This window comes from Schistocerca piceifrons, chromosome 10 (assembly GCF_021461385.2).
Source record: "Schistocerca piceifrons isolate TAMUIC-IGC-003096 chromosome 10, iqSchPice1.1, whole genome shotgun sequence".
Classification (NCBI taxonomy): domain Eukaryota; kingdom Metazoa; phylum Arthropoda; class Insecta; order Orthoptera; family Acrididae; genus Schistocerca; species Schistocerca piceifrons.
Window position 1 is genome coordinate 35996719 of NC_060147.1, and position 144179 is coordinate 36140897.

Below are 144179 nucleotides of genomic sequence, written 5' to 3' on the forward strand. Positions count from 1 at the left end.
TGGTGTGGGCATTCAAACCAGCAGTGTCAGAAGAAAGAGGGGGAAGATTTGGGTTCAACAACCGAATGGAGTCAGCATGAGTTTGGATTGATATGGATATGGAGGGTTTCTTTATTCCAGTTGATCATCGAGTACACAGTCAGGGTTATTGTGAATACGGCTGTATATTGATCGACTAAAATTAAAAAACCAAATATACATACAAAATGTTGTACAACTCTTGTAATTCGAAATGACAGAAACAATTAATTGACAAAGAGAAATTTCTGCATTGGCCATTACCAGCATCTTTCAAAGCTATATTATTAAATTTCTAACTGTATAACATTATCTGTACTATGTATAAGTATCTCTGAAGTAACACCAGAAGTGTGATTTGTCTGAACACACAACATATCATATCACATTCTTTTGCGGATGATATCAGGAGTCGATATAAACAAATGTGTCCGTCATTTTATTTTCAGTTCAGTTCATGAATCAGTATGGATTGTGAAAGAAAACCAAACCCCTGTCTTATAATATGTAACGGAGGGCTATTCAGGAAGTAAGGACAATGTATTGTAGCACTGTTGTTGTTGTTGTTGTTGTTGTTGTGGTCTTCAGTCCTGAGACTGGTTTGATTCAGCTCTCCATGCTACCCTATCCTGTGCAAGCTTCTTCATCTCCCAGTACTTACTGCAACCTACATCCTCCTGAATCTGCTTAGTGTATTCATCTCTTGGTCTCCCTCTACGATTTTTACCCTCCACGTTGCCCTCCAAAACTAAATTTGTGATCCCTTGATGCATCAGAACATGTCCTATTGTAGCACTATGTAACAACAAAAACTTTTAAGATCAAATGTAAAATGAAAAACCTTTCGTAAACTGTGCATCACAAAAGCCTTTTTTAGGGCACAAATGTAAAACTTGCAAGAAATCAAATCGGACGATGGTCTCAGATGCGAATCTAGAAATGGTATAATAAAACCATTTCAAGAAAAATTTTAATAAACATTTTTGGAGCAGTGATCAAAAATTTTTTAAATTTTTCTTTCAATAATTCAGTCTTGGTCACACCATGTATGCTTCAAGAACATAGGTGACCGCTTTTGGTAATATTACCTGACTATCATGAGACCCCTGGCAACCTTTGAAGATGGCAGTTGGAGCACTGTTCTCAGCTGCTGTGATGTCAGCTGGTCATTTCATGAAAAATTGTAGCTGGTTGCGGTATTTCCTACAGTCTAATGGTTATAAGCTCCCCTCCCCCCCCTCTCTCTCTCTTGTCTATCTGCCTGCTACTCTACAACTGTTACACAGAAGTGGCTACTTTAACTGCTGTAATTGTCTCCACATCACTGTACTTGGAACATAAAAAAGGCCTTCAAACACCCATTACCACAACGCAGGTCGTCAAAGGTGCCGTGTTAGTCGCCGAGGAAACATCGTGCCGTACCCGCACCTACAGAGGCAGGGAATCTGTGAATCTCTTTTTCAGCACCTCCGACAGGAGAGACGATAAACGGCGCTCAGTTTGCCGCTGTTACGAGGACAATACCTCTGTCGGTGTTTTCTTGTCGCGCGTGTTTCTGTGAACAGCAGTGCGGCTACTCCGCGCCCGGTCACGTATTCTTCACGACATTAGTGAACAACAATGTCGGCAATGTACACCGAGAGAGGGAAAAAAAAGGAGGAGCGAGTTGGCCTCCAGTGTGAGACGGGACGTGACAAGTTGCGGCGGCCCCAGAACTGGTCCCGGAGGAACACCGCGGCAGCGGCAGCGACAGCAGCGCACCTCGCGGCACGCCGCCGCACCACGGCATTCCGGCGGCGCCCGGCAAGAACCTGCGGTATAAATCACGCCCGCTACTGTGCTGAGGTGTTCTCCTTGGACGTCGCGAGCTCAGCCCTCGTTTTTGGGGACCGCGGCGACATTAATTATCAGCGGCGACCATTCTTCTTATTCTCGTCTGCTCGCAAAAGCACGTGCGTGCGAGAGGCCCCGCGAGACGCCAGATTGCCCTCGTCCTCCACTCATTTTATTTATTTATTTTTTTCCCGAGCAGCCATTTCTTGTAGGACACGGCGACGACGACTCCGAGGCCCGAGATCTCTCCTCCGGTCTGCGGTCCGGCCAGGAATTCCGACGCCGGATGGGATCAAGGAGATCCGAGCGTTGCGCGGACAATAGTGGGTGGCCGTGGGCCGGCCGAGGAGGAGCCGAAGAGTGGGTGGGGAAGACGGAAGAAAGGCGGAGGAAAAGAGGCGGGGGCAGGGGGTGATTAATGAGGCGGCCGGCGCAGCCACACATCACGCCGCGAGATCCAGATCAGTGCTGCAGCAGCCGCCGCCGCATCCGAGACTACCGGCTGGCTTCGGCTCGTTAGCAAGCCGCGCCGGATGACTGCGGTGCCGGCCAAAAGGAACAAGCTCGTGCGCGCCCTACTGCTGGCGGCGATACTCGGTGCTCCACAGGGTTCCGTCCTAGGGCCGCTCTACATACACTAAGGAATTATCCGAATGGGACGGAAATCGGTAGATGTGATGTACAGGTGCTGACAAACAAACGATAATTTCAGAAAAATTAGATGATATATTCAAGAGAAAGAGCTTCTGAAATTGAGGAAGTCAGTAACACTTTGGTGCACTTCTGGCCCTAGCAGAAAGGTGGAAGGAGTGTATAGAGGGTCTATACAGAGGCGATGTTCTTGAGGACAATAGTATGGAAATGGAAGAGGAGGTAGATGAAGATGAAATGGGAGATATGATAATGCGTGAAGAGTTTGACAGAGCTCTGAAAAACCTAAGTCGAAACAAGGCCCCGGGAGTAGACAACATTCCATTGGAACTACTGACAACCTTGGGAGAGCCAGTCCTGACAAAACTCTACCATCTGGTCAGCAAGATGTATGAGACAGCTGAAATTCCCTCAGACTTAAAGAAGAATATAATAATCCCAATCCCAAAGAAAGCAGGTGTTGACAGGTTTGAAAATTACCGAACCATCAGTTTAATAAGTCACAGCTGCAAAATACTAACGCGAATTCTATACAGACGAATGGAAAAACTGATAGAAGCCGATCTCGAGGAAGATCAGTTTGAATTCTGTAGAAATATTGGAACACGTGAGGCAATGCTGACCCTACGGCTTATCTTAGAAGAAAGATTAAGGAAAGGCAAACCTACGTTTCTAGCATTTGTAGACTTAGAGAAAGCTTTTGACAATGTTCACTGGAATTTTCAAATTCTGAAGGTGACAGGGGTAAAATACAGGGAGCGAAAGGCTATTTACAATTTGTACAGAAAGCAGATGGCAGTTATAAGAGTCGAGCGAGGGACATGAAAGGGAAGTAGTGGTTGTGAAGGGAGTGAGCCAAGGTTGTAGCCTCTCCCTGATGCTATTCAACGTGTATATTGAGCAAGCAGTGAAGGAAACAAAAGAAAAGTTCGGAGTAGGTATGAAAATCCATGGAGAAAAAATAAAAACTTCGAGGTTCCCCGATGACATTGTAATTCTGTCAGAGACAGCAAAGGACCTGGAAGAGCAGCTGAACGGAATGGATAGTGTCTTGAAAGGAGGATATAAGATGAACATCATCAAAAGCAAAACGAGGATAATGGAATGTAGTCGAACTAAGTCGGTTGATGCTGAGGGAATTAGATTAGGAAAAGCGAAATTTAAAGTAGTAAAAGAGTTTTGCTATTTGCAGAGCAAAATAACTGATGATGGTCGAAGCAGAGAGGATATAAAGTGTAGACTAGCAATGACAAGGACACTGTTTCTGAAGAGGAGAAATTTGTTAACATCGAGTGTAGATTTAAGAGTTAGGAAGTCGTTTCTGAAAGTATTTGTATGGAGTGTAGCCATGTATGGAAGTGAAACGAGGTCGATAATTAGTTTAGACAAGAAGAGAATATAAGCTTTCGAAATGTGGTGCTACAGATAAATGCTGAAGATTAGATGGGTAGATCACATAACTAATGAGGAGGTATTGAATAGAATTGGGGAGAAGAGGAGTTTGTGGCACAACTTGACTAGAAGAAGGGATCGGCTGGTAGGACATGTTATGAGGCATCAAGGGATCACCAATTTAGTACTGGAGGGCAGAGTGGAGGGTAAAAATCGTAGAGGGAGACCAAGAGATGAATACACTAAGCAGATTCAGAAGGACGTAGGCTGCAGTAGGTACTGGGAGATGAAGAAAGCTTGCACAGGATAGAGTAGCATGGAGAACTGCATCAAACCAGTCTCAGGAATGAAGACCACAACGACAACAACAACAACAACAACTGGTTGATAGAGTTGTTGGGTGTCCTCCTGGGGATTTCGTGTAAAATCCTATCCAACTGGCGCATTAGATAGTCAAAATCCTGAGCTAGCTGGAGATCGCTGCCTATAACGCTCTGATCGTTCTCATACGGGGAGAGATCCGCCGACCTTGCTGGCTAACTTAGGGTTTGGCAAGTACGAAGGCAAGCAGTAGAAACTATAGGCGCTTGCGGACTGGCATTATCTTGCTGAAATGTAACCCCAGGATGGCTTGCCTTGAAGGGGAACAGAACGGTGTGTGAAAAACATATAGCTGTACTGGAAGGGCCGGCCGTGGTGGCCGAGAGGTTGTAGGCGCTACAGTCCGGAACCGCGCGACCGCTACGGTCGCAGGTTCGAATCCTGCCTCGGGCATGGGTGTGTGTGATGTTCTTAGGTTAGTTAGGTTTAAGTAGTTCTAAGTTCTAGGGGACTGATGACCGCAACAGTTAAGTCCCATGGTGCTCAGAGCCATTTGAACCATTTTTGGAACTGGAAGGGTAGCATGCATGACAACGAGAGGGATCGTGCCATAAAAAGAAGTGGCACCCCAAGAAACACTCCTGGTTGTCAGGCCATATAATGATCGACAGTCAGTTTGGTATCCCATTGCTGTTCAGTGCTTCTCCAGACACAGTCTGGATTCTGACTGGAATTGAATTGTCTTCAGTCATAAGTCCCGCTTCGAACTCAGCCCCGATGACCAGCAAAGATGGATATGGAGACGCTATGCCGGCCAAAAGGAACAAGCGCGTGCGCGCCTTACTGCCGATGGCGATACTCGGCGCTCCACAGGGTTCCATTCTAGGGCCGCACTACATACACTCTAGAACGACGCTACCACGAAGGAATTATGCGAATGGGACGGAAATCGGTAGGTGTGAGGTACAGGTACTGACAAGCAAGCGATAATAATTTCAGAAAAATTAGATGATATATTCAAGAGAAAGAGCTTCTGAAATTGAGGAAGTTAGTAACACTTTGGTCCACCTCTGGCCCTTATGGATGGAGTTGTTCGGCTTGACACTGGTTGATAGAGTTGATGGGTGTCCTTCTAGGGGATTTCGTATCAAATCCTATCCAACTGGAGCATTAGATCGTCAAAATCCTGAGCTACTTGGAGGACGCTGCCTATAACGCTCTGAACATCCTCGTACAGGGAGAGATCCGCCGACCTTGCTGGCCAACTTGCAGTAGATACTATAGGCGCCTGCGGACTGGCATTATCTTGCTGAAATGTAAGCTCAGGATGGCTTGCCTTGAAGGGGAAGCGAACGGAGCATGCAAAACATAGCGCTGTACTGGGAGGGTACCATGAACGACAACGAGAGGGATCCTGCCATAAAAAGAAGTGGCACCCCAAGAAACACTCCTGGTAGTCAGGCCATATAATGGTCGACAGTCAGTTTGGTATCCCACTGCTGTTCAGTGCGCCTCCAGACACAGTCTGGATTCTGACTAGAATTGAATTGTCTTCAGTCATGAGTCCCGCTTCGAACTCAGCCCCAATGACCAGCAAAGATGGATATGGGGACGCTATGCCGGCCAAAAGGAACAAGCGCGTGCCCGCCTTACTGCCGATGGCGATACTCGGCGCTCCACAGGGTTCCATTCTAGGGCCGCACTACATACACTCTAGAACGACGCTACCACGAAGGAATTATGCGAATGGGACGGAAATCGGTAGGTGTGATGTACAGGTACTGACAAACAAATGATAATAATTTCAGAAAAATTAGATGATATATTCAAGAGAAAGAGCTTCTGAAATTGAGGAAGTCAGTAACACCTCTGGCCCTTATGGATGCAGTTGTTCGGCTTGACATTGGTTGATAGAGTTGATGGATGTCCTTCTGGGGGATTTCGTGTCAAATCCTATCCAACTGGCGCATTAGATCGTCGACCTCCTGAGCTTGCCGGAGGACGCTGCCTATAACGCTCTGAACGTTCTCGTACGGGGAGAGATCCGGCGTCCTTGCTGGCCAACTTAGGGTTTGGTAAGCACGAAGGCAAGCAGTTGATACTATAGGCGCATGCGGACTGGCATTATCTTGCTGAAATGTAAGCCCAAGGTGGCTTGCCATGAATGGGAACAGAACGAGGCGTGTAAAACATACCACTGTACTGGAAGGGTGCCCTGCATGACAACGAGAGGGATCCTACTATAAAAAGAAGTGGCACCCCAAAAACCACTCCTGGTTGTCGGACCGTATAGTGGTCGACAGTCAGTTTGGTATCGCACTGCTGTTCATTGCGCCTCCAGACACGGCCTGGAATCTGACTGGAATTGATTTGTCTTCAGTCCTGCTTCATACTGAGCCCCGATGGGTTGGGTTGTTTCGGGGAGGAGACCAGACAGCGAGGTCATCGGTCTCATCGAATTAGGGAAGGACATCGGCCGTGCCCTTTCTAAGGAAACATCCTGGCATTTGCCTGGAGCGATTTAAGGAAATTACGGAAAACCTAAATCAGGATGGCCGGACGCGGGATTAACTGTCGTCCTCCCGAATGCGAGTCCAGTGTGCTAGCCATTGCGCCACCTCGCTCGGTGAGCACCGATGATCAGCAAAGATGGATATGGAGAAGCCCCAGGCAGTAATGGGATACCCACTGTCGCCTACCATGGAGCCTGACAACCTGTAGCTCTTACCTGAGGTGCATTTCGTTTCATGGCTTTGATCCCTTTGGTTGTTATCTGCAACACCCTTAAAGTGCAGCAGTATGTCGACAATGTTCTATGTCCAGTTTGTTGTCCTGCATGGCAAGTCATCCTGGGCTTACATTCCAGCAAGATAACGGCCGCTGACGCGCCGCGAGAGTTCCTAGTGCTTGTCTTCGTGCTTACGAAACCCTGCCTTGTCCGCCAAGGTCGCCGAATCTCTTTCAAGTTCAGAACCTTTAGAGAATTATGAGCAGGCTCTCCAACCATCTCGGGCTTTGGACCATCTAACGTGCCAATTAGACAGAATTTGCTACGATGTCCGTCAGGAGGACGTTGAACAACTATACCAATCAATGCCAAGCCGAATAACTGCTCGTTTAAGGGGAGCCAGAGGTGGTCAAATCCAAAACATTACGTCTTTTTTTTTTTGCTACCGAAAATTAATTGGAACATTCCTCTTTAATGTAAACTTTGAATTATTGTTCTACTCGCCCTAGAAGTGGAGTTATTACCAATATCCCCCACGCCTGCAGAGGAAATGGGCGGCCGGTGAATGCATCTAACACCCTCTCGTGACTTCCTGGCGAACTGCTTGGGATTTTCTCGGCCTGTTACGCATACAGCGCCTTATGTTACGCATACAGCGAGTGTGCAAGGGTTGGCTACATTGTTTTCTGTGACAAATATTACCCGTATTTCCTTACAGCTTACTCCTATTTTCGTCAGAATTTCGAACATCTTGCTCCATTTAATATTGTCGTACACTTTTGTTCTGGTTACGATGCCACGTTTTAGTAACCGTGTACATAAGAGGAAAAACGTAGGGAAAAGAAAATTAACACTAATACCAAGTTGCGATACTACAATGAATAAGAGCGCGGAACATCGTCTCTTTGCTGTTTACCGTTTCGAATTAGTTCAGTGTTGCGCCTGTTGTTGGTAGTATTATACTTCTTGTGTAAAGCGGGTAATATGCAGTATGTACAAGAATCAGGAGGGAACAATAAAACCAATTTTTCATGACTTAGCACAGCCAGAATTGTTACACAAATGTCTACACGGAAAGACGCAGAATCCTAATGAGAGCGTAAACAATTTGATTTGGAAAGTGATTCCTAAAAGGGTGTTTGTAAGCATAAAAGCACTGCACTTTGGCATTTATGATGCAATAGCAACCTACAACCAAGGGAACAGTGTGAAGTGTGAAGTTCTGAAGGCATTAGGATTTACAGCTGGGGTGAACACTGTGCGAGCACTAAGAAATATTGACAGAGAAAGGATAAGAGGAGCAGAAAGAAGAGAAAGGTATATGAAGTATGATGGAACAACAGGCCAGGAAAGAAGACAGAAGAGGAAGCTTTTGGAGGATGAAGAAGAAGACCCTGATAATCCATCCTATAGTGCAGGAATGTATTGAGAAACTTTGATAGCCATTTCCCGTAAATTAGAATTTTTCGAATATAAGGAACATTTTCTCAAAATCCACTCAAGTAAGAGAGATGAAATTTTTATACAGTACTCCTAGTGGTCAAACTTACATTGTAACACAGCCATTTGGCAATATGTTCAGTAGTTTCATTTCAGTTTAATTATAAAGCAATTATTTGTAAATAAATTTGGGTCATTAATAAAAAATAATCGGAAGGAAACTAGAAAAGATACTCCAAAATCCCTCTGTGATAACTGCAATACTAAACCACTCTATATGTAAATAAAATTCAAATTTTTCTATTTGGTAGTTTATTCATAAATGTTCCTCAAACTTAGTGATTTTAACATGGGCAGCATAGGCACCTCCGACTCCCCTTAAGGCCAGAAGTGGACCAACTCGTTATTGGCTTACTCAGTTTATGAAGCTTTTTCTCTTGAGTAAATCATCCACTTTTCCAGCAATTATAACTGGTTATTTGTTTATACAAGTACAACACATCTACCGATTTCCGTAACATTTGGACAGTGCCTCCGTGGTTCATCTTTTTTCTTTTTCCTGGAGTGTATTTGATCATCAGCGTTGCTGTTGTCGGTAAAGCTTTAGTTTCAGTGGCTTTCTCCTTCCGTGAAGTTCTCGTTTACTCTGCGATTTCATATTGTTTCTTCTTTGAAGTCATTACACATTCCACAGTTTCAGTGCTATCTTCCCCTTCTTCTATTTTGTACTATCTTTTGTCATATGCCGAGCGCGGTCTAGGGCGTCCAGTCACGGTTCGCGCGGCTCCCCCCCCCCCCCCCCCCGCCCCCTCGTCCTCGTCGAATGTTCGAGCCCTCCCTCGGACAAGGCTGTGTGTGTTGTCCTTAACGTAAGTTAGTTTGGTACCATAAGATCTTACCACAAATGGTTCAAATGGCTCTGAACACAATGGGACTTAACTTCTGTGGTCATCAGTCCCCTAGTACTTAGAACTACTTAAACCTAACTAACTTAAGGACATCACACACATCCACACCCGAGGCAGGATTCGAACTTGCGACCGTAGTGGTCGCGCGGTTCCAGACTGTAGCGCCTAGAACCGCTCGTCCACCCCGGCCGGCATAAATTCCCAAATTTTTGTTATATTTATATGTCATCCATCACAAACATAAATATCCCGCGGATATCTGTGATCGTGGTAAGTGGTCAGCATGTCGACAATCCCTCTGCCCCGTATTTCCAGTAGATGCTGCTGTTTATTCAAGCAGCTCCTCATTTGGCCTCGCGAAGCTGCCCTGTTCCAGATGTCCCTATCTGAGAAAAATCCAAGAGGTACCGAGTATCAATACTTAGTTCTTTTGCACTGGAGGCAGCGACAGTAACCATTCGGCTATGGAGGTTTCTGCATTATTTGTCTTCGATAATTCATTTTACAGTTTCTCTTTCAGTAACAGGCATGTTTAAGCTTACCACTGTCGGCAGTTCTTGGTGTTCCACAAGGTGCCACTCTGGGGCCCGTCTACATTTCTGAAAATAGCAATGTCTGCTGCAAGCCATTCTGAAGTATATCACTTGCTGGATGAGTATTTTGAGTGATAGAACCCAGTGCATTGTCCTGGACGGCGACTGTTCATCAGGGATACAGGTAATGCGAGGAGTGGCCAAGGATGTTTTCGAATGTGAACATCCTCCATAATACTTTTTACGACTGTTTTGTCAGTAACAGTAAATGTAACCACTATTGGTGGCAGTTGTTGATGTTCCAAAGGGCTCCATCCTTAGGCCCCTTTATGTACTAAAAATCAGTATTTCTCAAATATTTCACTGGCCTGAAGACTTTTTGAGGATGGGGCCGGCCGGTGTGGCCGAGCGGTTCTAGGCGCTTCAGTCTGGAACCGCGCGACTGCTACGGTCGCAGGTTCGAATCCTGCCTAGGGCATGGATGTGTGTGATGTTCTTAGGTTAGTTAGGTTTAAGTAGTTCTAAGTTGTAGGGGACTGATGACCTCAGATGTTAAGTCCCATACTGCTCAGAACCACTTTTTGAGGATGAGGGTCTAGAATGTTTCCCTGGAAGGGAGTGCCCTCGGAAAATCTAATAGAGCTCGAGGCACAGAAACCATGTGTCGGGTAAGGAGAACAGCAGTGCAGAACTGTGTTCGCCAGTTTCAGCCGGACGAGGAAGTGCAAAAGTGGCTGCGGTTGTTGATCCATCAGCGCCCCACCGCGTTCCACGAAAGGGGCATTGATCGTCTCTTCTCCCGGTGGGATAAATGTCTTAACGCCTGTGGTGATTACTTTTGAACGGAACCATTCCATGCTGTCGCTGTGGTGGGTGTTACGTTTTCATTTCACTGTCTCCTATTCATTTCCATGTGACATTGGACAGAACACTGGAACAACAGTTCAATGATTTCAGGCCGGAAACAGTTTGACATGGCTCCCCATTGAGGACAATTCAAGAAGGTCCGAGCATACGGAACGCGTTCCAAGATACGTGAATGACTCGAAGACTTCTTAAGTGACGGAGGCCAGTATCTTGTCGTCGACGATGAGTGTTCATCAGAAGCACGGCTATTCTCAAGAGTGTCCCAGGAAACCGTGATAGGACCGCAGTTATTTTCTACACACGTAAATGATTTGGCGGAGAGGGTGGGCAGCAACCTACAGTTGTTTGCTGATGATGCTGTGGTTTATGGGAGATACAAGATCGTTGTTGTTGTTGTGGTCTTCAGTCCTGAGACTGGTTTGATGCAGCTCTCCATGCTACTCTATCCTGTGCAAGCTTCTTCATCTCCCAGTACCTACTGCAACCTACATCCTTCCGAATCTGCTTGGTGTATTCATCTCTTGGTCTCCCTCTACAGTTTTTACCCTCCACGCTGCCTTCCAATACTAAATTGGTGATCCGTTGATGCCTCAGAACATGTCCTACCAACCGGTTCCTTCTTCTAGTCAAGTTGTACCACAAACTTCTCCCCAATCCTATTCAATACTTCCTCATTAGTTATGTGATCTACCCAACTAACCTTCAGCATTCTTCTGTAGCGCCACATTTCGAAAGCTTCTATTCTCTTCTTGTCCAAACTATTTATCGTCCATGTTTCACTTCCATACATGGCTACACTCCATACAAATACTTTCAGATGCGACTTCCTGACACTTAAATCTATACTCTATGTTAACAAATTTCTCTTCTTCAGGAACACTTTCCTTGCCATTGCCAGTCTACATTTTATATCCTCTCTACTTCGACAACAATCAGTTATTTTGCTCCCCGAATAGAAAAACTCTTTTACTACTTTAAGTCTCTCATTTCCTAATCTAATTCCCTCAGCATCACCCGATTTAATTCGACTACATTCCATTATCCTAGTTTTGCTTTTGTTGATGTTCATCTTATATCCTCCTTTCAAGACACTATCCATTCCGTTCAGCTGCTCTTCCAAGTCCTTTGCTGTCTCTGACATAATTACAATGTCATCGGCGAACCTCAAAGTTTTTATTTTTTCTCCATGGATTTTAATGCATACTCGCAATTTTTCTTTTGTTTCCTTCACTGCTTGCTCAATATAGAGATTGAATAACATCGAGGAGAGGCTACAACCCTGTCTCACTCCCTTCCCAACCACTGCTTCCCTTTCATGTCCCTCGACTCTTATAACTGCCATCTGGTTTCTGTACAAATTGTAAATAGCTTTTCGCTCCCTGTATTTTACCCCTGCCACCTTCAGAATTTGAAGAGAGTATTCCAGTCAATATTGTCAAAACCTTTCTCTAAGTCTACAAATGCTAGGAACGTAGGTTTGCCTTTAGTTAATCTAGCTTCTAAGATAAGTCGTAGGGTCAGTATTGCCTCACGTGTTCCAGTATTTCTACGGAATCCAAACTGATCTTCCCCGAGGTCGGCTTCTACCAGTTTTTCCATTCGTCTGTGAAGAATTCGCGTTAGTATTTTGCTGCCGTGACTTATTAAACTGATAGTTCGGTAATTTTCACATCTGTCAACACTTGCTTTCTTTGGGATTGTAATTATTATATTCTTCTTGAAGTCTGAGGGTATTTCACCTGTCTCATACATCTTACTCACCAGATGGTAGAGTTTTGTCAGGACTGGCTCTCCCAAGGCTGTCAGTAGTTCTAATGGAATATTGTCTACTCCTGGAGCTTTGCTTCGACTCAGATCTTTCAGTGTTCTGTCAAACTCTTCACGCAGTATCATATCTCCCTTTTCATCCTCATCTACATCCTCTTCCACCGTGGTGGCCGTGCGGTTCTAGGCGCTTCAGTCCGGAACCGCGCGATTGCTACGGTCGCAATTTCGAATCCTGCCTCGGGCATGGATGTGTGTGATGTCCTTAGATTAGTTAGGTTTAAGTAGTTCTAAGTTCTAGGGGACTGATAACCTCAGATGCTAAGTCCTATAGCGCTCAGAGCCATTTGAACCATTTTTGAAGATGTCGAAGCAGTTCAGAGGCCTGCTGCTAGATTTGTTACGGGTACGTTCGACCAACATCCGAGTGTTGTGGAAATGCTCGGTCAATTCAGGTGGAAATCTTGGAGATTTAATGGAATGAAATAATGAACGACATATTGTCCGGATGAGTGTGTGTAGATGAGAGGACATTTAAATGTGTGTGGCAGTGCCCGTACTGAGAATCACACACACGCGGTCTCCGCTAGCCGCCAGACGGCGGAGACATCAATACGCAGCGCCCGGATGACGAGTAAATGCCGGCCGTCGCCGACGCACATTACGCGTCGTGCGTTGCGGGGGAGGGCGCTAGGCTGCTCTGCGTACGTCGTCGGGGCGTGGAGCCGGAGGTTTGTTTGTGCGGCGCTATTTCTGAAAGGCGCCCGCTGTGGCCTCGTAGCCGCCGGTGTAGCCGATTCCACAGCTCTCGCTTTCACCGGACCGGGAGCCGCGTGCGTGTGAGCGTGTGTCTCTGCGAACCGGCCCGCGTAGCACGGACGCGCGGCTAGATCGCTTCCGCGGCTGAACGAACATCGCCCACGCTGTGTACACAAACACGGTATGCGAGTTGCGTGTGAAGACACGCTAACCTCAACTGAACGGCTGACCTTGAGGCGCCAGAGTAAACGATAGCGCGACAGAATACGTACACAGTTCTAATATTGACCTCTGACGCAAGGACACTTCTCAACCACTGAGCTGTGCTGTCCCAATTCCCCACCAACACGTTGTAATGGGACACCCTCCTTTCTTTATAGACATAGCCGACGCAAGGGATATTTTCGAATCCCGTATAGCTGACCATTATCTCGGCTGTTTCACTGAAAGAATTTCGTATGATTTTGTATACGATGTGCTGTACTTCAAGCTAAAATGTATAAAAAGAAATTAATTTGTAACAATCGATGTTTATTAGCACTGTTTGTATAGCTAAAATTATTCTTCTTTTAGAAATCCCATATAGGTGACCATTATCTCGGCCGTTTCACTGAAAGAATTTCGTATGGTTTTGTATACGATGTGCTGTACTTCAAGCTAAAATGTATAACAAGAAATTAATTCGTAACAATCGATGTTTATTAGCACTGTTTGTATAGCTAAAATTATTCTTCTTTTAGAAATTCCATATAGGTGACCATTATCTCGGCCGTTTCACTGAAAGAATTTCGTATGGTTTTGTATACGATGTGCTGTACTTCAAGCTAAAATGTATAAAAAGAAATTAATTTGTAACAATCGATGTTTATTAGCACTGTTTGTATAGCTAAAATTATTCTTCTTTTAGAAATCCCATATAGGTGACCATTATCTCGGCCGTTTCACTGAAAGAATTTCGTATGATTTTGTATACGATGTGCTGTACTTCAAGCTAAAATGTATAAAAAGAAATTAATTTGTAACAATCGATGTTTATTAGCACTGTTTGTATAGCTAAAATTATTCTTCTTTTAGAAATCCCATATAGGTGACCTTTATCTCGGCCGTTTCACTGAAAGAATTTCGTATGATTTTGTATACGATGTGCTGTACTTCAAGCTAAAATGTATAAAAAGAAATTAATTTGTAACAATCGATGATTATTAGCACTGTTTGTATAGCTAAAATTATTCTTCTTTTAGAAATCCCATATAGGTGACCATTATCTCGGCCGTTTCACTGAAAGAATTTCGTATGATTTTGTATACGATGTGCTGTACTTCAAGCTAAAATGTATAAAAAGAAATTAATTTGTAACAATCGATGTTTATTAGCACTGTTTGTATAGCTAAAATTATTCTTCTTTTAGAAATCCCATATAGGTGACCATTATCTCGGCCGTTTCACTGAAAGAATTTCGTATGATTTTGTATACGATGTGCTGTACTTCAAGCTAAAATGTATAAAAAGAAATTAATTTGTAACAATCGATGTTTATTAGTACTGTTTGTATAGCTAAAATTATTCTTCTTTTAGAAATATTTGAAATTACGAAATATGTGGCATACTTAAAATTCATGTTATTATTTGCACAATCTAATGTTAATTATTAAATTTGTTTCTGGATTCATTTACAAAATAATGACAAACGCTAAGTATCCGGACACCTGGCTGAAAATGACTTACAAGTTCGTGGCGCCCTCCATCGGTAATGTTGGAATTCAGTATGGTGTTGGCCCACCCTAAGCCTTGATGACAGCTTCCACTCTCGCTGGCATACTTTCAATTTGGTGCTGGAAGGTTTCTTGGGGAATGGCAGCCCATTCTTCACGGAGTGTGTACGGAGGAGAGATGTCGATGCCGGTCGGTGAAGCCTGGCACGAAGTCGGTGGTCCAAAACATCCCAAAGGTGTTCTGTAGGATACAGGTCACAACTCTGTGCAGGCCAGTCCATTACAGGGATGTTATTGTCGTGTAGCCACTCCGCCACAGGCCGTGCATTACGAACAGGTGCTCGAAGGTGTTGAAAGATGCAATCGCCATCCTCGAATTGCTCTTCAACAGTGGGAAGCAAGAAGGTGCTTAAAACATCAATGTAGGCCTGTGCTGTGATAGTGCCACGCGAAACAACAAGGGGTGCAAGCCCCCTCCAGGAAAAACATGAACACACCATAACACCACCTCCTCCGAATTTTATTGTTGGCGCTACACACGCTGGCAGATGACGTTCACCGGGCATTCGCCATACCCAAACCCTGCCATCGGATCGCCACACTGTGTACCGTGATTCGTCATTCCACACAATGTTTTTCCACTGTTCAGTCGTCCAATGTTTACATTCCTTACACCAAGCAAGGAAACATTTAGCATTTACCGGTGTGATACTTCGCTTATGAGAAGCAGCTCGATCATGAAATCCAAGTTTTCTCTCCTCCCGCCTGTCATAGTACTTGCAGTGGACCCTGATGCAGTTTGGAATTCCTGTCCGATAGTCTGGATAGATGTCTGCCTATTACACACTACGACCCTCTTCAACTGTCGGCAGTCTCTGTCAGTCAATAGACGAGGTCGGCCTGTACGCTTTCGTGCTGTACGTGTCCCTTCACGTTTCCACTTCACTACCACATCGGAAACAGTGGACCTATGGATGTTTAGAAGTGTGGAAATCTCACGTACAGACATATGACACAAGCGACACCCAATCACCTGACGGACTTCGAAGTCCGTGACTTCCGCGGAGCGCCGCATTCTGCTCTCTCACGATGTCTAATGACTACTGAGGTCTCTGATATGGAGTACCTGGCAGTAGGTGGCAGCACAATGCACCTAATATGAAAAACGTACGGTTTTGGCGGTGTCCGGATACTTTTGATCAAATTGTGTAACTTGGTGATGATTCTTCTTTTGTCAAGAAGGTGTAAACTCCTTTGTTTTGCAAACGCTTTGGAATGTGTTAGTACCGTAGAATGAATTTGCGGTAGTGGGCATGCCTCTGATGGAAACGAACGTGTTTTTAATTTTGGCAGTAATAATGTAATTTTTGGTTTTATGAAAACTGAGACTGTGAAGTCAGTGTGATATAGTAGAATGGGATAAAATTACAAGATGTCATAGAAACAGAAAGTACTTCATCAATTGTTATGTCAACTGGAACCCGCAAAGTCAAAATTGCAGCCTCAAGAATCTACCCCTAGTCGTACTGCAGCCAACAACGAGAAAATGAATACAAGTAAAAAATTTTTAAACATTTTTATTGCCTGAGGTCAAGGAACCGTACGTTAATTTAATTACAGGATGTATGTATAGCCACCTCGGCTGCACAAAACTATTGTCAAATTGACCATGCTATCGACAGCACTTTGGCTGCTATATTATCGTGTCCTGTAGCTGCCGAACGAATACGCACAATGCACTTCATTACAAGGTTGGGCAAGCAAAGGTGTCGGCGTGTCGAAATAGTAAGAAAGATCGTCAGCACGAGCTAAGGGTTCATTATCAAGACTACAGACGGTGCTACAAAGTACAGGGTGATTCAAAAAGAATACCACAACTTTAAAAATGTGTATTTAATGAAAGAAACATAATATAACCTTCTGTTATACCTCATTACAAATAGTATTTAAAAAGGTTTTTTTTCACTCAAAAACAAGTTCAGAGATACTCCAACTCGTTCCACACTCTCTGTAGCATATCAGGCGTAACAGTTTGGATAGCTGCTGTTGTTTCTCGTTTCAAATCATCAATGGTGGCTGGGAGAGGTGGCCGAAACACCATATCCTTAACATGCCCCCATAAGAAAAAATCGCAGGGGGTAAGATCAGGGCTTCTTGGAGGCCAGTGATGAAGTGCTCTGTCACGGGCTGCCTGGCGGCCGATCCATCGCCTCGGGTAGTTGACGTTCAGGTAGTTACGGACAGATAAGTGCCAATGTGGTGGCGCTCCATCCTGCTGAAATATGAATTGTTGTGCTTCTTGTTCGAGCTGAGGGAACAGCCAATTCTCTAACATCTCCAGATACTGTAGTCCAGTTACAATAGCACCTTCGAAGAAAAAGGGACCAAAAACTTTATTGGCTGAAATGACACAGAAAACGTTCACCTTAGGCGAGTCACGATCATACTGAGTTGTTTCCCGCGGATTCTCAGTGCCCCATATACAGACATTGTGACGGTTGACTTTCCCGTTAGTGTGGAAAGTTGCTTCATCACTAAACACAATCTTTGAAACGAAAGATTCATCTGTTTCCATTTGAGCAAGGATAAAATCACAGAAATCGATTCTTTTAATCTTATCAGCTGCAGACAGTGCTTGAACCAATTTCAGACGATAAGGTTTCATAACTAACCTTTTTCGTAGGACTCTCCATACAGTTGATTGTGGAATTTGCAGCTCTCTGCTAGCTCTGCGAGTCGATTTTCCTGGGCTGCGAACAAATGCTTGCTGGATGCGTGCTACATTTTCATCACTCGTTCTCGGCCGTCCAGAACTTTTCCCTTTGCACAAACACCCACTCTCTAAAATGGTTCAAATGGCTCTCAGCACTATGGGACTTAACATCTATGGTCATCAGTCCCCTAGAACTTAGAACTACTTAAACCTAACTAACCTAGGGACATCACACAACACCCAGCCATCACGAGGCAGAGAAAATCCCTGACCCCGCCGGGAATCGAACCCGGGAACCCGGGCGTGGGAAGCGAGAACGCTACCGCACGACCACGAGATGCCACCCATTCTCTGTAAACTGTTTATACCAACGTTTAATACACCACCTATCAGGAGGTTTAACACCATACTTCGTTCGAAATGCACGCTGAACAACTCTCGTCGATTCACTTCTGCCGTACTCAATAACACAAAAAGTTTTCTGTTGAGTGGTCGCCATCTTAGCATCAACTGACGCTGACGGCTAGTCAACAGCGCCTCAAGCGAACAAATGTACAACTAAATGAAACTTTATAGCTCCCTTAATTCGCCGACAGATAGTGCTTAGCTCTGCCTTTTGTCGTTGCAGAGTTTTAAATTCCTAAAGTTGTGGTATTCTTTTTGAATCACCCTGTACATTAAAAAAAAACATAACACCTTCAACGCCTAGAGATAGGGCGTTGATATTGACAGGACGTGTACATTAATACGAGGGTCACTCCAAAAGAAATGCACACTTTTTTTTTTTTAAATCCATCTTTTATTCGACATGTTTGAAAGTTTTACAGTGTGTAGATACACCCTTTAGCAACAATATTTTCATTTCTTCAGTAAACTGCAGTAGCCTGTAAACAGCAATCTGCCGCTGCAGTTTACTGCATATGTGACTAGTGATGGGCTAAAGAACACGAGTGTCTACAGACTATGTTGTTTTATGACATATGGATATGTGTGCTCGCACTATGTAACAGCGTCACCAGTGTATTTAATAGTAATGACAACGACCTATAAATGTGTCAGCTCATTTTAGGTTGACATGGCCTCATAGCCATAACATCTTCACTTGATAATGGCCTAAGGCCGAAATTGCAATCGTGAAATAAAGGAAGTGTTACAGTCACTGGCGTAAATATGATGTCTTTTATCAGTGGAGAAAATTGAAAATTTGTGTTGGCCAGGATTCGAACCCGGGTCCCCCGTGCGGACGTGTCCGAAAGCATAGATACCACATACACAGTTAAGCCCAGGATGATGTAATATCCCTTTGCATTCGATGAATTATTCTGATACAATTCTACCCTTGAATGACGTTTACTAATTTTCTATCTTCATACTCGCAGAATCCATGCGCAAAGTAGTTTCATACAATATCTATGCCATGAGCGCATAATTATTCTTTGTAGTACTCTCTCTAGTGGTTGTTAGGAAAAAAAGCTTCCGAGATCGTGCCGATTAGCCTGAGCATTGTTTGAAGAATTGTAATCTGAATATTGAGATTTATGGCAAAAGATAACTGATACGAAATTGTACGATTAAAAGGGAAATATATATATATATATATATATATATATATATATATATATATATATATATATATATATTGCTCCTTCATACAAAGGTGTGTATTTGACATTTGAGAATTAATGATATTCATCGATATATTGTGTAGTTGTTAATTAGAAGGGAACTTCCGAAAGACTGGATACGAACCTGCATCTAATAATCCAAGAGCTTCATTACTTCTTCGGAAGTTAAACTTCATCAAAGCCAAATATCCGCTTGATCTGAGGTTTCCCGACTGATTATACAACGCTCCCAAAATTACGAGGCATTTTATTTGTACAGATTAGCAGACTGCCGCAAAGCACGAGCCCGCAGAGAAGAAGAATCATCGCCTGATTTCATTCTAACAAGTAAAAGTGACTGAGTTATGACTATGTTTCCTATTATGAATGATTGATTGCTCGAACGAATTGAGAACTACATGACTACATAATTACATAGATAGGAGGAAAAATTACAATGACAGTGATCAGTTCAGTGCGTGAGCACTCTTTACGGGAATCGGCGAAATGCCGCGAGTGGTGAAGGTAATGGCGAAGCGGCAGTACATTAGTGGTGTGTGAATGGGTTGAGAATTTAGGCTTGACGGGAGACGTGGTAAAGTCGTCCGTGCAGCTACAATGACCAATGGGTCGGGATAGCTGCCGGCACGGTAGCTCAGCGTGTTCGGTCAGAGGGTTAACAGCCCTCTGTAATAAAAAAAAAACTGAGCTAATCGATCAACAACGAACTTAAACGGATGTCTTACGACGTCCGCCCCGAACAGATGCAACGAACAACAGTGAACAAAATGACATTTAAAAACAAAACAAAAAAAAGATAGCTCGGTGAGCAGAGCATCTGCCTACGGAGCAGAAGACCTAGGTTCGAATCCCGGCCCGCCACAATTTTTCAAATTTTCCCATTCATGTAAATCATTGCTAACTGGCAGCTAACGTCATTAATTCCTCTGTGTCCTGATTATTATTGACAACCGTATCATCTGGGAACAAAGCATCCGGGAATAGCTTTGAAGATCTCGGAAGAACGGAGAGGCTAGGTGAGAGAAAGGGTGCACCGCTGTGGAATAGAGGGAGACGGGAGAAGAGCAGAAAAGGAGAAAAAGAGGAGGTGATGGAGGTAGGTCATTAAGGATCGTAAGCACGGTCCGGCTGCCGATAACGCAAACAAGTGGGCGCGTTACGCCGGCCGTCGGGAGTGTGTGGCTTAGGACGGGGCAACAGAGGGAAACGATTTTAAAAATTTGTCCATTATAATAATGAAATGCCGGCCGATGCGGGAGATTAGGCGCCGCGGGCCGTGTAGTCGCTAGGTGGTCCGCGCTATCGGCCGAGTTATCGCTGTCGGCGGCGATTACACGCCGGCTACCGTCGCGTCCCCGCGAGATTTGTTTGGCCCTCCGGGGGCTGGGAGCTTTCACGTAATCTGGCCAGGAATGCCCCGGACCGGGTATTCATGAGGCGGCCGCGGAGGGCGAGCAAGTTTCGCTGTCCCGCCGTCTAATCTCGGAACCAGCTTTCGCACTCGACTCCGGCGCGGTACCATGTACTGGGCGGCATCCCCGGGTTCTCCAGGTGCCTGGACAGACTGGATAAACCTTGGTCTCTCTCGCTTCGCTACATACACTCCGTGAGCCAGATCGCTGGTCGATCGTCAGCGATCGGCTTATCTTTGGCGCGTCCCATGGAGGTAAGAATAAGGGGAGATGGCGCTACGTATCCCAGCCGTACTACGTTTTGAAGCCATGGGGGCGTGGCTCGCTGCCATGACACTCTGACCAAAACATTGCCGGTGTGCTATAGCGCTGAGTGTATTACAGTCGCTAATTGCACCATATACGCATGTAACGTCATCAGATTAGTTGTTTCAAAGTTTTTGTTTAAAATAAAATCTCGTAAAGGCGAAATTCCGCGTTTCTTCTGATTAAAAATAGTTTTTAATGTAATATTACGAATAGCTAGCCTTCAATGTAAACGATACAATTTTGTTACTTCAGTAATAATACAAACTGAAAACTAAGTCAGCTATACCCTCCCTCCAAAGCCCCATAAATACATCTTGTTTGTAATACGTACTGGGACATTTCAGTTACGTTTCACTACTGGGAAACACTGTTCATTACCACCAATATTTACCGAAATACGGTACATAGAATGGCAAATCTGCACAGTGTCCTGTTTAGGCCTATACTTTACGTCAGTTAATGTAGTGTTAGCTTTTAATTTGGTACATGATGAAGACAAAGCGAGTTACTCAACACTTCGATTATCGACGATACGTACGTATTATACTGAAACGAGAAGTTGAAAACTAAGAATTTAATTCTTTGAATTAACATACCTTTTGCAAATGTTTTGGGTGCGTAGGGAAAATTGATGGTACAGTATTTTCTCGGAACCTTACTGTTGAAAGGGAAGTTCGGTCTATGTCCTCTTCTCGGAAATGCTGAGAACATATAGTGCTCCATTTAGACGCACGCCAATTCTTCCTCCTCACGGCATTCTCCCACAGAGCTTTACGACTTTCATTTTTAGGAAATCTAAAATCATACGGGAGAAAAACACGCTATAGTACAAGTACCGATGTAGCACACGTTCATTCACAATGAAGTTGTAAAATCACACTTAACGAGACAACTTATACGTGAAATGTTATTCCCTTCGATTTCGCATCACAATCAGAACGATTCGTACATCCGAACACCACACAAGTCACCATAATAGCGCAAAATCGTTCCAAAAGCGAGCGACAAGCCTATGCACACAAGCTTACAGCAGCAATGTTTTGGTCGGACTGAGATGGCTACCCTCGGCTCCACAGCTGTGACGTCGCGGCGTCTCCCTCTATTCTTGCCTCCATGGCGCGTCCCCGGGCACGAGCATCTTTGCCTTTTCGGCTGGGGCGCGCGAGACGGCGAGATGCAGTCGTTTGGGGCGGCCGGTGAGACTGGCGGAGTTGTGGCTCGGGCGTAAAGCCGTCGACACACGGACCGTGCTGTCGAACGTTAACGTTGAGCGTGCCGAGTTCAACGTGCTGCTGAACGCTCAGGAACGATGCGACTTGTGCATACGGCACGTGGGCCCCAGCGTGGTATATGCGATCGAATGCACTCCAGCGGCAGTTTGAGGGATGTTTCTAGTTCGTAAATCACACTGTTTATGATGTGTTGGTAAATGTGCCAACACCTTGTAGATAGAGGAGGCCGAAATGGAATCTATCTCCTGGTTCGCAGGAGAGCTTCTGTAAAGTTTGGAAGGTAGGAGACGAGGTACTGGCAGAAGTAAAGCTGTGAGTACCGGGCGTGAGTCGTGCTTCGGTAGCTCAGTTGGTAGAGCACTTGCCCGCGAAAGGCAAAGGTCCCGAGTTCGAGTCTCGGTCGGGCACACAGTTTTAATCTGCCAGGAAGTTTCATAACGCTTGTGATCAGGGACTTTATACCACCAGCCCTCCCTCAGTTTGCCGTAAAGTGAAAGCAGCCAACAGTAACAGGCGCACCCATTCGGTTGCCCGTCCAAGGTCAACATTGCTGACGTGAACCGGTATAAACAACGGACAAATCCGCTGCCAAGGTAGTGATGTCCGGGCCTCACTCCATCGTGTTGATGATGCCCGAACAACAGTTTTCCGGCAGATTAGCGCCTAACTTGTAAACGCTATACCGGAAATTGTTTTCCGATATTCGCTTTTCCTCTTGCGCGAGTTGTGACGGTTGTGAGCGCACGACACACCGTAGCTAGTCCTACAGGAGCCAACACATGTGTGTGTGTGTGTGTGTGTGTGTGTGTGTGCGTCAGCGGCTGGTGTGCGCCGGCGCGGTCCGCTGTCGGCTTTGGACCATTAATACGGATCACCGCCTATCCGTCTTCATCTCGCGGCTACCGTGTCGCGCTGCGCTGCGTGTCCTGAAACCTCACCCGCCCCGCTATACCTGCAGACACGTGTACTGCCGCTGCCGTCACAAATGCTGCTTCTCGCCTTTTCGAGATCAGCTACATACTGGTAAACCTCACCTCTCCACAGCCGATTCTGTAAACAACCGAACTGCCATTTACACACTACTGGCCATTAAAATTGCTACCCCAAAAAGAAATGCAGGTGAATAACGGGTATTCAATGGACAAATATGTTATACTAGAACTGAAATGTGATTACCTTTTCACGCAATTTGGGTGCATAGATCCTGAGAAAGCAGTACCCAGAACAGCCACCTCTGGCCGCAATAACAGCCTTGATACGCCTGCGCATCGAGTCAAACAGACCTTGGATGGCGTGTACAGGTGCAGCTGCCCATGCAGCTTCAACACGATACCACAGTTCATCAAGAGCAGTGACTGGCGTATTGTGACGAGCCAGTTGCTCGGCCACCATTGACCAGACGTTTTCAATTGGCGAGAGATCTGGAGAATGTCCTGGCCAGGGCAGCGGTCGAACATTTTCTGTATCCAGAAAGGACCGTACAGGACCTGCAACATGCGGTCGTGCATTATCCTGCTGAAATGTAGGGTTTCGCAGGGATCAAATGAAGGGTAGAGCCACGGGTCGTAACAGATCTGAAATGTGAGTCCACTGTTGAAAGTGCCGTCAATGCGAACAAGAGGTGACCGAGACGTGTAACCAATGGCACCCCATACCATCACGCCGGCTGATACGCCAGTATAGCGATGACGAATACACGCATCCAACGTGCGTTCGCCGCGACGTCGCGAAACACGGATCAGCTGTAAACAGAACCTGGATTCATCCGAAAAAATGACGTTTTACCATTCGTGAACGCAGGTTCGTCGTCGAGTACACCATCGCAAGCGCTCCTGTCTGTGATGCAGCGTCAAGGGTAACCGCAGTCATTGTCTCCGAACTGAAAGTGGATGGTGCTGCAAACGTCGTCGAACTGTTCGTGCAGATGGTTGTTGTCTTGCAAACGTCCCCATCTGTTGACTCAGGGATGAAGACGTGGCTGCCCGGTCCGTTAGACCCATGCGGATAAGATGCCTGTTATCTCGACTGCTAGTGATACGAGGTCGTTGGGATCCAGCACGGCGTTCCGTATTACCCTCCTGAACCCGCCGATTCAATATTCTGCTAACAGTCATTGGAATTCGACCAACGCGAGCAGCAATGTCGCGATACGATAAACCGCAATCTCGATAGGCTACAATCAGACCTTTATCAAAGTCGGAAACGTGATGGTACGCATTTCTCCTCCTTACACGAGGCATCACAACAACGTTTCTCCAAGTAACGCCGGTCAGCTGCTGTTTGTGTATGAGAAATCGGTTGGAAACTTTCGTCATGTCAGCACGTTGTAGGTGTCGCCACCGGCACCAACCTCGTGTGAATGCTCTGAAAAGCTAATCATTTGCATATCACACCATCTTCTTCCTGTCGGTTAAATTTCGCGTCTGTAGCACGCCATCTTCGTGGTGTAGCAATTTTAATGACCAGTAGTGTAAATCAGCGTGTACACATCTACACTGAGTCCTTAAAGAAACTAGTACAGGCTTTTGTATTCAAATACAGTACGCCCCTGCTAGCTGAGTGGTCAGTGCGACGGAATGTTATGCCTAACGGCTCGGGTCCGATTCCTGATTGGGTCGGAGATTTTCTCCTCTCAGGGACTGGGTGTTGTGTTGTCCTTATCATTATCATTCCATCCCCATCGACACGCATGTCGCCGGAGTGGCTTCAAATCGAAAGACTTGCACCCGGCGAACGGTCTACCCGACTGGAAACCCTAGTCACGCGACATTTACATGAACAAAAATCTAAATGACAAGACTGGTCTTTGCAGCGGGCGGAGATATGTGAGGGGAAATGCTGACGTAATAGGCGCTCGGGGCTACCAACAGAAACTGCAACGTTGAGCTTCACCATGCAGTTTTGACGCTACGTCTGCTAGGTCGCTGGCATTGGCAGAAATGAAAAAAGAGGGAAGTCGACATGAAGGGTTCGGGACAAATCCGATATGAGACGAAATCGAACGATGGACCCATCGGACACCATTTATTGTGCCACTTACCTGCAGTCACCACTGGTAGCAAAGTGCTTATCGCAGAGCGTGAACTTGTATCGTTTTCCTTCCAATTATTGCTCCTACGGGTATAGCAGGCTGCAAGCTTGTTGATTTACAGAATATCTAATGATAAATCAATACTTAAATATACAGCTCTAAAACCGGCAGCATACAGCATATTTACAATGTCCAACCGATATTTTTATACGCCGGTGCATCGAGATTTATATATATATATATAGGGTGTTACAAAAAGGTACGGCCAAGCTTTCAGGAAACATTCCTCACACACAAAGAAAGAAAATATGTTATGTGGACATGTGTCCGGAAACACTTTTCATGTTAGAGCTCATTTTATTACTTCTCTTCAAATCACATTAATCATGGAATGGAAACACACAGCAACAGAACGTACCAGCGTGACTTCAAACACTTTGTTACAGGAAATGTTCAAAATGTCCTCCGTTAGCGAGGATACATGCATCCACCTTCCGACGCATGGAATCCCTGATGCACTGATGCAGCCCTGGACAATGGTGTATTGCATCACAGCCGTCCACAATACGAGCACGAAGAGTCTCTACATTTGGTACCGGGGTCGCGTAGACAAGAGCTTTCAAATGCCCCCATAAATGAAAGTCAAGAGGGTTGAGGGCAGGAGAGGGTGGAGTCCACGGAATTGGTCCGCCTCTACCAATCCATCGATCACCGAATCTGTTGTTGAGAAGCGTACGAACACTTCGACTGAAATGTGAAGGAGCTCCATCGTGCATGAACCACATGTTGTGTCGTAAAGGCACATGTTCTAGCAGCACAGCCAGAGTATCCCGTATGAAATCTTGGCGGTGAAGCCGGCCACGGTGGTCGTGCGGTTCTAGGCGCTCCAGTCCGGAGCCGCGCTGCTGCTACTGTCCCAGGTTCGAATCCTGAACCGGGCATGCATGTGTGTGATGTCCTTAGGTTAGTTAGCTTTAAGTAGTTCTAAGTTCTAGGGGACTGATGACCACAGCAGTTGAGTCTTATAGTGCTCAGAGCCATTTGAACCATTTTTTTTTTCTCGGCGGTGAATCGAGGAAGTACAGTACATACTGACGAAACTAAAATGAGCTCTAACATGGAAATTAAGCGTTTCCGGACACATGTCCACATAACATCTTTTCTTTATTTGTGTGTGAGGAATGTTTCCTGTAGTCCTACCAGAAGCACTTTATGCTGCAGAAACTTCAGTGATTCATCGTCATACGAAGATAAAAAAAAAAAAAATGGTTCAAATGGCTCTGAGCACTATGGGACTTAACTGCTGAGGTCATCAGTCCCCTAGATCTTAGAACTACTTAAACCTAACTAACCTAAGGACATCACACACATCCATGCCCGAGGCAGGATTCGAACCTGCGACCGTAGCAGTCACGCAGTTCCAGACTGTAGCGCCTAGAACCGCTCGGCCACCTCGGCCGGCTACGAAGATGAGAGAGATTGCAAAGCAGCAGAGAAAAATACTGACAAGGGAGCCTCCCCATCGCACCCCCCTCAGATTTAGTTATAAGTTGGCACAGTGGTTAGGCCTTGAAAAACTGAACACAGATTAATCGAGAAAGCAGGAAGAAGCTGTGTGGAACTATGAAAAAAATAGGCAAAATATACAAACTGAGTAGTCCATGCGCAAGATAGGCTACACCAAGGATAGGGTGGGCTCACGAGCGCTGTGGTCCCGTGGTTAGCGTGAGCAGCTGCGGAATGAGAAGCCCTTGTTACAAGTCTTGCCTCGAGTGAAAAGTTTAATTTTTTATTTTCAGACAATTATTATCTGTCCATCCGTCCGTCCAATGCGAGGTAACTACGCCGTAGTATGGGGACGCTACACCTAAACAAACATCGAAACAAAACATATGTTTTGACAGAGCACAGGGAAAACTGTGCGACTGTGAAACTGTTGCATTCATATGTTGCAGTTTATGTGACAAACTCTTATGTTTTCATTACTTTTTTGGGAGTGATTATCACATCCACAAGAAAACCTAAATCGGGCAAGGTAGAAGAGTCTTTTTACCCATTCGCCAAGTGTACCAGTTAGGTGGGTCGACAACATATTCCTGTCATGTGACTCACATGCCGTCACCAGTGTCGTAAAGAATATATCAGACGTGTTTTCCTGTGGAGGAATCGGTTGACCTATGACCTTTCGATCAAATGTTTTCGGTTCCTATTGGAGAGTCACATCCTTCGTCTGCTAATCGCACGGTTTTGCGGTGCGGTCGCAAAACACAGACACTAAACTTATTACAGTGAACACAGACGCCAATGAACGAACGGACAGATCATAACTTTGCGAAAATAAAGAAATTAAAATTTTCACGCGAGGGAAGACTTGAACCAAGGACCTCTCGTTCCGCAGCTGCTCACGATAACCACGGGACCACGGCGCTCCTAAGCTCACATTCTCCTTGATGTTACCTATCTTGGGCTTGGACTACTTAGTTAATGTATTTTGCTTATTTTTTTTCATAGTTTCACACAACGTCTTCCTGTTTTCTCGATTGATCTGTTTTCAGTTTTTCAAGGCCTATCCACTGTGCCAACTTATAACCAAATCTGAGGGGGGTGCGATGGGGTGGTTCCCTTGTGAGGTAAATACATGGACCAGTGTTTCGGGAAGGAATTTGGACGTAGAGGCCAACTAGGGAGATTTACAAAGGCGTAGAAACAATAACAGGCACCATTAGAAAGAGAAGGATGAAATTTTATGGACATATCAGCAGGACGAATAAAAGCAGGCTCACAAGGCAAACCTCTGAGATAGTAAACAAGAGCAAAAGCAAGACAAAGTGGATCTGAAGCAGAAGAAGACATTAAAGATCTGGGGATCACGCAAGACAACATAAACAATAGAGAACAGTTTAGAAACATCATACAGAAACACACACTTAAACAAGAACATACAGAGAACAGAACGGGAAAATGAACGCAAGAGAGAACACAGTGACCGTATGAAGAGAATTTGGGAAGAACGAAGAAAGAAGAAGAAATCATGACTACTCAAGTTAAGTCGCTCTCCCAAGAGGGAATAATGGAAAATAGTAATAATAATATATCGAGGGACGATAACGACAGTTTTTTAAATATCGATATATCGGAATCCCGATGTTTTGTTTAAAAAAATCAACATTTCTAGTGTGTTGACGTGGTAGAGCAGGGTAGTCTGATAGTCTTCTGTTCTCACTATCCGCATTTGCATGACACGCTGTCAGCACTTCTGGGCGTGAGCCAACACGTGCCTGATTCAGTGTTTCTAGGTACTGTAAACCTTGTGAGTCAATACGGCATCGATTAAAGGATTCCTGCGGTACATCTACCCCGGTTAGCCACTGGTTAAAAACTGTACTTGTAGGCAGGAGACATTGCGTTTTCCTGGGCAGAGAGTACGTCTGTCTTGTACCAGCCGAGAGTTATAGCTGTAATCTTAGACTATACACAGAAGTTGCAGCATTACAAAATTGTAGCGAAATCCAGGAAGATCTGCAGCGGATAGGCACTTGGTGAGCGAGTGGCAACTGACCCTTAACATAAACAAATGTAATGTATTGCGAATACATAGAAAGCAGGAGTCTTTATTGTATGATTATATGACGGCGGAACAAACACTGGGAGCAGTTACTTCTGTAAAATATCTGGGAGTATGCGTGCGGAACGATTTGAAGTGGAATGATCATATAAAATTAATTGTTGGTAAGGCGGGTGCCAGGTTGAGATTCATTGGGAGAGTCCTTAGAAAATGTAGTCCATCAACAAAGGAGGTGGCTTACAAAACACTCGTTCGACCTATACTTGAGTATTGCTCATCAGTGTGGGATCCGTACCTGGTCGGGTTGACAGAGGAGATGGAGAAGATCCAAAGAAGAGCGGCGCGTTTCGTCACAGGGTTATTTGGTAACCGTGATAGCGTTACGGAGATGTTTGGCAAACTCAAGTGGCAGACTCTGCAAGAGAGGCGCTCTGCATCGCGGTGTAGCTTGCTGTCCAGGTTTCGAGAGGGTGCGTTTCTGGATGAGGTATCGAATATATTGCTTCCCCCTACTTATACCTCCCGAGGAGATCACGAATGTAAAATTAAAGAGATTAGAGCGCGCACGGAGGCTTTCAGACAGTCGTTCTTCCCCGCGAACCATACGCGAGTGGAACAGGAAAGGGAGGTAATGACAGTGGCACGTAAAGTGCCCTCCGCCACACACCGTCGGGTGGCTTGCGGAGTGTAAATGTAGATGTAGATGTAGACTATAGAAATGACATGTGTGTGGTGTTCTTTCCTTTTTTTTTTTTTTTTTTTTTCACCAATCGCTTCGGAGAAAGAGAGTCAGAGCGGTCGGCGTCAGTGTAACGATTAGCCATCGCCGGAGACGGAAAACGTGACTAAGCGCGGTGAGGTACAGGGGAGAGGTGACTAGGCAGCGCTTGGTGGCAAAGACACGTGACGGGTGTGTCTGGGGTCTGCGCGAGAGAAATGATGGGTCGACGCGCATGCGCAGTGCCGCTAACACGGCACGCGGTGTTTATGTCGCGCTGATGGGACGGCGCGTGAGTAATGGCTGCGATACCATCTCCAGGAACGCCACCCCAGCACACACACACACACGCACGACGCTGAGTGTGCGGACGGCCGCTACCTTGATACGCAGCACGCGGCTGTGCACACCCACGCAGCAGCATCGCTGCGCTAGAAGAAGCGGCAACCAAATGCGTTATGGGCGGGTTACTCCACTCGGGAGCGGAGTGTGGCCCACAGTCAAATTTCCTGACAGTCAGCAGATGCGCCGGATCGGGAACCTAAACCTGCGCTTTTGCCATTCTATCGGAACGCTTTCACATGCAGCTTTATAACCGCAACCAGTGAGATAACATTCTCAATTAACATACATCGCTAATACTGGCCATGAAAATTGCTACACCAACAACAAATGCAGATGATAAACGTGTATTCATTGGACAAATATACTAGAACTGACATGTGATTACATTTTCCCGCAATTTGGGTGCATAGATCCTGAAAAATCAGTACCCAGAACAACCACATCTGGCCATAATAACGGCCTTGATATCCTGCTGATATGTAGGGTTTCGCAGGAATCGAACGATAGGTAGAGCCACGGATCGTCACACATCTGAAATGTAACGTCCACCGTTCAAAGTGCCGTCAATGCGAACAAGAGGTGACCGACACATGTAACCAATGGCACCCCGTATCATCACGCCGGGTGATACGCCAGTATGGCGATGACGAATACGCGCTTCCAATGTGCGTTCACCTCGATGTCGTCAAACACGGATGCGACCATCATGATGCTGTAAACAGAACCTGGATTCATTCCATGTAGGCTTTCACAGCCGGCGTCTTTATCAGTAAACTCTTCCGGGCTAAGTTGCTGTGGTCGATCTGTAGAACTTCTTCTCCCTGACGTTTCGTTCTCAACTACGGAGAACATCTTCCGAGGTGAGTCGACTCACCTCGGAAGATGTTCTCCGTAGTTCAGAACGAAACGTCAGGGGGAAGAAGTTCTACAGATCGACCACAGCAACTTAGCCCGGAAGAGTTTACTGATAAAGAACCTGGATTCATCCGAAAAAATGACGTTTTGCCATTCGTGCACCCAGGTTCGTCGTTGAGTACACCATCGTTGGCGTTCCTGTCTGTGATGCTGCGTCAAGGGTAACCGCAGCCGTGCTCTCCGAGCTGATAGTCCGTGCTGCTGCAAACGTCGTCGAACTGTTCGTGCAGATGGTTGCTGTATTGCAAACGTCCCCATCTGTTGACTCAGTGACCGAGACGTGGCTGCACGATCCGTTACAGCCTTGCGGATAAGTTGCCTGTCATCTCGACTGCTAGTGATTCGAGGCCGTTGGGATCCAGCACAGCGTTCCGTATTACCCTCCTGAACCCACCAATTCCATATTCTGCTAACAGTCATTGGATCTCGACCAACGCGAGCAGCAATGTCGCGATACGATAAACCACAACCGCGATAGGCAACAATCCGACCTTTATCAATGTCGGAAACGTGATGGTACGCATTTCTCCTCCTTCCACGAAGCATCACAACATCCTTTCACCAGGGAGCACCGGTCAACAGCTGTTTGTGTATGAGAATCGGTTGGAAACTTTTCTCATGTCGCCGGCCGAAGTGGCGGTTCTAGGCGCCGCAGCCTGGAACCGCGAGACCGCTACGGTCGCAGGTTCGAATCCTGCGTCGAGCATGGATGTGTGTGATCTCCTTAGGTTAGTTAGGTTTAAGTAGTTCTAAGTTCTAGGGGACTAATGACCTCAGATGTTGAGTCCCAAAGTGCTCAGAGCCATTTTAACCATTTTCCTCACGTCAGCACGTTGTAGGTGTCGCCACCGGCGGTAACTTGTGTAAATGCTCTGAAAAGCCAATCATTGGCATATGACAGCATATTCTTCCTGTCAGTTAAATTTCGCGTCTATAGTTCGTCATCTTCGTGGTGTAGAAATACATCAATGGAGTAGAAGGAGCTGGCCACCAATAAATAGTTTAGGCTTCTCTTGAACTGAATTTCATTGGTTGATAAGCTTTTTTACGGCTGCTGGCAATTACTTATTGAATGGCCCTTGAAGTTGGATGAACCCTCTGCCGAGCACATGAGTGTGAGTTGCTGAGTAGCAATGTAGGTGAGCGAAACGGCGTGGTGGAGAGATACTGGTATCCAAGAAATTCCCGTATTACTGTTGAGATTGAAGTTTTCCGTGATTTCCGAAAATCTCTTCAGCTACACTACTGGCCATTAAAATTGCTACACCACGAAGATGGCGTGCTACAGACACGAAATTTAACCGACAGGAAGAAGATGATGTGATATGCAAATGATTAGCTTTTCACAGCATTTACACAAGGTGGGCGCCGGTGGCGACACCTACAACGTGCTGACATGAGGAAAGTTTCCAACCGATTTTTCATACACAAACAGCAATTGACCTGCGTTGCCTGGTGAAACGTTGTTGTGATGCCTCGTGTAAGGAGGAGAAATGCGTACCATCTCGTTTCCGACTTTGATAAAGGTCGGATTCTAGCCCATCGCGATTGCGGTTTATCGTAACGCGACATTGCTGCTCGCGTTGGTTGAGATCCAATGACTGTTAGCAGAATATGGTATCGGTGGGTTCAGGAGGGTAATACGGAACGCCGTGCTGGATCCCAACGGCCTCGCATCACTAGCAGTCGAGATGACAGACATCTTATCCACACGGCTGTAACAGATCGTGCAGCCACGTCTCGATCCCTGAGTCAACAGATGGGGAGTTTGCAAGACAACAACCATCTGCACCAACAGATCGACGACGTTTGCAGCAGCACGGAATATCAGCTAGGAGACCACGGCTGTGGTTACCCTTGACGCTGCATCACAGACAGGAGCGCCTGCGATGGTGTACTCAACGACGAACCTGGGTGCACGAATGGCAATACGTCATTTTTTCGGATGAATCCAGGTTCTGTTTACAGCATCATGATGGTCGCATCCGTGTTTGGCGACATCGCAGTGAACACACATTGGAAGCGTGTATTCGACATCGCCATACTGTCGTATCACCCGGCGTGATGGTGCCATTGGTTACACGTCTCGGTCACCTCTTGTTCGCACTGACGGCACTTTGAACAGGGGACGCTACATTTCAGATGTGTTACGACCCGTGGCTCTATCCTTTATTCGATCCCTGCGAAACCCTATACTTCAGCAGGATAATGCACGACCGCATGTTGCAGGTCCTGTACGATCCTTTCTGGGTACAGAAAATGTTCGACTGCCGCCCTGGCCAGGACATTCTCCAGATCTCTCACCAATTGAAAACGCCATCCAAGCTCTGTTTGAGTCAATGCCCAGGCGTTCAAGGCCGTTATTACGGCCAGAGGTGGTTGTTCTGGGTACTGATTTCTCAGGGTCTATGCACCCAAATTGCGTTAAAATGTAATCAGATGTGAGTTGTAGTATAATATATTTGTCCAATGAATACCCGTTTATCATCTGCATTGCTTCTTGGTGTAGCAATTTTAATGGCCAGTAGTGTAAATGCACGGCTGACTTCTTTCCCCCTTCTTCCCTGGCTTGTGCTGGGTGTTAATGACGCCGTCGGCGGCGGGACGTGGAGCCCCCAACCTTCCCCGGCTGCTTTCCTCAAGCGAGACGTCCCCGCGGCCCGTTCCCTCCCCGGCGTCGCCCGCGTGACCTACTGCGGCTTCGCCGTTAACGACCCCCACGTTGACGGCCCTTTAAAGTGTAATCCTGTTCCCGGGGCAGCTGGGATTCCGGGCGCTTTGCGTGGGCGTCCAGCGGTAGGCTAATGGCGTCCAATTTGTGGAGCCGGCCAGCTGATGGATGTCCGCAGATAGCATCGCCCGGCGGCCAGGGCACGCAGCGGCCAGGGAACTCCCAGCAGATGGGCACCGCTCAGTCGGTCCGAGGCGAACGCACGTCAGCTACTGTGCAGGGGGCGCTTAAGGTTGTGTTTCAAGCTCACTACCTGTCGCAAACGTGATTAAGTCAAACGCAACTTACCTCCAGCGTGTCCTACAAAGGACGCCCTGACAGTCTTACCTTTTTTTGTCCCTTTGTTCGCATCGAAAGGGCCGGTATTGCTACTGGATTTGGCATGGTTAGTTCAAGGGCTGGTCGGGTGACCTTCCTGTTCTTCTTCTTCTTCTTCAGTACCGTTACAGCCCTTGGTGAGCCTTAGCTTATTCAACAATCTTCCTCCACACTTCTCGGTTATTTGCTGCTCTTTTCCACCCTCGGACTCCCATACTGGTGATATTATTACCTCTTCGATCCATCTTCTTCTAGTTCTCCCTTTTCGCCTAACTCAATGTATCATACCTTTCATCATTTTCTTGGCAATTCTATCCTCTGCCATTCTCTCAGAGTGTCCTATCCATCGTGTTCGCTGTGATTTCACAAATTTTACTATGTCCCTGCCTTGTATTAACTCTTGTAATTCGGCACTGTAGCGTATTCTCCAGCCTTCTTCCTCCCTTATTGGCCCATAGATTTGCGTAGTACGAGGGCTATCCACAAAGTACATTACGTTTTGCAATTAAAAATAAATAAAGTATTGGAATTTTTTTATTATATACAGATGAAAGCCACACTTAAATACTACTTTTCTACATAGTTGCCATTTAAATTAAGTCACTTATCGTAGCGATGGACGAGCTTGGAAATTCCTTCGTCGTAAAATTCGGCCGCCTGCGCCTTCAACCGCGTGGTTACCTCTTCTTGAAGCTGTGCGTCGTCATCAAAACGCTGCATAGCCAACCACTTCTTCATTGCTGGGAATAAGTGGAAGTCGCTCGGTGCCAGGTCGGGACTGTACGGCGGGTGAGGAAACGACTCCCACTTAAAAGATTCGAGAACTTCACGAGTGGCATTTGCCGTGTGGGCCCGGGCGTTGTCGTGAATCGGCAAGATCTTTGAGCGCAACTTTCCGCTGCGCTTGTTTTGTATTGCTCTTCTGAGGTTGTGCAGAGTTTGACAAAACCTTTGAGAGTTTATTGTAGTGCCTCTTTCCAGGAAATCCACAAAAATCACACCTTTTCTGTCCCAAAAGACAGTCGCCATAACCTTCCTTGCCGACATTATCTGCACGCATTTCTTGGGTTTTTGGGGGGAATTTGTGTGCCCCCACTGCATTGACTGCAATTTTGTCTCGCAGTTCACATGCTTAACCCATGTTTCGTCACCAGTAACGATGCGATCGAGTAATGAGTCGCTATCTTTCTCGTAAGCGTCCAAAAACGTTAACGCTGCAGCCATTCGCTGATTTTTGTGAATCTCTGTCAAGATTTTTGGTATCCATCTTGCACAAAACTTGTGGTAACCGAGCTTTTCGGTAATGATTTCGTGCAACAAACGTCGTGAAATCTCGCTTCCCACGCCCGGGACCCCGGGTTCGATTCCCGGCGGGGTCAGGGATTTTCTCTGCCTCGTGATGGCTGGGTGTTGTGTGATGTCCTTAGGTTAGTTAGGTTTGAGTAGTTCTAAGTTCTAGAGGACTGATGACCATAGATGTTAAGTCCCATAGTGCTCAGAGCCAAATGTCGTGAAATTTGTGGAAAACTCATAGAGAGTTCCGTTATTGTGAAATTACGGTTTTCACGGACCGCGGCATCGACTTTTTCGACAAGTTCGGCAGTCACTATGCTGGGTCTTCCATTTCGCTCTTCGTCGTGAACGTTAGTTCGGCCATTTTTAAATTTTATGACCCATTGACGCACTCCACCTTCAGTGATTACGTTGTCCCCATACACTTCACAAAGCTGCCGATAGATTTCTATCGGTGTACAGTTTTTTGCAGTCAGAAACCTTATTACAGCACGCACTTCACACTTCGCGGCATTTTCAATTAACGCTGACATTTCAAACTGTCACAGTATCAAGGCTATTTTTGAAAAGTTGCATATTTGCAAAGTAAACTCTGTTTCCTGCTTGTATTCTTTCCCTTATAGCCTTTCCAATACTGTTATCATTTGTTATTAGGGCTCCCAATTAGTTAAAAGAGGACACTCCATTGAAGCATTTCCCATTGATGTTTAGGTTTTTACGGGTTCTTCTGGCCTCAGATTATGACATTACCATGTACTTTGTTTTGTTTTCATTTACTGTGAGGCCAATTTTTAAGGCTTCTGTTTCCATTGCCCAGTATGTTTCTAGGAGTGTATTGGTATTTGTTCCTACTATAGCAGTGTCATCAGCGTATGCACATATCTGGCTAGTTTTCATAAATATGGTGCCTCTTTTGTTGATTTTATTTACCACACTATGCAGGGCTATATTGAATATGACAGTGGAGAGACTATCCCCTTGCTTCACATCTTTATTAAAGCTTTCTCTTGTTCGCCGGCCGGAGTGGCCATGCGGTTCTAGGCGCTACAGTCTGGAGCCGAGCAGGTTCGAATCCTGCCTCGGGGATGCATGTGTGTGATGTCCTTAGGTTAGTTAGGTTTAATTATTTCTAGGCGACTGATGACCTCAGAAGTTAAGTCGCATAGTGCTCAGAGCCATTTGAACCTTTTTTTTCACTTGTTCTGCTTAGGACCTTTACTTTTGCTCTTGTCTCTGTCATTGTCATTCTGATTCATCTTATTAATTTAGCACATATACCAACTTCTTTCAGTACTCTGTATAGTTGTTGCCGATTTATGCTGCCAAACGCTTGTTTGAAATCGATAAATAGCAAATGCAGATCTATATCTTATTCATAGAACTTTTCCATCATTTGACTTATCACAAATATTTGATCAGTTGTTCCTCTGCCTGGTCGAAAGCCACACTGATATTCTCCTAGTATGTCTTCTGCACACTTCTGTATCCTTTCGTTTAATATACTTGTGAAGATCTTATGAGCTGTACTTAGCAGTGTTACACCTCTATAGTTTTCACATGCTGTTCTGTCCCCTTTCTTATAAATAGGGACTATTATTCCAATTTTCCAATTATCTGGCATAGTTTCTGTTTTCCATATATCTTATATTAATGTGTGCAGTTCCTTTATTACAGCCACACCACCAGTTTTTATTAATTCAGCAATTTTTCTGTCTTCCTCAGGGGCTTGATTGTTTTTTGACTTGTGACCTTCCTGTTACCATTCCGTTATCGCAATCCCCCTCCCCCCCTCCCCCCCTCAACAACGAAATACGCTGAGGAGTCAGAAGTCAAGGGCAGCCTCCTACATCGTGATCGCGTCGGACCTCTTCTTGCCCAGTGTGGTGCAGTAACTCGGCGTCCCATGGGCAAGTTGTTGGAAGCCCCCTGCAGAAATATTCTATAGCCGTTCATAGTTGAGAAAGTGTCGCTGGTGTAGGACTTGGTGTACGAACTGACCTCTCGAGCATGTCTCATGAATGTTCGATGGAATTCATGTCGGGCGTCTGAGATGGACACATTATGCACTAGAATTGTCCAGAACGTTCTGCAAACCAATCGCGAATAACTGTGGCCCGGCGACTTGGCGCACTGTCATCCATAAAAATTCCATCGTTGTTTGGGAACATGAAGTCCATCAATTGTTGTTGTGGTCTTCAGTCCAGAGACTAGTTTGATGCAGCTCTCCATGCCACTCTATCCTGTGCAAGCTCTTTCATCTCCCAGTACCTACTGCAACCTACATCCTTCTGAATCTGCTTAGTGTATTCATCTTTTGGTCTCTCTCTACGATTTTGACCCTACCCACAACAACCACCTCTGGCCGTAATAACGGCCTTGATACGCCTGGGCATTGAGTCAAACAGAGCTTCAACACGATACCACAGTTCATCAAGAGTAGTGACTGGCGTATTGTGGCGAGCCAGTTGCTCGGCCACCATTGACCAGACGTTTTTAATTGGTGAGAGACCTGGAGAATGTGCTGGCCAGGGCAGCAGTCGAACATTTTCTGTATCCAGAAAGGCCCGTACAGGACCTGCAACAAGCGTTCGTGCGTTATCCTGCTGAAATGTAGGGTTTCGCACCGTTCGAATGAAGGGTAGAGCCACGGGTCCTAAAACATCTGAAATGTAACGTCCACTGTTCAAAGTGCCGTCGATGCGAACAAGAGGTGACCGAGACGTGTAACCAATAACACCCCATACCATGACGCCGGGTGATACGCCAGTATGGCGAAGACGAATACAGGCTTTCAATGTGCGTTCACCGCGATGTCGCCAAACACGGATGCGACCATCATGGCGCTGTAAGCAAAACCTGGATTCATCCATGGAAATGACGTTTTGCCATCCATGCACCCAGGTTCGTCGTCGAGTACACCATCGCAGGCGATCCTGTCTGTAATGCAGTTTCAACGGAAACCGCAGCCGTGGTCTCCGAGCTGACAGTCCATGCTGCTGCAAACGTTTTCGAACTGTTCGTGCAGATGGTTGTTGTCTTGCAAACGTCCCCATCTGTTGACTCAGTGATCGAGACGTGGCTGCACGATCCGTTACAGCCATGCGGATAAGATGCCTGTTATCTCGACTGCTAGTGATACGAGGCCGTTGGGATCCAGCACGGCGTTCCGTATTACCCTCCTGAACCCACCGATTCCATATTCTGCTAACAGTCATTGGGTCTCGACCAACGCGAGCAGCAATGTCGCGATACGATAAACCGCAATCGCGATAGGCCACAATCTGACCTTTATCAAAGTCGGAAACGTGATGGTACGCATTTCTCCTCCTTACACGAGGCATCACAACAACGTTTCATCAGGCATCGCCAGTCAACTGCTGTTGCTGTATGAGAAACCGGTTGGAAACTTTCCCATGTCAGCACGTTGTAGGTGTTACCACCGGCGCCAACCTTGTCTGAATGCTCTGAAAAACCGATGATTTTCATATCACAGTATCTTCTTCCTGTTGGTTAAATTTCGCGTTAGTAGCACGTCATCTTCGTGGTGTAGCAATTTTAATATCCAGTAGTGTATTTGTGGCAGGAACAGCTCAGCTCCGGGGTGGGTTAAAGAAGACACAGCAAAGGAAAGTGGAGAAAAATTGCCATATTTGGGACTGCAGACACCTGTACATTGGAGTTCAGTATGGAACTGCCAAAAATCAGAGATACTCTTCGCGCCATCAGAAAACAAGCAGTGAACTGTGTGTCCACAAATTCGCTTCGCACAGTTCGTCTTCGCTTGCGTGAAGTATCTTGCGTCCGGACAGAGGAGGAGTTGAGTATTGATCTGATCTACATCTACATCTACATTTAAACTCCGCAAGCCACCCAACGGTGTGTGGCGGAGGGCACTTCAGGTGCCACTGACATTGCCTCCCTTTGCTGTTTCAGTGGCGTATGGTTCGCGGAATGAACGACTGCCTGAAAGCCTCCGTGCGCACTCGAATCTCTCTAATTTTACACTCGTGATCTCCTCGGGAGGTATAAGTAGGGGGAATCAATATATTCGATACCTCATCCAGAAACGCACCCTCTTGAAACCTGGACAGCAAGCTACACCGCGATGCAGAGCGCCTCTCTTCCAGAGTCTGCCACTTGAGTTTGCTAAACATCTCCGTAACGCTATCACGCTTATCAAATGACCCTGTCACGAAACGCGCCGCTCTTCTTTGGATCTTCTCTGTCTCCTCTGTCAATCCGACCTGGTACGGATCCCACACTGATGAGCAATATTCAAGTATAGGTCGAAGGAGTGTTTTGTAAGCCACCTCCTTTGTTGATGGACTACATTTTCTAAGGACCCTCCCAATGAATCTCAACCTGGCACCCGCCTTACCGACAATTAATTTTATATGATCATTCCGCTTCAAATCGTTCCGTACGCGTACTCCCAGATACCAGTGTATGTTGCGCTATCATATAATCATACAATAAAGGATCCTTCTTTATATGTATTCGCAATACATTAAATTTGTCTATGTTAAGGGTCAGTTGCCACTCCCTGCACCAAATGCCTATCCGCTGCAGATGTTCCTGCATTTCGCTGCATTTTTCTAATGCTGCATCTTCTCCGTATACTAGAGCATCATCCGCGAAAAGCCTCTTGGAACTTCCGACACTATCTACTACGTCATTTATATATAATGTGAAAAGAAATGGTCCCATAACACTCCACTGTGGCACGCCAGAGGTTACTTTAACGTCTGTAGACGTCTCTCCATTGAGAACAACATGCTGTGTTCTGTTTGCTAAAAACTCTCCAATCGAGCCACACAGCTGGTCTGATATTCCGTAGGCTCTTACTTTGTTTATCAGTGCGGAACTGTATCGAACGCCTTGCGTAAGTCGAGGAAAATTGCATCTACCTGGGAGTCTGTATCTAATAATTTCTGGGTCTCATGAACAAATAAAGCGAGTTGGGTCGCACACGATCCCTGTTTTCGGAATCCGTGTTGATTCCTACAGAGTAGATTCTGGGTTTCCAGAAATGGCATGGTTCAAATGGTTCTGAGCACTATGGGTTATCAGTCCCCTAGAAGTTAGAACTACTTAAACCTAACTAACCTAAGCACATCACACACATTCATGCCCGAGGCAGGATTCGAGCATGCGGCCGTAGCGGTCGCGCGGTTCCAGACTGTAGCTCGTAGAACCACTCGGCCACCCCGGCCTCTAGAAATGGCATGATACACGAGCAAAATACATGTTCTAAAATTCTACAACAGATCGAGGAATCGTACTGCCAAATAGGGACAACATGTGTCGCACCAGTAACGGAACACCTCTAGCCGATCAGGCGAGGTATCGGAGTAGGGAGGTGGGCGGAAGAATTCTGTGGAGCCGGCCGCTTTTAGAGTGTTTAGCGGGGCTGTTGGCAGAATCTGGAGAGTTTCGCGCTTCCCTGGAAGTCATTAGTATTGGGCCTGCCTAGGAGGCGACAGATGCTGTCTCTGGCGTAATCGCCGGCCGGAATGAAGGCAATGAGAGGCGAGACAGGCCAAACAAACGCAGGAGACGGGCGTCCATCCGCACCGCCACAGGAAATCAACGCCCCTTCACTTCGTGACGGACGAGCTGGGTCAAGGCACCCTCCGTGTGGTGCGGGCGATCCCTCCGTACTGCTTGCTGTATCGCCTCGCCATTGCCGAGTTTGCATTAGGGCTGTTGGTAAAATATCGATGTATCGAAATGTACTCCTTATGATACCGATATGTGAAGGCAATATACCGGGTGATCAAAAACTGAGTATAAATTTGAAAACTTAATAAACCACGGAATAATGTAGATAGAGAGGTAAAAATTGACACACATGCTTGGAATGACATGGGGTTTTATCAGAACAAAAAAAAGCGAAGTTCACAAAATGTCCGAAAGGTGACGCTGGACAGCAAAACGTCAGTGACTAGGCATGACAATCGTGTATAAAAGGTGCTGTAATGAGAGAGAGAATCAGATTCGCCAGCAGTCGCAGCATGTTGACGTTACCTGAAAAGGCGCTTTTAGTGAAGCTGTATCATCAGAATGGGGAATGTGCTAGTTCAGCGTTACGATCCTATCGCCGTAGGAAGGGGATTTGAATGGGTAAAGGTCCGTTGACAAATGCAGCTGTGGCGAGAATGATTTCGAAGTTTGAAGCAACGGGTTGTTTAGTCGATTGACCCCGTAGTGGCCAACCGAGCACAAGGCTTAATGCTGCTGAGACAATTCAGGAAGAAATGGAGACTGTAGCGGGGAAGTCAGCGCTCGTGCAGTCGCACGTCGCACCGCCATTCCATACACTACTGTTTGGTTGGCACTGACGCGTACCCTCCGATGCTATCCGTACAAAATCCATCGGCATCATGAACTGTTACCTGGTGATTTAGTGAAGCGGAGGGCATTTGCGGTGTGGGCGTTTCAAAAGATGGCGGAAGATGACGATTGGTTGAGTAACGTGTTGTGCACCGACGAAGCTCATTTCACGTTCCGAGGGTCGGTCAACGCCCACAACTGCAGAATTTGGGCTACCGAAAGTCCTAGAACTGTCGTGGACACTCCATTGCACGACGAGAAAGTCACGGTATGGGTAGGATTTACCACATCTACCGTTATCGGGCCTTTTTTCTTCAAGGAAAAGAGTGACTCTGGTTTTGTAACTGCTACCGTGACGGGTGAGAGGTACGCCGATATGTTACAGAATCGCATCATCCCCAGCCTGGCTGATAAACACCTGCTGGAATGTACCATGTTTATGCAGGATGGCGCTCCACCCCATATTGCTAGACGCGCGAAAGATCTCTTACGGGCGTAGTTTGGTGATGATCGTGTGCTCAGCCGCCACTTTCGTCATGCTTGGCCTCCCACGTCCCCAGACGTCAGTCCGTGCGATTATTGGCTTTGGTGTTACCTGAAGTCTCAAGTGTATCGTGATCGACCGACATCTCTAGGGATGCTGAAAGACAACATCCGACAGCAATTCCTCACCATAACTCCGGACATGCTTTACAGTGCTGTTCATAACATTATTCCTCGACTACAGCTATTGTTGAGGAATGATGGTGGAGATATTGGGCATTTCCTGTAAAGAACATCATCTTTGCTTTGTCTTACTTTGTTATGCTAATTATTGCTATTCTGATCAGATGAAGCGCCATCTGTCGGACATTTTTTTAACTTTAGTATTTTTTTGGTTCTAATAAAACGTCATTCCAAGCATGTGTGTCAATTTGCACCTCTCTATCTACATTATTCCGTGATTTATTCAGTTTTCAAATTTATACTGACTTTTTGATCACCCGATATATAGAATATCAAATATTTACCGAAAACTGGAAAAAAAATTAATATAAAAGGAGAATATCGATACTCCACATTTTTTTTTTTTTGTATTACATTTTTTCGCAATTTTTGGTAAATGTTCGAAATTCTTCTTTTGAAATTGTTGTTGAATACAATTTTACTTTCACTATGAAAAGAAGATATACACTCATGCTCGTAAATTAAGGATAACTGCAGAATGTGATGCCACACTTCGTGGCACTACACAAAACTGGCGCTAATAGCATAGGCACATACGGAACACACAGGACACAGATCTGTAAGTCACGGTATCGGTGATAAGTTGAGACAACCGTCCCGTAACACATGTGCTACAAAACGCCACTGTTTCCTGCGCATGTACCACGACATCAATACGGGATGTGATCACCATGCACACGTACACAGGCCGCACGACGGGTTGGCATACTCTGGATCATGTGGTCGAGCAGCTGCTGGGGTATAGCCTGCCACTCTTGCACCAGTGCTGGCCGATGTGGCCGAGCGGTTCTAGCCGCTCCAGTCTGGAACCGCGCGACTGCTACTGTCGCAGGTTCGAATCCTGCCTCGGGCATGGATGTGTGTGATGTCCTTAGGTTAGGTTTAGTTAGTTCTAAGTCTAGGGGACTGATGACCTCAGATGTTAAGTCCCATAGTGCTCAGAGCCATTTGACCTTTCAGTTCTTGCTGCGAGGGAGATAAGCAGGCTGCTAGCTTGTTGATATACAGAATATATAACAATAAATCAAAACTTAAATATACAGCTCTAAAGCCGGCAATATATTTGCAGTCTGCTCCAGAAATTTTTATAGGTCGGTACGTAGACATTTTTTCCAGCGCTGTATCGATATATTCATACTTTCTTCGATATTATGAGTGCCTCTAATAATATTTGTTTAAATATCGATATATCGGATTGCCGATGTTTTTAAAAATATCAGCAGTCCTAGTTTACATGCGATCCAACTATCACAAGACGAAACAGAGAGTTTCGTGAGACGTTTTCCACTGTCGTGTCTACGTGTTAAGGCCTGAATAGATTCTGGCAACCCCGCCAAACGTAGGTTTTACGATTGTCTCTTGTTTTCCGCGAGCGGCCTCTGGGAATGAAACTACAGTTCCTTTTCACTTTAGGTGGTACATGACACATTCCTGTTTGAAAAATTGATTGAAATCATGACGGACTGGAGAGGTAAAATATTAATTCTCAAAATGCAAAGCGTCCTGAAAAGTAATGCCTCCGAACTTTTTCAGTGAAAACTCTTAAAATTTTGTAAGTAAAACAAACAATACTATCATTCTATGTCTTTATTCTTCGTATCTACATACACTAAAGAGCCAAGGAAACTGGTACGCCTGTCTAATATCGTGTAGGGCACCCGCTAGCACGCCGAACTGCCGCAATATGACGTGGCGTGGACTCGACTAATGTCTGAAGCAGTGCTGGAGGAAACTGACACCGTAAATCCTGCAGGGCTGTCCATAAATCCGTAAGAGTACGAGGGGTGGAGATCTCTTCTCAACTTTGCGGAAGGGTTGCACTTCTGTCACGTTGAACGATTCTCTTCATTCGTCGTTGGTCTCGTTCTTGCAGCGTCTTTCCCTGCCGCAACGAAGTCGGACATTCGATGTTTTACCTGATTCCTAATATTCACGGTTCTCTCGTGAAATGGTCGTACGGGAAATCCCAACTTCATCGCTACCTCGGAGATGTTGAGTCCCATCGCTTGTGCGCCGACTTCAAATTCGGTTGAATCTTGATAACCTACAATTGTAGCAGCAGTAAACTATCTAACGCCGGCCATTGTGGCCGAGCGGTTCTAGGCGCTACAGTCTGGAACCGCGCGACCGCTACGGTCGCAGGTTCGAATCGTTCCTGGGGCGCCGGTCGGAGAGGCCGAGCGGTTCTGGGCGCTACAGTCGGGAACCGCGGGACCGCTACCGTCGCAGGTTCGAATCCTGCCTCGGGCATGGATGTGTGTGATGTCCTTAGGTTAGTTAGGTTTAAGTAGTTCTAAGTTCTAGGGGACTGATGACCTCAGAAGTTAAGTCCCATGGTGGTCAGAGCCATTTGAACCATTTTTCGTTCCTGGGGATGGATGTGTGTGTTGTCCTTAGGTTAGTTAGGTTTAAGTAGTTCTAAGTTACAGGGGACTGATGACCTCAGATTTTAAGTCCCATAGTGCTCAGAGCCATTTGAACCATTTGAAACTATCTGCCAACTTTGTTTTACTTAGTCGTTACCGACCGCAGTTCCGAATTCTGCCTGTTTACATATCTCTGTATCTCAATACGCACGCCTATACCAGTTTCTTTGGCGCTTCAGTGTATTTATTTCTCGACATAGTTCCCCTAGCGTCAGACACGGTTCTCCCAACGAGACACCAGTTTGTTGATCTACATCTACATAGAAACTCTGCAAGCTACCGTACGGTGCATGGCGGAGGGTATCTTGTACCAATATTAGTCGTTTCCTTTCCTGCTCCACTCGCAAACAAAGCGAGATTAAACCAAATGTCTATATGCCTCCGAATGAGCCCTAATTTCTCGAAACTTATCTAACTTTGTGTGTGTGTGTGTGTGTGTGTGTGTGTGTGTGTGTGTGTGTGTGTGTTTGATCATGTTTGCGGCCTAGGTCCTCAATTATTTGCAGGATGTATTCCAATTTCTGTTTTCTCTGCACTTCTTATCCCCTGCAGCTCCCTCTGTTAGCACGGAAGTTATTCCCTGATGCCTTATCTCACGTCCTATCAGCCTGTCCCTGTTTCGTGTCGGTGTGTGCCATAATTTATGTTCCTTTCTTCGCTGATTCTGCGGAGAACTTCCTCATTCCTTATCAGTCCACTTAATTTTCAACATTCTTCTGTATCACCTAGGGTGGCCACACCTACCTGGGACCTCGTCGAGACACTCTGAGATGGGCGTGTAGGAATAAAGTAAAAAATTTATTTGGTAAAATCACTTTTTCTTTACAACACAATTCCGTGCAACATGTTGCGGCAGAAGTAGTTGGTACACCTTTTTCAGCAACCCTTTTTTTTTACTTTTTCGTATTTATAAAACTCCATGCAAGTCAGCTTGTAGTTAAACTGGCACTATAAGATTCATTCCACAGTCCCTGGCAGCTGTCGATTTCCATCGTCCGTCCACTGGGGCGACATCAGCGAAAATACTCCTTATACAGTGGCGTTGCGTGCGGGAATAGAAAACAAATACATAATTTTAGCATTGGTATTTGCGTTCAAGATTTCCGGTTTCCTTAAGAAAGTAAATCCACCTTTCATCCAAGGAGTGTTTAGCCTTCCATTCTTCCGAGTCAAGTTTAGTTTCTGAAAAGCTCTCCAGATACATATATTACTGAAAACAATTGTCACTTGATATATTCCGGTATATAATAGTCTTTTCAGTCATCACCCGGTATGGGGTTTCCGATAACTTCAACAAAATATTTGATATTTATTAAAAGAAAGAGCCCATTTTTCTAAGGAATCAAATGCTATCGTATAAAAAGGCATTGTCTCTGCCTCAAATTTCGAAATCAAATTAATTATTTCTTGGTTACAGTTCTCATTCTTTAATTAGCTCAAATTCATGGAGTTTTATAAGTACGTAAAAGGGAAAAGAGAGTTGCTGTTAACGCCAATAAAACTGGCATGCTTCCCTTCATTCAGACATCTTTGAGTGTCGATTAATATATTTCTTATTTCAATAAGGAAGCTTAATTATTTACCACACTTTTTGTGAATTTTCCAAACAGAGCCAAGGTTAACTGCAGAAACATGAAGTAAATTTCACTGTGGGTGGGTACACAGAGCAGCCAGTAATCGAAATGAGAACTGAGTCTGGGAAATCACGAGGAATATTAAATTTTTATACTGCCACTAATTACTAGCAATATAATTCACGTAACATAGCTGCTAATACTTCTGGTAATTAAAGCAGTGGCGTGGGGGACGGTTTTACACTTTGCATAAACGATCCCCCCTATGTTCATTCACAAATTTAGGGAGTAGGCTTACTTCTGACGAAGGCGGTGTAAAGATGCTGCAACAACTTTTCCAGCTCTCATTTTTTGAATTGTTGCTACAATACAGGCCATTAAAATTGCTACACCACGAAAATGACGTGCTACAGACGCGAAATTTAACCGACACGGTGAAGATGTTGTGATAAGAAAATGATTAGCTTTTCAGAGCATTCACACAAGGTTGACGCCGGTGGCGACACCTACAACGTGCTGACATGAGCAAAATTTCCAACCGATTTCTCATACACAAGCAGCAGTTGACCGGCGTTGCCTGGTGAGACGTTGTTGTGATGCCTCGTGTAAGGAGGAGAAATGCGTACCATCACTTTTCCGACTTTGATAAAGGTCGGATTGTATCGCGATTGCGGTTTATCGTATCGCGACATTGCTGCTCGCTTTGGCCGAGATCCAATGACTGCTAGCAGAATATGCTATCGGTGGGCTCAGGAGGGTAATACGGAACGCCGTGCTGGATCCCAACGGCCTCGTATCACTAGCAGTCGAGATGACAGGCGCCTTATCCGCATGGCTGTAACGGATCGCGCAGCCGCGTCTCAATCCCTGAGTGAACAGATGGGGACGGTTGCAAGACAACAACCATCTGCACGAACAGTTCGACGATGTTTGGAGCAGCATGGACTATCAGCTCGGACACCGTGGCTGCGGTTACCTTGACGTTGCATCACACACGGAGTGCCTGCGATGGTGTACTCAATGACGAAACTGGGTGCACGAATGGCGAAACGTCATTTTTTCGGACGAATCCAGGTTCTGTTTACAGCATCATGATGGTCGCGCCCGTGTTTGGCGACATCGCGGTGAACGCACATTGGAAGCGTGTATTCGTCATCGGCATACTGGCGTATCACCCGGCGTGATGGTATGCGGTGCCATTGGTTACACGTCTCGGTCACCTCTTGTTCGCATTGACGGCACTTTGAACAGTGGACGTTACATTTCAGATGTGTTACGACCCGTGGCTCTACCCTTCATTCGATCCCTGCGAAACCCTACATGTAAGCAGGAGAATGCACGACCGCATGTTGCAGGTCCTGTACGGGCCTTTCTGGATACAGAAAATGTTCGACTGCTGCCCTGGCCAGCACATTCTCCAGATCTCTCTCCAATTGAAAATGTCTGGTCAGTGGTGACCGAGCAACTTGCTCGTCACAGTACGCCAGTCACTACTCTTGATGAACTATGGTATCGTGTTGAAGCTGCATGGGCAGCTATACCTGTACGCGCCATCCAAGCTCTGTTTGACTCAATGCCCAGGCGTATCGAGACCGTTATTAGGGCCAGAGGTGGTTGTTCTGGGTACTGATTTCTCAGTAACTATGCACCCGAGTTGCGTGAAAATGAAATCACACGTCAGTTCTAGTATAATGTATTTGTCCAATGAATTCCCGTTTATCATTTGCATTTCTTCTTGGTGTAGCAATTTTAATGGCCAGTAGCGTATATCGAGAGACTGACAATGAGGTTCAGATACATATGAACGTAACGATGTGGTTGGAATCCGTATTTAAACATGAATTAATACGGTACTGTGTGGTAATTTGTGTTATGATTCTCAACATCACACTATCAAATTTTTCACACTTGTTTCATTAATATAAAGCTAAAGCCAAAGGCAGAACATAGGTAAAACATACTTAATACTGACTGTTTTGTTGAGATAGAATTTTTGTCTGCGGGCAAGCATATGTATCGTATATCATATAACAAGTCAGGAAGAATCGTTGAAAAATGTTAATAACACCATTTCAACTAACTTTTTGTCAGTTGGGTTACTGAAGCATTACATATGCTCTCACAAATTATTGCCCAGATAGGTGACAACATACATTTGGTGATCAAAAGTATCCGAACACCTGGCAGAAAATGACTTACAAGTTCGTGGTGCCCTCCAACGGTAAGCCTGTAATTTAATATGTCTTGGTCCATCCTTTACCCTTGATGATAGCTTCCACTCTCGCAGGTATACTTTCACACAGGTGCTGGAAGGTTTCTTGGGGAATGACAGCCCATTCTTCACGGAGTGCTGCACTGAGGAGAGGTATCGATGTCGGTCGGTGAGGCCTGGCACGAAGTCGGCGTTCCAAAACATCCCAAAGGTGTTCTGTAGGATTCAGGTCAGGACTCTGTGCAGGCCAGTCCATTACAGGGATGTTATTGTCGTGTAACCACTACGCCACAGGCTGTGCATTATGAACAGGTGCAATCGCCATCCCCGAATTACTCTTCAACAGTGGGAAGCAAGAAGGTGCTTAAAACATCAGTGCAGGCCTGTGCTGTGATAGTGTCTCGCAAAACAACAAGGGGTGCAACCCCCTCCATGAAAAACACGACCACACCATAACACCACCGACTCCGAATTTTACTGTTGGCACTACACACGCTGGCAGATGACGTTCACCGGGAATTCGCCATACCCACACCCTGCCATCGGATCGCCACATTGTGTACCGTGATTCGTCACTCAACACAACGTTTTTCCACTGTTCAATCGTCCAATGTTTACGCTCCTCACACCAGGCGAGACGTCGTTTGGCATTTACCGGCGCGATGTGTGGCTTATAAGCAGCCGCTAGTATTTGAAATCCAAGTATTCTCACTTCACGCCTAACTGTCGTAGCACTTGCCGTGGACCTACATCTACATCTACATTTATACTCCGCAAGCCACCCAACGGTGTGTGGCGGAGGGCACTTTACGTGCCACTGTCATTACCTACCTTTCCTGTTCCAGTCGCGTATGGTTCGCGGGAAGAACGACTGTCTGAAAGCATCCGTGCGCGCTCTAATCTCTCTAATTTTACAATCGAGATCTCCTCGGGAGGTATAAGTAGGGGGAAGCAATATATTCGATACCTCATCCAGAAATGCACCCTCTCGAAACCTGGACAGCAAGCAACACCGCGATGCAGAGCGCCTCTCTTGCAGAGTCTGCCACTTGAGTTTGCTAAACATCTCCGTAACGCTATCACGCTTACCAAATAACCCTGTGACGAAACGCGCCGCTCTTCTTTGGATCTTCTCTATCTCCTCCGTCAACCCGATCTGGTACGGATCCCATACTGATGAGCAATACTCAAGTATAGGTCGAACGAGTGTTTTGCAAGCCACCTCCTTTGTTGATGGACTACATTTTCTAAGGACTCTCCCAATGAATCTCAACCTGATACCCGCCTTACCAACAATTAATTTTATATGATCATTCCACTTCAAATCGTTCCGCACGCATACTCCCAGATATTTTACAGAAGTAACTGCTACCAGTGTTTGTTCCGCTATCATATAATCATACAATAAAGGATCCTTCTTTCTAGGTATTCGCAATACATTACATTTGTCTATGTTAAGGGTCAGTTGCCACTCCCTGCACCAAGTGCCTATCCGCTGCAGATCTTCCTGCATTTCGCTACAATTTTCTAATGCTGCAACTTCTCTGTATACTACAGCATCATCCGCGAAAAGCCGCATGGAACTTCCGACACTATCTACTAGGTCATTTATATATATTGTGAAAAGCAATGGTCCCATAACACTCCCCTGTGGCACGCCAGAGGTTACTTTAACGTCTGGAGACGTCTCTCCATTGATAACAACATGCTGTGTTCTGCTTGCTAAAAACTCTTCAATCCAGCCACACAGCTCGTCTGATATTCCGTAGGCTCTTACTTTGTTTATCAGGCGACAGTGCGGAACTGTATCGAACGCCTTCCGGAAGTCAAGAAAAATTGCATCTACCTGGGAGCCTGTATCTAATATTTTCTGGGTCTCATGAACAAATAAAGCGAGTTGGGTCTCACACGATCGCTGTTTCCGGAATCCATGTTGATTCCTACATAGTAGATTCTGGGTTTCCAAAAACGACATGATACTCGAGCAAAAAACATGTTCTAAAATTCTACAACAGATCGACGTCAGAGATATAGGTCTATAGTTTTGCACATCTGCTCGACGACCCTTCTTGAAGACTGGGACTACCTGTGCTCTTTTCCAATCATTTGGAACCCTCCGTTCCTCTAGAGACTTGCGGTACACGGCTGTTAGAAGGGGGGCAAGTTCTTTCGCGTACTCTGTGTAGAATCGAATTGGTATCGCGTCAGGTCCAGTGGACTTTCCTCTATTGAGTGATTCCAGTTGCTTTTCTATTCCTTGGACACTTAATTCGATGTCAGCCATTTTTTCGTTTGTGCGAGGATTTAGAGAAGGAACTGCAGTGCGGTCTTCCTCTGTGAAACAGCTTTGGAAAAAGGTGTTTGGTATTTCAGCTTTACGCGTGTCATCCTCTGTTTCAATGCCATCATCATCCCGGAGTGTCTGGATATGCTGTTTCGAGAGCCACTTACTGATTTAACGTAAGACCAGAACTTCCTAGGATTTTCTGTCAAGTCGGTACATAGAATTTTACTTTCGAATTCACTGAACGCTTCACGCATAGCCCTCCTTACGCTAACTTTTACATCGTTTAGCTTCTGTTTGTCTGAGAGGTTTTGGCTGCGTTTAAACTTGGAGTGGAGCTCTCTTTGCTTTCGCAGTCTGGAATTCCTGTGTGATGGTCTGGATAGATGTGTGTCTATTACACATTACGACCCTCTTCAACTGTCGGCAGTCTCTGTCAGTCAACAGACGAGGTCGACCAGTACGCTTTTGTACTAACTTCACGTTAGCACTTCAGCATCACGTCGGAAACAGTGGACCTAGGGATGGAGTGTTGAAATCTCGAATACAGACATATGACACACACCCAATCACCTGACCACGTGTGAAATCCGTGAATTCCGCGAAGCGCCCCATTCTGCTCTCTCACGATGTCTAATGATTACTGAGGTTGCTGATATGGTGTAGCAGATGGCAGCATAATCCAGCTAAAATGAAAAAGTATGATTTGGGGGTTCCGGATACTTTTGACCACAGAGTACATTTCTGGGCTACATTGACAGAGTTCACTTCTTACTTGCGAGTAATGACACTGTAACATCTACAGTGATAAATCTCTTAAAGCGCAGAAATCGCGTACATTGAAGGAGTAGCAAAAATCGCAGAAGTCCCAGACATAGCGTAGGGATACAAGTTGCGATAAGTACGAGGGGCGTTTGAAAAGTCCGTGCAAAAATAAAAACTACTAACGTGTTTGGGGTAAACCTTTTTTTATTTTTCGACGTAGTCTCCTTTTAGACTTATACACTTCGTCCAACGCTGTTCTAATTTGTTGATCACTTACGAATAATAGGAATTGTCCAACTCTGCAAAATAGCTATTAGTTGCTGCAATGACCTCCTCATTTGAACAAAATCTTTGTCCCACCAGCCATTTCTTCAAATCGGGGAACAAACAGTAGTCTGAGGGAGAATAGGAGGGATGTGAAACGAGTTGGAATCCTATTTCCATTAATTTGGCGACCACAACTGCTGAGGTATGTGCTGGTGCATTGTCGTGATGGAAGATGACTTTTTAGCGGTCCAATCGCCGACGTTTTTCTTGTAACTCGGTTTTCAAACGGTCCAGTAACGATGAATAATATGCACCTGTAATAGTTTTACCCTATTCCAGATAGTCCATGAAGATTATCCCTTGCGAATCCGAAAAGACAGTCACTATAACCTTTCTGGTCTTCCCATTTTTTGGTGCAGATCCTCCCTTGGTAACCCATTGTTTAGATTGTTGTTTGGTCTCAGGAGTATAGTAATGTACCCATGTTTCATCCACAGTGCGGATTCTTCCTGAACAGCTGGAAACCATCACACGATTCTGTTTTTGGTCAAGCGTGAGCAATCGCGGAACCCATATTGCAGATAGCTTTCTCATCTCCAAATGTTTATGCAAAATATTACGTACCTGTTCATTCGAGATGCCCACAGCACTAGCAGTCTCACATACCTTCTTATGTCCAGTACTTTTTTTCTAAAAAAAAAAAAGTTTGATGGTACTCCGACATTGGATATAATGCAGCGAAAATTACTTATAACTGAAGCATGGGATGCCACCCGTCTGCTTTTAGCCATGACGTCATCAACATGTCGAACTACAAAAAAAATAAGGTATCGGACGCTTCAGTTGACTTTACTATAGCAGGAGAACAAGTAAAATGGTTTGTTAGTTTTCTGCTCATCTCTCACCTCCAACTTAACTTACAAGTTGCACCGAAAGGCAGGACACACTGTAAAACTTGGCACAATCAACAAGAACGGAACAGCAAACACAAACGAATAAAGAAGAACAAAACAAAGATGGCAAGGAGTCGCGAAGGATCACGGTAGCGGGACCGTAGACACATCTATCGGTAGCTCGGCGTTTGAGCATACGCATATCCGTTTAACACTACCATCGCCCACTATTAGCGGGCGAGGGCGCTACATGCATGTCGAACTGGCTGCCAGCCAATCAGCAGTCGAGAACGGTTGCCGCAACTTCGATATGCTTGAAACAGTCAATGACATCGCTTTTCCCACCAAAAACTGCTCTAGTATCGTTCGTATTGCAACTACCGACACGAAAAAAATGAAATAAAAAATTTACGTCCGTGAAATAAATCTTTGGCACTCTTCCAAGTTCTCAGCATCGTAAAAAACCTACTTTGTCGATGAAAAAGTTTAGGGGTACGCATCCCCCAGCGTTCCCCCAGAAAAACAGCACTGCTTATGTCATCCATCACAATAATGGATTTTATCAATGATTTCTGGAAGTCGTAACCTCCACAGGGCGTCCAGAACGTTCAGCATCACTTGTGCCCATATGGCCACTCCGAAAATTTTGAAGCCACTTATAAACTGTTCTAATCGAAGGTGCAGAGTCACCGTAATGTTTATCAAGCTTCTCTTTAGTCTGCTGAGGCGTTTTGCCTTTCAAAAAGTAATGTTTAATCGCCACACGAAATTCTTCTTCGTCCATTTTTTGACAATCACTCGACTTCCATGATTCAATCGAATGCCAAACACAAAGAAATAGGCCAATATGGCTGAAACTTGGTGTGCGTTCTTTCCAAAGATGCTACTAACTAAACATGACATCGATACGCGCCGGTGGTGCCATCTCTCGGACTTTGCACGGACTTTTCAAACGCGCCTCGTAGCATTCACAGAAATGACATCGGAAAATCGCAGTTCAGCCAATCCCTACTTGCTGGGATTGTCGGGTTTACAGACGAGTCACGCTGCGAACAAGAACGGTGGGGGTGGGGGGGGGCGGTGAGGGAGGGAGTGAGGAATCGCAGCAACAGAGGTAAAGGCAGACAGCAGCCGTGGCAGGCGTAGCTAAAGCGCGGCCGCTATATTCTGCCCCGCGTGGCGCTGCGTGGGCGGGTCGCGCGAGATAAACGGCCCGTCCACTTCCTGCCCGCCGGGACATGTTTGTCAACAAAGGCGCGCACAAAGCCGCCTCTACCTGGCCGCGCGCCGCATTCTTGGCGGCCACTTGAAAAGAGCGCCAGAGGGACCACCCCACCACCCACACTGCTGTCGCGAAGTCAGCGCGCCGCGTCGCCGCCTACCCCCTCTGCTGCAGTGGAGTCTAATCGCGAGATAACAGCGCGGAGAGTTAAGGAGATGGGACCTGGATAAACTGACTAAACCAAAGGTTGTACTGAGTTTCAGGAACAGCTTACGGGAACAATTGACCGGAATGGGGGAAAGAAATACAGTAGAAGAAGAATGGGTAGCTTTGAGAGACGAAATAGTGAAGATAGCAGAGGATCAAGTAGGTAAAAAGACGAGGGCTAGTAGAAATCCTGGGGTAACAGAAGAAATATTGAATGTAATTGATGAAAGGAGAAAATATAAAAATGCAGTAAATGAAGGAGGCAAAAAGGAATACAAACATCTCAAAAATGAGATCGACAGGAAGTGCAAAATGGCTAATCAGGGATGGCTAGAGGACAAATTTAAGGATGTAGAGGCTTATCTCAACAGGGGCAAGATAGATACTGACTACAGGAAAATTAAAGAGAACTTTGGAGAAAAGAGAACCACTTGCATGAATATCAAGAGCTCAGGTGGAAACCCAGTTCTAAGCAAAGAAGGGAAAGCAGAAAGGTGGAAGGAGTATATAGAGGGTCTCTACAAGATCGATGTACTTGAGGACAATATTATGGAAATGGAAGAGGATGTAGATGAAGATGAAATGGGAGATACGATATTGCGTGAAGAGCTTGACAGAGCACTGAAAGACCTGAGTCGAAACAAGGCCCCGGGAGTAGACAACATTCCATTAGAACTACTGACGACCTTGGGAGAGCCAGTCCTTACAAAACTCTACCATCTGGTCAGCAAGATGTATGAGACAGGCGAAATACCCTCAGACTTCAAGAAGAATATAACAATTCCAATCCCAAAGAAAACAGGTGCTGACAGATGTGAAAATTACCGAACTATCAGTCTGATAAGTCACAGCGGCAAAATACTAAAGCGAATTCTTTACAGACGAATGGAAAAACTGGTAGAAGCCGATCTCGGGGAAGATCAGTTTGGATTCCGTAGAAATATTGGAACACGTGAGGCAATACTGACTTTACGTCTTATCTTAGAAGAAAGATTTTTTTTTTTTTTTTTTTTTTTTTTTTTTTTTTTTTTTTTTTTTTTTTTTTTTTTTTTTTTTTGTATAAATGCAGAGACTCGAGGCTATAACATCGAATAAAACGTTCTCGGGTTTCCAACAGCGTCAATTGCTTAAAACTACACAAGCTTTCGGCCAAGCACTCCTTGGCCATTGTCAAGTGTTATGACTGTCAGTGGGCTGTTGGTGCGCCCTTATATACGCTAGCTGCCGGCTGTGGCGTCACTGGTGCCCGTGACAATGCCGTATATGGGCATGTTTTGAGTCGGCGTTCCATGTGCCCTCATCAACCGCGCTATTGCTGGATCCCACACAGCGCTGAGCTGCAGGCCACCGTCTCTATTCAGGGTTTTTGCGGTAATTTTTATTTCAATAGTTTCCTTTATTAAACTGTCCCAGAAGCCGTTAATAAAAGAAGCGCCCAGGTCTTTGCACGGGGAGTCGCTGCTTTGTTTGGGCTCAACTATTCCTTTCTTTTATTTATGTCAGTATAGAGATAGAATTTGCCGTCACTAGTAACGATGCAGGATGGGAATAGTTGGTGATGTTCACGTGCCCATTGATGACCAGCTATAGTGAACTGAAGTATGCAAAACTCTAACTTGGGTGGGACGAATTGATATTGTGGTGAACGGCATATACCGACCGCGAGAATCGGCTATTCCGTGCTAATAACGCATCTCTGTGTCTTACCAAACGAAAGATTTGTTTTATGGACTCATTGTGAAGGAAATGGAGAGATCGGACTTGTGAGAGGAAGAGAGAGATTGTACTGTTGTGAGACGCCATTATGCTATATATTAAATTTTCAAATAGATTTTTTTTTTTTTGCACAAAATAAAACCCAGTAACTAACATCAAGTATTCAAGGTGTGTGTAACTCCATACCGAAATTAGTTAATTACCACGGTACAGATATTGCGAGACGTAGATCGCTCGGAGGTGAAGTTTGGAACTACAGCGCGAACCTGCATTTTCCACGGTCAGAATTCGTAGACAGATTATCTCCGAATTAATAACCTTTAACTTCCTGAATTGTTGGACCAATCATTCAAACTCGTCAAACAACACAGCATACAGTTGTGCTGAACGATCTGCGTGGCGAGTAAAGGTTTTAGAGGTTTCAGGTGGAGCAGATGACGACGAGGAATTCGGCGAGATCGCCGCTACGGAATACATCTCTTGCTCTCCACTGGTATTTAAAACGAAATATTTATATTTCCCAGCCTTTTAGAAAAGATGAAAGGAAATGAGGAACTAAGTCAATAATTAATAACTAAACCAATAATTAAAATAAGAGTATATATATATATATATATATATATATATATATATATATATATATATATATATATAATAAATACAGGGTGAGCACCAAGTCTTGCCCTGATTATAAAAATATACAACAGAATAACCGTTTGACGTAATAAGTTACATTTGCTGCCGTTACATAGGTTAGTGTTACTAGTTTTTTTTTAAGACCACTACGTTAGTAAACCTCAACGTGTGCTCCCTTGATAGCTCCGAGAATGTCAAGGCTGCATTCCAGTTCCCGCCAGGTGTTTCGTAACATATGTTCTGTCACAGAATTACAGCAGCTTGTATCCTAGCCTTCAGTTCGCCGACGTCAGCAGCTGGTGTGACAAAGACTCTGTCCTTGATGTAGCCCCAGGAAAAAAAGTCAAGGGCGTAATGTCTGGGAGAGCGGGGTGGCCAGGGTGTTGGACCGTTCCTTCCAATCCTCCGATACGGACATTACTGCCAAGGGAGCACACGTCGAGGTTTACTAAGTAAGTGGTCTTAAAAAAAATAAAAAAAAATAAAAACACCTAGTAACACTAACCTATGTAACGGCATCAAATGTAACTTATTACGTCAAACGGTTATTCTGTAATAAATTGTTGTAATCAGGGCAAGACATCGAGCTCACCCTGTAAATAAAGAACATTTTTAATTTACTGACCAATAGTAATATAGTAAACGAACAAGAAGAGATGTACGTATGGCCACCCGCCGATTTTTGTGGTTTTCGTTTAGAGCATGCGGTACCCGATATTTGAACTTTTGCCATTGCATGAAAATGTGGCTAGACAGTGGAATAACCAGAGTTCATCACATTTGGCAGCTCTCGAGTACATTGACGTGGATAATTGTGTATTTATGAGTTTAAATAATGTCCATTAAACTCCAAAAGTCTTCCTGAATGTGGAGAGTCCTTAGAAAATGTAGTCCGTCAACAAAGGAGGTGGCTTACAAAACACTCGTTCGACCTATACTTGAGTATTGCTCATCAGTGTAGGATTGACAGAGGAGATGGAGAAGATCCAAAGAAGAGCGGCGCGTTTCGTCACAGGGTTATTTGGTAAGCGTGATAGCGTAACGGAGATGTTTAGCAAACTCAAGTGGCAGACTCTGCAAGAGAGGCGCTCTGCATCGCGGTGTAGCTCGCTGTCCAGGTTTCGAGAGGGTGCGTTTCTGGATGAGGTATCGAATATATTGCTTCCCCCTTCTTATACGTCCCGAGAAGATCAGGAATGTAAAATTAGAGAGATTCGAGCGCGCACGGAGCCTTTCAGACAGTCGTTCTTCCCGTGAACCATACGCGACTGGAACAGGAAAGGGAGGTAATGACAGTGGCACGTTAAGTGCCCTCCGCCACGTACCGTTGGGTGGCTTGCGGAGTATAAATGTAGATGTAGATGTGGAGAGTCTCTAATGTGAAAACGATCGTCCTTAAAACGAGGAAACCATTTTCTTACAGTATTCTGTCCAACGGCATAACCTCAATACACTGTGCAAATGTTTCCGTCTGCTGCCACCCTCTATTGAACTCAAACGGAAGAATTTGTCGGAAATATTCCGATTACTCCATTTTGCACTCTATTTTCTACTGTCCACACTTCCTCGCCCTATCTGCAAATGATTCAATGACAATATGCAAACTCAAATAGCAAAAATGGCTCTGAGCACTGTGGGACTTAACTGCTGTGGTCATCAGTCCCCTAGAACTTAGAACTACTTAAACTTAGCTAACCTAAGGACATCACACACATCCATGCCCGAGGCAGGATTCGAACCTGCGACCGTAGCGGTCGCGCGGTTCCAGACTGTAGTGCCTCAAATAGCAACAGTGAGCTAGGAATAAAGAATGATAATCGATAAATACCCCCGTAGCAACCGGAACAATGACATTTATACACGAATTTTATTCGCAATTGCAAATATGGATTACCGTCACGTGTATAATAAAATGACGCCGGACCGAGACTCGAACCCACATTTCCCGCTTATCGCGAGCGCAGTCGCCTTACCCTTTCTTTCTTTCTTTTTTTTCTTTTTTTTATCGTTTTGATTGGTCGTTGCGGACGTCACATGACATTCGTTCAAGTTCGTTGTTGATCCTTTCACTCAGTTTTTTTTATTACAGTGGCCAACCAGAACAAATACTCCAAGAACAATTTTAATAAACATTTTTGGAACAGTGATCAAAAATTTTTAAAAATTTTCTTTCAAAAATTCAGTCTTGATCACACCACGTATGCTTCAAGAACATAGGTGGTCTAGTATGATAAAAAATATTATTACTATTATTAGGTTAAATATATTTCAATTCTATCAATTTAAATCTGTATTTCATACTAGAATGTCGTGTTCCCAGTTTGGCACAGCTTTGCCACAGGAGACACGAAAGCGGTCGAAGACGTCCGTCTTTTGGTCGGCTCCTGATCGTTGTCAGGAGGAGGCTAGTTTCTGATTACGCAAAGACTTCTATTACTTGGAAAATAACAACCCGGATTTCTTTACGTAATCAGTATGAATTTTTTAATTACCTAAGGGACCTTTAACAATGAACAGTAAAAAAAATGCATTTGCAAATGAAATCATTAATAAATGGGGCAGCTATGAGTTGTATAGAAGACAAGGGGCGGCCTTCTGTACACGACCAGGATGCCGCAGTATTTTCTGCTGTAGTAAAGGCTGTTTGACATTTATAAAAATAATATGGCATGGAGGATAAAAAAAGTATAAAGGAAAAGAATAGAATAAGAAATCTGGTAAACACTAAATATATTCTAATAATTCTCACAAGCAATTAGAGCTACTTTATAGACAGCATAACTTACATAAGTAATTATCTACCTCTATGGTGCGATCACATTTCAGCCTGTCCTTTACTAGCTCCTATGTTCGCGTTTTTGTCACAAATTACAGTCACTTTTCTCCTTCGTTAAAGACTATTCTTGCACTGTTCAACACCTCCGATAACAATAGCTTGCCGAGTTACAGTTTCGAACATAAATTACTTGAATGTTATTAATTAATAATGTTGTCTGCATGCTGGCAAGACCGCTCACTTTTTTAGCTTAAAGTCGACCTTCTTCACGCTTTCACACCACAAACAGAAGTACATTAAAAAAAATCTGAAGATCTACCAAAGTTTTTTTTTTTACTGTCATCTTTTATTTAGATCGAAGCGGAACGTCGTTCAGCTTCTGTTAAAATGTTTCTTTGACTGCGCAATCGATGTATTAGCGTCCGCGCTAGATGCGCATCTTTACAGTAATGCTAATTATATAAAATAAATGTCTTTCATGTTAATTATATAAAATAAATGTCTTTCAAAGAATATGTCTCATAAGTTGATCATTTAATATACAGATAGTTGAATGCCTTTCCAAGGGTACTCAAAGTTTTCATAGGACGGAAATACCAATAATATTACAGTTGCCGGATTCGGTCATATCACATGAGCATCTTCGAAGGTCTGGTGATGGTCATGTGATATGACCGAAACTGGTCACCAATGTTTTTGAAGCAAACGTGGTGTGATCAAGACCGAATTTTTGAAAGAAAAATTTTTAAAAACGCTAAGACTTTAAGCACGGACCGAATACTCCTCTTCAAGTTTAGTCTGGAATTGGCCTCCTTTTATTTGTTTCTTTTTTTCGTTACGTAGTAACGTAAATCCATTCATAGGAGTTGCTTTGGAGTGGTTCCCGACCAAACGACAAAACTCATTCAGTTCGTTGAGCTGCAGAATCTGGCCTCTTCTTTCAGGTGGTGCGCCAGTGACGCAGCGACTGGGGGGGGTCAGGTCCACCGTGCCAAATGGGTGGTCGAACGGTTCCCGGAAGATGTCGAGACCTCCTCAGCAGTGTTCACTCTCGGGGACAACAGGCAGTGCGCGGGTGGTCTCAGCGCTGAAGGGTTGAACGCACGGGACCCTTTGTGGGCTGTGTTAGCCTCCTGTCCGGGATAATTAGTGCGAGTGGTCAGTTTCCGCGAGGGCAGAGCTCCGTGGGAGGCGCCTGGAGACCTTCAGCTCCCGGGTCCCTGGCCGCGGCACAAAGCGGGTGGCGAGGTGCCCGACCGGATTATCCGTCCGACTATCCCTGGCGGATAGCGGCTCCTGTCCGCCGCGTCGGCAGCTCGTCCGTCTCCCCGTTCCAGGAATACGCGGACTCCTTTTGTCGCGCCTAGCGGTCCCGAAACGGTGCCTGCCCCCCTATCCTCCCACGCCCCACACCTGCCCTCACCTGTTCTCAGCTAATAGTTAACGGGAGGGTAGCTGATGGCGTCCTACATCATCTCGCACTTGACGTCTTAGCAGCAGGAGCTTCATCTTGTTCACCACTCCATTCATCACTTAGACCACGGACACGTACAAACTGCAAACGCCACCACTTATAAACAGACACAGGAAAAAAATCGTTTTAGCTTATGGCTTTTGTATCCCGCCTGACCGGCCGGAGTGGCCGAGCGGTTCTAGGCGCTTCAGTCTAGAACCGCGCGACCGCTACGGTCACAAGGTTCGAGTCATACCTCGGTCATGGATGGGTGTGATGTCCTTAGGTTCTACATCTACGTCTACATTTATACTCCGCAAGCCACCCAACGGTGAGTGGCGGAGGGCACTTTACATGCCACTGTCATTACCTCCCTTTCCAGTTCCAGTTGCGGGAAGAACGACTGCCGGAAAGCCTCCGTACGCGCTCGAATCTCTCTAATTTTACACTCGAGATCTCCTCGGGAGGTATATCTAGGGGGAAGCAATATATTCGATACCTCATCCAGAAACACACCCTCTCGAAACCTGGACAGCACGCTACACCGCGATGCAGAGCGCCTCTCTTGCAGAGTCTGCCACTTGAGTTTGCTAAACATCTCCGTAACGCTATCACGCTTATCAGATAAACCTGTGACGAAACGCACCGCTCTTCTTTGGACCTTCTCTATCGCCTCCGTCAACCCGACCTGGTACGGATCCCACACTGATGAGCAATACTCAAGTATAGGTCGAACGAGTGTTTTGTAAGCCACCTCCTTTGATGATGGACTACATTTTCTAAGGACTCTCCCAATGAATCTCAACCTGGCACCCGCCTTACCAACAACTAATTTTATATGACCATTCCACGTCAAATCGTTCCGTACGCATACTCCCAGATATTTTACTGAAGTAACTCCTACCAGTGCTTGTTCCGCTATCATATAATCATACAATAAAGGATCGTTCTTTCAATGCATTCACAATACATTATATTTGTCTATGTTAAGGGTCAGTTTCCACTCCCTGCACCAAGTGCCTATCCGCTGCAGATCTTCCTGCATTTCGCTGTAATTTTCTAATGCTGCAACTTCTCTGTATATTACAGTATCATCCGCGAAAAGCCGCATGGAACTTCCGACACTATCTACTAGGTCATTTATACACTACTGGCCATCAAAATTGCTACGCCAAGAAGAAATGGAAATGATAAACGGGAATTCATTGGACAAATATATTATACTAGAACTGACATGTGATTACAGTTTCACGCAATTTGGGTGCATAGATCCTGAGAAATCAGTAACCAGAACAACCACCTCTGGCCGTAAGAACGGCCTTGATACGCCTGGGCATTGAGTCAAACAGAGCTTGGATGGCGTGTACAGGTACAGCTGCGCATGCAGCTTCAACACGGTACCACAGTTCATCAAGAGTAGTGACTGGCGTATTGTCACGAGCCAGTTGTTCGGCTACACTTAACCAGATGTTTTCAATTGGTAAGAGATCGGGAGAATGTGCTGGCCAGGGCAGCAGTCGAACATTTTCTGTATCCAGAAAGGCCCGTACAGGACCTGCAAAATACGGTCGTGCATATCCTGCTGAAATGTAGGGTTTCGCAGGGATCGAATGAAGGGTAGAGCCATGGGTCGTAACACATCTGAAATGTAACGTCCACTGTTCAGACTGCCATCAATGCGAACAAGAGGTGACAGAGGCGTGTAACCAATGGCACCCCATACCATCACGCCGGGTGATACGCCAGTATGGCGATGACGAATACACGCTTCCAATGTGCGTTCACCGCGATGTCACCAAAAACGGATGCGACTATCATGATGCTGTAACCAGAACCTGGATTCATCCGAAAAAATGACGTTTTGCCATTCGTGCACCCATGTTCGTCGTTGAGTACACCATCGCAGGCGCTCCTGTCTGTGATGCAGCGTCAAGCGTAACCGCAGCCGTGGCCTCCGAGCTGATAGACCGTGCTGCTGCAAACGTCGTCGAACTGTTCGTGCAGATGGTTGTTGTCTTGCAGACGTCCCTATCTGTTGACTCAGGGATCGAGACGTAGCTGCACGATCCGTTACAGCCTTGCGGATAAGTTGCCTGTCATCTCGACTGCTAGTGATACGAGGTCGTTGGGATCCAGCACCGCGTTCCGTATTACCCTCCTGAACCCAATGATTCCATATTCTGCTAACAGTCATTGGATCTCTACCAAAGCGAGCAGCAATGTTGCGATACGATAAACCGCAATCGCGATAGGCTACAATCCGGCCTTTATCAAATTCGGAAACGTGATGGTATGCATTTCTCCTTCTTACACCAGGCATCACAACAACGTTTCACCAGGCAAACGCCGGTCAACTGCTGTTTGTGTGTGAGAAATCTACTGGAAACTTTTCTCATGTCAGCACGTTACACGTGTCGCCACCGGTGCCATCCTTGTGTGAATGCTCTGAAAAGCTAATCATTTGCGTATCACAGCATCTTCTTCCTGTCGGTTAAATTTCGCGCCTGTAGCACGTCATCTTCGTGGTGTAGCAATTTTAATGGCCAGTAGTGTGTAAATAGACACAGGAAAAAATCGTTTTACTTCATCGCCAAAATCTTTGTTACTTGTTTTACCTACCATATCCAGAAAACTTTTATGACGACTGACTCTGGCCGCGCAAGCCAACGCAATTCTATTGATGTCTTTTCGCTACATTTGATATAATTTTCTGCCAAAGTCGGTGTTGGTTTTGCCAAATTCTATAACTCATTTTGACAAATTCAATCACTCATTTCGTCAAATTCGGTGACTAATTTTGCTAGATTCGGTGACTTATTTTGCCAAATATAATGAACTTTTTGCCGTATATGATGATATGATGATTTATTTGCCAAATATGGTGACTTCTTTGCCAAATATGATGACTGTTTTGCCAAATTGGGTGGCTTTTCTGCCAAATTAAATTACGTTTTCCGCCAGACTCTGTGTTACTTTTTTGCCAATTTGGGTGCTATTTTCTAGCCAGAGTCGGAGTTTTTTTTCCAATGGTGGGGTTACTTTTTTATAAAATTTACAAGTAATTTTTAATCAACCTAGTTGCTACTTTTACCAAATTCGATGTTACATTCTTACCAAATTCCATGCCTTATTTTTGGCAATTTGATCTGACACTTTTGTCAAGTTCGGTGTTTTGTTGTCAGATTCGGTGTTTTGTTGTCAGATTCGGTGTTTTGTTGTCAAATTCGTTTTTTGTCACATTCGGTGCTTTTCGAAAAAATTGGTTTTTTTGGCCAATTTGGTGTTTTTTACCAAATTCCGTGTTGTTTTTGCTAGTTTTGGTGCTATTTTCGTAGTCATATCAAAGTTCATTACACAGGAAATGAACTGTCAGATTAAGGTTATATACAAATCCCACCCTTGAAGACGTCAGAAATGAAAATGCAGTTACAAATAGAAAACTGCCGCAACCAGATTTATAACATTTCTACAGGACTAATTTATAAATTTCCCGATGTTTCGTAAATAATACCGATTTCGCGTTATTTCACTAAAAATCGCTAATTTCGCGTTATTTATCGCATTATCGAATTCGCATACTTTTCCTATTCCTACATAGGCAGTAACTCAGGTGACGGAGGGCCAAGTTCAGAGTTTCCGCCGTTAAAGTACTAAGCGCACTGGCGGCGACAGCTATACTTTTCCTCATTTATACCTGAAATCAAGCACGATTTTAACAGTTGAACGACTTGCATTAGTATTATACATGTGCCTTTACACTTACCCTAATTTCTCCCAAATTCTCAACATTAATCCGATGGTTATCGTTTTTACACTTGGCCAGGTAAAACAGTAACAGTTTGAAACATTGCATTCAGGGCTCATTCTTTTTACAATCGAAAGTTCTTCAGTGAATTCCTGTTTTTGTTGACTCCGAGTTAACAGTCTCCACAGGAGAAGAAGGCAAACTGTCAGTTTACGATACTGCAATACCTGTGTTGTTCCGAATTACGATGCAAAGTTCCTCCGCAGACGCATGTACGAAAATACGAGGGGCGTTTGAAAAGTCCGTGCAAAAATAAAAACTACTTACGTGTTTGGGGTAAACCTTTTTTATTTTTCGACTTAGTCTCCTTTTAGACTCATACACTTCGTCCAACGCTGTTCTAATTTGTTGATTCCTTCCGAATAACTGGAATTGTCCAACTCTGCAAAATAGCTATTAGTTGCTGCAATCACCTCCTCGTTCGAATAAAATCTTTGTCCCACCAGCCATTTCTTCAAATTGGGGATCAAATAATAGTCCGAGGGTGCCAAGTCTGGAGAATCCTATTTCCATTGACTTTGCGACCACAACTGCTGAGGTATGTGCTGGTGCATTGTCGTTATGGAAAAGACCTTTTCTGCGGTCCAATCGCCCTGCATGTCAGCAGGGGACTGTTGGACTGTTCAAGATGGTGGAGCCTCTGTAATGATGTTGGCCTTGTGCAGCTGGAATGATGTGGGACTCTTGACAGGTGACTCGAACGTAAGCATCCTATCTGATCACCTGCATCCATTGGTGTCCATTGTGCATTCTGACGGACTTGAGCAATTCCAGCAGGACAATGCGACACACCACACGACCAGAATGGCTACAGAGTGGCTCCAGAAACACTCTTCTGAGTTTAAATACTTCCGCTGGGCACCAAACTCCCCAGACATAAACATTATTGAGCATATCTGTAACGCCTTGCAACGTGCTGTTTAGAAGAGATCTCCACCCCCTCGTATTCTTAGGTATTTATGGACAGCCCTGCAGGATTCATGGTGTCAAATCCGTCCAAGGTTACTTCAGACATCAGTCGAGTCCGTGCCACGTCGTGTTGCGGTATTTCTGCGTGCTCGCAGGGTCCCTACACGTTATTAGGCAGGTGTACCAGTTTCTTTGTCTGTTCGGAGTATGATCTGTGTATGTTTTGTTTTTCATATGACCATTCCTTTCGTATTCTATTATGTCTATGAAGTTTTCGAAATACACTCCTGGAAATTGAAATAAGGACACCGTGAATTCATTGTTCCAGGATGGGGAAACTTTATTGACACATTCCTGGGGTCAGATACATCACATGATCACACTGACAGAACCACAGGCACATAGACACAGGCAACAGAGCATGCACAATGTCGGCACTAGTACAGTGTATATCCACCCTTCGCAGCAATGCAGGCTGCTATTCTCCCATGGAGACGATCGTAGAGATGCTGGATGTAGTCCTGTGGAACGGCTTGCCATGCCATTTCCACCTGGCGCCTCAGTTGGACCAGCGTTCGTGCTGGACGTGCAGACCGCGTGAGACGACGCTTCATCCAGTCCCAAACATGCTCAATGGGGGACAGATCCGGAGATCTTGCTGGCCAGGGTAGTTGACTTACACCTTCTAGAGCAAGTTGGGTGGCACGGGATACATGCGGACGTGCATTGTCCTGTTGGAACAGCAAGTTCCCATTGCCGGTCTAGGAATGGTAGAACGATGGGTTCGATGACGGTTTGGATGTACCGTGCACTATTCAGTGTCCCCTCGACGATCACCAGTGGTGTACGGCCAGTGTAGGAGATCGCTCCCCACACCATGATGCCGGGTGTTGGCCCTGTGTGCCTCGGTCGTATGCAGTCCTGATTGTGGCGCTCACCTGCACGGCGCCAAACACGCATACGACCATCATTGGCATCAAGGCAGAAGCGACTCTCATCGCTGAAGACGACACTTCTCCATTCGTCCCTCCATTCACGCCTGTCGCGACACCACTGGAGGCGGGCTGCACGATGTTGGGGCGTGAGCGGAAGACGGCCTAACGGTGTCCGGGACCGTAGCCCAGCTTCATGGAGACGGTTGCGAATGGTCCTCGCCGATACCCCAGGAGCAACAGTGTCCCTAATTTGCTGGGAAGTGGCGGTGCGGTCCCCTACGGCACTGCGTAGGATCCTACGGTCTTGGCGTGCATCCGTGCGTCGCTGCGGTCCGGTCCCAGGTCGACGGGCACGTGCACCTTCCGCCGACCACTGGCGACAACATCGATGTACTGTGGAGACCTCACGCCCCACGTGTTGAGCAATTCGGCGGTACGTCCACCCGGCCTCCCGAATGACCACTATACGCCCTCGCTCAAAGTCCGTCAACTGCACATACGGTTCACGTCCACGCTGTCGCGGCATGCTACCAGTGTTAAAGACTGCGATGGAGCTCCGTATGCCACGGCAAACTGGCTGACACTGACGGCGGCGGTGCACAAATGCTGCGCAGCTAGCGCCATTCGACGGCCAACACCGCGGTTCCTGGTGTGTCCGCTGTGCCGTGCGTGTGATCATTGCTTGTACAGCCCTCTCGCAGTGTCCGGAGCAAGTATGGTGGGTCTGAAACACCGGTGTCAATGTGTTCTTTTTTCCATTTCCAGGAGTGTAGTATTTATTTATAAAGCCTGTGTGTTCATTTAGAATTTCCTGTGTATAGTGTCTTGTGAGAATATATATTTCCAGATCTTCGAGAATATTCATAGTAAATCCTTCCGGTATTCTCTATAATACAGGGTGATTCAAAAAGAATACCACAACTTTAGGAATTTAAAACTCTGCAACGACAAAAGGCAGAGCTAAGCACTATCTGTCGGCGAATTAAGGGAGCTATAAAGTTTCATTTAGTTGTACATTTGCTCGCCATTTCAGACAATAAAGTTTTTGGTCCCTTTTTCTTCGAAGGTGCTACTGTAACTGGACTACAGTATCTGGAGATGTTAGAGAATTGGCTGTTCCCTCAGCTCGAACAAGAAGCACAACAATTCATATTTCAGCAGGATGGAGCGCCACCACATTGGCACTTATCTGTCCGTAACTACCTGAACGTCAACTACGCGAGGCGATGGTCGGCCGCCAGGCAGCCCGTGACAGAGCACTTCATCACTGGCCTCCAAGAAGCCCTGATCTTACCCCCTGCGATTTTTTCTTATGGGGGTATGTTAAGGATATGGTGTTTTGGCCACCTCTCCCAGCCACCATTGATGATTTGAAACGAGAAATAACAGCAGCTATCCAAACTGTTACGCCTGATATGCTACAGAGAGTGTGGAACGAGTTGGAGTATCGGGTTGATATTGCTCGTGTGTCTGGAGGGGGCCATATTGAACATCTCTGAACTTGTTTTTGAGTGAAAAAAAACCTTTTTAAATACTCTTTGCAATGATGTACAACAGAAGGTTATATTATGTTTCTTTCATTAAATACACATTTTTAAAGTTGTGGTATTCTTTTTGAATCACCCTGTATTTCTAATGCAGTTTCAATTTTCTCGTCTTTGTGGCGTTGAGTTTTCGCAGAATATGCCGCTTCTGGAATATACAAAATCATCTGTGACGATTTTAAATGCCAACATTTTTAGCTTAGGCATTACCGTGACTTACTGACATTAAATGAAACAACAAGTTTACTGTTACCAGTAAACTTGTTGTTTCATTTAATTTAATCTGTGACGATTGCAACAACTTCTGTATTGGCCAAATCGAACGAACTAGAAACAGTTATACTAATCTGTGAAGCAGGTATCTACACTTGAAAACTCAACACCACAAAACCGAGAAAATTGAAACTGCGTTTGTGGGTAGATATCCTGTGAAGATGGTTAGCGATGGAAACCGGTAAATATTGATGTTCAAATAAAAATAAGCTGATGGTTAAATTGGGTGTTTTCAACTACCTATAGGCTGTTGCATGTCACCTAATCAAAACATTATAGAAAACTTGACATCTGGCATAGGGAGCAAAAAAGAGAAAAAGTGTTTGAGAATCTTTTTCATTTGCCATGACGACAGAACTACGACAAGACGCAGTGATACAAGGGAAAAACAAAGAAACATGCATTTTCCTTGCGTCATAACGTTTCATGCGACGAAACTTAATCACCGTTTTCCGCCGTCGTGAAGCGTATACATTGCGCCGCATCTTATAGCAAAAGAAAATAGCTTTGAATTTTTTACAAACTTGGTCTCTTTTTGTGTATTTCTATAGAGTTGCAAAGAATTCATATCATTACTGTAGATTGCCACCCTAATGTACTTGATAAATAATAACTGAAACTGGAAAATGTTTTTAATTTAATTTAGATTCTCGGGAAGTTCAGTTTCGATAGTAGAGAAACTAAATGAGAGCAGAACCTCTTGAAGAAACCGTGGCGAGCGCCTGCGTACGTTCTCTTAGGCTGACCGCAGCACAGTACTGTTGTATGTATTGCCTACTCAAGCTCTTGCAGGCGCCACATACCGTACATTTTATCGGGCGCGCAGAACTGCAATCACTCAAGATCTCAGCCATTTCCTAGATATTTAAAGCGGATTCATAGTTAAGTGTTGCTTTTTTAAGCCTTTTAGAGGTGTAGGAATTTTAGAAATACCGTTGCAAAAAATATGAACAGTATTATCAGAGGGCAGCAAAGAGCCTTAACAAATTGAGATTTTACTAGGGGATTATAGACTGGCGCCATACTTCGTGCTCAGAGAATTTCAGAGTCAGTTCACGCACATTATTTTTCTAAATCAGTGCGACGCAAGTGTCAGGAAAAGTAAAAAAAATCGTCTGCGATGATTTAAAGACATCAATTCAAGCACTGTTAAATGCCAAACAATTCGATTATTGTAGCAGAATCATTATTGGCTGATCGCGTAGCATGCAAGCTTTGTATTAGTAATGTCCCTGGTTGTTTTCTCGTGGTAGCCTTTTTTTACTTTTACATAAATTTTATATTTATTATCAGATGGAAATATTACTTATGAAATATTAAATCATATTTAAAATAAGATTGATCTTTTCCATTTTAGTTACTAAATGCGAAGGTTGATTTGGACACTACAGTACTTTCTGTAACAGGCATGATGCTAGTGAGTATTGGTGTGCTGTTGCCTTCGTCTGGCGTCTGAAATGACTTACACAGCGAGTTACAGTACGGGGACCTATAATTTAGCTTGGATTCCCAATCACAATGCTAGTAATTGCATGAAAATACGAGGATTCACAACCAATTAAAAATTGGTAGAAAAATGGGAAACACCGAGACCGAGCATACACACACAAAAGCGCACACACACACACACACACACACATGTATATATATATATATAGGGTGGTCCATTGATCGTGGCCGGGTCAAATATCTCACGAAATAAGCGTCAAACGAAAAAACTACAAAGAATGAAACTTGTCTAGCTTGAAGGGGGAAACGGAAGGCGAACTACTCGCTGTTGAGAGGAATTTCGTTACACGTATTACCAAATGCGTTGACGTTGACGGACATCATTTTGAGCACTTATTGCATTAATGTGGTTCAAATGGTTCAAATGGCTCTGAGCACTATGCGACTCAACTGCTGAGGTCATCAGTCGCCTAGAACTTAGAACTAATTAAACCTAACTAACCTAAGGACAGCACACAACACCCAGCCATCACGAGGCAGAGAAAATCCCTGACCCCGCCGGGAATCGAACCCGGGAACCCGGGCGTGGGAAGCGAGAACGCTACCGCACGACCATTAATGTGGTATCTACAGGTAATCACGCTGTAACAGCATGCGTTCTCAGAAATGATAAGTTCATAAAGGTACATGTATCACATTGGAACAACAGAAATAAGATGTTCAAACGTACCTGCGTCGTGTATTTTAATTTAAAAAACCTGCGTGTTACCAACTGTTCGTCTAAAATTGTGAGCCGTGTATTTGTGACTATTACAGCGCCATCTATCACAAAGCGAAAAAAGTGGTCCAACTAAAACATTCATATTTCTTTACGTACTACACGAATATGTAATAAAAATAGGGGTTCCTATTTTTAAAAAAAACACAGTTGATATCCGTCTGACCTACGGCAGCGCAATCTAGCGGGCCAACCATAGCGCCATCCGGTTTCCCCCTTCAAGATAGACGAGTTTCGTTCTTTGTAGTTTTTTCGTTTGATGCTTATTTCGGGAGATATTTGGCCCGGTCACTATCAATGGACCACCATATATATATATATATATATCCACTTAAACGTTTCAGCGCAAATATCTGTAGAAAAACAACAAACATTGAACAACGATTTTCGCGTGAATGTATGTAAGGCAGGGGCTCATGAAAGAAATCACTATCTAACATTCCAAAAGGTAAGCAAATATTTTTTCAACACAGCCCCATCCTTTGTTATGCCAGCATCGCTTGGATTTCCACCCCTCCCCGGTTCTATAAAGCCCTCCAAATCCTCGAACGCCATGCACTCCGCCTCGCCTTCCGCATCCGCCTTCTGTCCCCCACGCGCATCCTCTATGACCTCATCCCCTTCCCCCACCTTCTCCTTTTCCTTGAACACATCCACACACTATATATTGTTCGCCGCCTTGATCCCCCTTACCCCCTGGTGTCTCCCTTCCTCTCCATTCCCAACCAGTTGCCGCGCCTTTACCGTTGTGTCCCTCCCTCTCTCCATCTCCACACCCTCCATCTCCTTTCCCAACACAACTTCCACCGTCTACCACTCCCGGATGATGAGCTTCGCCCTGACATCTACCCTTCCTACCAACTCTAGCCCCCTCTTCCCGCCCCCTCCTCAGGGCTCCCTCTCCTCCCCCTCCCTCCTTCTGAGCGGATTTCCCCTCCTACTCCCCGTCCATCTCTTGTGCCTTCTTTCAGTGTCTCTGCGCTCCCTCCTGCCCTGTCTTCCCTTTTCCTCTCCCGCCCCATGTGTCTCCTGCCTCTTCGTGAACCCACGGTTGCCCCTCCTCTCTTCATCCCGCCGCTTCCTCAGCTGCCCCATGCTCTCCCCTCCTTTTCCATCCTCTCTGACCTTTCCTTCGGCAGGTCCCACCTGGTAGTTTTACTCTTCGTCATGTGTGCTGCTAGTGGGTTTTAAGTGTGTTGTTTCAGAGTGTTTTTAATACTGTGGCCGACTTTTAACCTCTGCATGCGCATTCAGTGTGTGTTTCAAGCATCGCCAACTGTGTTTTTTAACTTTCTGGTGACTTTTTTAACTGTCTCCCATGAACGTCTACATGTCCATGTCTTTTTACCTCCATTTTCTCCCCTTACTCTGTTTTATGTTCCCCTTTTTTATCTCCTTATGTATGTATCATTTTATTCTTGTTTTAGTTGTCGTGTCTCTCGGCTGAAGAGCGGCGGATTGTGCCGCTGACAGCCCTCCCCTGCCCATATGGGGCAGGGGAATGAAATCACAATAAAGAAAAAAGAAAAATTTCAACACAAACTTATTTTTCCTCGAATAGACACCCCGTGTCATTTCTTGCGTAAGCAATAACACGAAAAAGCATAAAAAGAATGGCGTTGATTGCATCGCAATACGTCAATTACATTCCGAGAATGCAAAGTGAAGTTGACGTTTGAAATAAATGAAACGCGCCGCTATTGCACACCCCCAGATGCAAGTGTGAACCCTACGTTGCTCGTAACCGCGGTGTGACTGACGTATGTAATCTTACTTTCAGTGTTATCAGGAGGACTGAAAGTAATAATAAGGTTTTGCTGCCACACACATAACGGTTTACCTCTTGTGTGTGCTATTTACTTTCGTGCACTCTACAGAGCGCTACCGATCAGTGTACTAACCTAACAGTTCTCAAATCGATGGATAGGATTGGCTAATCCTGTTCAGAGATTTCCCATGTGGTCGCCAAAGCTCATCCTCATTAACTTTTTTATCTGAGAACATGTGAAAACTGGGTGTATAAGAAGTTTCAAAGAACAATTGACAACATGAAAGCCCGTATTACCGCTGCATGTGCCGCAATAGCACCAGAAACACTGACAGCAGTGAGTCGATCAGTGTTGGACCCTACACAGTGGTGTTCCCATTCAAATGGCGATCTCTCCGAACATAACATTGTAATGTTTCTGCTGTGAGAAATGTGTCTTTCTGAGAAGACGTATGCTGGCCGTTGTGGCCGAGCGGTTCTAGGCGCTTCAGTCCGGAACCGCGTGACTGCTTCGGTCGCAGGCTCGAATCCTGCCTCGGGCATGGATGTGTGTGCTGTCCTTAGGTTAGTTAGGTTTAAGTAGTTCTAAGTTCTAGGGGACTGATGACCTCAGATGTTAAGTCCCATAGTGCTCAGAGCTATTTGAACCACTTTTTTTTTTTGAGAAGACGTATGTTTGTTTGTAGACGCTATTGTACGTTTATGTAGTGGTTTCATCATGTGTAAAAGTTCAGTGGTAACATAATCATTAAAAATATTCAGGGACAATGTCTTGCACGTGTTAGGAACCATTATTTAACTGATGTACAACTATGGTTTACCCCTCTGTTAGATCCTTAATTATGTTTAGTCTGGCCGGTGATATTGGATATCTTGTTACCGTGATGTCCTTTCTATTACTGTAACAAAAATCAATAAAACACGAACGGCCACGCGGAGTGACCGCGCGGTTTGAGGCGCCATGTCACGGATTGCGCGGCGCCTCCCGCCAGAGGTTCGAGTCGTCCCTCGGGCATGGGTGTGTGTGTTTTGTTCTTAGCATAAGTTAATTTAAGTGGTGTAAGTCTAGGGACCGATGACCTGAGCAGTTTGGTCCCTTAGGAATTCACTCATATTTAAATTTAAATAAATCACGAACGAGTAAACCCTTTCCTTATTTTTCGTTGTATGTGACTGGACATCTGCATTGTTTCCAGTAAATAGCAGTAAATACAGCGTTTGTCGCGTTGTAGTACGCCATTATGGGTAACGCGGGGTTCACGCTTTCATCTCTGGATGTTCAATAGCGGCGCGTTTCGTTTATTTCAAGCGTCAACTTCGCTTTGCAATATCTCTGGATGTAATTGACGTATTGTGATGCAACCAACGCCATTCTCTTTCTGACTTTTCATGTTACCGATTGCGTAAGAAATAATACTGAACGTCTATTTTAAAAAAAAATAAATAAATAAATTTGTGTTGAAAATAATATTTGCTTACGTTTTAGAATGTCTCATAGTATTTACTTTCATGAGCGCGCAAAGTCGTTTTTCAGTATCTGTCGTTGTTCCAGAACTATTTGTGCTGAAACGTTTAAGTGTGCCACCTCGTCTATATACGGTGGTCAGGAAATGTCTGAAACCTTTGTAGGGATGTTGCAGGACAGGTTGTACTGAGACTGAAATGTTAAGAAAAAAATTAGATTCGTTGCGCCGTTTCCGAGCGATTCAGCATTGCAATTAGCCAATCGGGGCGTCGCGCGCTCACATTCCTTTTTTTTTTTTTTTTTTGTCAGCTGAAACTTGAATTCGCGCTCGCAATGACCTGATTGGAAAACTTCAGGCTAAATAACTCGGAAACGGCTCTACATATCGAATTTTTTTCGTAACATTTATGTCTCAGTACAGCCTGCTCTGCGACATCCCTACAAGCGTTTCAGACATTTCCTGATCAACATGTATATGTATGTACATACCAAATTTTAATTTTTTCATTTCATTGGTATTTAGAAATAAAATATTTTTTGTAATTTGTAATTTACGCCACTCAGAAATCTTCTAATATTCAATGGTCATATTTTCGAGTATTCAGTATCCAGTAAATTGACGTCTGGGCACTATGTATTAAATATAGTACAGATGAAGAAGTGTTAGAGCCAATCATTATCCGACAGATGATATCAGTAAGCTGATTTTGATGTTTATTTTGTTACGCAGTTAATCCTGTGTCGCCTGTGAGATGTCACGACACACCCAACCCATTGGGGAGGAGAGTTTTGCCCAGGTGGAGGCTCTGATTCGAAACTGCTAGACCTGAAGCTGTAACAGTGGTTTCATGTCCTGCCCATCTCTCAAATACACGGAAAAAGAGGACCACTTCCTTACTACCCAATTCAGTGGATGCTCTAATATTTGGTGCAGTGGGAAGTACCCTCTGCCATGTTCTTCATAGTGGTTTGCAGAATATTAATGTAAATTTCTGGGGGGGAGGGTCCAAATTTTTCTGTAATTTTATGTTATGTGTATAAAGTATGCTCATATTAATCTTGTGTCACGTTCTGCTACCTAAAGCTATTTACAATAACAAAACCATAACAAATATCTGCAGAGTCATCGCAGGCAGCGCGCTCTGGTGGCTGCTTCCCGGGCGACGCGACGGTGCTGCTCTCTGATGGGCAGCGGCTGCCACTGCGGCGGCTTCGTGTAGGCCAGCGCGTGCAGGCAGTTGACCTGGAGAGTGGCCAGACACTCTTCTCGGAGGTCATCCTCTTCCTAGACCGCAGCCCTAATGTGAGTATCCATCTCACTACAATGCTCACTCTTTATATGATTATCTTCGAAACTCATTAACATGATTCATTCTGCAGGAGAAACAGTGTATCAATAATTGTGCACTAGTTAGCATACAAATCATACCGTATTACCCAATAGTCATGACTCTGCAATGAGAAACTGCAATTTGTATTTAGAAATGCGTCATATCTTACCTCATGTGGATCACATATATGTAATTATCACTTTGCTATCTCTACTACCCTACAATAGCACTGAAAAATATTTTTTTTTTTGCGTAGAAAAGAGGAAAAGGAATAGCAAATCTTAAAGGAAAGAGAACAAATGAGGTGTAAGTGTAAGAAGAGCAGGAAGTAAGTTACATAAGAAATGTAACAATGTAACCAATAGATTGGGAAGATAGATCACAAATAGTAAAAATAAAGAGAGGGAGATAGGGGCATATAATGACAAACTGAGAAAGAATGAAATACGAAGGGAAAGAAGAAAAATAGGTTATAGAACTAAGGAAGGAAATAGGAAACACAAAAGAAAGAGTCAATAAAGCAGAAGACATAGAGATAGCAGGCATAGCAGGCAAAAGAAAGAGGTAAGAAAAATGAAAATATTAAGAAGAATAAAGGAACAAAAAAGAAATAACTAGAAAGAGAAGGAGGTATAACAGAGAGGGAGATTGATGCAGAGAAGAAATAAGTAAAGAAGGAGGAGGACATTAGCGTTTAACATCTCATTAACAATGAGGTCATTAGAGACAGAGCACAAGCTCAAGTTACAGAAGGATGGAGAAGTAAAGTGGTCACGCCATTTCGAAGGAACCCTCCAAGCATTTGCCTTACATATTTTAGGGAAATCACAGAAAACCTAAATCAGAATGGCCGGACGTGGGTTTAAACCATCGTCCTCCTGAATGCGAGTCCAGTGTGCTAATCACTGCATTGCCCCTCTCAGTAAAAACAAATGAATTATGTCTGGAACGAGAAATGGTCAGACAGGCTGCAAGACGAGAAAGGAGCAAAAACGGAGTAATGAAAATAAACATAGAAAAATATACGCAAAAGAGAAGGGAATCTCCGCAGAGTTGAATTAAGAGTGTGAAAAGAGAACTGAAAGATATTAGAAAACAGAAGGAAGGAAATGAACTTGCAAAGAAAGCAATGGAGGGATTGAGATGAAGATGGGAAAAAAGAGTCTAAGAATAAAGAAGAGAGAAATGAGAGAGAATGAATTAAAAAAGGAAGGAGTAAGGGAAGAAATAGAGGTTTGAGAAGGAAATGAATAGTACAAAGAGAAAGAGAAAAAGGATAAAAGAGAAATAAGTATGTGGGATCAAAAGTAATAAAAGAGAAAAGAAAGTAATTAAATGGTATGGAAGGTGATTGAGATGGAAAAGAGACTGGATAAGAAGCAGAGTCAAAAGGTATAGAGAAAAGGTGAATTCAGAGAGAGAAGAATAAAAGAAGAAAGTACATAAGGAAAGTTAGCTTCATGCAGAAGAAGTAGAAGAAGAGCAAAGGGAAAAGAAAGGGACAAGGAGTGCGCCACATGATGGTAAGGATTGATAAGGACAGAGCAGAAAGAGAATGACATGGTAGGAACAAAGAGGTAGTCGAGAATATAAGAAAGAACGAGTGACACTGGTAAGAGAAGGAAATAGAACATAGAAAGTTAAAAGGAAAGGCCAGAAAGAGATAGGGGGAGGGGGAGGATGTAATATTTCCCATGTACACACCTTATTCCTTGTTCCTACTGCTCACGTGCACCATTCTGTTTGCAGGAGGAGCGACCGTTCTTGCGGCTGTCCCTGGCATCCGGCAGTGCCCTGCTGGTGACACCAGCTCACCTACTGCCCGTGGACAGGGGCTCGAGAGGTGTGCAGCAAGTCTTCGCCGGCAGCGTGCGCCCGGGAGACCGTCTCTTTGTAAGTTTCCTGCTCTCTGCACCGGTTAATTCCAATGCCAGTTTACCCATTCCTGCACCCAAGTCCACACCGTACACTTCATATCAGATCTTTCCACACGTTTGTATGCTCCACCCAGATGATGGGACCAGACTGGCTCACCATCACCAATTTTGCCCAAATTTTTGGTGTATGCAGGGCTTGGCTCAAAATGAAAGTGACACAAAAGGGAGTATTTAGAGGAAATAACATTTTCGACATGACTCAGGTCAGGTATGAGGCATTTATAATAGCTTAGTGTCCAGGCAGCAGTTGGCATGGTATAACAAGTACAGAATTATAATCAGATAGTGATAGGGTTGAGCCTTCTATGGAGCCTGTTATTTTCTTTCTTCTTTGTTATTTTCAATATTTATTTTAATCACACTCAAAATAAACTGAAATAATGTTTAATATATATTTTGCGTTAATGTTTTCATAAAAGCATCACATGGAAATGCAAAGGAAAATTTGGGATGCACAGGAACGGATTTCTTCTATTAATTGGCTTGTGGAGGGACAAAAAAATCCACTGTTATGAGATTTTTCAAGATAAAGGGTTTCCATCATGTAAGATTAAAGAGAATCCCCTCAAATGCATTCCACTGCTGCAACCATACAATGTCTATTTTTTGTTATGTAAAGAATTTGATCAAAACACTAGAAAACTGGTCTTGTCTCATCATCTACATCTACATACATACTCTGCAATCCATCATACGGTGCGTGGCGGAGGGTACCTCGTACCACAACTAGCATCTTCTCTCCCTGTTCAACTCCTAAACAGAACGAGGGAAAAATGACTGCCTATATGCCTCTGTACGAGCCCTAATCTCTCTTATCTTATCTTTGTGGTCTTTCCGCAAAATATAAGTTGGCGGCAGTAAAATTGTTCTGCAGTCAGCCTCAAATGCTGGTACTCTAAATTTCCTCACTAGCGATTCATGAAAAGAACACCTCCTTTCCTCTAGAGACTCCCACCCGAGTTTCTGAAGCATTTCCTTAACACTCGCATGATGCTCAAACCTACCAGCAACAAATCTAGCAACCAGCCTCTAAATTGCTTCTATGTCCTCCCTCAATCCGACCTGATATGGATCCCAAACGCTCAAGAAAGAGAGAAAGAGAAATTGCACCCTTAGAAGACTACATCAAAAAAATTCCTTTCTACATCACCAGCTATCCTCATGAGTACTTTGTAACATGGTGTGTTTGGTGACGTTTGCTGCCAACCTACTTGATGAAAGTAACAGAAACTTTAAAACAAACATGCAATTGTAAAAAGGCAGCATTTGTAACACGTGCAAGATGCCAAGATAATTACTGCTTCCCCTGTTTTTAGAGTGAATGCAACCCCCACACATGAAAATCAACAACTGTAAAATAATAAAATTATCTAATTTTATGTACAAAATCATTGTGTACATCTTACTGCCCCTTACTGGGAATGTTCGAATCACAAGTTTTTGCAGTGCTTTTCCTCTTCATGCTTCTTATGGAAATATTAATAACAACATTGTTGTGAACATAGTTTCAGCTTGCTTGCAATGTAATAAATGTAAAAACTGAAAATTAAAATTAAAAGAAAGTTTCCACATTGGGACTCGACCTCACAACCCTTCATTTACCATTGTGTACTATTTCTGCATGCCAGCTTCAGCCTGCAAGCTACGCTGATGAAAATGGCTCATGCTTCCCATAACCCACTCCAAAAATCCATCTGGAGCTCTCACTTCTCCCACTTTTATTTCTGGCCAAGCCCTGCACGTACCACAAATTTGGATGAAATTGACGACGAAAAGTTGGCGCAGTGTAGGATACACCACCTAGTTGGCACATAGCAATACATTTTCACTCTGCAGTGGAGTGTGTGCTGATTTGAAACTTAAGGGCAGATTAAAACTGTGTGCCAAATCAGAGTCAAACCTGAGCTGAGACCTTTGCCTTTGACAGGCAAGTGCGCTACTGACTGAACTATCAAAGCACGACTCACGATCCACAAACAGGATTTCACTTCTGCCAGTACCACGTAGTGGATCATGTACTGCACTTGCATAGATTTGTTATTTGTTATTCATTGAGCATCCATTTTGTCATATACAATGATATAGGAGTTGTCATGTTACATTATATGAGTTTGTAATTATACAGTAAATTAATAACATAGGCCTACGGTGGTAAAACATATATAAATATATATCTCGTGCAGCATATAGTAGAGAATAACGAAACAAACAATCATTAATTATTTATAGAGCATACTATTTTCATACATTTGTTTTTCATATATGACTTATCATTATAATTGACCACTTTAGTAGGGAATAACAGAACAAACAATAATTAATTAATTATAGTGTGTACAGGCAGACTATTTTCATAGATTTGTTCAAATATGAATTATCATTATCATTGACCACTATGTCACTATGTTCTGAAAATCCATGTACTCTGTAACACTGTAAAAACATTCTCTTAATAACATTTTTAAGCTCATTTTTAAAAATGTAAAACTTTTCTATCTTAAGGGAAGAGCACTAAAAAGGATTTTGGGGTGATATATTGCACTTTTGTGATATTGGCCTGTTTTGTGTGTTTCTCTGTGGAAATCATTCCTGTGTCTTGTTGGGTAGTCATGGCACTCACTATTTAAAGAAGAAAATTGGGGATGAGATTTGAAAAAGCAGGTACTTTCGTAGATATATAAAGACGGAAGTGACATTATTTGAAATTCTTTGAAAATTTCCCTGCAGGCTCTCTTGGTTCAGCCCCTTTCATTATTCTTAATGCTCATTTTTGAATAATGAATGACCGGTTTGCCAGACTTGAATTACCCCAAAATAAGACACCATACCGCAATAGACTATGCATAAGAGCATGATAAGCACATATTACAGTTTTTTCACTGCAGCAGTTTTTCAGCATTCTGAGTATGTAGCAGCATTTACTTAGCTTTTTATTGAGCATTTCAATATGTTTATTCCACTTTAGACGCTCATCTAGCCAGATACCTAAAAATTTTGTGTTTGAAGTTCGTAAAATCTTCTGTTCACCAAGTTTCAAAACTATATTGGGCTTTACTTTATTCAATACGTGGCTGAAATTCATCTATACTGGTTTTTTTTCTCATTTACAAATAAACAGTTATCTCTAAACCATTTTCCTCCTTCTTCTTTTGTTGTTTCTACTTTGTGTTGCAAGTCGGTCTCATTTTGAGCTTTAATAAAAAAACTTGTATTGTCCGCATACAATACATCATTAGCTAGTGTTAAACAGTTTGGTAGGTCATTTATGAAAATCAAGAACAAGAGGGGTCCCAGCACAGAACCTTGTGGCACTCCATTACTAACTTTCTTATATTCTGTTAGTAGAGTTCTAGCCTGTGAAAGGCAAAGGTCCCAGGTTTGAATTCCAGTCTGGTACACATTCTTAACCCTACAGTAAGTTTAAAAAACTCTTGTAGTCCACTTAGTGGAGCACTACGACCGTGCAGAAAACATCAAGTTGTAAAGTTTGTGAATGTTTGTTTGTGGGGAGACTGATGCAGAGAGAAAAACAACCAATCTGCTGATGTGTGTGCATGTTAATGTACCACAGATAAAAATATATTCATTTATACCCATTACACCCCCTGTATATGTATTGGATTTAGAAGTGAAGAGTGATTTTCTTTTCAAGCAGTTGTTTCATCCATTTCTTATATCCTCTACACAGCTTTCATTCCCAGTCTCCAAACTTTGTAACCAATCTTCAAGATTTGACTTGCTCCTTGATCTTACCTTTCAATGATACATTTTTATATGAAGGCAACAAACGTTACTCAGGCTGTAGAAAGTTTATTAAAACCATGGCCGGTTTCACACCAGTTTAAGAACATCCTCAGGTGCTATAATTGTATCTATAACATTATTTATGTAACAATTTTCTTGAAGCCTCTCCCCATCCTTAACAGCATTATATAAAGCTTTCTTGAAGCCTCGCCTCATCCTTTCATGTCACTGATAAAATTAAAACCCACTAGAAGCGTTTGTCAAATAGATAATACGAGGTGTCCCATAACATCAGTTGGAGGTGGATTGGGCTCAGCTATAAGCAACCTTCAATGAAGTTTTGACAGAGCCTTAATGTTTACTGATTCTCACCACTTTGGCCTTTTCTACTAATATCCATGTTCTGGTCTCTTTTTCCTGTTTCTTTTGCATGGCAGGGAGAGGAGGACAAGTGGAATAGAGTTCATGATTGTAAGACTTTGTGCAAGTACACTCTGTGCAGTGTCTCATGGATTGACGCATGCTAGTTTTTACCTACTCACTTCTTTCATTATCATCATCATCATCATCATCATCAAAATAATAAATTACATGACCCCACACCCCATAAACTAACTACATTTAACAGATGTTGTTGTTGTTGTGGTCTTCAGTCCAGAGACTGGTCTTACGCAGCTCCCCATGCTACTCTATCCTGTGCAAACTTCTTCATCTCCCAGTACCTACTGCAGCATACGTCCTTCTGAACCTGCTCAGTGTATTCATCTCTTGGTCTCCCTCTACAATTTTTACCCTCCACGCTGCCCTCCAGTACAAAATTGGTGATCTCTTGATGCCTCAGAACATGTCCTACCAACCGATCCCTTCTTCTAGTCAAGTTGTGCCACAAACTCCTCTTCTCCCCAATTCTATTCAATACCTCCTCATTAGTTACATGATCTGCCCATCTAATCTTCAGCATTCTTCTGCAGCACCACATTTTAAAAGCTTCTATTCTCTTCTCATCTAAACTATTTATCGTCCACGTACCACTTCGTACACTCCATACAAATACTTTCGGAAACGACTTCCTGACACTTAAATCTATACTCGATGTTAACAAATTTCTCTTCTTCAGAAATGCTTTCCTTGCCATTGCCAGTCTACATTTTATATTCTCTCTACTTTGACCATCACGAGTTATTTTGCTCTCCAAATAGCAAAACTCATTTACTACTTTAAGCATCTCATTTCCTAATCTAATTCCCTCAGCATCACCCAATTTAATTCGACTACATTCCATTACCCTTGTTTTGCTTTTGTTGATGTTCATCTTATATCCTCCTTTCAAGACACTATCCATTCCGTTCAACTGCTGTTGCAGGTCCTTTGCTGTCTCTGACAGAATCACAATGTCATCGGCGAACCTCAAAAGTTTTTATTTCTTCTCCATGGATTTTAATTCCTACTCCAAATTTTTCTTTTGTTTCCTTTAATGCTTGCTCAATATATAGATTGAATAACATCAGGGAGAGGCTACAACCCTGTGTCACTCCCTTCCCAACCACTGCTTCCCTTTCATGCCCCTCGACTCTTATAACTGCCATCTGGTTTCTGTAGAAATTGTAAATAGCCTTTCACTCCCTGTATTTTACCCCTGCCACCTTCAGAATTTGAAAGAGAGTATTCCAGTTATAGTTAAGAAATAACTTTCAAATGTAACCACCAACATGTGCCATTGTGCAAGACGGGAGTAAAGCGTTTCAATTAGGGAGCTGAACCTACCCCTCAGTGTGTCCTAGCTAACAACACAAACCAACTTCACCTGATGCTACTTCCCACCTCCTCCATCATAAATTGTAATTATTCCTCTTGATGTGATATGACTCATTTTATGTGTCCACTGTGAACATCGTATTTCTTCTGTATACTTATTTTAAATTGGATACATGTATATAAATCTGATCTGTCTTTGTATGCAGATTCTATCTGGTAATATTTATTATTAGTATCCAGATAGTTTTTTTAATCTGGATGACAATGTAAGATATTAATGTACTCCTTGGATTGGCAGCCAGATCATCAAGCACCTTGACATGATATCTCCACAGTCCACCCAGCTGCAATCTTCAGACGAACTGCTGTTGCGTGAACTTCCTGGAACTGAATTCTGAATGCAAGCAGGAGCATAAAGCACCACAGTAGGCCAACAGCACATGCACAAGAAATTGTCATAACTATGAAAAGAATCTATTGAAAATAGACTATCTGACAATCATATAAATAGAGACAAGGGTTACCCTTTAAGTAAGATTTGGTACTCCACTTTATCAGACATTAAAAAACAATGGTCTTTGATTCAAACATCAGGACAGTTTATAACAGTGATTTATCGATTTCGCCAGCTTCCACCACTATATGTCCACTTGCACTACAGTGCAATTATGACAATTTCTTGCACACACACTGTTGACTTTCTGTGGTGTATAAAGGAGCAACGGTTCGCAGTCTGTATTCCAACCCAGCGAGTTTCTGCAACAGCAGATTCACCTGAAAATAGTGTCCAGGTGGACTGCAGAAATATTGTGTCATGTTGACTTCATTATCCAGCTCTAAACAAGAGTGAATATTACCATTTATTATGCCAGAAAAGCCTGCGTAGTTACGGCATAGATACTATTTATTTCTTGTTGCTATAGCATGAAGCAAAGATAACTAGCAATGCTGCAACGAGCACTACTTTCCAAATTCATACTAATAATACTCAAATATATTAAACTTATTATTATTATTGTTATGAGTACATTTTCATTATGAGCACTTGTAATACTAACACATATTAGACTTTTGACTAGATCATTTACATTGTCCTTCTTCCCATAAAACATCAAATATTCTGTCTTGAAAAATGCTTTTCTAGAGACATAGAGCGCCCCCCCCCCTCCCTCCCCCTCTTCACACACACCTGTGCACCGGCACATTGCATTATATACTAGAATGTGTGTGTGAGGAGAAGGCAGGGGGTCAGAAGGGGAGGCACATACACATTTTACTCCAGCTCAACTGAGGATTTATTCCAAAAGCTAGCAAGTTTTCTTTCTGTTTTGTGTGTACCTGTCAAGAAATGAACACTTCTGATCTTCCATAGCTCATCTCCTTTACGCCTAAATTATTTACGTTCTATCATACCTTTCATACTATATTTACTTCATCAGATTATAGCCAAACCAGTAACTTCATTACCTTTGTCTTTTAGATAGACTTCAGTATTCGTGATATCACAAACAAAAATAAATGTTTCTTGTAGTGGCCATTTTCGCAGCGGCTGTATATAAACTGCAGTTGTTTCAAAGAAAATGCCTTTTTTTGCATGCTGCACATCAAAATTTTTATTTTTATTTATGCACCCAGACGTGTTTTGCCTTTTTTACAAGGCATCTTCAGTGGGTGTCAAGTAACTTATAATTGACTGCATCTAAGCTAACTGCTTTTTCTCATCTGGCAACCAGGTGGACATCTTACAGTTCATTTTCAGTTCACTGTCTTCGTTAACTTTAAAAAGATGGCAGTACGTAAACGGTGAACTGAAAGTGAACTGTAAGATGTCCACCTGGTTGCCAGATGAGAAGCAGCAGTTTGATTATATGCAGTGAATTAGAAGTTACTTGACACCCACTGAAGATGCCTTGTAAAAAAGGCAAAACGTGTCTGGGTGCGTAAATAAAAATAAAAATTTTGATGTGCAGCATGCAAAAAAGGCATTTTCTTTGAAACAACTGCAATTTTAAAAATAAATGTGTCTTTTTCACCATACTTTTAGAAACTCATACACTGTAAATACTTCTCTCTGCTTAACAACTTTCACATTGGTTTATTTCGTGACAGAATACAATACACACAGTGCAGGTCACACTGATAATTAAGTCCATCCCTGTGTGAATGTGTAAGGATGGATGAATATGAACATGAACAGAAACAGGAAGATACATCTTTCTCACACTACTATTTTATTTTATTTTATTTTTTTCTGTTATAATTCTCATAGGGAATTGGAACATAATGGCAGTTCTTGTGGAATTGGGTGTTGGCTAAATGTGTTGTTCTAACTGGGGTGGCAATGAACCGCTCCCAGTGGGGCATATGCAGTCTCGTTTCTCCAGTCCTGACTCATTCAACATGAAACATAAAAATATATATAGCATATAACTATTACACAAAATCATTACATGAAAAATTCTTTAGTTATATATTAAAAGAAACACTGGTATATCCTTACGTCACTTATGTGGCAAAGGCAGCAGTGTCCTCGAAAATTGCACCGCACTAAACTCTGATTCTACCAACAATCCTCAAGTGTCTGGACATATTATATCTTTATCCTTTCTCCTCCTGCAATTAAGCCTCTTGCTTTCCTTACACTTTCCCTCTTAGTTTTCTTTGTGCCATGTGAAATGTCAACGAAAAATTAATCAGCACCAGTCTAATATTCATTCAACAGTCCCTAGATCCATGTGCATATAGAAACACAGTACGATAAATGTAAATTAATGCAGATGAATAGGAAAAAGAATCCTGTAATGTTTGAATACTCCATTAGTAGTGTAGCACTTGACACAGTCACGTCGATTAAATATTTGGGCGTAACATTGCAGAGCGATATGAAGTGGGACAAGCATGTAATGGCAGTTGTGGGGAAGGAGGATAGTCGTCTTCGATTCATTGGTAGAATTTTGGGAAATGTGGTTCATCTGTAAAGAGACCACTTATAAAACTCTAATACGACCTATTCTCGAGTATTGCTTGAGCGTTTGGGGTCCCTATCAGGCCGGATTGAGGGAGGACATAGAAGCAATTCAGATGCGGGCTGCTAGATTTGTTACTGGTAGGTCTGATCATCACACGAGTGTTACAGAAATGCTTCAGGAATGCGGGTGGGAGTCTCTGGAGGAAAGGAGGCGTTCTTTTCGTGAATTGCTATTGAGGAAATTTAGAGAACCAGCATTTGAGGCTGACTGCAGTACAATTTTACTGCCACCAACTTACATTTCGCGGAAAGACCACAAAGATAAGATAAGAGAGATTAGGACTTGTACAGAGGCATTTAGGCAGTCATTTTTCCCTCGTTCTATTTGGGAGTGGAACAGGGAGAGAAGATGCTAGTTGTGGTACGAGGTACCCTCTGCCACGCACCGTATGGTGGATTGTGGACTATATATGTAGATGTAGATGTAGAAAACAATGATGTACAAATGTTCCACTCTCTTTCATTCTGGATGCCCTCCGTTTGCCAGGTGTCGGGCGAGAACGTGACGTCGGTGCACGTGGAGCGGGTGCTGGCAGTGTCGGAGGAGAGGCGGTCTGGCGTCTACGCACCGCTGACGCGCCACGGCACCGTCGTCGTGGACGGCGTTGCCGCGTCCTGCTACGCCGTCGTCTCCAGCCACTCGCTGGCCCACTGGTCCTACGCACCCTACCGCTTCGGCTCTGGTGTCCGGGACTTGTTCCGGAAACTGTTCTCGACCGGTCCAGAAGGTGGCGGACCGGAGGCCGCGGGCTCCGAGCGGGCGACGCCCGGTTCTGGCGTCCACTGGTACGCCCGTGCTCTGTACGCAATTGCCAGGTTCGTCCTGCCCTCCGGCATGCTGTACAAGTGATGCTGTCGGAGTGCTCTCTGTGATAATTTAATTAGTGACATTGACTCATTAGTTGGGGAACTTTCAGCATACCTGTGCTCATCCTCAGTGTATTTTTCCTACTCTGAAGAAGATACTTGCCTTTGACAAAAACTGTGACAAGGTGAAGAGTAATACATTTGAGAACTTGTTGGTGTCACTGTACCTATAATGCATTACATACACTATGAAGTAATGCTCCAGTGTGATAAAAAAAATGAACAACAATATAGTGTGATGATGTCGCTTGTTTCCATCGCTATAGAAAATTAGCACGATAGTTCCATTTATTCACTAGGTGTTTATAAGACACCACAAATAATATTACAATGCACAAACTGCAAATGCCAGAATATATCCTAAATTGTGATCCGAGTTGGCCATCGTAATAGAAGGAATGTGTGATTTCATCTCTGATTCGATACCTAGTAAAGTGTTTATCAGTACCAGCAGAAATATTTAATCTTCAGGTGAAAATATAGACCTGATTTTGCTATTGCTTTTACAGCATGTGGCAGGTTTGTTAGTGCTTGATATTTGTACTGAACACCTAATCATGACTCAAGAACCAGCCTGTAATTTTTGATTTAATTGGCAAATGATAGTTTGCCATTGTCTTCTGACATTACCTTCCTTTATTATTGCCTTACAACTACCAAAATGAGACAACAAAACTTATGAAACCTGGATTCCTCCACATTACACCCCTGAATGAAGGTGCCAATAAGAAAGAAATTACACACAGTCATAGGTATGGTGCAAATGTGGAAATTATTTACCTGCGATGCTGGACATCCACACTGCTTACAAAAAGAGTATGACAGAGAGTTTAAGCAGCAGTATTGTCAAGTACAGGAAAAGATAAACCAGGTTTGTTTGGGAACAAAATATGTGAAAAGAACACAGTATGATGCACAAAGACTGAACAATTTGGTCAATCTTTGTATTGTTAACTCATTTTCATAAAAGTTCCATTCGGAGTAGAAGTGTCCAAGGCTTCCCTCTTCATTTAGAAAATGTATTGACAACAAGCACCCTCTCCTTCAGGCTCATGGGATCCGAGACCAAACAGATAACAAGAAAAAATGAATAACCCAATACACACATTTGTGACGGAAACTACTGTTTACTGCATTTAGAAAACATGTTACATATCATATATCACCAGAAACTGACTACTTTACAGATTTGTACTTAAACCGTGCAGTATTTTCTATTACTTGTTTATAGTTCACTTTCAGTTAATAATTGTCCAATATTAAAGGAGTGATCCAGAGGGAAATTAAGTAGAACAAAATGTATTTCATCTGCTTGAAACTTTTTTTTGCAGCTAACAACAGTTATCCATATGTGATTTCTGTCTCTAGGCTTCCTCACTGTCTCATCTTTGGGTGTGCAGGAGAGGTCACAGATTTTCTTATCTCCTCTTCATTTGTCATGCAGCAATTCACTGAAAATTCTCATCAAACACTTTAATTTAGCCATTTTTTGCATTTTGACATTTGAAACTTTCACTCACTTTTGCTGTGCTAATCACACATAGCATGCATTATCAGTGTCATGCAAGTTCAAGGACATGATAACCAAGTAATGATGTTGACACGCAGAGTTTGAGCTTTCCGCAGTTATCAGTGCAACATATACGTCTCTCACTTTCATCCCTTGCACAACCATTTTCCTAAACTACAAATTCATTTTCAGCTTTCACCAGTTTCTTTTAATTTCTCTATTCTCTATCTCATTTTACAACTCATTTAATTATATGCTATATTAAGGACCCACACTTTTTCTTGGTGTTCCATACCTTGTCTTCTCCTGCCCCTACATGCACTCTCTCTCTCTCTCTCTCTCTCTCTCTCTCTCTCTCTCTCTCTCTCTCTCTCTCTCTCTCTCTCCATTTCTTTAATGTCCTCTACCCCTCCTCTCATTCATTCTACCTCTACCCATCTACCTCTACCCATCCTCTTGTCTCACTCATTTTACATGTCCTTTTCTTGCCATATCTTACACTCATTCTCTTTCATTATAATGCAACACAAAGTGAAAATTTATTTTAGAAAAAGAGGTCCCATAGCATTAACTGATAATGATTTTCATTTGGTAAGTTCAAGACAATAATAGCCACCTGATTTTTCTGGGTTCAACATGGCAATTTTCTTCATGTTTTAGAACCATACATGATTTATAAAGGGCAAGACATTTGCAGAGTTCAAAATTATAATTTCTGTTGTTAATAGAACACTCAACTATCCTAACTCTGGTGTACATGATACAGGCCTAATGCCCTAAAACCTATTGTCAGCACATGCTTTTCTTCCATAACAATACTAAAAAGAAACAGCACTTTTACCATTAGGTATAATTTTTGTCTAAGCTGCATAGCAAATGGAGAGCTCAATCTTTCAATAGTCACATATTTGATGGCTATCATGAATGAGTTTCCTTATACACAAAAACGGCTGGTACAAGAGCCTTCTTTGAGCTCCAATAACGAATGCTTTTGTCATTAATAAAATTCAGATCTATGTTTCATAAATTGTGGTAGTGAACCACAGTGCAACATAATTCTGTTCATGATTAAATGGTTCAGTTTTCCACTGAAATAGAAGTAACTGAAAGGAGATTTGTTTACTGATTTCACTTATAGATGAGCGTAGCCATCTGTTTCTTCAGTCATGAATCCTGCTGCTTACAAAATAAGCAAGCCTTACATTCCCTCTTATTATGTTAATGAGCTAGTATGGTGAGCATTTTTAACAGTTAAAATAAACAGCACAAGATGTAAGATGCAAGTTCTTGCACTTTACAGTGCACACTTTGTGTACCTGTAAATGAATTAATTATTTATCAACTGATCAACAACAGCTTTATTTTAGCTATCACAATATCAATTGACTGTTTTAGTTCTAGAAGAAACTGTTGTATATAATGGAGAGAACAGTATAACGCATGAATTATGATAGAGGGTTTGTACCCTCAGCAGAAATGTGACCAGTTATGAACTGAGTTTACTTTTAGATACTAACTCTTGAGTTTATATACAGTAGAAGCTTCGTACTAATATTTTACTGTGTTATATTCTCGTTGTCCTGGCAGCAGCACAGACATTTATGGCAAGAATACAGAGGAAGGAAAATGTACATTGGAGTGATAAATAATATTATAATGTGTACAGTTGAATTATTTATGTTTTTGTATGATTTATATAATACTGAAAGAGTAATATAAAAAGTGAGATATAAATGTTGAAAAAATTACATCTATTTATTTTATTTGTATGTTTTTGAGAGGTATTGAGATGTCCATTTTAGTTTATATGTAAAAGTTTGTTTATCAGTGTACTATAAATTTGAAAACAAGAGACTGAAATGTAATTAAATGTGCCTAATGACACAATCTCTGCTATTCACAATATGCCTTAAAATAAATTTTTATCACAAATACCAAGGATGAATGTCACAAAAAAATAAAATGTGCACCATGGGATTAAAAAAAGAAGTTTGTGTCAATATTTAAACAGTAGATGAACAATGTGAACAGCATAGAATTTCTTTATCAGAGCTATATTTTGCTTCATAAATGGTAGACACAGATTTGATTAGATATGGTATTTTCTTCCTCTCAGTATAGATATCACACACAATTTTTGAGAATTGAGAACAGGAAAATTAAAAAAATAAGATAGCCTATCATTGAACTATCTCGTATACATATTGTGTATTTTTATAACAGTCCCCCATTTGTTAAATGTAAACTACAGCATTTACATATAGAGAAAATTCACTTTCTCACTCCCTGCTGACTTAATGCTTCCATCTCCACTTACTTTTTTTTATCTAGTTGTCTGATTGTTACTGTGGGATATGTGTGCAGATCACACATTATTTGAATTAAATGTTTGGTATGCTAAGCAACAACAGTACTGGAGTACCAGCAGCATTTTTTCATTGCAGTTCATAATGATCAATGTATTACCAAAGACTCAAGTTTCACAATACCACAACCATTTCTTTACTAAGAGCACATGGGGTCTGAGGCAATAATGCTTGTTTCCCTAGCAGGCTTAGCTGGGAAACTATGAGTAAACTAACTATAACAATAAAATACTGAAGCAAACATATTTTACAGTAACTTTATATCTTTCTCTAAACCAACAGCAAGTTATTTACCAGAAGTTACACACAATTTTTGAGAATTGAGAACAGGAAAATTAAAAAATAAGATAGCCTATCATTGAACTATCTCATATACATATTGTGTGTTTTTATAACAGTCCCCCATTTGTTAAATGTAAACTACAGCATTTACATATAGAGAAAATTCACTTTCTCACTCCCTGCTGACTTAATGCTTCCATCTCCACTTACTTTTTTTTATCTAGTTGTCTGATTGTTACTGTGGGATATGTGAGCAGATCACACATTATTTGAATTAAATGTTTGGTATGCTAAGCAACAACAGTACTGGAGTACCAGCAACATTTTTTCACTGCAGTTCATAATGATCAATGTATTACCAAAGACTCAAGTTTCACAATACCACAACCATTTCTTTACTAAGAGCACATGGGGTCTGAGGCAATAATGCTTGTTTCCCTAGCAGGCTTAGCTGGGAAACTATGAGTAAACTAACTATAACAATAAAATACTGAAGCAAACATATTTTACAGTAACTTTATATCTTTCTCTAAACCAACAGCAAGTTATTTACCAGAAGTTACTGAATTGAGTAAGATAAATTTCATATTTTATGTTTAAAGTTGATTTTGAACTACCTACACATGAATGTCAAATAATTACCAGCACAGTCATTCATTAACCACAGGTGTAATGATATAGTGCAATTAAAAGTCATGCATGTGAATTAACAGCCCAATATGCTAGTGTATAATGGCAATTGTCTCTCAAGTAGACAATAATTCATTAATTAAATAAAACAGTTATAGTAGCTGGCTTCTAAGGCTGAAAGATAATTATAAACCATTCCCAGGGATGTCATGCAGGTAACATATTACAGACATTCGTATGAAGCATCTCAAGATCATTTCACAGAGCTCCATATTGTAAATGTGCATTCCTCCATAAATGAGTAACTTGTGTCACAAAGCTGTCAATCTACTTACTGACATACATATCCTAGAGATTGTGAAAGTTCCTACTTTTCTGATAAGTGAGCTCATTTTGTTAGAGCTTTCAAAATATTCTAATTTTCTTGTTATCTGTGGACATATCCATTATAGTGACAACTGAGTGTCATGAAAGCAGTTACTCTCATAAAAATTTCTTTTCTGTTTAGTTACTTTGATTCCATATCTATGATGATCATTGTGATTTACATGCAGTTTGTACGACTATGTTTTTATGTGATTATTTTTTTTGATTAATCTACTCTGAAAAATTGTGAAATGTACTGAATTTGAATTAATTTTATTGTAAACAATTTGTTAAAAGCATCTGTAGTAAAGTTTATATTATGCTGCAATTCAGTCAAAAATGCTTTAACATTACTTTCCACAAATGTAAAAAATACATTAATTAAAACTCTTAATGATGTTTACATTGGGACAAGATTTCTGTAATAGAAAGAACTGTAGATATGGATGTAATTTTGTTCTGTACAGAAAATATATGTAATAGTAGGAAATGATTGAAAATTATTTTGCTTGAAAAATGTTTGTACAGTTTTGATTAAATTATGTTTCAAACATATCAATACCTATGTGACTGTTGAGGTGGAACTACTTTTCTATTTAATATTGTGCAAACCATGTTTCTTCTTCTCATATAACTACAAGCTCATGGAATTTTGAAATACAAATTTATATTATGTCAACTTGGGAATTTTGTACAATACTGAATACTGTTAATTTAAGGTTTAAAAGCAGTCCACTTAGGACCAAAGCGGCCACGCTCAGTAATGTTCAACATAAAATTACACTGCTTGATACACTGGTGGAATATGTTTTGGAAATTATACAGCTATCATAGTCTCCTCATTTCTTTTCTCAGCAGAAAACTGAAATGTTCAAACAGCAGCAAAATCTTACTCATGTTGTGAACTAACCATGACATATATTAAATGCAGTAAATAAAATTGCATCTTTTCAACAATGTCCTTTATTAATAATGCTTCAAATTTCACAAGATTACTCCTTCATTTTCAAACATCTGTCTCTCGATATTACATTATTGAGAAAGTGCAGACATATATTAGCTGAAATTAGTGCCATATAAATAAAACATGTAGCTTGCTATACCATGGGCAGTTAGTTCCATGTGGCAAAGATTATGGTAAATCTATGGGCTTCCAAATTTACTTAGGCCATAGCACCTGAGAAGAACAATTAAGTGTACCAGGTAAACTTCTAATCTCCATGAACTTGGTTTTTCAGTGCATAACGTAATAGCAATTTACAACATTTTTTCTTTTGTTACTACATGTCAGAATCATCATGCTTACATTATGTAATAATTTTTAACAGAACAGCACCAAACATATATTATATTAAAACTAAAATTGTTCTAGTGAGACCTTACACCAAAATGGTACTCACAACCAAACCACATATGCTAAAGGGGAAATCCCAAAAAGGAACAAGTATAATAAGGTCCAAGTGAATCTGAAATACTCACTACCAGACAAGGAAAATTAGCAAACACCATGACCTACACACAAAGAAAATATTTTTTAACAAAAGGAATGATTGAATCATGTGAAAAGCAAACACGATAACTGAAATTTAGGTGCGAACCAGGAGTGTAAACATGATTTAAAAAGCAGCATTGTGGAAACATGTAAATAACCTCTGAAGATGTCTACGGTGTGAATCTCAGACTTTTTGCAGGTAAAGTACTGCCTGAAAAAAAGCTGCTCATACGTCTGGACATATATTTACAAAATTTAAAAGTGGAGCAATGATCGCCAATTTGTTGTAAATGTTCAAACAAGGAAAATTTGCACTTCACAGGACACAGAAAAGTGGTATTCTATGCTGAAACACCAGTAAGTCACAATTTGGATTAGTCTACTTATACTCACACCATTGTGTAATAATTTACGGGGTTATGAAACAGAATGATCTCACAGACACAGCCATAGCAAGGTGGATGGCAGACTATGATTCATTCTTGAGAAAATACAGTCAGTCTTCAAACTAGACTGAATTACAAACCAATTGGGCACCTCATCTCAGAATATTGTTCACTTGTTGGTACTAATAACAATTAGGACTAACTCAGTATCTTGAACTTATACAGAGAAGGGTGGCAAAAGTGGTCACAGGTTTGTATGGTTTGCATAAGAGCTGCAGAAATGTTGAAAAACGGAAATTAGCAGATGTTGGAAGGTAGGCACCAGTTACCCAAGAAAGACTACTTACAAAGTTTCAAGAATCAGTATTAAGAGAAGAACTCAGATATATTTCTCTGCCCACTCACTATACGTTGTAACACTACCGTCTGCTACTACTATACCATAACCTCAAAGCTGAAGGCAGTTGGTATAATGAAATTATTCTTATTCAAGTAATTATAGTATGAAGAAACAGAGCAGTGTTACCCTCTGAGAGGAATTTCGTTATGTTGACCGTGTTGTACCTAACGCAGGTGGCTTATCAGAAGTGAAAGTCAGAATTACGTAAATATTCAAACAGTAACAAATAATATTTTACCTGGCTACACTGTTTAACTATCAGTTTAATAAGTCACAGCTGCAAAATACTAACACGAATTATTTACAGACGAATGGAAAAACTGGTAGAAGCCGACCTCGGGGAAGATCAGTTTGGATTCCGTAGAAACACTGGAACACGTGAGGCAATACTGACCTTACGACTTATCTTAGAAGAAAGATTAAGGAAAGGCAAACCTGCGTTTCTAGCATTTGTAGACTTAGAGAAAGCTTTTGACAATGTTGACTGGAATACTCTCTTTCAAATTCTGAAGGTGGCAGGGGTAAAATACAGGGAACGAAAGGCTATTTAAAATTTGTACAGAAACCAGATGGCAGTTATAAGAGTCGAGGGGCATGAAAGGGAAGCAGTGGTTGGGAAGGCAGTGAGACAGGGTTGTAGCCTCTCCCCGATGATATTCAATCTGTATATTGAGCAAGCAGTAAAGGAAACAAAAGAAAAATTTGGAGTAGCTATTAAAATCCAGGGAGAAGAAACAAAACTTTGAGGTTTGCCGATGACATTGTAATTCTGTCAGAGACAGCAAAGGACTTGGAAGAGCAGTTGAATGGAATGGACAGTATCTTGAAAGGAGGATATAAGATGAACATCAGCAAAAGCAAAACAAGGATAATGGAATGTAGTCGAATTAAGTTGGTTGATGCTGAGGGCATTAGATTAGGAAATGAAACACTTAAAGTAGTAAAGGAGTTTTGCTATTTGGGGAGCAAAATAACTGATGATGGTCGAAGAAGAGAGGATATAAAATGTAGACTGGCAATGGCAAGGAAAGCGTTTCTGAAGAAGAGAAACTTGTTAACATTGAGATTTAAGTGTCAGGAAGTCGTTTCTGAAAGTATTGGTATGGAGTGTAGCCATGTATGGAAGTGAAACGTGGACAATAAATAGTTTGGACAAGAAGAGAATAGAAGCTTTCAAAATGTGGTGGTACAGAAGAATGTTGAAGATTAGGTGGGTAGATCACGTAACTAATGAGGAGGTATTGAATAGGATTGGGGAGAAGAGAAGTTTGTGGCACAACTTGACTAGAAGAAAGGATCGATTGGCAGGACATGTTCTGAGGCATCGAGGGATCACAAATTTAGCATTGGAGGGCAGCGTTGAGGGTAAAAATCGTAGAGGGAGACCAAGAGATGAATACACTAAGCAGATTCAGAAGGATGTAGGTTGCAGTAGGTACTGGGAGATGAAGGAGCTTGCACAGGATAGATTAGCATGGAGAGCTGCATCAAACCAGTCTCAGGACTGAAGACCACAACAACAACAACACTGTTTAAAGAATAAAGAAAACGGTCACCAGCCTAATTAGGCATTCTTGTTTAAGAAAGTAGGTATGAGTAACTTTAACGGACAAACAATCTATATTTTGCCACACGCGGGTGCAGTGAAATCTGACACTTGCATACGTTAACGTTACTGGTAAGTCTGGAGCTGACAGAGTTGAAAAGATTATTTGCATAAATATAGCAGATAACAATACACACTATTACTTTCAGGACTTATTCAAACTGAACGTTCTTTATAACATTACTATTAATATACACTGTAGAATCCCAAATTGGACATAGGTTCAGTATTACTTTCCAAACATTTTCCTAGCTGACATAAAATTGCAAATGTAGTTCACTGCAAAATTATGAACTGATTACAGGTTAAGTCTCTCCCAACTAAATATTATTCTATTTAGAATGAAAGTTAATTGGAATTCACTGACAGGTTACTTCTCACTGTCTTTTGACTAAAGAAATTATTGTTTTCATAAATAGTGATCTTTCTATTAATTGTTATTTATCATGAGCAAAAAGGATAACCTGTGGATCGTATTACTCTAGTAATATGAACTTTCAATACCCAAAAGAAACCAGTGCTTAGCAAGTATGAGAATATGACTTTCCACTATTGCAGTTTTCCACTTTTACTACAGTGAGACACAAAATTAACATATTTGTAAGATACTGACTCACCTTTTAAGATTTACAACAGGCAGCAATGTGATCATTTAATAAGCAAAACTTTATAAGCCTCAGTTTTAAGAACCTTTAATTTTGAAGTTGGCAACAACATATTAATAAGCAGTTTTAATAGGAAAATTATTTTCTGCAAGCATCATTTACTGTAACTCACTCTCTTGCCACTTTAACTTTAACTTTCTTTTTACTATGTTCAAGAGGCATTATTTAGTTAAAACACTATGCTTCAATGTTCTTTCAATAAGGAGACTCGGTAATCACTTTAGTTCAAGCGGAGAGGAACCTGAGAGGTGTTATGAATTCAGGTAGATACATAAATTCAGTTATAAATTAACTTATATTTGAGCACACTAACAGATCCAACAAGCTGACCCTTCACTGTACATTACTATAGTGTTCCACTACAGTGATTGCGCAATGTGGTGGCGATTGCATGTTGGTAGGTGGATTTGCAGGCAGAATTGCTGGACTCTGTTTCTTCTTGTTGGCGATGATAGATACCAATTTCAGAATAGTTCCAGCTCTTTATCCATCCATCCGAGGCATTGGAAAGCGTCAGGGACAGCCCCTGTCAGAACCAGCACAATGTACAATTTTACATGGGCAGTTCACAGTTTGGTAGCTCGTCCCCGACTGACTCTTGGTTCCACCTTTTCTACCTAGGCCAACCACAATTTGCGAGCGCTACTCAGTTCCGTTCCCTAGGGGACAACACCTTTTACATGGTATAACTAAGAACCCTAAGTGAAGGTCGGCAGTTTACATAACAACAAACAAACATTTTAAATAAAACAGAACATTTGCACATATTAACATTTTTATAAAAAATTATTTAAACAACAGCACAGTTATATACACTAAGTTTTGTCTCCCTCCAAATGAGACAAAGATTTTTAAATGATAGATACACTACATTGCATACAATCAAACCATGACATCAAAGTTTTTTACACAGAAAAGAATAAACACTCTCATGATATCAATTCAATCCAACAACATTTACAGATACTCAATGTTATAACATTAAACCAAAACAAAAGGCAAAATACATCTGTACAGCATTAGAGCTGTGGTGTTACAACGTGGCTCTCATAAGATCTGTGAATGCAACATTAGACTAACTGCTACATGCACAGAGACATTTAACGCAAGAATACACAAGCTATTTTATCACAGCAGACATCCGAGATGAGTCTGCAGAACTCATAGGTATTTTTTTTTTTCATGTTGTTGTTGTTGTAGTCTTCAGTCCTGAGACTGGTTTGATGCAGCTCTCCATATTACTTTATCCTGTGCAAGCTTCTTCATCTCCCAGTACCTACAGCAACCTACAGCCTTCTGAATCTGCTTGGTGTATTCATCTCTTGGTCTCCCTCTACGATTTTTACCCTCCACGCTGCCCTCCAATGCTAAATTGGTGACCCCTTGATGCCTCAGAACATGTCCTACCAATCGATCCATCCTTCTAGTCAAGTTGTGCCACAAACTTCTCCCCAATCCTATTCAATACCTCCTCATTAGTTATGTGATCTACCCATCTGATCTTCAGCATTCTTCTGTAGCACCACATTTCGAAAGCTTCTATTCTCTTCTTGTCTAAGCTATTTATTGTCCATGTTTCACTTCGATACATGGCTACACTCCATACAAATACTTTCAGAAACGACTTCCCGACACTTAAATCTATACTCGATGTTAACAAATTTCTCTTCTTCAGAAACGCTTTCCTTGCCATTGCCAGTGTACATTTTATATCCTCCCTACTTCAACCATCATCAGCTATTTTGCTCCCCAAACAGCAAAACTCCTTTACTATTTTAAGTGTCTCATTTCCTCATCTAATTCCCTCAGCATCACCCGACTTAATTCGACTACATTCCATTATCCTCGTTTTGCTTTGTTAATGTTCATCTTGTATCCTCCTTTCAAGACACTATCCATTCCGTTCAACTGCTCTCCCAAGTCCTTTGCTGTCTCTGACAGAATTACAATGTCATCGGTGGACCTCAAGGTTTTTATTTCTTGTCCATGGATTTTAATTCCTACTCCGAATTTTTCTTTTGTTTCCTTTACTGCTTCCTCAATATACAGATTGAATAACATCGGCTACAACCCTGTCTCACTCGCTTCCCAACCACTGCTTCCCTTTCATGCCCCCTGACTCTTATAACTGCCATCTGGTTTCTGTACAAATTGTAAATGGCATTTCGCTCCCTGTATTTTACCCCTGCCACCTTCAGAATCTGAAAGAGAGTATTCCAGTCAACATTGTCAAAGGCTTTCTTCATATTGTTATCTTTTCACTTAAGACAATAAGGAAAATATGAATAAATACTATTTCAGCAAGGTTTTATTAATAACAATATATTTACTGTGGTTAAGTCACAATATTTTTTGTTTTAATTCACTCAGTAATAAACCATGAAAAAGAAACACTGATAGGAAAAAAATTGCAACACCAAGAAAGAGTTGTGCAACATAAAAGAGTGTCAATAGGTGTGTTTCTGCATCTGAAAGGTGACTTCTACTCAAATTTCATGCCAGTTGCATAAGAGTGGCATTAGTAGTGCCACTGTGAGGATGCAACTCAGGTCGTGAGGGACCGGATGTGGTGAGCTGATGTTAGTCGAGAATGCCTTTAAGGCAACAAAGATGTCATTTTTATCAACACCTCACTGAGTTTCATTGAGGCCATATAATAGGGCTACAAGAAACTACATGCTCCTTCTGCAATAGTGCAAGAAGATGTGGCAGGAATGTAGCCACTGTGCACGATAACTGGCAGCCGTGGTCACAAGAATGTACGGTTGCAAGAAGACTGTGCTCCAAACAGCCGTGTGGCAATACCGAGAGGGAAGATGACCGTGTTCGGCATATAGCTCTGGTGCTTCGCACAGCATCTGCAGTAGCAATTTCAGCACCAGTTGGCACTGAAGTGACGTAATGAACTGTCACAAATCAGTTACTTCAAGGGCAGCTCCAAGCCAATGCCCTGCATTCCATGGGACTGGAAGAAGGCCCAGGTCTTAGCAATCTATAAAAGGGTAGAAAATCGGATGCATATAATTACCGGCCAATTTCACTGACATCGATTTGTTGTAGAATCGTGGAACATATCTTGTGTTCAGACATAATGACCTTTCTAGACTCTGAGTAGCTCTTCTGCAGAAACCAGCACGGTTTTAGGAAACAGCGGTCATGCGAGACACAGCTGGCCCTCTTTGTGCATGATATACAACAGGCTCTAGATACCGGCTCCCAGGCTCCCAGGTTGATGCCATATTTCTCGACTTTCAAAAGGCATTCGACTCAGTTCCGCACTGCCGCTTGCTACGAAAAGTGTGCACTTACGGTCTATCCGATGACATATGCGGTTGGATAGAAAGTTTTCTAACGGACAGGAAGTAGTATGTCGTCCTGAACAGGATGACTTCAACAGAAACAAGCATAACTTCAGGTGTGCCCCAAGGTGGCATAATAGGTCCTCTGCTTTTTACGATTTACATAAATGATCTGGTTGATGGTATTGACAGCAGCCTTAGACTGTTTGCCGATGATGCCGTAGTCTACAGGAAAGTAGTATCACATGAAAGTTGTGAACAAATCAATGAGGATTTCCAGAAAATAAATGCAGTTATCTCTCAATATTAGTAAGTGTAACCTACTGCGTATAACAAGGCAAAATAAATGCCCAGTCTTTGGAAGTGGTAACGTCCGTCAAGTATCTCGCCTGTATGGGACCCTTACCAGTTGGGTCTGATTCAAGAGATTGAGAAGGTCAAAGAAGAGCAAGATTCATGACTGGTACATTTAGCCACCACGAGAGCATTACAAATCTCATAAAAAGTTTGAAGTGGGACACACTTGCAGATAGACGGTGCGCTAAACAGAGGGGGCTGCTCACTACATTTCGAAATCCAATCTTCACCGAGGATGTAGAGCATATATTATTACCACCAACTTTCAAACCGCGCAATGATCACCATTCAAAGATAAGGGAAATTAGAGCTCGTGCTGAGGCGTTCAGACAGTTGTTTTTCCCTCGCACGATCCGCAAGTGGAACAGAAGGGGGGAAATATTACTTTGGCGCGAATTGTGCCCTCCGCCACACATCACTTGGTGGCTTGCATAGTATGTCTGATGAGAGCATGTTCTGGTTCAGTACTAGTGATGGCCATGTGTTGGTTAGGAAGCCAGTTGAGGGCCTACAACCGACCTGTCTGCATGCTAGACACACTGGACCTACACTTGGAGTTATGGCCCGGAGTGCGATTTCATATGACAGCAAGAGCATTCTCGTGGTTACTTCATGCCCTTTGCTGCAGATCTGTGAATCTGGTGAATCGACCTGCTGTGCTGCCATTCATATAAAGCTTTCAGGGGATTGTTTTCCAACAGGATAACGTTTGACCACACACTGCTGTTGTAACCCAGCATGCTCTCTACAGTGTGTTGACATGTTGCCTTAGCCTGCCCAATCACCAGACCTGTCTCCAGTCAATTATATACAAGATATCATCAGATGACAAGTCTGCTGTCATCAACAAACAGCATTAACTGTCCCTGTGTCGACCACCCAAACGCAACAGGCACGGAACTGCATGCCACAGGCTGCTGTCCGGCACCTGTACAGCACAATGTGTGCACATTTGAATACTTGCACTCAATATTCTGCTGGTTACACTGGTTATTAATGTACCAGAATTTCACATTTGCATAGGCTTATCTGATGCTAATGTTAATCTGTGATCTTGCAAATGTATTCACGAAATTTCACTAGACTACAATTTTTTTTTTTTTTGGTGTTGCACTTAATTTTTTGTATCAGTATATCATACTGATAGAATTTATCCCCAAAAAAGTTCTGTTTTTGTGTCTTGTTTTCACTGAGAGCAATTGTTGCTCTTCACTACAGAGGTTGAATGCTCACCACATACACTACTTTTATAGTTACAGCAAACAGTTTTCTGCATTCTTCCTTTTTTAGGATTATACACTACTGGCCATTAAAATTGCTACACCACGAATATGACGTGTTTAGACGTGAAATTTAACCGACAGGAAGAAGATGCTGTGATATGCAAATGATTAGCTTTTCAGAGCATTCACACAAGGATGGTGTCAGTGGCGACACCAACAACGTGCTGACATGAGGAAAGTTTCCAACCGTTTTCTCATACACAAACAGCGGTTGACTGGTGTTGCCTGGTGAAACGTTGTTGTGATGCCTTGTGAAAGGAGGAGAAATGGGTACCATCACATTTCCGACATTGATAAAGGTCGGATTGTAGCCTATTGCGATTGCAGTTGATTGTATCCCAACATTGCTGCTCGTGTTGGTCGAGATCCAACCACTGTTAGCAGAATATGGAATCGGTGGATTGAGGAGGGTAATACGGAACGCTGTGCTGGATCCCAATGGCCTCGTATCACTAGCAGTCGAGATGACAGGAATCTTATCTGAATGGATGTAATGGATCGTGCAGCCACGTCTCGATCCCTGAGTCAACAGATGGGGACGTTTGCAAGACAACAACCATCTGCACCAACAGTTCGACAACATTTGCAGCAGCATGAACTATCATCTCGGAGACCATGGCTGCAGTTACCCTTGACGCTGCATCACAGACAGGAGCGCCTGTGATGGTGTACTCAATGACGAACCTGGGTGCACGAATGCCAAAACGTCATTTTTTCGGATGAATCCAGGTTCTGTGTACAGCATCATGAGGGTCACATCCTTGTTTGGCAACATCACAGTGAATGCACATTGGAAGCGTGTATTCGTCATCGCCATACTGGCATATCACCCGGCGTGATGGTATGGGGTGCCACTGGTTACACGTCTCGGTCACCTCTTGTTCACATTGACGGCACTTTGAACAGTGGACGTTACATTTCAGGTGTGTTACGACCCGTGGCTCAACCCTTCATTCGATACGTGCAAAATCCTACATATCAGCAGGATAAAGCATGACCACATGTTGCAGGTCTTTTACGGGTCTTTCTAGATACATAAAATGTTCGACTGCTGCCCTGGCCGGCACATTCTTCAGATCTCTCACCAACTGAAAACGTCTGGTCAATGGTGGCCGAGTGACTGGCTCGTCACAATATCCCAGTCACTACTCTTGATGAACTGCGGTATCGTGTTGAAGCTGCATGGGCAGCTGTACCTGTGCACGCCATCCAAGCTCTCTTTGACTCAATGCCCAGGCGTGTCAAGGCCATTATTACGGCCAGAGGTGGTTGTTCTGGGTACTGACTTCTCAGGATCTATGCAGCCAAATTGCATGAAAATGTAATCACATGCCAGGTCTAGTATATTTGTCCAATGAATACCTGTTTATCATCTGCATTTCTTCTTGGTGTAACCATTTTAACGGCCAGTAGTGTACATGTAACACTTTTTCCTTACTGGAGGTTTTTTTATCTACTGCTTCACTAGGGTCTAGAGGTTGGTGTACAATACATTACATGGAATGAAGAATAGGCTCTTAAGTCCTAGTTTTGTCCTTCCTTTGCTATGTGGTTCAACCAACTGATGCCTGGATTTCATCTTTTTGATGTGATATATCAGATCCTTACTGAAAAATACCACATATGCTGCAACTTCACATACATGAACTGAGTTAAGGAATGATGCCAGGGCTCATCTTCTTGTGTTTCCTTTGTAGGAGTAAATATGCATCATCTGATCTAATGTGTCCACCCCACCTTTTATCTCATTATAGTGCTTTATTATTGTTTTTTGGCAAAAAGTCTTTAGGTACAGATGTTTCATTTTGTAGAACTGTTCCTACAAGTGTCAGCCCATAATGTACTAGAAAATCCACCAGATCTGTGCATGTGAAGAAATTATCTATTGTGATACATCAACTACCAAGTAGTCTGTTGCAAGACCTTGAAACCACCATTTTTACCTTTATGTCTTCTTCTTTTCTGATATATGGTACTCCTTACGGTAGGTGGAAATTTTTAGTCATATATCCAGAAAATTTTTATTCCATATTTTTCAGCTTTTGAACTTATACACTGCCTAAAAGCATACTGTCCACAGAATGGAATTAACTGTTCTTAAATCATCAAATTATTTGGTAGATAATATTTCCCAAGATTATGATTTATGTCCTCCCAAATGTCTCTGAATGCAGCAAATTTATCTTCCTCTCTTTGAACACTTCTTATAGCTTTGTCATCAAACCACACAAACCATAACTAGTCTTCAAATGTCTGACAACCCATTGCAGCTCTCCAGGTATTAGTGGACCATACTTCTTGCTCCACTGTACTCTTATATAGGAGAAATTGCTTTTTAAATGACCAGCTGTTATCAAAATACTAATGTCGGCTCTTATTTAACACTATCACATTTTTTCCAACTCTCCCCAAAATTCTTTTTCTTATACACCATCTCGGCTTTGTTGATTAGAGATTAGATTAGATCAGATTAGTACTTGTTCCATAGATCATGAATACGACACTTCGTAATGATGTGGTACGTGTCAGGTTAATAAAAAGTGTCTATACAACATATTACATTACACAAAATATTACATGACACTTAATTTTTTTTTTTTTTTTTTTTTTTTTTTTTTTTTTTTTTTGATGGTATTAGGTAAGTGCCCAAAGACTTTTGTGGCAGTATAATTTACCCCCTTCTGAGCCAAAGTTAGATTTAACCTTGAGTAGTGAAGATCATCCTTTCTCCTAGTGTTGTAGGCATGTACACTGCTATTACTTTTGAATTCGTTTAATTCTTAATAACAAATTTTATAAGTGAATATATATATTGTGAGGCTACAGTGAAGATCTCTAAATAAGTGTCTGCAGGATGATCTTGGATGAGACTGTGCAATTTTCATTATAATATCTGAAGAAATGTGTATGCATCTGTTGGTGTTACAATTGTTTTCAAATTAGGAAGCTTACTACATGAGCTTCAGATTTTATTATGTTTCCTTAATTGTTTCCTTAGGTGGAATTTTATTCCAACAATTCCATTTTTTCCAAGATGTAACACTTCATAGTATCACGTCAGATATCCTTTTGCCAACATAGTGCAGCAACTTGACATGGCATGGACTCAACAAATTGCTGGAAACCCCCGGCAGAAATACGAGTACTGAGGCATGCTGCCTCTACAGCAGCCAAAAAAACCTACAATGCCAACAGCATACATAATTCCACCAATAAATGCAAAACTGCTTGGAAAGTAATTAACAGTGCTGCCAGAGATACTAAAAAAGACAAAATTAATATCCCACCACAAACACTCAATGAGTTTTTTATTAATTCAGTGAGAGAAATAGGAGACACAATTATCAAACCAGACATTAGTCCATCAGAGTTACTCTCCCAAAATTGGGGTAGACAGTCACTAAATACAAGCATGGTAACCTTCTCCGAAGTATCGCCTAGATATGTACAAGGGGTCATAAAACAACTGAAATCATCTGATAGTTTAGATATATATGGCATATCATCCAACCTGCTAAAAAAAGTGTGTGACTGCATTCTCTACCCCTTAACCCATTGCATAAACAAGTGCTTACTTGAGGGATATTTTCCTGATGAGTTAAAACTGTCTAGGATTGTCCCAGTATACAAAAAGGGAGATAAAGACTCTCCATCTAGCTACAGGCCTATTTCAATAGTACCCACATTCTCCAAGGTAATAGAATGCATCATGTATCAACAATTATCATCTCACTTTGAGAATCTAGGAATAATTAATGCTACACAATACGGGTTTAGGAAGAATCTGTCGACCACTGATGCAATCAACACGGTAGTCAGTTACATCCTCAAAGTTTTTGAGAACAAAGGCTTTGCTAAGGTCTCATTCTGTGACCTAAGCAAGGCCTTCGACTGTGTTGAGCACATGCCACTACTAGAGAAACTAGAATTCTACGGCATCAAAGAAAACAGTCTCAGACTATCAAAAGCTTATCTCAACAACCGTAAACAGGTAGTTTGTGTTGGTAAGGAAATGTCAAACATAGAAAATGTTAAAGTAGGTGTGCCTCAGGGATCTGTACTGGGGCCCTTCCTGTTTCTGATAATGATCAATGACCTCCCCTCGTTTATTAGATCCACCACTGTATTGTATGCAGATGATACGACTTTTCTCCATAGCAGTAACAGTCTTAATGATCTTAAAACCTGTGCTGAAAATACACTCACTCATGCAGCATATTGGTTCAGAGCAAATAGTTTCCTGCTAACTGAAAATAAAACTCAGCAGATAATCTTCACTCTAAGAGACAAGCCACTATCTGATGACCCTAGTTCTGTTAAATTCCTGGGAGTTTATTTAGACGAAAAGTTATCCTGGGGCCAACATGTAAACTATATTAGTAGTAAACTATCTAGAGTAATTTATTTATTAAGACAACTCAGAAATTGTGTACCTGAAACATACATCAGATCATCTTATTTTGCATTTTTCCAGAGTATAATATCCTATGGCATTATCTTGTGGGGTAACTGTAGTCATATACATGACATCCTATTATTGCAGAAGAAAGCCATTAGGATAATTACAAATTCTTCACATAAGGCTCACTGCAAACCCTTATTTACTAAACAAAAAATTATGACTGTAATAAACCTCTATATATACAATGTCTTAATCTTTACGAAGAAGAACCTACAAGATGTGAAACATAGAGAAAATGTACATTGTTACAACACAAGAAGCATCAAACACATATACACGCCTTACCACAGACTATCAAAATCAATAAATAGCTATGAAGTCACAGGGCACAAGCTATTTAATAAGCTGCCACATGCCATACAGGATCTTCCTGAACATACATTCAAAGAAAGACTGCATGAATGGTTTATTGCCCACCCGTTCTATGATATCAATGAATTCTTCAACTGTAAAATGCAGTAATCCAACAGATGACCCACTGTACTTTTATTGTAATATAAGCTAAAATATTTCAGTAGTCAATACCTTATCACACTGTATTATAAATTGTAGCTTCATTTGACGTTGTCAATTGCTGTAATGGCCTAAAGACAATAAAATCTTTGTTATTATTATTATTATTATCATAATTGCAAGAGAGTTGCTGGTGCAGGAATTTTTGCACAAACTGACCTCCTGATTACATTCCACAAATGTGTGATGGGATTCATAATGGGTGATCTGGGTGGCCAAACCATTCATTTGAATTGTCCAGAAAGTTCTTCAAACCAATTGCAAACAATTGTGGCTCAGTGACAAGGCACATTATCATTAAAAAAAAAAAAAAAAAAAAAAAAAAAAAAAAAAAAAAAAAAAAAAAAAAAAAAAAAAAAAAAAAAAATCCATTGTTGTTTGGGAATGTGAAGTCCACAAGCGGCTGCAAATGGTCTCTAACCAGCTGAACATATCCATTTCCAGTCAATGAGCAGTTCAGTTGGACGAAAGAACCCAATCCATTCCACGTGAACACAGCTTACACCATTATGGAACCACCACTAGCTTGCACAGTGCCTTGTTGACAACTTGGGTCGAGGCTTCATGGGGTCTGCACAGTAGTTGAACCCTACCATCAGCTCTTACAAACTGCAGTCAGGACACGTCTGACCAAGTCACAGTTTTACAGTTGTCTGGGGTCCACGTGGTACAGTCGTGAGCCTAGGAAAGGCACTGCAGGCAATGTTGGGCTGTTAGCAAGGCAATTGTGTTGGTCACCTGCTGCCATAGCTCATTAATGCACTGTCCAAATTGATACATTCATCATACATACCACATTGATTTCTGCAGCTATTTTAGGCACTGTTGCCTGTCTGATATTACTGACAACTATACACAAATGCCACTACTCTCTGTCATTGAGAGTAGGCCATTGCGGACTGTGATGTTCATGGTGAGAGATAATGCCTGAAATTTAGTATTCTCTGCACACTCTTGACATTGTGGATCTCGTAATACTGAATTCCCTAACAATTTCCAAACTGGAATGTCCCATGCATCTAGCTCCAAGTACCATTCCATCGTTAATTCTCATTGTGCGCCCATAATCACATCGGAAACCTTTTAACATAAATCATCTGAACACATATGACATCTTCACCAATGGACTGCCTTTTCGTACCCTATGTACACAATACTACCAGCATCTGGACATGTGCATATTGCTATCCCATGACTTTTGTCGCCTCAGTGTATATCTTATTTGTATTATCTCCACCTTCTTGGTTCAAAATATCTGCTAAGTCATGCACATGACTTACTTTCCTGACAGCACTCACATTATCATTATCCTCTTTCCCATCTTTATCATGAGGTATGTAGTCTGAATCTTCGTCACTGATATCATTGGATTCTTGCAGTACTTGAATTTAGATTTATCTATCATTTTTCTCTTGTAGATGCTGGAGGACTAGCAGCTAATATGTTTTGTACATCTACATCTACATCCATACTCCGCAAGCCACCTGACGGTGTGTGGTGGAGGATACCTTGAGTACCTCTATCGGTTTTCCATTCTATTCCAGTCTCGTATTGTTCGTGGAAAGAAAGATTGTCGGTATGCCTCTTTGTGGGCTCTAATCTCTCTGACTTTATCCTCATGGTCTCTTCGTGAGATATATGTAGGAGGGAGCAATATACGCTTGACTCTTCAGTGAAGGTGTGTTCTCAAAACTTCAACAAAAGCCCATACCTAGCTACTAAGAATCTCTCTTGCAGAGTCTTCCACTAGAGTTCATCTATCATCTCCGTAACACTTTTGCAATTACTAAATGATTCTGTAATGAAGCACACTGTTCTCCATTGGATCTCCTCTATTTCTTCTATCAACCCTATCTGGTACGGATCCTACACCAGTGAGCAGTATTCAAGAAGTGGGCGAACAAGTGTACAGTAACCTACTACCTTTGTTTTTGGACTGCATTTCCTTAAGATTCTTCCAATGAATCTCAGTCTGGAATCTGCTCCACCGACGATTAATTTTATATGGTCGTTCCATTTTAAATCACTCCTAATGCCTACTCCCAGATAATTTATGGAATTAGCTGCTTCCAGTTGCTGACCTGCTGTATAGTAGCTAAATGGTAAAGGATCTTTCTTTCTACACTCCTGGAAATTGAAATAAGAACACCGTGAATTCATTGTCCCAGGAAGGGGAAACTTTATTGACACATACCTGGGGTCAGATACATCACATGATCACACTGACAGAACCACAGGCACATAGACACAGGCAACAGAGCATGCACAATGTCGGCACTAGTACAGTGTATATCCACCTTTCGCAGCAATGCAGGCTGCTATTCTCCCATGGAGACGATCGTAGAGATGCTGGATGTAGTCCTGTGGAACGGCTTGCCATGCCATTTCCACCTGGCGCCTCAGTTGGACCAGCGTTCATGCTGGACGTGCAGACCGCGTGAGACGACGCTTCATCCAGTCCCAAACATTCTCAATGGGGGACAGATCCGGAGATCTTGCTGGCCAGGGTAGTTGACTTACACCTTCTAGAGCACGTTGGGTGGCACGGGATACATGCGGACGTGCATTGTCCTGTTGGAACAGCAAGTTCCCTTGCCGGTCTAGGAATGGTAGAACAATGGGTTCGATGACGGTTTGGATGTACCGTGCACTATTCAGTGTCCCCTCGACGATCACCAGTGGTGTACGGCCAGTGTACGAGATCACTCCCCACACCATGATGCCGGGTGTTGGCCCTGTGTGCCTCGGTCGTATGCAGTCCTGATTGTGGCGCTCACCTGCACGGCGCCAAACACGCATACGACCATCATTGGCACCAAGGCAGAAGCGACTCTCATCGCTGAAGACGACACGTCTCCATTCGTCCCTCCATTCACGCCTGTCGCGACACCACTGGAGGCGGGCTGCACGATGTTGGGGCGTGAGCGGAAGACGGCCTAACGGTGTGCGGGACCGTAGCCCAGCTTCATGGAGACGGTTGCGAATGGTCCTCGCCAATACCCCAGGAGCAACAGTGTCCCTAATTTGCTGGGAAGTGGCGGTGCGGTCCCCTACGGCACTGCGTAGGATCCTACGGTCTTGGCGTGCATCCGTGCGTCGCTGCGGTCCGGTCCCAGGTCGACGGGCACGTGCACCTTCTGCCGACCACTGGCGACAACATCGATGTACTGTGGAGACCTCACGCCCCACGTGTTGAGCAATTCGGCGGTACGTCCACCCGGCCTCCCGCATGCCCACTATATGCCCTCGCTCAAATCCGTCAACTGCACATACGGTTCACGTCCACGCTGTCGCGGCATGCTACCAGTGTTAAAGACTGCGATGGAGCTCCGTATGCCACGGCAAACTGGCTGACACTGACGGCGGCGGTGCACAAATGCTGCGCAGCTAGCGCCATTCGACGGCCTGGTGTGTCCGCTGTGCCGTGCGTGTGATCATTGCTTGTACAGCCCTCTCGCAGTGTCCGGAGCAAGTATGGTGGGTCTGACCCACCGGTGTCAATGTGTTCTTTTTTCCATTTCCAGGAGTGTATGTATTCGCAGCACGTTACACTTGTCTACATTGAGATTCAACTGCCATTCCCTGCACCATGCGTTAATTCATTGCAAATGCTCCTGCATTTCAGTACAATTTTCCATTGTTACAACCTCTCAATGTACTACAGCATCATCCGAAAAAAGGCCTCAGTGAATTTCCGATGTTATCCACAAGGTCATTTATATATATTGTGAATAGGAACGGTCCTATGACACTCCCCTGCAGCACACCTGAAATCACTCTAACTTCAGAACACTTCTTTCCATTGAGAATGACATATTGTGTTCTGTTATCTAGGAACTCTTCAATTCAATCACACAATTGGTCTGATAGGCCATATGCTCTTACTTTGTTCATTAAATGACTGTGGGGAACTGTATCAGTCAACAATGAACTATAAACAAAGCCAAGAAATAAAAAAAAATATCAAATGTGTCTGAGAGACTCAGCTCAAGTATTAAAGCACAGATATTTCTAAAAACCTATTTAGGTATAAAAAACAATATAAAATCTTTGTGCTTGCCATTTATAGAAGCAAAACACAATCCTATGAGTCTGCAGTACATGGTCTAGTGCCTAGCATTGCTTCTTGTAATCCCAGGTTTGGTTCCTAGCTGGGCTGGGGACTTTCTCTGCGCGGGGACTGGGTGTTTGTGTTGTCCTCATCATCGCATCATCATTTGTGAATGTGGCTAGATTGGACTGTGTAAAGATTGGGAATTTCTACCGGCACTGATGACCTTGCAGTTGAGCACCCCACAAACTAAACACCATCATCACAATCCTAAGAGAACAGTTATGTGATGAAATAGCAGTACAAATATTTAGAGTTAATGAAAATGAAAATGTAATATAATGAGTCTCAGAGACTCGCCTTAGGTGATCGAATTTTCAGCAGTCATTCTTCCAACATTAAATATGAGATTCGAACATGAACAAACATGTGGTACCATGCTAAGTAATCTTTGCCATATACTTTACAGTGATTTGCAATGTACAAGGTGTTTCACAATTCATGTTAAATGTGTCTAGGTGTTGTGGAGGTGATTAATAGATCCAGTTTTACATAAGAACCCACGTCCAGAAACATCATCCAACGATGTTACAGAGTAGCAAAATTATAGGCACCAGTGCCTGTAAATGTATGTTTATACAGGGTGATTCTGTGACAATATTAGACTTTCAAGGATGTTAGAGAAGGATAAATGTATCAGTTTGAGGTAAGGGTCCCTGTACTGGAAACAAGCAAGTCAAAAGTTACAAGTAAAAATCGTTCTGATGCCTCTCATAATGGAACACAGGCACTGCTACTGTTGTTGCTAAGAATGTAGGGTATGTCCCCTTACAACCTCAACAAGTGTGTAACATGAATTTTGAAACACCCGGTATGACGTAGACGTGCATACAGTCATGACCCTGTGTCATCCAGAATTTGAATATCTCTACCCTGCAAGATACAGACAACTGCAACCATGTAAATACCATGAAAATGCAAGCTGTAAATGAGAAGATATGGTGCACCAAAAACACTGCTATAATGTTTGTTACACAAACCTACATAACTCATAACAGACATTCACAGCATTGACCAGTTACTAAGAACTCTGAGGCAGGAACAACACTGAATCGAGTAGCTTTGTTAACAGCTACATCATGAGATCTGTTCAAGAATCTATTCACAATATATATAAATCTATTCACAATATATATAAATGACCTTGTGGATAACATTGGAAGTTCACTGAAGCTTTTCGCAGATGATGCTGTACTATATCGAGAGGATGGAACAATGGGAAATTGTACTGAAATGCAGGAGCATTCACATTTCATCTGGGAAGTCTTCCAGAACTCATTTTGCAGATTGTATGAAAGTTAAGGAAGTAGCCGTGACACAATGTCCGTAGGTGCAGTTAGACAAAACCAAGACCTTCAACCCTTCAAAAAATTCTGGAATTTTTGTAATTTCGCACCAATGGTGTTTAGGAGAAAAATGTGATTGGCATCCTTGCACACGCCTGTGTTTAATGTGTAACTGTCAGAAGTTTCATTGTTGTATGTCTGTCAGTTATTGTTCAGTGCTGTATTGAGTAGAACATTGTGTCACACAGTTTGCGCATTTTGAGATCGTAGAGTTCGAGGAGCAACACATCTGCATTAAATTTTGTGAGAAACTCAATAAAACTTATACAGAGACACACCAAATGACACAGGAAGCCTACGGTTATGAGCACTTAAGCTGCACTCGGTGTTACAAATGCTTCACAAGGTATAAAAATGGCCGGCTGTAGGTTAAAGATGACCCTCATTCGGGATGCCCTTTGACATCTACTGACAACACTCACGTCAGGAGATCAATGAAATTGTGCATGCCAATTGAAGACTGATTGCCTGAGATACTGGAGAAGAATGTAACATTTCAACTGGATCATGTCACGAAAGCCTCAGTACACATCATGTTGCCGCCATGTTCGTCCCATAACTCGTGAATGAAGACCGGCAAGACTTTCACCTCACAATTTGTGAAGAGCTTTTCAATTCCTTAAGAGAATCATATCTGGTGATGAGATGTGGGTCTACAGTTATGATGTTGAGACCAAGATTCAATCCTCATAATGGGTGGGGAAAGCTTCCCAAAGACCAAAAAATTTCATCAGGTCAGGACAAATATCAAAGTCATGCTGATAATTTCCTTTGACTTTCAAGGATTAGTTCGTCATGAATTCATACCACAGGGACAAACTGTTAACTGATAGTACTATTGGGACACATTGTGATGCCTGCAATAAAATGTGAGAAGGAAATGGCCTGAAATGTGATGAGACAATTTATAGTTCATGCATCACGATAACACACCTGCACATTCATCCCTGTTGGTCCGTGGATATTGCACAAAAAACCAAATCCCTGTGCTGCTTTTTATTTCCAGTGTTAAATAAATGCCGCGTGACGAGGGCCTCCAGTCGGCTAGACCGCTCGCCTGGTGCAAGTCTTTCGATTTCACACCACTTCGGCAACTTGCGCGTCGATGGGATGAAATGATGATGATCAGGACAACACAACACCCAGTCCCTGAGCGGAAAAAATCTCTGACCCAGCCGGGAATCAAACCCGGGCCCTTAGGATTGACAGTCTGTTGCGCTGACCACTCAGCTACTGGGGGCGGACATTTCCAGTGTTGAAAACCCCATTGTAAGGTTGAAGATTTAAAATGATAGGCGAGGTAAAAGGAAACTCGCAAACGGTGCTTTACACAATCCAGCAAGAGGCGTACCAAGACTGTTTCTGGAAATGGAAATGGCACTGGGAGCAGTGTATCCATTATAGAGGGGAGTATTTTCATGGAGACCACGGACAATAAGTAAAAGGTAGGCATAAACATACTCTCAGTAGTCGTAAGTCTGATGTACTTCTTACCTGTTCACTCAGGCACTAAAAAGTGTTAACTTCTCAACTCACATTTCATCTGGGATGTCTTCCAGAACTCATTTTGCAGATTTATGAAAGTTAAGGAAGTAGCCGTGACACAATGTCCATAGGTGCAGTTAGACAAAACCGGGACCTTCAAACCTTCAAAAAATGTATGCAGATTGCAAGTTTTCAGCTACCCTCAATCATATACAATAAGCATATTAAGGAACAAGTGAAACTGAAATACTCACTTCCAGACACAGAAGATTACCAGTAACCAAGACCTACACACAAATATCATGTAGGCAAAAGCATTGCCTAATCATATGTAAACAAACATGACAACTGAGCAGGTGAATGTAGACTTTCCCACTTTATACATCCGATGGAAAGTTCTCAGGCTTCCAGCCAGGTGGCAGTTATAAAACTGCGATGTTTTGATAAGTGACACACTCATTGTCTTCTGGGAAAGTGTTGAGATTTTGCGGGTGCCATCTTACTTATATCTGTGGTATGCCACCCTCCACCTGGCTCCAGGATGCTGGGTACAGAGAGGCCGATGGGCAGGGGGGGGGGGGAGGAGGCAAAGTTGAGGTGGTAGGGGTAGTGGGCACACCATTCGCATCCATGTCAAAGCATTCCGGCCCTTTCTCGCGAGGACAACAGCGTTGGGCGCACTCTCGATGAATTGCCGCTATCGCTGGATTCCGTGCCACACTCAGTCAGTATCCTTTGTCTCTGTTTATAAGATTCTCATCAACCTAAATTTCAGGATATGTTAAAAAATGACGAAATTCCTCCAGCTGTATTAAGGTGTTGGTTCCCCAACTAGTTTCGATGTTGTTACATCATCTTCAGGCTCTAAATACAACATGCCATACATAAACAACCAATGCAACAACAGTAATTTATGAGTCATTATGCAAAACTGTTCTATTATAACCATATTACATAATGGATAATTTTAATGAAACTAATTATATTTTTGGTCATTTCCGTTAAAATGCCATCACTCTGGACATTAGCCATTTACGTGGTATCGCTAAATACAAATGAAGCTGTATATGCACAATTGTCTTATCATAGGTTAATATCAGGTATTAAAAATGGGAGTATATAAAAGCTTATGCGACAAGCCGTTATTCTAATGGATAATAATACAGGCATGGAAAATTTAAATTTTTTTTAATAATGAACTATAAAAAGGAGAACATACGCATTGCCAATCAGACATATGTTAGGTAAATTTCAGTGTTTACTAGTACTGAACGGTGGGCAAGGTAGACTAGAATTACATTTGCAAAATTCTGTACTGTTGTCATACTAAAGTAACAGTAGCATAATCTACTTAGACAACTTCATTCCTAACACCACGAAAGAAATGGTAAGGGACCAAAAAAATGGTGTGAAACCCAGGTAGTCAGTAGTGTAAAATACATGCTAATCAATTTAAAAAAACTATTCATTCCAATAAAAGTATAAGTTGACACGTTGCTGAAATAATTTCTATGTCAGTGTCTCATCGAAGGCTAAGACCAGGGTCTAAAATAACCAATTCCAGTAAGTTCACATAGTCAAAAGTATGATCAGGTACATGGCAATGCTCTAAATAGAAGCAATCTAGGTAATGTCAGTTGTTCCTCTAATAAATACACACAAACACAGCCACTCAGTAAAATAGATGACGTGTAACAATTGTATGAAGTATGTGATCTTTTCAAGTGTCAATTCAAGTTAATTATGATCAATGATGCACTTAATCTTTATTTACTATGGGCAAATAGTCTACTGGACGAATCGCTACTACAATACCTGATATTAACCTATAATAAAACGATTCTGCGTATACAGCTTCATTTGTATTTAGTGATACCACGTAAATGGCTAATGTCCAGAGTGATGGCATTTTAACGGAAATGACCAAAAATATAATTAGTTTCATTAAAATTATCCGTTATGTAATATGGTTATAGTAGAACTGTTTTGCATAGTGACTCATAAATTACTGTTGTTGCATTGGTTGTTTATGTATGGTATGTTGTATTTAGGGCCTGAAGATGATGATGTAACAACATCGAAACTAGTTGCCAATAAAACCAACACCTTAATACAGCTGGAGGAATTTCGTCATTTTTTAACATATATCATACTAGCTGACGTCCCAAGTCGTCCGTTTCAATTATGGATATACGAAGATTAAATTTCAGGCCTCTTTTACTGTGCCAGCAGCTTAGCACAGGACATTCGTGTTCTCAAAGTCAAATGTGTGGTCTTCGTTGATGCTATGTCCTGCTATTGCCAATATCTCCTTGTGACCAAGTCACAAGTCTGATATGTCCTCACAGCTTTTAGAAATACACCGCAGCATTTGTCCAATGTATTGTTGACTGCATTTGCATGTGATGCTGTAAATTCCTGGTATGTTGAGTTTAAGTGAGCCTTTCACAGAGCCGAGCCACTCCATCTTCAGCGGTGGCCAGAAGACAGTTTTTATGTTCGATTTTTCCAGAAACTAGGGTCCGTTACTCCGCGCCAGCAACGCTCAGCGACTAAGTCCCGTTTGAGGTCACACGGAGATGCCTCACACATCACACAGTGTGAAAGAGAGATTGTATTTTTTTTTTTTTTTAAATAAAAAGGAAATAAGGACAGGACAGGAACTTCATTAATTTCTATAATAGTGAGTCAGATCACCTACAATATGAGCATTGTTACAATTGCCTGTATATTTAGCCCAGATACATACACACTCATATTCACCTACTTTATGGTGATTATTAGTTCTTAGACAAAGAGGCATTGTAGAGATAAAATAGGAAGCTCCCATATCTCTGTTCAGCAATATGATATGTACGATAGGCAATAATGTCTCTATCATTAAAAGCCTCAAGTCCTTGAACTTTAGACACTTTGTCTTCTGGGTACCGTACAATTGATACGGTCACCCATCCATTGCCAGCTCTATTCTGACCATTATTTTGGCTGACAGAGGCCCCAAATGTGGAAGAAAAGTGTCTTGTCCTCTTCCCCCTCTTCCCAATTTTCCACGACCTGTCTCATCTTGAACGCCCTCCTAATCTGTGTTTTCTGTACACATTTTTGAGAAATACCTCCTTCGAGTGCTGCAGTTCATCTGAGAGGCTTTCTTCATCACAGACGACTTGCACCCAGTGTACCAAGGTGGACAGTACTGTTAGCCACTGCACTGGATGGTGGCAGCTTGTTGCATGCAGGTACAGGTATATGTGCGTCTTCTTCCTATATACTGAATGACATAGTGTGCCATCTGCTTCTTTCTTATTAGTATATTGAGAAATGGGAGGTACCCATTCTTCTCTATTTCCATAACGAAAATGATGTTTTCATGGATACTGTTAAGGTGGTCCAGAAACTCTCCAGAGCCTGCCTGCCATGCTCCCAAACCACAAAATTATTGTCAGCATAGAGGTTGAAGTTCTTGAGTTTTTGGTGAGCAGTTTGGAGGGCCACCTCCTGAAAGTGTTCTGTTCATAGATTTGCAATCCATGGAACAAGAGGGAATCCTATGGCCACTCCATCTGATTGGAGCAATATGGGAATAACAGAGAGGATAAATAAGATGAGGTCAGCCTTCTGCATGACGAGAGAGATATACAATAAAAAGAATATATCCACAGAGGCAAAGATAAGCCACTACAAGGCAAAAGTGAGGAATGCAGTATTGTATGCTGCTGAGACAATGACACTAGGAAGAAATGGGGCAGAACAACTAGAGAAAGAAGAGAGAAAAATACTACATCGCAAAAGAGGTGGATGCAAAGACCTAGGGATGAATTGTACCAGAACATGAGAACAATATCCGGGGAAATCAGACTCAAAAGGGCAAGGTTTGCTGGGCACGTAGTTAGGATGAGCATGGACAGAATGATGAAGAGAGTGTGGAAAACAACAGGAAGGACAAGGGGAAAGACAGGAACCAAGTGGGTTGTTGGACTTTGGAAGGACTGGTTGGAATTGGGGATCTAGGTCAAAGGAAAGGAAAATTGGAGGAACAAATACACACTGACAAATATGCTGGAGATCAATTACAGAGAAGAATACAGGAAAAGATTACAGTGTCACCAGTGGAACCGACAGGAGAAACGGAAACTGAAGATCTCGGAAGAAGAGCGGGACAGAAGAAGAGAAAGAATGAAGGGGTTCTGGGAGAAGAAGAGGAAAATGCAGTCCACGAAGGGGCTACCCGTGGTCCTATAGAGGCAGTAACGCAAGCAGAAGAAGAAGAATGTAAGTGGTTGTTAGTGCATGTTCAAAGAATTTCTCTTTTTGAGGCTTGAAATGTCAGTTCAGCAGAGCCAAGGAGTCTTGCAGAGGTACTTGCACGAAGAGCTGTCACATCAAAGCTCACTAGAAAATCATCTCTTTGTAATCGCATGTCCGTAAGTATTCCGAGTTGTTCACATGATGACAAGTGTCCCACAAGGGGTTTTAGGAGTGTTGCCAGATGTTTGGCCAGTCAATAGTTGTGCAAATTGATGGTGTCGAGTATTAGTCGTAGAGGCACCCCTTCTTTGTGTATCTTGGGCAGTCCATACAGGCAAGGTGTTCAAAAATGGTTCAACTGGCTCTAAGCACTATGGGACTTAACATCTGAGGTCATCAGTCCCCTAGACTTAGATCTACTTTAACCTAACTAACCTAAGGACATCACACAAATCCATGACTGAGGCAGGATTCGAACCTGTGACTGTAGCAGCAGCACAGTTCCAGATGGGAGTGCCTAGAATGGGATACAGCCATTCCCTGACTGCCTCTAGTAAATCCGAGTTCTTCAGCAGCTCCATGGTTTTTCTGGTCATCGTTGAGTTGACAACTGAAATTTAGAAGCAGATCAGGAATGTAAAAAGACTTTAAATGCCTACACAGTGGAAATGTGGAAATAACCTCAGGAAGGTGTCTAAAAAGCCAACCACAGTTTATTACTATCCACAGATACACCAGAGGATATCTACATTTGTGCAAGCTTCTCTCACTGTGGATATATCCACACCTATGTAGATGTCACATACTTATGCAAGCAGTTATCAAAGCTTGATACACTCCTTAGAGCCCTTCCATGAGATCCTGTCAGAGTTCTCAAAGAATCTGGTGCAGACTTAATCGTTTCTACTCCAGCAGAAAAATTCTCCTGTCAGAGCACAAAAAAGATGAATATGTTCCTCTTTAAAAGAATCTGACAGAAAAGTGGGCAAACAGTTGTCCCAATCCTTGTCTCTCCATCCTTACCAAGAATTTTGGCAAGTGAACATATCCACGCTCTTTTAATACACAACATTCTAAATCCTTTTAGCCGGCATCTTTGTAGTTAAGCCTTCATACTCAGCATTTCTCTCTCACTACTACTCTGTATACATGGCTCTGTCCCAATGACTCCTTTTTCTGTGACTTATTTATAGTGTATTGTGCTGCCATTGTCTCCTCTCTTACTTATACTGCCTCCTTTTGTCTTTCTTTCCCACTGTCACTGTCTCCACCAAACCTCGGCAGCTCAAAAATTCTGAAGGTCCAACTTACTTTTTCCCCTATACCCACATGTTTAAAACGTCGGTACAAAATGCACACTGCCCTGTACCTATGTTTTATAAGTTCACCAGCTTGGGAGGGTCCACATGACCTCAAGCCTATGTATGGTCTGCACTCATCTGTATTTTTCATTTTGACTGTCTCATCTCTTGTTTGCTCCCAGTGCTTCTGTCTCCATCCATCTCCCTTTCTCTCTTACTACTACTGCCTCTCACTGACCATCTATATCTCCTCTCTCCTTGGCGCCAACTGCTATTGTCGCCATCTGTCTCTTGTTATGTTTCACTACCATTTTCTCTCTCCCACTATCACCATCTCCTTTCTCTTCCACCATCACTTTCTTTCAGCACACGAAAGTGTGAATAAGTTCGCATGCCAAAATTTTTGGTGAGGAAGGCAGAATGAGGACTGAGGCAGCTGCTTTGCCACTTTTTTGTCAGTCTTTTAAAGGAGAACATATTCGTTTTTTTCTTTCCTTTGACATAAGGATTTTCTTGCTGTTTCCTTTCTTTTTCCTGCCACAGCATGGTGTGCTGCCTACCTGAAATGAATTCCATAGGTCAGTTAAGTTTTGACTGTTTATTTATATACTTCAACCCAATTATATACTTCAACAGATGAAAACAAAAAATAAGTATGTGTAGTATAAGAGTAACACAAGATTGCTTATTGCGACTACTTTACTGAGTTTGCTCTCTTACATATTTTTTGAAATTATTTTAAATTCTTCTCATGTATGTTAAGCCCCTTTTTAGCCCATTTTCTGTGGCTGTAGTACCTCTCCAGGAATATTTTGTATAGGTATCAAGCGCACGTTATAGAGACACCACATTATAAAGCTTCAGTGGTGATAAAATGCTGAGTAAGAACATAGTTTGGTGACTTCAGAATTCTTGTCATGACCCTAGAACACTTGCAATGTGCTCACTATGTCAGTTTTAAACTACATTTATGCACATACAAGGGCGGTTTGAAAAGTTCTCAGAACGGAATAGAAAAAAAAGTACTTACATCACTGAAAAGTTTTTATTTTTTTTTTTATTTATTTTTTTTTTTTCAATGTAGTCTCCTTGTAGATTAATGCACTTAGTCCAATGATGGTCCAGTGCCTTGATCCCATATCGAAAATGAGTGTCCTCCAGGCCTGTAAAATAGTTGTCAACTCTGGCTTGCAGAATTATTTTCTGTAGCAGTACACTTACAGTAAATTAAGTGTTTGTCCAGCAGAAGGAAGAAGTAAGAGTGCCGGGTAAAGTAGATATCTGTACATTTTGCAGAAGCCTTTTTAAAAATCTTGTAATTCTTTCAGTCATATTGCTGTACATGGTTATTGCAGCTGATGATAAAAATCTGTTTCAACTGAACTGTGATACACACAATCACAATACGAGATACAAAAATAATTTTCATGTACTTTGCCTCCTTGTCCTGGGTTCAGAGTGGAGGCAAGATGTTCAAGAAGCTCCCATCCAGCATGAAGGAAAAATTTTGAATCCCTTCAAGTTGAAAAGTAAAGTAAAAAAAAAATAAATAAATAAAAAGACCACATTAACAAAAAGCAAATACAGCATTGTCTGATCTCATAGTATAATATATTAGTAAATATTAATCTACTAATAGCAGATAAACAGCAGCTATATGATAAAATTGAGGAGGCAGCAGTTATTTTCAGAGTAGCAAATTTCTTACTAATTTACTCAGTTATATTTCGGTGGTACAATAGTGAACAGAATTAAGCAATATAGTGACAATATATAGTTAATACAGTAGGGCTACCACATTAATTTTTATGATGCCTTTGTCTTATGATAATGTATACCTAGACTCATTCCAGCTCCCTCAAAGTTATTCTTGTGGGAGTCTACAGAATATGATAAACAAATGAATGAAACAATGGAAAATCACACACACAAGTCATGGGCCCTATTTGTCAACAAGACAATGCGCGAGCTGGTGGTGGCTCCATAATGGTGTGGGTTGTGTTTAGATGGAACGAACTGGGTCCTTTGTTTCAATTGAAATGATCATTGACTGGAAATGGTTTTATATGACTACCTAGAGACCATTTTCAGTCATTCGTGGACTTCTTGTCATAGATGACAATGTGCCATGTCACCGAGAAACAATTATTTGTGATTGGTTTTAACCCTCGAGTGGGCGCACCTGTGTATAAAGTGCGCCAACCAAAAATAAAATGATTTTGTGCAGTTCCATTTTTGTTTCCCAAGTGCAAACCTATACCTATTCTTTCAGTATTGCTTCGGTAATACAGTTATAAATTGCATTGTCATACATCCAAGGGAGCAGCAGTAATATAAAATACAAAGCAATCATGGCAAGAAAAAATTTACGATCAGTTCAAAAAACTGAGCCCAGCTACAAACTAGCATAATAATCCCACATTGAGCCAGTTGTTTATGAGATAATTAGTGATTGAATAAGCAGCTGACTGAGATCTGATGCAACTGCACTGCTTAATTCTTCAAATGTGTCATTGCTGTCTCTTTAACACCTGTCCGTGGCAACAGAGAGTTACAGTGAAAATTTATTTCATTATTGTTTACTAACACAGTAGTTTAGCTCATATTATGTAAGTTTATTTTCTCCTTGTTGAAATAAACAAAGATTAAACTGTGATATTGATCATACATGACTTACCTTGGGAACATATGGAAACATATTCTTTTCACGTCTACAAAGTGCGCCGCACGCCCCCTCATGTTATGAAAAACGACACGCCCGCTTCAGGGTTAAGAAGATTATGGACAATTCAGGCAAATGATTGGCTACCCAGGCAGCCTAACATGAATCCCATCGAACTTTCATGGTAAATAATCAAGAGATAAGTTTGTGCACAAAATTCTACACTGGCAGCACTTCCACAATTATGGATTTCTATTGAGGTAGTATGGCTCAATATTTCTGGAGGGGACTTCTAACAACTTGTTGAGTCCATACCACATTGAGTTGCTGCATTGTGCTGAGCAAAAGGAGGTCCGACACGATATTAGGAGGTACCCCATGACTTTTGTCACCTCAGTGTACATATCCCCAGCAAATAATTGCAAGCAAAGAATACATCAGTAATTGTTTCACCACTCATGTTGTTGCCAAACACAGATGCAACCATCATGATGCTGTAAACAGAACCTGGATTCATCCCAAAAAATTACGTTTTGTCATTCGTGCACCCAGGTTCATCATTGAGTACATCATTGCAGGCGATCCTGTCTGTAATTCAGCGTCAGGGGTAACCTCAGCCGTGGTCTCCGAGCTGATAGTCCGTGACGCTGCAAATGTTGTCGAACTGTTCGTGCAAATGGTTGTTGTCTTGCAAACGTCCCCACCTGTTGACTCAGGAATTGAGACGTGGCTGCACGATCTGTTACAGCCATGCAGATAAGATGCCTGTCATCTCGACTGCTAGTGATACGAGGCCATTGGGATCCAGCACGGCGTTCCTTATTACCCTCCTGAACCCACCGAATCCATATTCTGCTAACAGTCATTGGGTCTCGGCCAACGCGAGCAGCAATGTCATGATACAATAAACCGCAATCGTGATAGGCTACAATCTGACCAAGTCGGAAATGTGATGGTACGCATTTCTCCTCCTTACATCAGGTATCACAACAACATTTCACCAGGCAATGCCGGTCTACTGCTGTTTGTGTATGAGAAATTGGTTGGAAACTTTCCACATGTCAGCACATCGTACGGGTCGCCACTGGTGCCAACCATGTGTGAATGCTCTGAAAAGCTAATCATTTGCATATCACAGCATCTTCTTCCTGTCGGTTAAATTTCACATCTGTAGCACGTCATCTTCGTGGTTTAGCAATTTTAATGGCCAGTAGTGTATATAAAAAATTCACTGAAGATTTTCCTGAATATGAATCCCTGTACTAATGTTTTGGTTACCCATACACATTAATGGTTGTGCTGCATTTTTATTTGGATCTTTTTATAGAAATTCTTGGATACTGTTTTCTGGTGATTCATTAACTTTATAAGTAGCTGATCATGATAGGAGACAGAAGAGTAGATAATGAGTACTGACAGAATGGAACAAGGAGAAGGACAAGCTCACCTTGCCTGAAAATGAATGGTTACAGTACTTCACTTATCTCTGGAACAAGAAGAATTAAAATCAAATACTCAAAGGAGTAGGTAAAACACAATATGCAAGTATTTAAATAAATCTGATAATGACAGATGAATTGAATACAGTTTTATCAACACTAAGAAATAAAGAGGCACCAATATGTGCTGATATACATTTTAATCTGTTTAAGTAAGCAAAAAAACAGACATATTTTTCACATTTTAAACTGTTCTTGGAAATCTGGCCATTGGTCAGAGGAATGGAAAATAGCACTAGTGCAGCTCATATTTACAAATGGACATTAAATTACAGGGTAAAGCTTGGTATACACAACATGTAGAATATATATAAATACAGAGGGGTCCAAAAAAATGTATCCACTGTTTAACAGTCCATAACTGGCAAACTAATTGACGGAGGTGTCTCATCTTTGGTAGTGTAATAGTTTGTAGTTCCGGCAATCTCCACACAAGCGTTGTATTCCATTGTTTTGTTTTGTCAGATGACAGTCGCCAGATAGTCAGTGTTTTGTTCTTAGTTGCACCTAGTTACTCGAGTAAACATGGCTGGCACAAGGCTTACATTCGATGAAAGGAAGTCAGTTTTGAAGTGGTATTTTGAGTACGAAAACATTAATGAGGTTCAACAACAATAGCGAAATGAGTATCAAACAGAGCCACCGACACGTTTAACGATTCGTCGCATTCGAGACAAATTTTAAGCCAAAGGCTGTGTTAAAGATGTACACAAACAACAATCTGGACAACCTGTAACAGTAACAAGTCCAGCTAACTCCCGTCGTGTGTTATAACAATTCACTCACTCACCACAGAAGTCTGTGAGACAGTATGCCTGTGAAACAGGAGTGAGTCGCTTGAGTGTTCTGTGAATTTTGAAGACAGAAAGGTGGAAGAGCTACATCCCACGATTGCTACACGCAATGAACGAGGATGACCCAGACCGTAGAATGGAGTATTGTGAGGGGTTTACTGACATGGTGCACAATGATGAAGAGTTTGCAGAGATGATTGTGTGGTTTGATGAGGCCCAGCTCAAACTCAATGGTACAGTAAATCGCCACAATAGCATCTACTGGGCCACCGAAAATCCGAACGTCCATGTAGACAAAGCCGTGAATTTTCCAGGAGTAAATGTGTGGTGTGGGTTGTCTTACCGGGGCTTAATTGGGCCATTCTTCTTTGGCGAAACAGTTACTGGTGAGGTGTACCTTCATAAGCTTCAGACATCCATTTTACCTGCCATCCGAGACTTGTATGGAGACAGAAGAGTTTAATTTCAACAAGATGGTGCCCCTGCCCATTACCAAAATCGTGTTAGGGCGTATCTCGACGAAAATCTACCAGGAAGATGGATAGGCCGTAGAGGTGCTGTGGAGTATCCACCACATTCCCCAGACATAACTCCTCTGGACTTTTACCTGTGGGGAACACTAAACAACGTCGTTTATCGACAAAAGCCATGCACATTGGATGAACTTCGAGAATCCATCATACATTCATGTGCAAATATACAACTGAACACGTTGCAGTCAGTAGTTTGCGCTGCAGTTCGGCATCGCCGTTTGTGTGTGGATGTTAATGGTGACCATTTCGAACACCTACAGTGATATCTTTAAGTTGGACTTTAAGCTACACTTTCACCAAAAATGAGACAACTCGTCAATTAGTTTGGTTATGGGCTTTTAAACAGTGGATACATTTTTGGACCCCTCTGTATAGTACAAAGAAGAGTTGGCGTAACAGCAGAAGCAATTATAAACTATGCACAATATCGTTTCTTTAATGATACATCATGTACAGATCATTTTTCACCATAATTTTGAGGACAAAATTGTGTTTGGAAAATTTGAGCTTGACAAAGCCTTCTTCTGTACAGAGCCAACATCTGAAAATTCTATCAACAGTCTGAATGGGGCTATACATAAACAATAAAAGTCTTATTATATATCTCCAATGGAGATGCATGTGGTGGTGGTACACATGTATGGAACAGAATTCTATGAGCAGGAAATATGTTTCTGACTCTTATGAACTCTTTTGGGACTGAAATAAATTTTTTTAGGTCAACCACACACAAGTGGTGGCAAAAATCGGTGAATAAGTGTAACTGTCAACATCAAAAAATAGGAGACATGTCTTCAAGCCTCATATCAGAGTTACTGATAACTAGCGAGGAGAATGCTACACTTAAATTTCACAAAGAGTTGGCTAAGAACAAGACATGTTCCTGATTTGTGGGGCAGAAAGCAACAGGCAGAATGGAACATGGATTTAAATTGGTAAATATTACATTAAACACTACTGGCCATTAAAATTGCTACACCAAGAAGGTGACATGCTACAGACGTGAAATTTAACCGACAGGAAGAAGATGCTGTGATATGCAAATGATTAGCTTTTCAGAGCATTCACGCAAGGTTGGCGCCAGTGGCGACACCTACAACGCCCTGACATGAAGACAGTTTCCAACTAATTTCTCATACACAAACAGCAGTTGAACAGTATTTCCTGGGGAAACATTGTTGTGATGCCTCGTGTAAGGAGGAGAAATGTGTACTATCACATTTCCGACTTTGATAAAGGTCGGATTGTAGCCTATCGTGATCGTGGTTTATCGTATCGCGACACTGCTGCTTGAGTTGGTCGAGATCCAATGACTGTTAGCAGAATATGGAACCGGTGTGTTCAGGAGGTTAATATGGAACGCCGTGCTGGATCCCAACAGCCTCATATCACTAGCAGTTGAGATGACAGGCATCTTATCAGCATGGATGTAACGGATCGTGCAGCCATGTCTTAATCCCTGAGTCAACACATGCGGATGTTTGCAAGACAACAACCATCTGCATGAACAGTTCTACGACGTTTGCTGCAGCATGGACTATCAGCTCGGAGACCGTGGCTGTGGTTACCCTTGACACTGCGTCACAGACAGGAGCGCCTGCAATGGTGTACTTAACGACGAACCTGGGTGCACGAATGGCAAAACGTCATTTTTTTGGCTGAATCCAGGTTCTGTTTGCAGCATCATGATGGTCGCATGAGTGTTTGGCGACATTGCGCTGAACGCACATTGGAAGCGTGTATTCGTCATCGCCATACTGGCGTATCATCAGGCGTGATGGTATGGGGTGCCATTGGTTATACGTCTCGGTCACCTCTTGTTCGCATTGACGGCACTTTGAACAGCGGATGTTACATTTCAGATGTGTTATGACCTGTGGTTCCACCCTTCATTCGATCCCTGCAAAACCCTACATTTCAGCATTATAATGCATGACCACATGTTGCAGGTCCTGTATGGGCCTTTCTGGATACAGTAAATGTTTGACTGCTGCCATGGCCAGCACATTCTCCAGATCTCTCACCAATTGAAAACGTCTGGTTAAGGGTGGCCGAACAACTGGCTCGTCACAATACGCCAGTCACTACTCTTGATGAACTGTGGTATTGTGTTGAAGCTGCATGGGCAGCTGAACCTATACACACCATCCAAGCTCTGTTTGACTCAATGTCCAGGCGTATCAAGGCCATTATTACAGTCAGACGTGGTTGTTCTGGGTACTGATTTCTCAGGATCTGTGCACCCAAATTGCGTGAAAATGTAATCACATGTCTGTTCTAGTATAACATATTTGTCCAATGAATACCCATTTATCATCTGCATTTCTTCTTGGTGTAGCAATTTTAATGGCCAGTAGTGTATGTGGATGGGAGCCCATCTCACCTGAAAACTATCATCACACATGACAATAATCGGTTTAGGGGAAACAACTGTACTGCTGCACCCCAGAAAAATTTGGATGTTAATTGTAATTTTTTTAAAACCTTTTCCTGCCACAGCTAGGCAGTACGGGCCAGTGCAGCTGATGTGCTAAACAAGTAAGCCACTGGGCACTATCATTGACATTATGTTGAAACCCTCAAGACAGACAGTGTTTGCAACACCAGTCAAGGGTGAAGCACATAGGACTGCTGATGCCGCAACAGAGCATGACCAGGACTGAAGTAACATTTTGTAATTTGAAGCACTTGCATGCTACTGAGAGATGCACACATTGCAAATTTAACTGGTTCTAGCAACCTGTGCTTGGGGTAGAGCAAGTTAGGAAAAAATGACACAGCAAGTATATGGCAAACCTACTTTCCTACCCCTCCCCCATAGAGCTTGTAAGGTGTCTCTTACATGAAGAAGACATTTTTACCAGCTTTAATAAATTATTGTCTCTCATTGATGTATTCACGATAGTTAGGAAGTGCTGTAGTCCGTAGCCGGCCATGAATCGGAGAGCATTTCCCACGCTGGCTGGCTAGGTGACAAAGGAACCATATGTCGTGCATAGTGGGGTGGGGCTCGGCGCTGGACCGTAGCAACAATCGTTAGCCTGGGAAATACACATGACTGGAAGTACCGCCATCTTGGTGCCAAAATCACCGATTTTGTTTATTTATATTTAATAATTAAAGTCATCCGACAACATGAATACTAGGAGGAGCCTCTGGATGTTTAAAACTTTTTATCATAATTTTGCCTCGTTAAAATTCACACCCGTTCATTAACAAATGCATATCTTAGTAAGTACGAACTTGATCGGAAATCCACAAACTGTGACGAAACTAGTAGGAGATACGGACAGCGTGCCAAAGTCGGCAGTCGGCATTAAGAGCTCTTCCTGTCTTGTTCGGTGGTAGCTGTGCTCTTGGTTACGAGTACTTTGTGACATGAGTGTTTCATTATTGATCTAATAGGAATAAAAGTGATATTATGGCATTCTGAATGTTAATTTCGAGTAAATAGGTACCCCAAAGTCGATTGACAGCAATTTCAGATAATTAGCTTTCACCGACAGAGACATCCAATGCGCCAATGAAGAATCTGCACGGGACGACATTTACGATAACTGCACCGTGCCCAGGTAGGAGGAAATCTGACAACACGACCCACCAAGGCAGATCAGGGAAGGCCCGACTTACACCCGCAAATTCCAGGTGGAAATGCTGACCAGTCATACTGTACGTCACATATACCACCTTCTACGGACTCGCGGCTAAGCTGTGTAATAACAGTATCAGTTTAGAAGCAAGGGGATCTTGCAAGCTACGAGCTTAGGGGCTCATCAAAGCATTCAGTCATGTTGCCATTCTACAGGGTGACAATTATTGAACTATATGAAATAAAACCGTCATAACTTCTGAAAAGTTTGCATCAGGACATTCAAACTGCACAGTTGGCTGTGGGGCATGATAGGAATTAGCATTTGGATACACATTGTTGTTAGTGACGATGGCCATTTTCATTTGGATGGGTTTGTCAATAAGCAAAATTGGTGCATCTAAGAATCCACATTTCGCAATCAAGAAGTCTCTTCACCCTCAACAGGTGACTCTGTGGTGTGCACTGTCCACTCACGGAACAATCGGTGCGATATTGCTTGCTGGTATGGTGACTACCGAACAGTAGATGATGGTTTTGAAAGACAATTTCATCCCAATTGTCCAAAGCAACCCTGATTTTGACAAGATGTAGTTCATGCAAGACGGAACTGGACTCCATCGAAGCAGGAGAGCATTTGATGTCCTGCAGGACATTTTGGGGACCGCATTCTGGCTCTGGGGTACCCAGAGGCCACTGGCATGGACCTCGATTGGCCACCATATTCTCCGGACTGAACACATGCAACATATTAAAGACTAGGTGAACAGCAATAATCCCAAAACTATTGCTGAGCTGTAAACAGCCATTCAGGAGGTCATCGACAGCACTGATGTTCTGGCACTTCAACGGGTCATGCAGAATTTCGCTATTCGTCCACACCACATTGTCACCAATGATAGTAGGCATATCGAACATGTAATAACCTAAATCTGAATAACTGTAGTGACGTTTCCGTGTTGAATAAAGAGTGTGCAAGCCATTGTTTGTAACTAATTTACATTCGTTTTCATATAGTTCAATAATTGGCACCCTGTATCTATGTCCTGAACCAGAGAGGCCTAGGATAGTGGACAACACAGGTGCCATCGGGGCATCAGCATATTCCACAATGGGCTGCATTTGCATGCACACATTGTAGCCCTGTGGCCAACTGAAGTGCTGTATAGGGTTACCTGAATAAATGCTGTCAATTCTGTCACAGAAGCTGAGAGGTGGAAGGACTATATTGGAGGCTCTACAAGGGAAATGAGCTCAAAGATAATAATATATAAAGGGAAGAGGAAGTAAATGAAGAGAGATGGGAAATATACTGCAAGACAAATTTGAGAGAGCACTCAAAGGCCTAAGTTGAAGTAAAGCCTCTGGAGTAGCCAACATGCATCACAATTTTTGAGTTCCTTGTGACAGCCAGCAATGACAGAACTGTCCCACCAGGTGTGCTATACATATGAGACAGGTGAAATACCCTCAGACTTCAACAAGGATATAATAATTCCAATACTAGGTGCTGACAGGAGTGAATACTACCAAACTATCAGTTTAATAAGTTATGGTTGCAAAACACTGGAACAAATTATTTGCAGAAAAATGGAAAAACTGGTAGTAGGTGACCTCAGAGGAGATAAGTTTGGGCTCCAAAGAAATGTGGTACCATGCAAGGCAATGCTGCCCCTATGACTTATCTTAGAAATTTGGGTACCAAAAGGGAAGAGTAAGTTTATAGCATTTTTTGATTTAGAAGAATCTATTGACTGGACTACACTTCAAAATTTTCGAGGTAACAAGGATAAAATAAAGGAAGTGAAAGGTTATGATTCCGTAGATTTTCCCAGCATCTTATATGTTTATGCTCTTCAAGGGTATGCTGCCGGATATGATAGTTTACTGAAGGTACATAAACCTGAAATTCCTTTTTGTCCTATCGTTAGTACTTTGGGAGCTCCCACTTACAATTTTGCTTTATCTTGCATCCATCCTCGGCGCTTATGTTAGGAAATGTGAACATCATTTATCTAGCTCGACTGATTTTATTCAACGGTTGAAGTCTTTATGCACTGGAATATCTGACCTTTTAGTTAGTTTTGATGTGGTTTCTCTTTTCACCCAGGTACCTTTGGAAGAGTCTCTGTTGTTAATTGGTCAACTTTTGGATGATAAAACTACTGAGCTGTGTCACCGTGTGTTGATATCGACATATTTTTTATTTAATGATGTATTTTTTGAACAAACTGACGGTGTGGCTATGGGGAGCCCTCTTTCCCCTATTGTCACCAATCATTTTATGGAAGATTTTTAAGATATCGGACTCAGGGCTTCTTCTCTTCAACCTACATGTTTTTGGAGATATGTGGATGATATTTTCATTGTTTGGCCATATGGAATGGAAGCTCTTAATCGGTTTTTAGATTACTTTAACTGTCCTCATCCATGCATCAAATTTTCGATGGAAATTGAAAAAGATGGCAAATTACCTCTTTTTGGATGTTCTAGTACACAAAAACAAAAATGGTACCTTGGGACATGGCGTATATTATAAGCCCACAGATGTGGACCGCTATCTTCATTCTATGAGCTGTTGTCCACCACATCAACACATGGGAGTTCTACGTGCATTGGTCAAGAGAGCTTATGCAAATTCTGATTTCGAAAATTTGGCACAGGAACTGGATCGTCTTAGGGCTGTCTTCAAGCTCAATGGATATACCAATCATCAAATTAATCATGCTTTTCAGTTTGGACCATCAAGGGAACCATCACTGAGTACTAGTAAATCAGATGCTTTTCTATCCTTTGCTGGAAGTATTTCTTCAAAAATTTCTAGAATTCTCAGGAAATAGACTAACGCCCTGTTTGGATCTGAAAAAGATGATCTGGGATCGAGAAAGCCTAAAGTTTATAAAATTCCCTGTCATTGTGGAAAGGCCTATATTGGACAGACTATTCGCACTGTTCATGACTGATGCATGGAACATCAGCATCATATATGTTTGTTCCAGCACAAAAAATCTGTCATCGCTGAACATTGTCTCAATGAAGGGCATAACACGTCATTTAAAGAGACGTAAATCATTGCTGCGGCTTCTTGTTACTGGGATTGTGTGCTAAAGGAATCCATCGAAATACGATTATCTGATGACATTATTAACAGAGATAACTGTCTTCCTTCAAGCAAGACATGGAATCCTATTTTATCTGATGCAAGACAACAATGGTCTGGTTTTCAGCCCACTACATCTTAATTTGCGATTTATCACTTTCGGTAGTTTCTACCGCCGGCGCTACTGCAAGGCTCCGCTTCGCCGGGGCAGCTCTTCCACTTCTCGCACAGGCACTGTGGCCTCGACCTGGGATATAAAGAAGCTGTTGTTTCTTATGTTCATTCAGTTACGGCGTGATTGTGTACTCAGCGATCGCACCTGAAGGTGGCGGCCAGATGGATCGCCGAAATATCGTGTAGTGAAGACAATCATATCCTGAAGTGAAAGATTATTTACAATGTGTACAGGAATCAGACTGCAATTAGAGTTGAAGGACATGAAAAATAAGATAAGATAATTTCCCCCATGAACCATGGACCTTGCAGTTGGTGGGGAGGCTTGCGTGCCTCAATGATACAGATAGCCGTACCGTAGGTGCAACCACAATGGAGGGGTATCTGTTGAGAGGCCAGACAAACATGTCGTTCCTGAAGAGGCGCAGCAGCCATTTCATTAGTTGCAGGGGAAACAGTCTGGATGATTGACTGAATTGGCCTTGTAACATTAACGAAAACGGCCTTACTGTTGTGGTACTGTGAACGGCTGAAAGCAAGGGGAAACTACAGCCGTAATTTTTCCCGAGGGCATGCAGCTTAAATGTATGGTTAAATGATGATGGCGTCCTCTTGGGTAAAATATTCCGGAGGTAAAATAGTCCCCCATTCGGATCTCCGGGCGGGGACTACTCAAGAGGATATCGTTATTAGGAGAAAGAAAACTGGCATTCTACGGATCGGAGCGTGGAATGTCAGATCCCTTAATCGGACAGGTAGGTTAGAAAATTTAAAAAGGGAAATGGATAGGTTAAAGTTAGATATAGTGGGAATTAGTGAAGTTCGGTGGCAAGAGGAACAAGACTTCTGGTCAGGTGACTACAGGGTTATAAACACAAAATCAAATAGGGGTAATGCAGGAGTAGGTTTAATAATGAATAGGAAAATAGGAATGCGGGTAAGCTACTACAAACAGCATAGTGAACACATTATTGTGGCCAAGATAGATACAAAGCCCACACCTACTACAGTAGTACAAGTTTATATGCCAACTAGCTCTGCAGATGATGAAGAAATTGATGAAATATATGATGAGATAAAGGAAATTATTCAGGTAGTGAAGGGAGATGAAAATTTAATAGTCATGGGCGACTGGAACTCAACAGTAGGAAAAGGAAGAGAAGGAAATGTAGTAGGAGAATAGGGATTACGGCTAAGAAATGAAAGAGGAAGTCGCCTGGTAGAATTTTGCACAGAGCATAACTTCATCATAGCTACCACTTGATTCAAGAATCATGAAAGAAGGTTGTACACATGGAAGAACCCTGGAGATACTACAAGGTTTCAGACAGATTATTTAATGGTAAGACAGAGATTTAGCAACCAGGTTTTAAATTGTAAGACATTTCCAGGGGCAGATGTGGACTCTGACCACAATCTATTGGTTATGAGCTGTAGATTAAAACTGAAGAAACTGCAAAAAGGTGGGAATTTAAGGAGATGGGACCTGGAAAAACTGAAATAACCATAGGTACAGAGCATAAGGGAACAATTGACAGGAATGGGGGAAAGAAATACAGTAGACGAAGAATGGGTAGCTTTGAGGGATGAAATAGTGAAGGCAGTACAGGATAAAGTAGGTTAAAAGATGAGGGCTAGTAGAAATCCTAGGGTAACAGAAGAGATACTGAATTTAATTGATGAAAGGAGAAAATACAAAAATGCAGTAAATGAAGCAGGCAAAAAGGAATACAAACGTCTCAAAAATAAGATCAACAGGAAGTGCAAAATGGCTAAGCAGGGATGGCTAGATGACAAATGTAAGGATGTAGAGGCTTATCTCTTGAGGAGTAAGATAGATACTGCCTACAGGAAAATTAAAGAGACGTTTGGAGAAAAGAGAACCACTTGCATGAATATAAAGAGCTCAGAAGGAAACCTAGTTCTAAGCAAAGAAGGGAAAGCAGAAAGGTGGAAGGAGTATATAGAGAGTCTATACAAGGGCGATGTACTTGAGGACAATATTATGGAAATGGAAGAGGATGTAGATGAAGATGAAATGGGAGATATGCATGAAGACTTTGACAGAGCACTGAAAGACCTAAGTCGAAACAAGGCCCCGGGAGTAGACAACATTCCATTAGAACTTCTGACAGCCTTGGGAGAGCCAGTCCTGACAAAACTCTACCATCTGGTGAGCAAGATGTATGAGACAGGTGAAATTCCCTCAGACTTCAAGAAGAATATAATAATTCCAATCCCAAAGAAAGCAGGTGTTGACAGGTGTGAAAATTACCAAACTATCAGTTTAATAAGTCACAGCTGCAAAATACTAGCATGAATTCTTTACAGACAAATGGAAAAACTGGTAGAAGCCGACCTTCGGGGAGTGCAGTTTGGATTCCATAGGAATGGTGGAACACATGAGGCAATACTGACCCTAGAAGTTATCTTAGAAGAAAGATTAAGGAAAGGCAAACCTACGTTTCTAGCATATGTAGACTTAGAGAAAGCTTTTGACAATGTTGACTCTTTCAAATTGTGAAGGTGGCAGGGGTAAAATACAAGGAGCGATAGGCTATTTACAATTTGTACAGAAACCAGATGGCAGTTATAAGAGTCAAGGGACATGAAAGGGAAGCAGTGGTTGGGAAGGGAGTGAGACAGGGTTGTAGCCTCTCCCCGATGCTATTCAATCTGTATATTGAGCAAGCAGTGAAGGGAACAATAGAAAAGTTCAGAATAGACATTAAAATCCATGGAGAAGAAATAAAACCTTTGAGGTTCGCTGATGGTACTGTAATTCTGTCAGAGGCAGCAAAGGACTTAGAAGAGCAGTTGAATGGAATGGCTAGTGTCTTAAAAGGAGGATATAAGATGAACATCAACAATATCAAAACGAGGATAATGGAATGTAGTCAAATTAAGTCAGGTGATGCTGAGAGAATTAGATTAGGAAATGAGACACTTAAAGTAGTTAAGGAGTTTTGATATTTGGGGGGCAAAATAACTGATGATGGTCGAAGTAGAGAGGATATAAAATGTAGACGGGCAATGGCAAGGAAAGCGTTTCTGAAGAAGAGAAATTTGTTAACATCGAGTATTGATTTAAGTGTCAGGAAGTTGTTTCTGAAAGTATTTGTATGGAGTATAGCCATGTATGTAAGTGAAACATGGACGATAAATAGTTTAGACAAGAAGAGAATAGAAGCTTTCAATACGTGGTGCTACTGATGAATGCTGAAAATTAGATGGGTAGATCACATAACTAGTGAGGAGGTGTTGAATAGAATTGGGGAGAAGAGGAGTTTGTGGCACAACTTGACTAGAAGAAGGGATCGGTTGGTAGGACATGTTCTGAGGCATCAGGGGATCACCAATTTAGCATTGGAAAGCAGCGTGGAGGGTAAAAATCGTAGAGGGAGACCAAGAGATGAATACACTAAGCAGATTCAGAAGGATGTAGGCTGCAGTAGGTACTGGGAGATGAAGAAGCTTGCACAGGATAGAGTAGCATGTAGAGCTGCATCAAACCAGTCTCAGGACTGAAGACCACAACAACAGGCCTTTACAACAATAGACAATTTTTTCATACATGTAACATAATCATTACATTAGCATATAGAACTGTTTGGCCATTTCAGTTGTTAGCTTACAATCCCATGTTGTAGTCAAAAAATTCTTTTAATTCATAGAAGGGGTTGGCAACAAGCCATTTATTTAATGTTTCCCTAAATTCACACTATGGAAGTCCTTGTACCATCTGTGGAAGCTTGTTAAATAGTTTGTGGTCCACCAGCTCACAGCTATTGATTGACTTTGATAATCCATGATATGACATATGTATGGAATTATTATTTCTTGTGTTGTGACCATGAATATTATTTTTTACTCCATGTAGATTCTTTTTGGTATGGGTTAACACTTGGTACATATACAGATTTATGTCATTATTTTACAATCAGAGAACATAATAATAATAATAATGTCAGGTGATGAGGCCTCCCGTCGGGTAGACCGTTCGCCTGGTGCAAGTCTTTCGATTTGACGCCACTTCGGCGACTTGCGCATCGATGGGGATGAAATGATGATGCTTAGGACAACACAACACCCAGTCCCTGAATGGAGAAATCTCCAACCCAGCCGGGAATTGAACCCGGGCCCTTTGCATTGACATTCTATCGCGCTGACCACTCAACTACCGGGGGCGGACATCAGAGAACAAAGGCTTACATTGTGCTTTATGCTGAGAACATGTATTGACTCTGATTGCTTTCTTCTGCAGAATAAATACATTTTGAACATGGCTTGAGTTTCCCCTGAGAATAAAACTGCAAAATGGTACACATTTCATAAGACATCTTAATAAGTAAATTACTACACTAATGTATTTTATGTGTTACTCCCAGGACAATTTGTCATCTAGGTATACCCCCAAGAACTTTATATAACAGGGATCATTAAAAGGACTTTTATCCTTAGGGACTAAATACCGTTTTTTGTGTTTTGTTCTCATTCCGGACAAACCTATTTGACCTGAACCAATATGACACTTGGGAGAGTGTATTGTCAGCAGAATCTTTTAACTTATTTAGGTCGTTGTTGTACTTTAGGAAGGTAGTGTCTTCTGCAAATAGTACTGTTATGGAACTTATAAAGGAGGGTTGGTCACTGATCATTACCAAAAACAAAAATGGTCCCAATACAGATCCCTGCAGACCTCTCACCTTTTTTTGTTTGTTGGTAGACTTTTCTGTGCCAATATACACTATGTGCCTACAGTTTTGGAGGTAAGACATTAGTAGTTTTAGGGCTGTTCTCCCTGATACCACAAAAATGTAGTTTCTGCAGAAGTGTGTCATGTCCTACACAGCCAAAAGCTTCACTCGGGCCACAGAACGTGACATGATAATAATAATAATAATAATAATAATAATTTTATTGTCTTTAAGCCATTACAGCAATAGACAAAGTCATACATATAATACAATACAGTACAGTACATGCTATAGAAGGACAGAATTGTTAAAAACTTTACAGTTTAATATCACAGGTCATGAAATCCTTTACATTGTAGAATGGGTTTACAACTAACCAGTCATAAAGTGTTTGTTTGTATTGTTGCTCTGGTAAATTTTGTATACCTTGTGGAAGTTTGTTAAATAATTTGTGGCCCATAAGTTCATAACTGTTGACTGATTTTGACAGTCTGTGGTAGGGCATATAGATAGAGCTGTTTGTCCTTGTGCTGTAACAATGTATATTTGCCCTGCGTTTTACTTTAGGTAAGTTCTTTTTTGTGTAGATTAAAACATAATAGATATATATGTTTATTACTGTCATGATTTTTTGTTGAGTAAACAAAGGTTTACAATGAGCCTTGTATGGTGAGCCTGTAATTGTCCTAATAGCTTTCTTTTGCAGCAGTAGTATATCATGCACACAAGTGGAGTTTCCCCATAAAATAATGCCATAGGATATGATGCTTTGGAAAAATGAGTAGTAAGATACTCTAACATAATTTTTAGGTACACAGTGCATTAATCGCCTTAACAAATAGATTACCCTAGACAATTTACAGCTAATATACTCAATATGTGAATTCCAAGAAAGTTTATCATCCAAATATACCCCCAAAAATTTATCACAACTAGGATCATCTGATGGAAACTTGTCTTTTAAACTAAATACCATCTGCTGGGTTTTGCTTTCATTAAGCAAGAACCCATTTGCTCTAAACCAGAGTGAAGCTTGCTCAATTGTCTCTGTAACACATGTTTTAAGGCTATTAAGATCATTACTGCTGTTCAGAAATGTTGTATCATCAGCATAGAGTACTGTTCTGGATTTGATAAATGATGGCAGGTCATTTATCATTATTAGGAAAAGGAATGGGCCCAGCACGGATCCCTGCGGAACACCTACCTCAACTTGTTCTATACTGGACATTTCTTTCCCAACACAGACGGCTTGCTTACGGTTTTGTAAATATGATCTTAATAGCTTAAGGCTGTTACCTTTAACACCGTAAAAGTCCATTTTTTCGAGTAGCAGTGTATGTTCTACACAGTCAAAGGCTTTGCTTAGGTCACAAAAAGTCACCTGGGCAAAGCATTTATCCTCAAATACCTGATGGATGTATTTAACAACATTGTCTATGGCATCAATGGTTGACAGGTTTTTCCTAAAGCCATACTGTGATCCACTTATTAATCCTATGTTATCAAAGTAAACAGATAATTGTTGGTAAATTATGCATTCTAGAACTTTTGAGAAAACTGGGACTATGGATATTGGCCTGTAACTAGAGACAGAATTTTTATCTCCTTTTTTATGTACTGGAACTACCCTAGACAGTTTAAGCTCATCAGGGAAAAAACCCTCCAGTATACACTTGTTTATACAATATGTTAGGGGGTACACTATACAGTCTATTACTTTCCTAAGCATGTTACAAGACAGGTCATATATGTCTACACTGTCTGATGATTTTAACTGCTTCACTATTCTTAACACAAAACCAGGTGAGACCTCAGAAAAATCGAAGGTACTTGTGTTTTTTGATGACCTAGCAATATTTTTTGACAATAACTGTGATGAGCTGATTTCAGGTTTAATTATAGCACTTCCTACTTCCTCAACTGATTTAATAAAAAAGTCATTAAATTCCTGGGGAGAGATACTAATTTTGTCACTTCTTTTATCTTTGGCGACACTATTTATTAGAGTCCATGCTGCTTTGCACTTATTGGTGGATTTCTCAATACTTCTGAGATTGTGTGCTTGTTTGGCTTCCACAATTGCTTTTTTGTACTCATTCCTAGATCTAACATAGGCTAGTTTAGCATGGTTGGTTTTCAGATTTTTATAAATATTGTACAACAACATAACTTGATTTTTCATAGTAGACAGCTGTTTTGTGTACCATGTATTTTGTCTATTTGGAACTTTTGCTTTTAGGACTCTGTCAGTTACTTTGCATTTCTTTATTGGTATGCAGTCATTAAAGTGTCCAAAAAATGCTTTGAGAAACCTATCGAATAGTACCTTTGCTGGCAGATAATTGCTTAGAGTTTAATGTGTCTCATCATAACACAGGCCAAACCAATCTCTGTTAGAAAGGGGCGTACGAAACCTGTCAATTTTCTCATCTGTGACTGGTCTAGTGACCACAACTTCTGGGACAAATCCCTTCTCCTCAGACACTTTAAGAATATGTTTAATTACAGAGTCTATTGCGCCTCTTGTTGATGACTCTTTTCTAAATCCATATTGTGCTAAATTAAATATTCCAAGTTTTTCAAAATGAGTAGACAACTGATGGTGCATGATGTATACTTTTACTTTGGCCACAGCTGGAACTATTGATATTCGCCTGAAACTTGCAGGGTTGTCTTTGTCACCCTTTTCATACACAGGAACCACCGTAAATAATTTCAGCTTCTCTGGAAAGTATCCCTTTGATAAACATTTATTTATGCAGTGAGTCAATGGATAAACAATGGAATCAATGACTTTCTTCAGCAAATTGCGAGGCATGTCATAAATATCAGCACTATCTGATGACTTAAAATTCCTTACTATTTTTAATACAGTACTAGGTGTAACCTCAGAGAAAGAGAGAATAGTATTGCGTCCCATGGTAATTTTTTTCTAAGAGTTCTGATGGACTTTTATCAGATTTACTGATGCCACTGCTTACTTCCTTGATAGATTTAATAGAATAATAATTTAACTCATGTAGAGGGATATTCATTTTTACCTTATGTGCTTCTTTGGTAACACTATTTATGAGATTCCAAGCAGCCCTGCATTTATTGTTAAAAGTCTCGATGTACTGGGCATTGTGCGACTTTTTCGCTTCAATAACTGCTCTTTTATAATCGTTTCTCAATCTTACATATAGAGATTTTGCGTTTTCAGACCTAGTATTATTGTATATATCTAACAGCATCATTACATCATCTTTCATGTCAGACAGTGTTTTAGTGAAGCAAGAACTTTTCTTTTTTAACACCTTCTTTTTACAACTTCTGTCTGTTACTTTACATTTTCTAATTGGAAGACTATCATTAAATATTTGCAGAAATAAGTTAAAGAAAGGTTCAAAATTTAACTTAACTGACTCATTTTTGATAGACAAAGATTACCATCATGTCTCTGGCAGAAGCAATCTCTATTTGCAAGAGTTTTCCTGAACTTTTCAATTTTTCCATTGGTCACTGGCCTAGTGATCATCATTTTTGAATTGGCCATGTCACCACTACCATTGACTGGGTTGGTCCTGTTATCATATATTAAGGACACTGATTTGTGGTCAGAAAAGAGAAGCATTGTTACATCATATTGGGCTTGAGCACATTTAAAATTAACAAATATATTGTCTGAGCACACTTGTTCCCTAGTACATTTATAGTTAACGCACTGTAGATTGAACTGTCATAGTAGGTTTTCCAAATCACTAACACTGCACTTGTCAGCTAACATGTCAAAATCAGAATTAAGATCACCACCTATTCTAATGTCATAGTTGGTAAAACTTTTCTCAGTGAGTGCACATAAAAGGATGTCCAATTTTTCTAAGAACACACTGCTAATACCATTGGAGACCTGTGGAATAATACTACTATTAGCTCCATACTACTTATGAGTATACCAGTGGCTTCAAAATTCAGTTCTTCACATAAATAATTTAGATCTAAGTTATGGTGCAATCGCTCGATCTACCAACATAAATTGCTACAACACCTCTCTTGTGAACTCTTCTGGAGTAACTGTTTGATAAACTATAATTTTCGAACTCATAAATGAATAATGAAAGGGAAGCAGTGAACGAGGAGGGAGTCAGATAAGGTTGTCTCCCTTTCCCGATGTAATTCAATCTGTACATTGAGCAAGTCGTGATGGAAACCTAGGAGAAATCTGGAAAGGGATTTAAGTTCAGGGAGAAAAAATAAAAACTTTGACATTTGCCGATGATGCTGTATTTTTGTCATATGTGGCAAAGAACTTGGAACAAAAGTTGAATGGAATAGTGTCTTGAAAAGAGATTATAAGATAACATCAACAAAAACAAAACCGAGGTAATGAACTGTAGTTGTGTTAAATCAGAGGATACTGAGGGAATTACTATGAAATGAGACACTAAAAGTATTAGATGAACTATTTGGGCAGCAAAATAGCTGACAACGGCCAAAGTATCGATGATACAAAATGCAGACTGGCTACAGCAAGAAAAGCATTTCAGACAAATGAGGAATTCTTAACATGTAACGCACTCTAACTCAAAAAAAGGACACACCACGAAGGAATCATCCGAATGGGATAAACAAATTATAACAATTTTAGAGAAATTAAATAACTTATTCAAGAGAAAGAGCTTCTCAAATTGAACAAGTCTATAACACATTAGTCCATCTCTGGCCCTTGTGCAAGCAGTTAATTGGCTTGAAATTGATTGATAGAGTTGTTGGATGTCCTCCTGATGGATACCATGCCAAATTCTGTCCAATTGGTGCATAGATTGTCAAAATCCCAAGATGGTTGGTGCGGCATGCCCATAATGCTCCAAATGTTCTCAACTGGGGAGAGATCCAGAGACCTTGCTGGCCACAGTAGTGTTGGCCAAGCACAAAGACAAGCAGTAGAAACTCTCACCATGTGCAGGCACACATGATCTTACTTAAACGTAAGTGATCCGTGGTAAAAATTGCTGTTTTGAAGAGTGCGCCGCACTTTGTAGTGTGAAGCAGTCTGGCGGTGGCGCTGCTATGGCAATCACAGCTTTGGTGTCTCCCTCTGGTGGGAAAGGGGAAAGGTTGCCTGTTCACGTGCATTTAAGGGGCGCTATGAGCTCACCATTGAGTCAGTCTGGGGTCAGTCTCTCGTCCCCAGCTTGCTAATCTGTCCCTCGTCCGCATTTATTAGGCAGTTAATGTCTGTCTGTCATTCGGAGTGTTAGTATGTCTGTCATTCGAATCCACCTTTAAAGCCAGCAAAATGAGAGTCTTTCCACTCCGCCAGTAAGAGAACTCAGTGAGTGGTTCCCCGGTCAGGGCTTAGTTCCTGCACCTGAGTCTGCTCGTTAGGCCACCAGTCTGCTCGAGTCTGCTCAGGCAATGGTCATTGGCGGTTGGATCGATCGGTTGGTCAGTTGCGCACTGATATACAAGATGACTTGTCCGTCTTGAGCGTCAGCGAATGTGAGGTCGCCATGTCAGTCCAGTGGGCTGCGGCATATAGTGAGGGGTAGTGACTTCGCGGCCGACACGAGAGCAACAGGAGTCAACCCACGACATCGGTCTGGCCGGTGCGAGCTGCGACGCCGTGAGACGGGAGATCGGCGCCCCTTCCTGCGTCCGTTGAAGCGGCTGGCAGCGGACGGTTCGGGAGAGCGTTTTGGGGGTGTTGCGCCAGGTCTTCTTGAGAAATCGCAGTTTATTAGAAGTTAAGTGATTGGTGATATGTTGTGTGATTTACTCTTGTTAAATTCTACTTGTTTTCTTGGTCAGTCTCTCATCCCCAGCTTGCTCGTCTGTCTCTCGTCCGCATTTGTTAGGCAGTTAGTGTCTGTCTGCCATTTGGAGCTGCCTCTGTCATGTTTGTTGGATTTGGTGTGTTAACGAATTTATTGCTTGGAGTGTAATGGCCCAATACCTGAAATATGTTTTGATCTTGCCTATGATCTTGAGAAGCGGTATCTGTGTACTGTAGAGCATCTTAACTTGTTTGGCCAACGTTGTAGAATTTCATATAAGATTGCATTTCATGGGCTTTTATTTAAATGGTCATTTTAGTATATAAAGTTGCCACCCATTCACCGTAAGACTTTTCTTAGAAGTTAAAATAAAGTTGCACCTTTGGTGGCAAAGTTAATATTTTAATGTTTTGTACCATTTCCATCCCTCCTACAGGGGTGCGTAGTTTGTGTGCTTGTGTAAATTGTTAAAACTTTTAGTTTAAAGTAATCTGGTGTGTTGCAGATTTGCACCAGTGTAGTCTTTCAGAGGCCGTTGTGAGCGGTCATAACTATGGCCGTGTCAAAAGGGAGCAGCAAGGTTGTGTGCCCAAAAGCTCATACAGTCAAAACTTGTTTCTTTCTGCCTCTGAATAAATTGTAACTTTGGTTTTTAGAGAATGCTTTCTGATTATAATTTTAAATCTGTTTCTTTTAAAAAAAATAGCTTTTAGACACTATTAAAGTGAATAAAATTCCCATTTGTTTAAAGGAATTTGGTCATGATTTCATCAGTTACTCCCTGACAACTACTTCCACATTTACACAGTGTGATTAAATGTTTTAATGTTTTTGATGAATCGCTAGTAAATAAAATAAATTCTTAAGAATATTCTTTGAAAATAAATCACGGTTCAGTAAGCCCAGGATGACTTGCCATGAAGGACAACAAAACAAGGCATAGAATATTGTCGATGTACTGCTGTGGATGAAAATCAAACGGTATCTGCTATGGAGAGGAATGGCACCTCAGACCATCACGCCTACCTGTTGGACCGTATGACGGGCAACAGTCAAGTTGGTATCCCACGGCTGTCCTGGGTGTGCAGCCATATCTCCGTCGGTCATCAGGGATCAGTTCGAAGCAGGACTTGTCAGCCTTCAGTCTGGCTTCGAACTCCAAAGAAGTGACAGGAGGCACCCCAGATAGCAATGGGATATCAGTCTGACTGTTGCATCCAACAACTCTGTCAATCAATGCCAAGCCAAATAACTGCCCAAATAAGAGCCAGAGGTGGACCAATGTGTTATTGATTTGTGAAGCTCTGTCTCTTGAATAAATCATCCAATTTTTCTGAAATTGTAATCATTTGTTTGTCTGTACATGTACTGGGTGATCAAAAAGTTAGTATAATTTGAAAACTTAATAAACAACGGATTAATGTAGATAGAGAGGTAAAAATTGACACACAGGCTTGGAATGACACGGGGTTTTATTAGAACTAAAAACAAAACAAATTTCACAGATGGCGCTGGACAGCAAAATGTCAGTGACTGAGCATGACAATCGTGTATAAAAGGAGCTGTAATGAGAGAGAGAATCAGATGCGCCATCAGTGGCAGCATGTTGACGTTACCTGAAAAGGCGCTTTTAGTGAAGCTGTATTATCAGAATGGGGAATTTGCTAGTTCAGCGATACGATCCTATCGCCATAGGAAGGGGATTCGAATGGGTAAAGGTCCGTTGACAAATGCAGCTGTGGCGAGAATGATTCGAAGTTCGAAGCCACTGGTTGTTTAGACGATAGACGCCATAGTGGCCGACCGAGCACAAGGCGTAATGCTGCTGAGACAGTTCAGGAAGAAATGGAGACTGTAGCCGGTTCATCTATTCACGGGGAAGTCAGCACTCGTGCAGTCGCACGTCGCACCGCCATTCCGTACACTACTGTTTGGTTGGCACTTAGGGGTACCCTCCGATGCTATCCATACAAAATCCATTGGCATCGTGAACTGTTACCTAGCGATTTAGTGAAGCGGAGGGCCTTTGCGGTGTCAGCGTTTCAAAAGATGGCAGAAGATGACGATTGGTTGAGTAACATGTTGTGGACCAACGAAGCTCATTTCACACTCCGAGGGTCTGTCAATGCCCACAACTGCAGAATCTGGGCTACTGAAAATCCTAGAACTGTCGTGGAAACTCCATTGCACGTTGACAAAGTCATGGTATGGGTTGGATTTACCACATATACCGTTATTGGGCCTTTTTGCTTCGAGGAAATGCGTGATTCTGGTTTTGTAACTGCTACCGTGACGGGTGAGAGGTACACCGATATGTTACAGAATCGCATCATCCCCAGCCTGGCTGATAAACACCTGTTGGAACGTACGATGTTTATGCAGGGCAGCGCTCCACCCCATATTGCTAGACGCGTGAAAGATCTCTTGCGCGCGTCATTTGGTGATGATCGTGTGCTCATCCGCCACTTTCGTCACACCTGGCCTCCCAGGTCCCCAGACCTCAATCCATGCGATTATTGGCTTTGGGATTACCTGAAGTCGCAAGTGTATCGTGATCAACCGATATCTCTAGGGATGCTGAAAGACAACATCTGACGCCAATGTCTCACCGTAACTCCGGACATGTTTTACAGTGCTGTTCACAACATTATTCCTCGACTACAGCTATTGTTGAGGAATGATGGTGGACATATTGAGCATTTCCTGTAAAGAACATCATCTTTTCTTTGTCTTACTTTGTTATGCTAATTATTGCTATTCTGATCAGATGAAGCGCCATCTGTCGGACATTTTTTGAACTTTTGTATTTTTTTGGTTCTAATAAAACCCCTTGTCATTCCAAGCATACGTGTCAATTTGTACCTCTCTATCTACATTATTCCGTGATTTATTCAGTTTTCAAATTTATACTGACTTTTTGATCACCCGGTACATACATCTCTACCAGTTTCCATCCCATTCAGATAATTCCTTCACTGCGCTTTGTTGAATCTTCTATGCATTCCTATACCATTTATTGGATTACAATAAACCTTTGATGAGTTCTTGGGCCCAGG

The 144179-nt window shown here is 42.4% G+C and overlaps 1 protein-coding gene across 1 annotated transcript; it reads left to right on the forward strand.

Moving 5' to 3' along the window:
• Positions 1-2269: 2269 nt before the first annotated feature.
• On the forward strand, positions 2270-86365 carry LOC124718664 (sonic hedgehog protein-like). The gene is made up of 4 exons (XM_047244291.1): positions 2270-2366; positions 74671-74852; positions 76630-76773; positions 85832-86365. The coding sequence occupies exons 1-4, from the start codon at positions 2270-2272 to the stop codon at positions 86192-86194; spliced, it is 786 nt and encodes a 261-aa protein (XP_047100247.1). The 3' UTR covers positions 86195-86365.
• Positions 86366-144179: the final 57814 nt, after the last annotated feature.

Bases quoted from the DNA above. Each gene is read 5' to 3' on its own strand.
- LOC124718664 (XM_047244291.1), top strand. From the start codon at position 2,270: ATGAGGCGGCCGGCGCAGCCACACATCACGCCGCGAGATCCAGATCAG. The intron at 2,367-74,670 runs GTTAGCAAGCCG...AAATATCTGCAG, and splicing joins CTACCGGCTGGCTTCGGCTC to AGTCATCGCAGGCAGCGCGC. The intron at 74,853-76,629 runs GTGAGTATCCAT...TTCTGTTTGCAG, and splicing joins TCCTAGACCGCAGCCCTAAT to GAGGAGCGACCGTTCTTGCG.